This window comes from Paramormyrops kingsleyae, chromosome 19 (genome assembly GCF_048594095.1).
Source record: "Paramormyrops kingsleyae isolate MSU_618 chromosome 19, PKINGS_0.4, whole genome shotgun sequence".
Taxonomy (NCBI): Eukaryota; Metazoa; Chordata; class Actinopteri; order Osteoglossiformes; family Mormyridae; genus Paramormyrops; species Paramormyrops kingsleyae.
This window is the reverse complement of record NC_132815.1, coordinates 167,617-302,789: the sequence shown is the minus strand read 5'-3', so window position 1 is coordinate 302,789 and position 135,173 is coordinate 167,617. Positions and strand designations below refer to the sequence as shown.

Sequence of the window (135,173 nt, the reverse complement as noted above, 5' to 3'; positions counted from 1 at the left end):
AGAACGTATATGAAGTTGTTAAAGTGTATGCTACAGGGACAGAGTGTATACTACAGGGACGGAGTGTATACCACAGGGATAGAGTGTATAATACAGGGACAGAGTGTATACTACAGGGACGGAGTGTATACTACAGGGACAGAGTGTATACTACAGGGACGGAGTGTATACTACAGGGACAGACTGTATACTACAGGGACAAAGTGTATACTACAGGGACAAAGTGTCTGCTACAGGGACAAAGTGTATACTACAGGGATACTACATTATATTACAGCAAACACAAATATAAAATAAAGAAGACATGGTACAGTATTACAGCAGCAATAGAATGACAGACTAAGCTCGAAATTTAGATTTTATTTTGTTAATGAATCCTACATTGTTATGTCTTTAAGCTTTCAAATTTGTTGGTTTTGATAGTGTCTTGGATGGAGATCTCAATAAAAGATTTTCAACATAATAACACTTTTCATTAAATATGATGATTGTACAGCAGTAAACAAAAGATGCTGATGTGAAAAGCAGAATCATTCGGCATATAAGCGTGACGCATACATTGGCATGGTAGGGGCGGCACACAGGCCCAAACACGGGGTCCTTCGCCTGCCAGAGTGTCTTTCAAAGCTGCTTTATTGGAGGTTCAGGGAGTTCACAACATACTCTGCCTCAGGCTTTACCCAGAGGGCTGAGTGGCTGCTGGCCGGGGCCTGTCATCAAGTTAGTTGACAAGCAGAGGGGGAGCAGGGTCAGCCAGCCGGGCGGCAGCCCTCATTGGGCTCCGACGGGGGGGGCGTCACACGGGGTTCACCAGTGCTGCTCCACAGGGGCTCCAGGTCAGGCGAGATTTAAACACACTATCGAAAGGTCTGGGAAGTCTGCTTACCTGCTGTTGTTTCTGTTCATTAAGGATAAATGTGTTCCGTAAGAACATAAAGATCACAGAAGTGTAATTTTTGCTGCTTGTCTGAGTGCTGAAAGAGGAAGGCCCTTTTTTCCAGGAGTCTCACATCTCACACAGCTGCCTCTCTTTGCTCCCCATACGCTGAGCTGGCCCAGCGCCAGAGGAATCCCGGTCTGGACAGGCTGCTAATGTTTGTGCTCCCAAACAGTGTCCCCTTTCATAGGCCTTCCTGGGCCCTGTTTGTTTTTCAGCGCAGCCGGAGAGAACAGCAGCTGCCTGGCCTCTGATCAGCTGCACATCCCTGCATTTCCCAGGTATGCTTTAAGGCCATCATTAGCTGGGATCATTTGCTTTATATTCTTGGCAGATTTATTTATGGCAAATTATGCTGGTTAAAGGTCAGGTTTTAAATACTTTTCCTTTAAATACCTTTTAAGTGTACAACATGAATATCTTATGGTTTGGGAAAAAAAGTTTACGTATTTATGCATCTTTTTTGCAATGACCAATTGAATTTTAAATATAACTTTAAATATTTCACTTGTCTATATTATTGGATTAGTGCACAATACAGCATTTATTATTCTGTGTACCCTGGCATGATAACAGAGATGAAACTTGTTTTAATGAAAAGTGCATTATAAATAAAATTTATTATTATTATTATTAACACCGTCATTATTGTTTTCTTTTAACCTCATTTTAAATAAATGTTTGATGCCAGAAAAGTAAACACTGCATGTATATCAGGAAGCAGGTATGAGATAAGACCAGATAAGTTAGATACATCAGCTATGCTTGATGTCGTGAATTGGGAATTTTGTGAATTTATAGATTAATGCATTCATCTTTTCTCCTGTCTTGTTGAGCTTTGGCAGGACGGAGCCCAGCCTACCTGTTTCACAAATGACCTTCAGTCAGTACTTCTGTCTTTCCCCTAATCTGAGCTGGGCCCCACACAGTAGGACTCTGTTCCTTGTGGTGGATCCAAGCGCCGTGTCTGCTGGTCAGCACATCGGCAGCACACATTCTGTGAACAGCATTAAGAGAAGCCTGGCCTTTTCATACTACATGCTGGCCTGTTATCTCCAAAGAATACCACAACATTTATGACACTCAGAGGTTGCTCTGTGAAGATGGGTTTTCAATCACTGATGTGCGTACAGGGTCTTCAATAAGGCTGGCCAGCCTCCACGTGTCTGCTCAGCAAACAGAAGCTTCCCTGCTGTACAGGTGCAGTCTGGTCACAAGCTGCAGCTAGACAGCAGTCAGGAAGGCCTGCTGCACAGGCGCGATATCCTAACCTTCCTGCCCTGAGGTGTGGCTAGACAGCAGTCAGGAAGGCCTGCTGCACAGGCGCGGCATCCCAACCTTCCTGCCCTGAGGTGTGGCTAGACAGCAGTCAGGAAGGCCTGCTGCACAGGCGCGGCATCCCAACCTTCCTGCCCTGAGGTGTGACAAGACAGCAGTCAGGAAGCCCTGCTGCACAGGCACGGCATCCCAACCTTCCTGCCCTGAGGTGTGGCTAGACAGCAGTCAGGAAGGCCTGCTGCACAGGCACGGCATCCCAACCTTCCTGCCCTGAGCTGTGAGAAGACAGCAGTCAGGAAGGCCTGCTGCACAGGCGCGGCATCCCAACCTTCCTGCCCTGAGGTGTGACAAGACAGCAGTCAGGAAGGCCTGCTGCACAGGCGCGGCATCCCAACCTTCCTGCCCTGAGGTGTGGCTAGACAGCAGTCAGGAAGACCTGCTGCACAGGCGCGGCATCCCAACCTTCCTGCCCTGAGGTGTGACAAGACAGCAGTCAGGAAGGCCTGCTGCACAGGCACGGCATCCCAACCTTCCTGCCCTGAGGTGTGACAAGACAGCAGTCAGGAAGGCCTGCTGCACAGGCGCGACATCCCAACCTTCCTGCCCTGAGCTGTGACAAGACAGCAGTCAGGATGGCCTGCTGCACAGGCACGGCATCCCAACCTTCCTGCCCTGAGGTGTGACAAGACAGCAGTCAGGAAGGCCTGCTGCACAGGCGCGGCATCCCAACCTTCCTACCCTGAGGTGTGACAAGACAGCAGTCAGGAAGGCCTGCTGCACAGGCGCGGCATCCTAACCTTCCTGCCCTGAGGTGTGACAAGACAGCAGTCAGGAAGCCCTGCTGCACAGGCGTGGCATCCCAACCTTCCTGCCCTGAGGTGTGGCTAGACAGCAGTCAGGAAGGCCTGCTGCACAGGCGCGGCATCCCAACCTTCTGAGTCCAAGTTGTGAGTAGACAGCCTTTAGGAAAACCTAGCCTGTGATGATTGCCAGTCGCAATATGCATATTTGGAGAGCACTGCAGTCCTGCTGGATTGGAGTTTCCAGATCAGGCTGACAGACATGCAGTGCACACATCTCAACATCACTCTGCTGCTGCAATAAAGTCAATGGGTCCCTTTCTTGGGCAACGGACTAGAAAGAGCTGAACAAAAGAGAGAGGAGAAAATAACAGCTACCCACTTATAAAAAGAACCTTGTCTGCCAGAACTATCATTAGTATCACTATTTAGTTGAGATATTTTTTGTTATCTAAGGTCAACTAAAATTACCTGCTACATAAAACACACTGAGCCAGGAACGACTGAATAAGAAAATTAATGTTTGGATTAGTTATTCAAGCTTTGCACAATGTGCCAGTAAACCTGGTATGCTCCTTGATGGAGGCACGCCTGTCTGAACATCCATTGGAGGTGCAGGAATCATGTGACTGCAGCTTTGGAAACCTCCTGCTTACTTACATGCTATACTTGTAAGTTTTATTACCAGTTTCCCATACAGTACGTAGGGCATTTCACAGGGAAGCCTTGTCTGCTTTAGAATACAGCAATACCAGCCTGTAAGGTATTCAGGGTGACCTCTCATTCACAGCCAGTGCTCAGCATATGTTTTCTGTTGTAATTTCACCCGCTTCAGTGTGAAAGGTGTGTGGGGTGGGCTGAGGGGGGAGGGCAATACTAAACCGATCCGTCGTGCCACAGACAAAATAGCAGAGTAACGCCCCTAGCAGCTGAAGCCGGCCAGACATGCGAGCCCCCGGGCTGTTAGATTACGGTGACGAACATCAGCCTTCTGCCCCTGGGGGGTAAGAAGGCCCCAGGCAGCCCCTGACATACCCAAGGCAGCCTGGATAATAGTCAGGGCTACTGTATTTGTGGCATTTTGCTTTACTACAGCAAAAACACATTCCAATGTGTTTCAGAAGATGTCTAACAGTGATGCAGTCACCAGGATGTAGTCACTATGACCTTCAGGAATATGGTTTACATTCAGCACTGCTGTTTGAATGTGGCAGAACAAGTACTAAAGCAATGTGTTGTTAGCTACACTGGATTATATCAGTTTGGCTTTGATAAATACTATTTTCTTATTGGGCCAGAGATGTCACACAGATGTCACACGGATGTCACATTGATATTGATGTGGTAGTCCCAGCAGTTCTAGGGTGATCCAAAAAAAGTTCATGAGACATGACAAGTTTAATTTTGTTCTATGTTTAGCTACTGTTAATTGTGTCAAATTGTAAGACATTTGGTGAACATTTGGAGTGTGCTCAAAGACAACTTAATACATAAAATGAAAATACTGAAAAAATGTATTTCCACCAAACTTTGTACTGCAAATAAATGCACACGGAAAGAACTTAAAATACATATTTTCTCATTTATAGCTGAAAATAGGCCTGTTGGTCTGCATATGCATCATAAAGCTTCATCAGAATGCAAATAGCCGCGGTCTATCTGCTGATTTGGTATTCCTGCACGCTGCCAAATTCCTAGGACTTTGCACTTGGCCAGGTGAGCTGCCTCTTTCAAAGCAGCCTTTTTATCAATATGGAAAATCATCATAAGTCGAAGATCGTCACCATTGGTTGGAAGATGTGAACTGCACAGTTCATCAGTCCCCTTCCCTAACAGCCATCGTTCAGCACTGCTTATAGTCTTCACCATTCTTACTTCTTAGTTTGCCAAACAATTTATAGCCTAAAATGTGCCAAAACCCTGTTTTGTGCCTGTTTATCACTATTCTTACTTCTTTGCAGTACAGTATTAGTATTTGTTATTATTCTCCTAACAATATGTAATGCCCTCCTGGCCATCCAAGCCTCACTCTAATGAGCCATGGCTCTTAAATGTATGTCTTGTCTCTCGTTCCAGCCCTTGTGTGATTCACTCTAGCTGCCTCTCGTTCCAGCCCTTGTGTGATTCACTCTAGCTGCCTCTCATTCCAGCCCTTGTGTGATTCACTCTAGCTGCCTCTCGTTCCAGCCCTTGTATGATTCACTCTAGCTGCCTCTCGTTCCAGCCCTTGTGTGATTCCCTCTAGCTGCCTCTCGTTCCAGCCCTTGTGTGATTCACTCTAGCTGCCTCTCGTTCCAGCCCTTGTGTGATTCACTCTAGCTGCCTCTCGTTCCAGCCCTTGTGTGATTCACTCTAGCTGCCTCTCGTTCCAGCCCTTGTGTGATTCACTCTAGCTGCCTCTCGTTCCAGCCCTTGTGTGATTCACTCTAGCTGCCTCTCGTTCCAGCCCTTGTATGATTCACTCTAGCTGCCTCTCGTTCCAGCCCTTGTGTGATTCACTCTAGCTGCCTCTCGTTCCAGCCCTTGTGTGATTCACTCTAGCTGCCTCTCATTTTCCTCCCTCGTTAGTCTATGTATAAAAGGGCTCCCCAGTCCTGGCATTAACGTCAATTCTGTCTGTGGCTCATCTCTGTACTCCAGTTTTGCTTCCCCTGTAGTACCGTTCTTTTCTTTAAGGTCTTTTGGTTGAAATAAACCCTGTTCGTTTGCTCAATCTTCTGCTCCCATGTTACTTATCCCTTGGCGCATGACACAATGAACATTTTGTTGTCAACAGCAGCATCAAAGAATATCTATTTTAATGTGATATTTCTAAACAGCACTAGTACCCAACCAATATTTAGTTTTACGTAAGTAACAATTCCTACGCACAATACCATAGTGTCTTGATCAGAGCAAAACTGACCCAATAGTGAATGTCAGGAAGAGCCAGTCTATCCCTAAAAGTACTATATTTTAAGAGCACACTGGAACATTAGTAAATGCTTATTTAAATGCTCTGAAAAAGTAACTACAACTAGTTTATTCTATTTTTTTTTTTTTTTTGCTCATTAGCTGTGGTATATGTGACGGCTGAGCGCGACAAAGGAGACAGACCCCAGAATGCAGGGTGCAACAGATGTAATATCCAAACAGGCAGCAATCAAATTTAGAGGGAGCAGGCGACATCGTGGTCGTAGAGCAGGCAAAGGGTCGATGTCCAGAGAAGTCAGTCCTACACGGAGTGACGGGACAAGACGACTACAGTAGGGGAAGGGACACACAAAGCCGATGGAGGAGCAGGGCAGGACGGAGCAGGCAGGTAGAAGAAGGCGAGTAGATGAAACAGGCGAGACAAGCAGGACACAGCAGGCAGGGCATTCGGGGAAGACAAAAGACAGAGAATTGCTTAGTACGGCACATTAGAATGATGGCAACAATACTTCGCAATGAGTCTGGCCATGGACAGCTTTAAGAAGCGGAAAAATTAGCAACCGATTGCGTGCCGGTGCTCGGTCCTGCCCTCGTGGGCGTGACAGTATATCACATATTTTTACCCAAAATGACTAACAAAGATCATTACCATACTGGTAACACTTTACTTGATGGGGCACAACAATATATTATTATGCTATTACATACAGTATGTATTAACCACAAACAAAGTTTGTTATACTCCGATCACATGTTTTTTCATCATTAAACAATCATGATACATGTTTTATCTGAAGTAGTTACTATATTGGTTACTATATGTGTTAATTCTTTAAACCTTTCTGAACTACTGAAGGAACAAGTAATGAATACCACAAGTGATCTTGTGTTTGTATATCATTAGTGAATAGTGACGGATCTGAAGTAGTTACTATATTTATTCATGATTTGTACTTCAGTAATAAATGACTTATTACTAAGTATTTGTGCCCTGAAGTAAAGTGTCAGTAATATTTTCTAGCTGGACTGGAATACTTGCAAGGCAGGAAAAGCGACTGAAAGATGGATAGAGCTGCAGGTACATCATTTCAGTTGCTATATCTTTCCTGAGAGAAGTTAAGACAGGAACACAACTTTCTGTTTTATGTACTGGTTTGATTTTCAGTATTGTCAGTATTTGAGAGCACAGACAGCTCCATCGCATCTACCTCTTTTGGAACATGACTACTGAAAAACTGTGGCGTGATTTAGCCAGTGCATCAGGCAGACATTCTCAGTCTGTGGATCAGAGCCAGTACCTGGTAGGCTGAGCTCTCAAAGCACTGCTGGGCTCATCCCCCCCCCCAACTTCAGTTGTGTCATCCTTGCTGGGCTCTGCTGACCTGGAACACTTATGTGGACACATTTTGCTTTGCTTTGTTTCTGTGTTTCATAAGCTGCCCTAATGAACATATCTGCAAGCCCACAGCACAAAGCTCACCAAAGAACAGAGATGACTGGATGAGCTGTGCCCCTCCCCCGAAGACAGAGCCCGCCCATCCACAGTCTCCTGGTTAGTAAGTAGCATGCATTAACAGACAGTTAGCTAACAACTGGAGCTCTCCCATTATGGAACTTCACCAGTACATGAGCCACATGTTTGGAACAATTATTTTTACATCAGTGAACCGAGCTGTTTGTGGAAACAGAGAGAGTGTCGGGGCTGAGACAGAGAGATAATATTAAGGCCTGTTAACACAGCATGGGATCACAGTCAGTGAAAAACCCCTCTGAATATTACCCAGAAATGAGTGCCTGGGCGTGGTTTACTGCAAAAGCAACCTGAAGCTAACTAACCGCATTTTCAAGTTCAAGTCTTATCTAGAGCACAGACAAAAAAAAATTCTTCCCAGGTAAACACGAGCTACATAAGTAATTTAAAGTTGTATCACATAAGAAAATTATTATTAAATAATAATAATGCAGGCCTGATTAAATAACTAGTCATTAAAAAATTAACAATGTGTAAAGAGACAGTAAAACAATAATTCTTCATGATTTAAGGCACTTTGGGCAGCTTTTGTGGTAACTTTAGCCACTTCTCCTTCTTAGCTTTATTAGGAAGTCAAGCTATTATTTTGGGAGTTAATTAGCGGGGGAGTTAAACTGTAAAACTTGACCTTGACTAGCAGAGATTTTTTTACGCAGACACCCAAGAGAGCAATCAAATGTGGGATCCAGCAGAGCCTGAGAAAGGCAGCAGTCTTTGGGAGTACAGGGACCTAGCAAGAGGTCAGGAGAGTTCGTTTGCATTAGGCTGGCTTATTTTCTGTTTTTGAATTACCTTCTGGAAAAGGTCTGACTAGTGCTGGTTTGTAAAGTGATTCATTTCAAATGCAAAATGAACGAACAATTCTCAGACATAGTAGCCCTGTTAAGGTGACCTGGGATTATAAGGTCTTCCTGTTTCCTCTGTAGCGAGCACCTGCCTGATCTTCTCAAATGTATGCTTTGGTTCTCACTATTCATTTTCAGTTCAGGTGAAGGACACTGAGTTATTAAAAGAACCACTGGCTGGCTGGTTCTCACATGATACCACACTGCAAGCCTGAAGGAGACAGACAGACAGACGCACCCTGTGATGACGGGAGAATTCCCTTTCGATTTAAGGGTCTGGAGGCAGCTGTTTCTGTGGAGATGCAAAGACAGGAGGCTTTCAGACCACGCAGTCGCAAACAGCTCAGGGTCCAAATCAGGGTCCACGCCCCCCTCCCCCCTGCCCCCCAACCCTTTCCTCTGACTCAGACCAGTCCTGGGACAATGGCCCTCTATCTGCAAATGCCCTGCCGGAAACGCAGAGGGGGAGCAGGGAGCAGGCCCCTGATCAGGGACGCCATCATGCTGCACATTCAAGCCGGGAACCATTTTTCTGAACAATAAATAAAGCTTAGCTGGCATTAACCTCCTGGCCCAGCAATACGGCCCTGGCAGAGAGACATTAGCAAGGTAATGAGGGTACACAGGACCTCCTTGTGGTAGCAAAACAGTTCCCCATTCAAGTCCTTATGCAACAACCTCAGGCAGAAACACAACTGGAAATGGCCCAACTAGGCCACCGTACTCCCATGAAGGGAAGGGGCTGTTTCTTCGTAATTGGTCATATTCGCAGCTTCACTCAAAGCTGACCTCTGATCTGCAACCATCCCTGTCTCTGCTTTTAATTGGATGGTAACTGGCATGCAAACTCACTACATGTATGTTCAGCCTTTGTATGCAGCCTGAGTAAATAGACACACACACACGCATACACACACATTTATAGAGTGTAAGTTGCAGAATTAGAGGACAAAGGGAGTGCAAGGAAAGAATGGCACTTTGTTTTGGGCTTACAAGTTTTAACACTATTGTGGATAGGAATAAAATCAGCAGAGGGGTGTTTCCAGCATCAACAGACAAGAAAAAACACAGAAAATAGACATCAGGCTATAATGTGGTGTAGGATCAGGCATTTGGGTCTCTGCATGTTCTGGGCCTCAGAGACAAAATAGAGGTCCATTTCCCTTACTGGTAATAAGGCACAATGTCATGACCTGCTCGTGCGATCCTCCTGTGTGCCACGCCCCCCTCGTTACAGTACCTTATGTGAATTCCCGATTGTTCTCAGCTGTTTTGCATTTCCGTCCCTGAGTCTTGTGCATTTAAGTCCACGTCAGAGTTTGTATCCCCAGATCTGTCATTGATGTTTAGTTGCTGTCTGCCCTGTGTTTCCCTCGTTTCCCCCACAATAAACCCGTTTACTTTTGGATCCTCGTCTGCCTGCCTTGTCCTTCCCCGCTTCCTGCCTGCTCGCCGGACAGCGGCCACTACACACAGGGGAACAAAATGGACTCGTCACTTAAACCCCTGGAGGGCGAACCCCCACCCCTCTGCTACCACACAGCTGGAATTGTGATTACATATTTTTGATATCCAAAAATACCCAGCAACTGAGCTATGGCAGTATAGTTCCTGGAGGCCTGCTGTTTATATAGCAATGACTGACCTAGCATCAGACATACTGACTTTGTGGCACAAAAATCTGTCTTTCACCGAGTAGTTGCAATTATTCGGCTATGATGTCATTTTTCACTTGCAGAGGCAAAGGTATTGACCAAAGGAGAGGTAAGCAAATGAGATGTTTTCTGCCGTAGGTCCTCTAAATGCAGGGGATCTCTTCTGTGAGGTCATTCAAATTTATACTCTAGACAAATGTTCACCAAACAAAACAAAATATGGCCTATACTTCCACTCTCCCTAGGGGTAATATAGCCTATACTCCCACTCTCCCAATGGGTTATATAGCCTATACCTCCACTCTCCCTAGGGGTTATATAGCCTATACCTCCACTCTCCCTAGGGGTTATATAGCCTATACCCCCACTCTCCCTAGGGGTTATATAGCCTATACTCCCACTCTCCCAATGGGTTATATAGCCTATACCTCCACTCTCCCTAGGGGTTATATAGCCTATACTCCCACTCTCCCTAGGGGTTATATAGCCTATACCTCCACTCTCCCTAAACCCCTAACAAAAGCTTTCTCCGGGGCACTAGGAACAAAGTTCTTGTCAAAGGCTGCCTTTGTAGGCCCTCAAAATGTGTAATGAAATATACATGAATGCCTGTGTTGGCCTACACATATATACCAAATGTATGCTTTAAGTCATATGTTATAAGTTATATGCCTATGTCAGCTTTAAGTCAACTTTTTAAATTTACCCTGTGCTCTTCTCATTCTCCAGCAGCCATTTTTATTGAGGATTGCTCGTCCTTGTCTCCCGGCACGTCTGTACTTGCTCACAGACCTGGGTGATTACACCGATCCCTTATCCACAACTGCATTTCTGTCATTCCTCCCTCTCCATGGATGGCTGTCCTGCTGTTCAGCACATGCTCCTGGTGTCATACATATGCACATGGCCCACAGAGAATTCGGCTTTTGCTCCAAAATGCCACCGTATCGGGCCAACTGCAGGAATGTGGCTCAGGGGAACCTACAAGATATTGCCATGAGCTAAAGGGCACCCCCCCCCCCCCTCCTGGAAATCTGCCCACTTCTGTCTTGGACACCCCCATGCTGCACCCAGTGAGCTTAACATTTTTATAATGGAATAATTCAAATAATAAGATGTTGAAATACCCCACAAAAATACCAAAAACAATGTAATGCATGTATATTCAGTTAATTATCACATGGCATCCCATATCTGAGAGGTAAACAGTGAGAACCGGCAGATTCACTTGGAGGAGCAGGCAGGTGCTTAGCCACAGGGAAACCTTATTATAACCTTATTATAACCTCATAGTGTCACTGGTCAGGGCACTGGCCATTTGGAAACCTTATTATAACCTTATCATAACCTCATAGTGTCACTGGTCAGGGCACTGGCCATTTGGAAACCTTATTATAACCTTATTATAACCTCATAGTGTCACTGGTCAGGGCACTGGCCATTTGGAAACCTTATTATAACCTTATTATAACCTCATAGTGTCACTGGTCAGGGCACTGGCCATTTGGAAACCTTATTATAACTTTATTATAACCTCATAGTCTCACTGGTCAGAGCACTGGCCATTTGGACAAATGAGCTGCCTCAGCAAACATTGACATGTATATATGATGGGATGCATAACTAAGCTGGACCCACAGTGTCGGTCCCAGCAGCTTATACTTCATTCTCTTCAAATTGTGCTTAAATACAGTCACCACACAAGGTCCCTGAAAGAGCAGGCAGTACTGAAAAACTGCCAGATCCATGTCTTGCCCTAAAATGTACCTCCCCCACACACACATCTGGGGCATATTAAGCTCCAAAGCACAGAGTGCGAACAGGTAGGGTCCACTTGGTTATAGTCTAAGGCTGTACACTATGGGTGGACAGAATGGTAGGTGGAGTCTTTATTTAATGATGATTACAGGAGCCACATAAAGAAGAGTGAGTGTAGGGCCCCGCATTTTCAGCACAGTGAACCCCCTGGCTAAGAGAGGCTGGGTACCTCCTGGCTGAGAGTGCCCTCAGTGAGAGAGGCTGCGTACCTCCTGGCTGAGAGTGCCCTGAGTGAGAGAGGCTGGGTACCTCCTGGCTGAGAGTGCCCTCAGTGAGAGAGGCTGCGTACCTCCTGGCTGAGAGTGCCCTGAGTGAGAGTGCCCTGAGTGAGAGAGGCTGGGTACCTCCTGGCTGAGAGTGCCCTGAGTGAGAGACGCTGGGTACCTCTTGGCTGAGAGTGCCCTGAGTGAGAGAGGCTGTGTACCTCCTGGCTGAGAGTGCCCTGAGTGAGAGAGGCTGTGTACCTCCTGGCTGAGAGTGCCCTGAGTGAGAGAGGCTGTGTACCTCCTGGCTGAGAGTGCCCTGAGTGAGAGAGGCTGGGTACCTCCTGGCTGAGAGTGCCCTGAGTGAGAGACGCTGGGTACCTCTTGGCTGAGAGTGCCCTGAGTGAGAGAGGCTGTGTACCTCCTGGCTGAGAGTGCCCTGAGTGAGAGAGGCTGTGTACCTCCTGGCTGAGAGTGCCCTGAGTGAGAGAGGCTGTGTACCTCCTGGCTGAGAGTGCCCTGAGAGAGGCTGGGTACCTCCTGGCTGAGAGTGCCCTGAGTGAGAGAGGCTGGGTACCTCCTGGCTGAGAGTGCCCTGAGTGAGAGCGGCTGGGTACCTCCTGGCTGAGAGTGCCCTGAGTGAGAGAGGCTGGGTACCTCCTGGCTGAGAGTGCCCTGAGTGAGAGCGGCTGGGTACCTCCTGGCTGAGAGTGCCCTCAGTGAGAGAGGCTGGGTACCTCCTGGCTGAGAGTGCCCTGAGTGAGAGCGGCTGGGTACCTCCTGGCTGAGAGTGCCCTGAGTGAGAGAGGCTGCGTACCTCCTGGCTGAGAGTGCCCTCAGTGAGAGAGGCTGGGTACCTCCTGGCTGAGAGTGCCCTGAGTGAGAGAGGCTGGGTACCTCCTGGCTAAGGGTGCCCTGAGTGAGAGACGCTGGGTACCTCCTGGCTGAGAGTGCCCTGAGTGAGAGAGGCTGCGTACCTCCTGGCTGAGAGTGCCCTCAGTGAGAGAGGCTGGGTACCTCCTGGCTGAGAGTGTCCTGAGTGAGAGAGGCTGGGTACCTCCTGGCTGAGAGTGCCCTGAGTGAGAGAGGCTGGGTACCTCCTGGCTGAGAGAGGCTGGGTACCTCCTGGCTGAGAGTGTCCTCAGTGAAAGAGGCTGGGTACCTCCTGGCTGAGAGTGTCCTGAGTGAGAGAGGCTGCGTACCTCCTGGCTGAGAGTGTCCTGAGTGAGAGAGGCTGCGTACCTCCTGGCTGAGAGTGCCCGGAGTGAGAGAAGCTGCGTACCTCCTGGCTGAGAGTGTCCTGAGTGAGAGAGGCTGGGTACCTCCTGGCTGAGAGTGCCCTGAGTGAGAGAGGCTGCGTACCTCCTAGCTGAGAGTACCCTGAGTGAGAGAGGCTGCGTGACCGTGGGCTCCAGGCATGAGTGGGCAGAGCTTTGAATAATGACGCCTCGATATGCGTGCAAAGACCATGGAAAAAAGGTCCCGGTCAAGGACAGCATAGCTCCACTAATGTCTGAACTTAATGAGGCAAAGCAGAGCGCATGAGCGGCAGGGGAAACGGCGTGCACGCAAACCTGCCTGCGAATGCAGCATTTACAGGCACTTATTATAAAACTCACCGTGCCAAGATAGTACAGCGCTCGGAAGTATTCCCTGAAGAGAAATAAACAGAGAAATAATAGGCATGGTCCAGTGCAACATAAAGGGAGATTATCACTACAATCAATCAGGCAACGTTTATAAAATATAAATATGAGCATTCCTTGTGCGCTGCGGCTATTTGGACTGTATTAATTTTGCAAGATTCCTGAATGGGGTAAACTGTTTTTTTCCTCTTCCTTTCTTTTTTCTTTCCTTTTCTCCAAAAAGCTACTGTTCAATTGATTGCTGATGGTGGGAATGCTGCTTTCACATTCTTTCCACTGCTCATGTCTGAGTTGCTCTTTATATAGCTGCACTTTATATATCTATCTACCAGGCTAATCAGCCACCGCTTCCCAGTGATGGCTTTCCAAGGCCGACTAGCAGCAGAACGCAGAATATTTAGGGACAGTTTACGTTCTGATGAGCGAGCAGCTGAACCTCCACGTCAGCTGGGTAAGTGCTGGTCCAGGGCACCTTCTGATGGCCTCCAGATGGCAGGAAGCCAGGTGGCAGGGGCAGGGAGTATGTCAAATGTACACACACACACACACACACACACACACACACATGCACGTGCAAGTATATGTACACAGTAAGACAAACACATCTACACAGACTCACACTCACGTCTGAACTTCAACATGCTGAGACCACAATAAAGCTCACAGGCACATGGCATGCAGATGCAGGCATGCACACACAAGCATGCACGCAGCAGACGACACACTGGAGCATTCTCCGCTTGCAGCATGCTGCATTCGAACCATAGCCCTGAAGGAGTCCCAGATGTGCTGTGCATAGAAAAAGAAGCCATCTGTTAAAATCATTCTAGATACTACAGTAAGAATCGATTCTGCTGCCATCACACACACACGTATATTCGGTGCACACAGCAGTGTTTTTATTTCCCCCACGTCGGCCCCCAGTGCTGATCTGGCACCCCATGTTAGGTGACCCTGTGCTGCACCCCACGCTTACCGGAAGAGGCCATGGATCACCACCACCTGCGCTGGACCGACAGCTTACCGGATGATGGATGGCTGTGCGGACATACTGCCTTGAGGAAACTTCCGGTAACTGAATCTGGGGCTTGTGTTTACCTTAATGACTCCTTTCGAAATGAGCTTTAACAGCCCCCGAGGGGGGGCATTTTTAATTTATTTTTTTTTGCTCATTGGCACTGGCTTGTTCGTCTCTCCTCTGGGTTGCAGATTATGCACTGAGGCCTCCTGCAGTCCAGTGTCCCTGAGGCTTAACATGACCGCACATGATCACACATTCGCTCCAGCATTAGACCAACATTACCGATTGTTTCACCAGCTTCCCACTCCCTGATTTCAGAGCTTGGCTTCTGGTCTTCACCTTCACAGTGTCTGCCTCAAGCAGCAGCCTGGAATACCATTACACATAATAAAATATCAGAGCGCCTCTAAACACATATTATTGTAACACCAGAGAAGGTCAGAATAACAGTGTCATCAGTTAGGATGAACGAACAGCACAGATCCAGAATGTACATGAACCCTCACAGGTCAGAGAGGCCTTGGCTGAGTCTCCTGTCCGGGAAACAGTATCTCTTCTACATGGTCGATTTTCTGTCTCCATTTCAGCTAGGCAGTAATAAGACATGTTATACACACTCCATTCCACCCTAAGGGGATGCCACTGAACAGAGTAAGAAGAAACAAGGCTCTTTGTCTGGGCCAACAACGATTTGTCTCAGTGACACCTCATCAAAAACTTTGACTTAATGCTGGGTGTAACAAAAAACAGCGAACCTCTGGTGACAAATCACAGTACATATGAATACAGTACTAGAATCAGACAGGAATAAAGAATAAGCACTTGGAAAATGAATCCTGTCTTTGTTGCTGCTGAAGGAGGTGCTGAGATACTGCCATCACACACTGGTCCTCTGACCCACTTCTGCAAAGTGGCAGCGAAGTTCAGCAAGGAAATATGACCCTGCTGTCTCCAAGCCATTTGCAGGGGAGCGGGACCAGAGCTCTGTGAGGAAAGACGACGCCACTGGCGCAATCTGGCCCTCCGAGCCATGTGCAGGAGAGCGGGAGCGGAGTTCAGTGAGGAAAGGTGAAGCTGCCTTTGCATACCAGCCCTCTGAGCTGTTTTAAAGGGGAGCAGGAGTGAAGCTCAACAAGGAAAGGCATCACACGCCGGCTCTCCAAGCTGTTTGCAGGGAGCAAAACTCTGTGAGGAAAGACAACGTCGCCATCACACGCCGGCCCTCTGAGCCGTTTGCAGGGAGCAGAGCTCTGTGAGGAAAGGCGATGTCACCTTTGCGCATGCCGGCTTTCCGAGCTGTTTGCAGGAAGCTGGACCAGAGCTTAGCAAGGGAAGAAGACAGCGTAACATACTGACCCCCTGAGCCGTGTGTGGGGAACGGGAGCAGAGCCCACTCTACAGTCCTTTCCTCACAGCCCAAAACCTCCAAGCACAAATCGATGATGCAAACTGAACTGACTTCTTTTAAGAAACCTGTTGGACCTGTTCACAAGAACTTGGACAAATATTTTTTTAAAGCAAATCAGGTGATACTTTACAGACACAAGGCTGGGAGTCTTCCTGTGTCCTTTCAACAAATTCAAGATTTGCGGGATAATATTTCAAAAGCTGTCTTTAGTCCTCAACATTTACCTCTAGACCTTATCTCAATAAGCTTGAAATTTCAGGATGGAAGGACTTAGGTAAAAGGAAATGGAGATGGTCACTGAAATGCTTCTGACACGGGGATACCATTGAAGTTTTGTGACTTAGGTGATGGGAGGAGCTGCCTCCATGATGGCCGCGACCTTCCATGTGGCGAGAAATGCCATCTGATCTCCCAGCAGAGCTGTCAGGATGCCCTTCACTTATCGCACTTATCGCATTTCAATACCCTTTCTACCATTCACAGCATCCATTGCTGCTGAGCTGTACGAGTACTGGACATGATCATGGCAGGAAGCGTGGCTTCTCCGTGACCAACTTTATGAAAGCTACAGGAGAAAGAAAGTGTTACCCTTACATCATCTTCACAGCTACCTCTTTACTGTACATGCCTGAACAAAGAAATCGTAGCTCCCATTCAGAAGATGTACATGTAAGCTTTCCTATCTCAGCTGCAGATTTTCTCCCTGAACAGTATCACCACAGATCAGGTATCATTGCCGTGGCAAATTCTGATGGACATTTTGATCAAAATGCATTTTTTTTTTAATCACGGACACAGATGAGTCTTGCCACAGACACATTTGTCTGTGTAAGGACAGGGTGAATATCACTGCCATGGACTCGAGCTCAGACAGCACTAAAGCAAATTGTTTCAGCTGCATAAATGGACAAACATATTCTGTACAAGCTATGTAAGTTGAGATGGATAAATCTGTGAACTAAGAAAATAAATTAACATGATAATGGGACCAATAGCTTTAGATAAGGTTGATTGACTGAGATGCTGACGGATAAGGGGGTTAGCAGATATCAGGACAACAGACCAGTGATTAACAGCGGTCACTCCCCTAAGGACACGCACATGCCTCCCTCTATCTGCTTCCAATGGAGCTGAATACTGTATTTTCCCTTCCATTTTCATCGCTCATGAGATTTTATGTTATCCTTCCAGAATATGCCGTGTTAATCAGGGGATATTTTTATTCTCTTGGCCTTTTGTGAGATTAACAATAAATGTGCTAACTGTCGAGAAAAAAAAAGAAAAATAAGGCATTCTTTTGGGCCAGACGCTCTTTGGCTAAAATATCCAGTTCATAAGCACATTCAAAACACTGATCGCATTTCTGCTTTAATCCTCAGTGTATAACAGACATGATGCGTGTCTGATAACTATTCCTGAGTAATTTGATGACAAAAACATTATCACTCCTTGGCATGGGGTATACTATAAGTCTCACAGTATGCGTGCAATATATTACACGTATGCAAGACCACTTATAATCAGAAGGGCTTTTTATTATCACGGACCAGAATTTGGCTTCTACAGAATTAATACCACAAGTCAATACGGCGGCGGGGGAGTGACTGCAGTGCGCAGCCGCCTTGGTTCCAGTGGAACAGTCATAATCTTTACAAGGATTTTACAAAGATAGGTTTTCTGTCTCTGTAATTGGAACAAAACAAGTGTTTTTAGCAGGAATTACCCTTTACTGTTCAGTAAAATTTGGATAACTGACATAAAAGGTTCATTTGGGTCTTTCATTAGACCATGCATAATGAATGGAACTTTTTAAACCCCAACAATGGAAAAAGATGGGCAATGGAAAGTTATTATGTACATTTACAATAAGCCTATTTAAACCTTTTAGACAGTACTATTAGTAAACTAAATAAACATTAATTTCTAAAAAAAAAAAAAAAAAAAAACTATCATGTTTTTCAAACTGAGATTGGGTTATGCATGAATTTAATATAAAAAATAAAAAATATTGACTTAAACCAGTCTTAACTGTGATATGTACATATATCAAAATTTTATCACTGTCTACACCAGATATGTCCAAATAATTATCAAGTCATGAGTAACAAACAAGGAATAGAGATTATATAGCATAATCAAACTGAACTGCCTTTATGGCGCTTTTCCACTGCCACCAAGAACCGAATTGTGCCCAAGCCGTACCATGAACTGACAGTTTCCACTGTAAATTCTCTGAACAGTACCGAAGCCGTGACACTGTCGTAATCATGCTGACATGGCCCTGCTTACTGGTATCATCATTTGATTGGCCGAAATGCATAGAGATACTGGTGTTCTGCGTATGGATTATTTTAGCTTCTTAAAGAATCCCTGGGAGTTCTGGCAAGACCTATAACCACCATACTGAATGCATCCCTGTGATGGTGATATTACTGACCAACTTAAACTAGCAGTAATCAGGCCACTATTGCAGAAGCCCAGTTTGGATCGACAGAAGCTCAGCAATTACAGACCTATATCTAACATACCATTTTTGTAAAAAGTAGTTGCTGCTCAACTTCACTCATACTTGGAGAGACACAACATACTGGATTGTTTCCAGTTGGGCTTCTGCCCAGAATATAGCACTGAAACTGCCTTGACTTAAGTTGCAAATGACATAACAATGACAACTGATGCTGACAGTGCGACTGTGCTATTGCCTCTGGACCTTAGTGCAGCATACCACAGGGATCAGTGCTTGGTCCTTTATTGTTTTGTCTCTTCATCCTTCCACTAGAAAACATAATGAGAAAACATAATGTTAACTATCACTCCTTTGCCAGCGACACCCAAATATACATTTCAGTTATGCCTGACAACACTGCATCTATTGTTACCTTAGCTAATTTTTTTAACGTCAAGACCTGGATGGTGGGAAACTTCTTATCACTAAATGCTAAGAAAATCGAGATTCTGTTGTTTGGAGGCAGGTCTGCACATAGGAATTTTATCTCCACATTCCACTCCAAAGTGCTGAACTTTTCCCTCAGCAGCTCAGCCCATAACCTAGGTGTCATCTTGGATACAAGCGTCTCATTCAAAAGACATGGCAATATTGAGGCAATATTGAAGGTGTGCTTCCGACAGCTACGTCAAATCGCCAAACTGTGACAATATATTATTATTCAAGACATGGAGATATTGATACATTCCTTTGTGTACAGCAGGTTAGACTACTGTAATGCTCTGTTATCTGGAAGCACACACTGCACATTAAATACCTTGCAGCATATTCAAAATGCAGCAGCTTGAATTGTCAGCAGGAGCAGTAAGTTTGACCACATAACCCTTGTTCTTAGTTCCCTGCATTGGCTTCCTGTTAGGTGTAGAGCTGATTTCAAAGTTTTCCTACTTACATATAAGGCACTTAAAGTTCTAGCTCCTGCCTTCCTGACAGAATTACTTCAACTTTACAAGCCACATCGTCCACTCCGATCACATAATGCTGGTTTCCTTGTCGTTCCACATATTAATAAAGTGACAGTGGACGGTAAAGCATTCTGCTACAGGCCCCCTGTATTGTGTAATAGTTTACCAGCCTATGTTCGGAATGCCGATTTGTCTCAGTCTTTAAATCATGACTGAAGACCTATTACTTCAGTTTAGCTTACCTGCAACCTAACACACTGTAACTATGGCTGCTGGTGCTGCTGTACATGTCATTTTTATCTACTGTGTTTGTCCATTTATGTGTCAACGCATGTTCTGACCATCCATGCTCTCTGCCTTCCCACATGTCCGGGTGGTGCCCGGGGTGCCTGGTTCAATCCCATGGAGGGGTAACATCGCAAATGGGCCATACGAACTATATCATCGTGGGTGCAGCCTTCAGTATCACCCTACACAGGCCAGTGTGGAGAACAGACTCATTGATGGACTTTGGCCACCCTACACAGGACAACGTGGATAAAGGACTCATCGATGGACTTTGTCTTGATCCTTAATCACAGCTTATACCTGGATTTAGCAAGCAAGTCAACTCTTTTCTGTTTTCAATAATGTTAGTATGGCCCGGGGGGGGGGGGGGGGGGGGGGACCCCCACCCCAGAGGTTTGTTTTCTCCTTACTTGGGAGATTTTGGTTCCTCTCCTCTGTGGTCATCTGGTTTTCTTTATTTCATTTCTTTCCTTCCTTTTTCCCATCCTGTATTACTCTCTCTAATGATGTTTAATGCATCAAAGCACATCCATGTAAAGCACCTTGGGATGACTCTGTTGTGAAAGGTGCTATGATCCTGTGTGCTCTTGACACAACCCGCTGTAGCAGTTTCTGATACCACACACAAATACAGCAGGTTAGCATACTCGCTGTGTTGCAGCTGAGATATCACACGCAGGTACAGCGGGTTAGCATACTCGCTGTGGTTCAGCTGAGATATCACACGCAGATACAGTAGGTTAGCATACTCGCTGTGATGCAGCTGAGATATCACACGCAGATACAGCGGGTTAGCATACTCGCTGTGGTGCAGCTGAGATACCATGTGCCAATACAGCGGGTTAGCATACTCGCTGTGGTGCAACTGAGATACCACACACAAATACAGTAGGTTAGCATACTCGGTGTGGTGCAGCTGAGATACCATGTGCAGATAGAGTAGGTTAGCATACTCACTGGGGTGCAGCTGAGATACTACACACAAATACAGTAGGTTTCCATACTCGCTGTGGTGCAACTGAGATACCACACACAAATACAGTAGGTTAGCATACTCGCTGTGGTGCAGCTGAGATACCATGTGCAGATACAGCAGGTTAGCATACTCGCTGTGGTGCAGCTGAGATACCACACGCATTAACAGCAGGTTAGCATACTCGGTGTGGTGCAGCTGAGATACCACACGCATTAACAGCAGGTTAGCATACTCGGTGTGGTGCAGCTGAGATACCACACGCATTAACAGCAGGTTAGCATACTCGGTGTGGTGCAGCTGAGATACCACACGCATTAACAGCAGGTTAGCATACTCGCTGTGGTGCAGCTGAGATACCATGTGCAGATACAGCAGGTTAGCATACTCGCTGTGGTGCAGCTGAGATACCACACGCATTAACAGCAGGTTAGCATACTCGCTGTGGTGCAGCTGAGATACCACACGCATTAACAGCAGGTTAGCATACTCGCTGTGGTGCAGCTGAGATACCACACGCATTAACAGCAGGTTAGCATACTCGCTGTGGTGCAGCTGAGATACCATGTGCAGATACAGTAGGTTAGCATACTCGCTGTGGTGCAGCTGAGATACCACACGCATTAACAGCAGGTTAGCATACTCGCTGTGGTGCAGCTGAGATACCACACGCATTAACAGCAGGTTAGCATACTCGCTGTGGTGCAGCTGAGATACCACACGCATTAACAGCAGGTTAGCATACTCGCTGTGGTGCAGCTGAGATACCACACGCATTAACAGCAGGTTAGCATACTCGCTGTGGTGCAGCTGAGATACCACACGCATTAACAGCAGGTTAGCATACTCGCTGTGGTGCAGCTGAGATACCACACGCATTAACAGCAGGTTAGCATACTCGCTGTGGTGCAGCTGAGATACCATGTGCAGATACAGTAGGTTAGCATACTCGCTGTGGTGCAGCTGAGATACCACACGCATTAACAGCAGGTTAGCATACTCGCTGTGGTGCAGCTGAGATACCACACGCATTAACAGCAGGTTAGCATACTCGGTGTGGTGCAGCTGAGATACCACACGCATTAACAGCAGGTTAGCATACTCGGTGTGGTGCAGCTGAGATACCACACGCATTAACAGCAGGTTAGCATACTCGGTGTGGTGCAGCTGAGATACCACACGCATTAACAGCAGGTTAGCATACTCGCTGTGGTGCAGCTGAGATACCACACGCATTAACAGCAGGTTAGCATACTCGCTGTGGTGCAGCTGAGATACCACACGCATTAACAGCAGGTTAGCATACTCGGTGTGGTGCAGCTGAGATACCACACGCATTAACAGCAGGTTAGCATACTCGGTGTGGTGCAGCTGAGATACCACACGCATTAACAGCAGGTTAGCATACTCGCTGTGGTGCAGCTGAGATACCACACGCATTAACAGCAGGTTAGCATACTCGGTGTGGTGCAGCTGAGATACCACACGCATTAACAGCAGGTTAGCATACTCGGTGTGGTGCAGCTGAGATACCACACGCATTAACAGCAGGTTAGCATACTCGGTGTGGTGCAGCTGAGATACCACACGCATTAACAGCAGGTTAGCATACTCGCTGTGGTGCAGCTGAGATACCACACGCATTAACAGCAGGTTAGCATACTCGGTGTGGTGCAGCTGAGATACCACACGCATTAACAGCAGGTTAGCATACTCGGTGTGGTGCAGCTGAGATACCACACGCATTAACAGCAGGTTAGCATACTCGGTGTGGTGCAGCTGAGATACCACACGCATTAACAGCAGGTTAGTATATTCTCTGTGCTGCAGCAGAAGCAGATCAGTAACACTTGGTGAGGGAGGCCAGCTTTTTTCAGCATTCATAGAAAGACCAATTGTTGCTGGGCCTTCTTCAGCAGTGCCGTGGTATTAGCTGTCCATGAAAGATTCTTGGAGACATATATCCCCAGTAACCCTATGTTTCATACATGCTCCACCCTGTCCCCCTTGATGAAGATTGGAGCATAATCCTCATCTGGTGATCTTCTGAAGTCAATGATGAGCTCCTTAGTCTTTCCTCTGTTGAGGGACAGATTGTTCACTGTGCACCATTTCACCAAACTTTGCACCTCCACTCTGTAGGCTGATTCATCATTACTGGAAATCAGCCAAATCACAATCTGCAATTTTTATTGGTATGCAAATACACAGTAGTGAATGTAAAGGCAGTAGAGTATGGGGCTCAGTACGCAACCTTGCGGTGTGTTCAGGGTTATGGTGGAGGAGAAATGAGCACCCAGCCATACCAGCTGATGGTGGTCTGACAGGAAGCTGAGGATCCAATTACATAGTGGTATGTTGAGGACCAGCTGGTGCAGTTTTTGGATGAACTGGCAGGGGACAACAGTATTGAAAGCAGAGCTATAGTCTACAAAAAAGCATCCTGACATATGTGCCCTGTCCCTCCAGATGAGTCAAGGCAGTGTGGAGAGCTAGAGAGATGGCATCCTCTGTAGATCTATTAGCTATGCAAGAAAATCAGTATGACTCCAGGGAGGAGATGATGGTGGCTTTAAGAGAGAACTGGCCTTTCAAGTGCTTCATTATTATTGGTGTCAGAGCGATTGGATGATAGTGATTCATGTAACTGATGTTTGTTTTCTTTGGCACTGGCACAACGATGGCTGATTTAAGGCAGGCAGGGACCATTTCTAACATCAGGGAGAGATTAGAGATATTGGTAAATACCTCAGCCAGCAGCTCAGCAAGTTCCTGAGCACCTGTCCTGGGTCTCCATCCAGTCCAGCAGCTTTGCACCAAGCACTGTACATCATATGTGCTCAGTCTGAAGGTAGTAGACCTTACATCTTCTGTGGCTGTAATCTTTACAGGTGGACTGGGGTTGCTGGATTCAAAACTGGCAAAAAAATGTGTTGAGATCATTGGCCAATGTGACATCACTGTGGGTGGAGCCAGGGCTGCATTTATGGTAAGTGAGAACTCTCATCAGCATCAGCTTGCCAGCCTGGGGATTCAAACCAGTGACCTTCTGATTACAGATACAGAGGCCTAACCCACTGAGCCACACACTGTTAATAGGACAGCAATGCAACAGCTAAAATGTTTTTCTGGGTTTAGCTTCCTTGCCCCAAAGGCCCTCCCTGGGTGATGCACACACATAGTCGCACATGCAGGGCACAAAAATTAAATGGACGATCCATAAGACAATATCTGTGCAGTGGGAAACAGGAGTTGTGCAGCTGGAACGGACAGCTGCATAGCTGAGGCAGCGCTGTTGGAGGTGAGCAACATGGAGGATCAGCTGCCCCCCACCTCTAAAAGCCCTTTGCTGGCCTCAGGACCCCCCAGCCCAGGGTACTACCCCCTCATTCCGGCCGCTTACACAAGAACAGTTAAACCACATCTCTCCCTGGACCAGAAAGATATTCTTTTCAACCCTACTATAAAAAGAAACTTGCTAAAGCTGCCTTTCCAGTGATTTCAGGCAGCCCCCTTTCTAAAGAACACATGAACTTTTCCCCCCCTTTTTGTTTTCTTTCAAAGATCCTTCCTGAAGTCACCAGACACCGCTGCTGTTACTCACCATGCACTGGGTACCAGTTAAATTGCTCAGATCTGATCACACAGAAACTCTCCCCTATTGTTAATTTACCTGTTAAATGCTGATTTTCACGCCAGAGCTGCTAATTCCCTTACAGAGCTAAATTAAGCTCTTGTCTCTTGACGGCTCTTTTCTGGTGCCACACAAAAAGAGATCTTTGTCTCTGTGATATAATGTTCCCTCTCCAAGAAGTGTGCAAGGCTTCAAGTGAAAAGCTGCACTTCAGCTGGCAATAAAAGGTTCTTCTACTATAGGGCCAGAGACAGAGTTGGGTCTCACCTGATTTTATGATGCTACATGAGGCTGGTAACATTTGGCTCTTGTTCTTGTTCTTACTGCACTTATTCAAAACAATATTTACAAAGTATAGATGTTTTTTTCTTTTTTAGTAGAAAATTATATTCAATACTACTGTACATGGTAGTCTCAAAGATTGCTGCTACTGTACTTGTGCAATTAAGACCTGAAAGAGTATACTTAGAAAGCATGTAATTAAGAATAAGGAATGCTAATTGCTCCTAATTAATACACTATAATAAGTGCTTCAAAGTACCACAACAACAAAAATTAACAACTTTAATTATTTTAGTTTATAATTTTAAAGAAGACATAAGCGCTCAATTTTTCCCTGTATTTTTCAAAGTAACACTGGATATGAAATTAAACGCCAAGTGTGTTTAGTTTCGGTCCATAAACTTGTACGGGAACCATTTGAAAGATGGATAGATGGATTAACTATTTAAACAAAACAAATGAATAAATAAATACAAGATGAAAAGCATTTTGGCTTTTTAGCTGCATAGATTTTGAAAAGGATTGAAGCCATGTTTTAGCTACTAATATACTGTAGCTGTCCATAAAAGCAATGAGACTAACTGACTTTGTCTGATAAGCTTTAGTGTTGGCCACAGAATTTTGGATGAGAATTAATTCAATCTAGTGGTAAAGATAATAGGAATCCACCAGTGACGGGTGTCCACATTGTAGTCTGTGCAAGCAAATAAAAAATATGGCAAGACTCGAAGCTGGGAGGACACTCCCATGTCCTTCAACACAAACATTGCAAGGGTGGTTTGACCCACGTTATCTCCCTGATATGCTTATCCCATCCATATGGCACGAAGCCCAGTTTTTAAATAAAACAGGCCCGTTTCTTTAAGGCCAAACACAGCCCGCTCTTCTCGATTACACGCAGCATTCTTACATTTCACAGATCCCATTCTCAGTGAGGAATGGGTGTTTGCCTTGGCAATGAACCCCAGTGAGATTTCAATGCACCAAATGGTCTTCAGAGTCTTCCAAATGGACAAATACCATGCAGAAGCATTACTATATGAAGAGGAAAGACCCAGGAAGCATAGTAACAGTCAGTTAGAGAGATTTGGTCCTGTGTTTTACGTGCGTCTGGGGTCTGCGGCTATGAGCATCTGAGCCTTTTCAACATATTAAGTGATGTAAGTCAACAATGAAAACTAACAGAACTTCTCAAACTTTTGAGGTCTGCATCAGATTTTTGTTCCAATTTAAAAGGCCAGAAAAATGTTTAATAACAAAGCAGCATTTCATGAACTTTAATGAACTGACACTAACACTCATTATAGAAATCAATATATAACAATAACGGGAAGGTTTGTACCCAGGGGGGAGCACTAGGTTTGCGTGGCTGCTGAAGATTCTAACGACATGTAGATATCATAGCATCACTTTAGAAGACAATGCAACAAAAATGTCTCATAAAGTCATAAAAACTCATGGTGTAATGAAAAATATTCAATAATATTTTCCAAGAACTGTTTATACAGTGTAGGGCAGTGGTTCTCAATCCTGTTCCTGGTGCCCCCCCTGCCAGAATGTTTTCGTTCCAACCCTACCTCAATCAGGCTCAGATGGTCCTTAATAGGCTAAAGCCGGTTTCAGACCGAACGCAGCGAACACTACGCTGGGCTCCGTGCCGCACGCCGCTCGCGGACCTTGTGCGAGCTCTGTGGTCAAAGATGAACTTTGTTAAACTTTGACCGCTGAGCGCTGAGACGCATCGTCGCGTGATCGATAGAAACAAGGCACCGAAATCGAAATAGAGGGAAAACTTATAGCTCTGGGAACTCAGACAATGACAATATATCACACAAGCGTAGAATCTTTTTGAATGCGAAATATACATCGTCGCTACTGACCGCAAGCTGAAATGACAGGAGAGTTTTGAAAACCACGCCTACTCTTTGCACAGAAGTCTCGCGCACAGCACATGCTGTGTTTGTTCTGTAACTAGCTTTAGCCTATTAAGGTAGGGTTGGAAAGAAAACATTCTGGCGGGGGGGGGGGGCTGCCAGGAACAGGATTGAGAACCACTGGTGTAGGGTGATGGAGAGCTGAGAGCCAGACTCAGGCTAGAAAGAACAGAAAGCAGCTCTCAGTCATACATAAGCACACACCAATCTCTATGGCCTTTTGTCAGAAACCTACTGTTTAAATCAATCTAAGCCCCATACAGTACATTTCTCTACAGCCAGGTCTACTGTCACAGCAGGGCATGAAGGATAATGGCCTACAGAGCAGGGCTTTATATCAAACCAAACTCCAGGCAAATTAAATGAAAGGGACCATCAGGGGTCTAAACAGAGGCAGGGAGACTAAAGGGGAACTAAAATTAGCTTTGTTTGAAAGACAAACACAAAACCTTCTCACAAACATATGAAAGGGAGTACAGCAGGGAGCACAGCAGGGAGCACTACAAGGAGCACTACAAGGAGCACTACACAAGGAGCACTACAAGGAGCACTACAAGGAGCACTACAAGGAGCACTACAAGGAGCACTACAAGGAGCACAAGCAAACACAATGTAACAGCTAATGCACATACAGACCTACTGAACCTACACTGACTGACTGAGGAACAGGGCAAGGGCAGGCACATATATACACAACTAACGAGGGTTAGATGAGGAACAGGTGTGGGTTACAAACAATCAACTAAACACTAGTTACTAGGGCTACACAGGAGATACTGAGGACAAAGGTGAAACAAGACATAACTACAAAACTAAATATCATCAGGGATAACTAAAAAACGAAAGCAAAAAACCCAGAACCAATACAGAAGCACACCAATACAAGATAACAAAATTAACAAGGAGGCTTACAAAATTCAAAAGGTCCAACTTTACCCCCAAGAAGCCGGCCTCATACTCAGGACAGAAGGGTATCTAAGCCGACTGCGTAGCCCATTACACATAGTGATATATTTTTGTGTTGTTTGAAATAATCACGTTTATTTCATCACTAGATGGATGAGTGGTTAACCAAGTAGAGCCACAAATCCCCTCACTCAATAGTTCAAAATCTCCATAGATTCTCCTATAGACTGTTCTTCTGAGATGCCCTATTGGCGATTGCTCAGGTATGGAAATGGTGAGGAGACACTTTCATTCCATTGTCCACCTTTTCATATGATGCTGCTCCACTTTCCACATTCTCATGCCAGCCCTGCTTCACAGATTTGTTTGATCTCCCTTTTCAATGTTCCCAGGGCTCGCCATTGGTGAGGAACTTTGAGTTTCATACAGAGCGCTTCTCCCATTCCTTGTGTCCAATCTCATTTCCATGCTTGGCTTTCAGTCCCATCCCACAATCCAGAAAGTCATCATCCTTACATCTGTGGCACCCTGTGGATGTTGTGGCCTGCATTTCGAAGCCCCTGTAGCAGCCTAATATCTGATGTATCAAACTAAACTTACATTCATTGTGGGATTACTTTTACTGGGATTATGGTCCCAACTTTGCAACTGAAAGCCAACAAGCAGCCAAGAAAAGAAATCTAACAGCATACAAAAAATCTGATCATGGAGGTGCCGGTTAAATAAATGGGAGAACACAAAACAAAGCCGGATAATCTCCTAATGCTGAGCTGCCTCGTTGGCAGACAGAACACATAGGGAGGGATTCCTCATGGATGTTTTATTCTTTCTGGCCACCCCCATAACAGCTTGACAGGCTGCCATCTGAGCTGATATCAAAGGCTGTAACACACCTGTGTCTGTTATATCATGGGGGAGACCGTGACTGTAAGCGCGCTGTGTGGGCCGGGGTGACGCTGACGTGAAGGACGCAGCAGCGTTCTCTCAGGACAGCTGTCAGAAGTGGCCGGAGGGGTCACAATATCCCTCCGAATCTGGCATCTAGCTAAAGGACCCAAAGCAGGTCCTTGTGAAAAGAGCCAATGCATACATTTCTCGCCCATTTAAAAACATAAGCAAATCGGACAGGGATTAGGTGACTTTATGAATTACAGAGAACAGTACCTCACCTGGGGGCAATGGTGAGAGTATGAGCATGTGTGGTCCCAGAGCCTTCGCAAGCGAAGGTTTGGGGGGAGGGGGGGCGCACGTCACTTTTTGCACAGGGAGAAAAGGGAGGCAGGGCCACCCTGAACCAATCCCGTGCATTCTTCCATTTATAAGCATCAATTACCCCCCCCCCCCCCCCCCCAAGAAGGACTGCTGTTTAAATGTCAACACGCGGTGCACTCCCCTGCGGGGAATCTGATAATGAGGCCGCACATGAAGCCTCACTCTTTCACCAAAGTGCTGCACTCCTGGCTTCCTTCTTTGTCCCAAACTCCCTGATCCTTCACTGCCACGTCACATGTCTGACCTGTCCCCTTTCTACATGGCCATCTTATTTCCTTACGGCCAAAGTTTCCAGAATGTTCCACCCCTTTGCAGCGCTATTCCTGTGTGACCCCGAATAGCCAGCTGTGGGCCTAAAGCTGCAGGGGGGCATGGATGCCCCCAGGTGTGGTACGGTAGCCCACACTTCCAGTTCCTGTTTGTCATTCCTGTTCACTGTTTGCAGGGGATATTGCTTATCTTACGTCTTAATGCATGTATCGCATTCACACATAACCTGTCTCCCCATGGGGTACCAAGAAACCACTTATGCAAAGGTGCAAAGTGCCAGCACAGAACATGTGCAATGTTGCACTGTCCAATTAATTGCGATTTTGACTCACATTCCACCCAGGTACACTTTCCTCACAGAGATGCTCTCCCTGCTGTCATTAAACTCTTCTCCAAGTCACTAATGCTTCCTCCCATCCCTTTGTCATGCTGTGCTGATCGCCATCCCATCTTACAAACACATCTACCTAAGTTTCTTTATATTGTACCATTAAATAAAGAACCACACATGAATAAGGTTCCAAAAGGGTGGAAAATTCCCAGAATCTTGCTAGCAAATTAGTGCCACTGATGTTTTATTTTGTTATGATCTACCCTGGGATTGGCCTGGTTAAAGGGTCTTTGCTCCTCTGAAGCCCTGTTATCAGATGCAGCACTTATCTTACAAATCCACCCAACATTAGCTGCCCCTGGTCCGATGGCAATATGCACACAAAGGTCTATGACAGGCTCAGAAATGTGCAGGTGGAGAAACTGGTAGCAATTCTGGCAAATACTGAGGCTCTTTGATGCCCATCCATCTGCCACCTCAGCTGAAGTGGAGAGTGACTCAGAGGGTGCAGATTCTCACTACCTCAGGGTATGTCTGGTTTCCCCCCCACAGTCCAAGAACATGCTGAGGCTAATTAGAGTAATCAGTTTGGCTGTGTGTGTGTGTGTGTGTGTGTGAGTGACTACTGTGAGTGTGCCTTGTGATGGGTTGGTACTTCAACCTGAGTTGCTTCCTGCCTTCTGCCTGTATGCCCTGGGATAGGCTCTGGACCCCCTGTGACCCTGAATAGGACAAGTGGTTTCAGAAAGTGGATGGATTTACACAGGAAGTGTGAGGCGTCAGTGCTGCCTCCCAGTGTCACCACTTTGTCTTATACATATATAGTGCATTATTTTTGCATGTATTGCATGTGTTGTTGTGATTTCCTGTGATATGTGTATGATCCTACTGTAATATAGGGGTAGAGTGACAGAGTCTCCATGCTTCAAACAGAAGATAAGGAATACTGTTTTACAACATCACCTCAAAATCTAATCTAGTAGTAGTATAGCCATGACAAATGGCAAAATACCAGAAACTATGTAAATATAAATACCTGCATGGAGTAAGATCACTTTATGTTTCCTGGATAGAAACAATATTCCCAGAGTTAAGCAGTTGGGACTTTTGAAATAATATGTTGGCAGAGATACTTAAAAAATAAAAATAAATAAATTCCATTGTCATCATGACCAATGTGCATGCATCTACATCTGTGATGATTGTAGAGCACTCCAATGAGGCTTGCCCTTCCTCCATGCATTCCAGGCTCTCAGCGCATAGCTGTTTTATCTGTGTCAAGCCCGGAGAGATGCAGATAAATGTAAATGATGCAAATATGAATTTATCTATCTGTGCGTCTATCGAGGCCATTGGAAAATGGAGAGGGCACCAGCGCAGTGCATCATAGCCCGCAGATGGAACAATCAGGAAAATCTCCATTCCATTTGTGACTCTGGATACTTAGGCAGCAGAAGGGAGCATGTGGCCCCAAGGAATAGGCCAGGAGAGGCAGTTCGGGGAACAGGCCAGGAGAGGCAGTTTGGGGGACAGGCCAGGAGAGGCAGTTCGGGGGACAGGCCAGGAGAGGCAGTTTGGGGAACAGGCCAGGAGAGGCAGTTCGGGGGACAGGCCAGGAGAGGCATTTTGGGGGACAGGCCAGGAGAAGAAGTTTGGGGGACAGACCAGGAGAAGCAGTTTGGGGACAGGCCACTAGAGTCAATTTGGGGACAGGCCACTAGAGTCAATTTGGGGACAGGCCAGGAGAGGCAGTTTGGGGAACAGGCCACTAGAGTCAATTTGGGGACAGGCTAAGAGAGGGAGTTTGGGGGACAGGCCAGGAGAGGCAGTTTAGGGAACAGGCCACTAGAGTCAATTTGGGGACAGGCCAAGAGAGGCAGTTTGGGGGACAGGCCACTTGAGTCAATTTGGGGACAGGCCAGAAGAGCCAGTTTGGGGAACAGGCCACTAGAGTCAATTTGGGGACAGGCCACTAGAGTCAATTTGGGGATAGGCCAAAAGAGCCAGTTTGGGGAACAGGTCACTATAGTGAATTTGGGGACAGGCCAGGAGAGGCAGTTTGGGTCACAGGCCAGGAGAGCCAGTTTGGGGAACAGACCACTAGAGTCAATTTGGGGACAGGCCAAGAGAGGCAGTTTGGGAGACAGGCCAGGAGAACCAATTTGGGGAACAGGCCACTAGAGTAAATTTGGGGACAGGCCACTAGAGTCAATTTGGGGACAGGCCAGAAGAGCCAGTTTGGGGAACAGGCCACTAGAGTCAATTTGGGGACAGGCCAGGAGAGCCAGTTTGGGGAACAGGCCACTAGAGTCAATTTGGGGACAGGCCACTAGAGTCAATTTGGGGACAGGCCAGAAGAGCCAGTTTGGGGAACAGGCCAGGAGAGGCAGTTTGGGAGACAGGTCAGGGGAGTCACTTTGGGGACAGGCCACTAGAGTCAATTTGGGGACAGGCCAGGATAATCAGTTTGGGGCACAGATTTGGATATTCATGATGAAAAAAATCATTGAAGACACACGAGGGTGATGAGTAAACAGGTGAAATGTAATCTATAATGTGCAACCTGAGTGGCTAGGTTTTCATGAAATTATCTACCCAGGCACTAGTCAGGACTAACTGAATATACTGAATGAGCTTCTACTGCAGAGGTGGCCAATCTTATCCGCAAAGGGCCGGTGTGTATGCAGGTTTTCGCTGCAACTCCCTAATTAGGTCATTAATTAAAGGATTGATTGGCTGACGAGTCCTCACACCTGGGTTTGAACAGCTGACCTACAGGTTATCAGAAAAACCTGCATACACACCGGCCCTTTGCGGATAAGATTGGCCACCCCTGATCTACTGGGTAATGAGCTGGATTATGACTATCCAGACCGCGGGGGTCCATCTTGGGTCAACTGTGTAGTCATGTCCAGTCCGGGGGCAGCCATGGAAGAAAGACTGATCTGTTGAGGAGCGTGAGATCATGCATTTATGGGGCCCCTGTTTCCCTGTTATGTCAGGTGGAATAGAAGTTAAGTGACGACACTCATTGGGATGGGAAACTAATCTAGTACATTCATTTAAGAATGGAACATAAACAGAGAAGCTTCACTAAATACCCAGCTGTAAAAATGGGCAGAAAGAATTTGTGTCTGGTGAATAAAACACATTATACACATCTTCAGCATCTGGAAGGGAGCCTGGGGGCTGGGCCTGTGGTTCAGTCGGTTGTAGTGCCAGCCTAATAAACAGGAGATCCATCCTATGCCTGAGTCCTAGCAATGTCTCAGGTCACCCACTGAAGCCCAGGACTTGTTGCTAACTTGGTTTTAGTGCCTGCCTAATGAACAAGTGATCCATCGGGCGCCTGAGTCCTAGCAATGCCTCAGGTCTCCCACTGAAGCCCAGGGCCTGTGGTTTAGTCAGTTGCAGCTCCTGCCTAATAATTAGGAGATCCACCTGGCGCCTGAGTCCTAAGAATGTCTCAGGTCACCCGCCAAAGCCCAGGGCCTGTTACTTAGTCAGTTGTAGTGCCTGCCTAATAAACAGGAGATCCACTTGGAGCCAGAGTCCTAACAATGCCTCAGGTCAGCCACCAAAGCCCAGGGCCTGTTACTTAGTCAGTTGTAGTGCCTGCCTAATAAACAGGAGATCCACTTGGCGCCAGAGTCCTAACAATGCCTCAGGTCATCCGCCGAAGTCCAGGGTCTGTTACTTAGTCAGTTGTAGTGCCTGCCTAATAAACAGGAGATCCACTTGGCGCCAGAGTCCTAACAATGCCTCAGGTCATCCGCCGAAGTCCAGGGCCTGTTACTTAGTCAGTTGTAGTGCCTGCCTAATAAACAGGAGATCCACTTGGCGCCAGAGTCCTAACAATGCCTCAGGTCATCCGCCGAAGTCCAGGGCCTGTTACTTAGTCAGTTGTAGTGCCTGCCTAATAAACAGGAGATCCACTTGGCGCCAGAGTCCTAACAATGCCTCAGGTCATCTGCCGAAGTCCAGGGCCTGTGACTTTTCTCCTAGGACTCGTATGACTGGGTCTGCAGGCCATTTTGCTAAATAACAAGGAGCACCTCTACCCTGGACACATTGATCTGACAATGCAACAACCATTAGTGATGAAGCGACATCCCACCCAGAGTGTCCCTGCTCCATGACTTGTACTGGCCCCCTGGTCTTCAATGAGCAGATCATCCTTTCATTGCCCCCATAAATCACCTTTCTGTGTGAGTTTCCCTAAAAGAAATCTGGTGACTCACCAAACATGCCTCGTCTAATTTTTGGGTATGGTTCCCTTTAACAAAGCTTGCCTCAGTGCAGGCACAAAGCAAAACAACAGGTTTAATCAGTGCCTGCTTCTGGCTGCTAACCCTTTCATCTATGAAGTAAAGCTCTGGCATTTCTCCAGACATGAAGGCACTCAGCTGAACGGTGAAAACCACACAAAAACAGGACACTGTGTAACAGGCAGACATGAGTTAAACCAGATCGCACGTCAAGCCGTCATCGAGAAGGACTACACAGATGAGCTGGAAGTCCCCATGTTAGAAGAATGCAATAGCATGGGGTTAGTATGCTACGCCGTCTGCATTTAAAGAAATGGACATGGCATCCTGTCTCAAAATCAGCTTTCTCCCACATATGAGCTGTGAGGGATATGAGAAACAGTTTTTTTATGCCTGAATGAAAATGGTGGAGCACAATTATCACACCATGAAATCCTGGAATCTTACGTGCTAATAAAAGACAAATGGATGATGGCATAGCACCAGAACCTTGGATGCACACAGAGTCTGAAGTTATAACATTGCAGCTGTATTGCATTTTTTCACCATTTTCATGAAAACAAAGGCTGTGGCGTGATACTCTCTGCCAAGGGTGATGAAATGCATTTGGGGCCATGGGGGGCAGAGACAAAACAACACAGAGGGATCTCTAAAAGGAGACAGCGGTGGTTCTCACACACCATTACTCTGGCAGCATAAATGAAACAAATATCTCATTTCAAATTACCCTGCTGGACATTCTGAAATCTTATCTGACGACACTGAGCTGTGCACAAAGAGCAGCTTCTAATCATGTATGTATGGCTGGATCTACATCTTGTGGCCAAATATCTGAGTTAACACTGCATCAGAGGTGAAACCTATCAGATATAATAAGAGCTGTAGTTAACAGCTCTTTTCATGTGTGAACCTCCAGTTCCAAGTGAGTCCCCTTCCTCCATGGTTCGGGTGTAGAAGGAGCCCTATATTGGCATGGAACCCCGGAGAGCTATTGGTCCCATACACAAATTAAATCCTTCTTTGGTAATTTCAATTAGAAGCTTCTAACGGATTCTATCCATGTCAAGCACTGAAGCTCAATCTCCCACAATTCCCTTGTGAGCTGGGGCCATGTGAAAGGGTTAGAGAAACCTCATTTATTAATCCAGAGAATGTGATTTTCTACAATGCTGTTTATAGTATGTTTACAGTATGTGAATCACAATTATGCATTTATGTTTTTTTCTGGGAGACGGTATGACTCCATTTGAGGTTGATGACAAACTGCTAGCCACATCTGGGTCGGAGCTTTGATCTGTTTCCATTTCCTTGACCATTTGCTCTGTCTCCAGGGAAAGAGGATGCAAGTTAAAGCAGGTCAGGGCTTCACCCTGCAGGCACTGATTTTTAACTTGTACTTTCAAGGATTGACCATTCAAAGCTAAAATGTGTAATGATGCAAACATTTTATGCTTGTGGATATCTTGGAACCCTTTCGTTTGTCTGCCTTGATTGGCATTTTAAAAGGCATATATTTTATCATCAACTTGAATATAATTGAATGGAGCAGCATTATTTAACGATTAGCAGTGAAAATACAAAGCAGTTGTAACAATCTTATGGATGATTACAGCTACTTGAATGTCACAGTGGACAAATCTCATGAGGTGAAGGCAGCAGGTGGTAAAATGTTTAGGGACTGGATCTGTGCCACGTAGTCAAGCTCACAACCGGAGATGCCTGCACAAAAAATCCAGCTGTGTATAGTCAATGGAAAAAACCCGGCGAAACACTCCGGAATGTGCTGTGAAGACGTTCATTACAACTCTCATTACAAAATGAACTGCAGTAACACTTGTCGCAGAGTGGGACTGAGTGGGACTGACGTGGTCATTAATAGTGAGATGTCCAGAAGCTTCTCTTATGTTATTCTGGCACTGGGCAGAGAGGACGAGGGGATCACAGTAAGCATACCTGAGCATGTGTCGTGGCTGTATAGGGAAGTGCACTTCAGCAAGTTAAACAGCAAATGACCATGCATTGCTTTGTGTATTAAAGTTACAACAAAACTTTTACAATAAGTGTAGTATTTGTAATTACTTAAATACAACTGCATGCATAAATATGATTAACAAGCATAGAAAACTGTAGTTTACAGATGTAGATTTGAGCTGAATGTTCATTACAACCACCAGATTAATACAGTCAGTCCCTGGAATTACTTCGAATGTCATACAATTCATGCACACACACACACACACACACACACACACACACAGACAGCTATATATACATATAACTATATTGATAACTGTTAAGCAGTAAGTCGGTTAGTTAGATTTTACTGATTTTGCTGATAATGTTGCCAGAATGACGCGTTTACTATTGTGGCAAAAATGCAATAAATTTCCTGAAAGCAACAGTGTTTGTTGGCTGCTTATAACAAGCCACAATATACTCATTGGTAAGAATGAGGCAAGTAGTCGTCCTCAATAAATCTGCTGGTAGGACCAACTGTTACTTTCACATCACAAAATAAAGAACCAACGTATTGGAAAAAGAACATTCTAAAATAACAGTGTGTTCCCTAGATGCTGCCTACTTTCAGTTACCAAGGATTTATTTAACCAACTTATTTAAGTTCCATTCTACATTTCGAATAATTATATAAATAAAATAAAGGCTGCAAAAATGTACTGCAAACGTCAATGGGATAGTGGAGTTTTTTTTGCTCTACCAGTGCAAATATAGAACCCTCATTAATTAACTCACCTCAGAAGGGAGTATACATGTCTTTGGTTTGGTGAAAAGCACAAGGTAGCAGAGAGGCTGTCATGCCCTTCTGGACATTTAATTTGGAAGGGAGAAAAGGCAGCATCGATACAGACAGCGAGCTAGCCCATCATACACAGCCTCTAAATGGCAAGGTCAAGTTCACAGTGCAATTGGTGAGACCCAAAAGGTAGCCCTGACGTAGACAGCGAGCCAGCCCATCATACACAGTCTCTAAATGGCAAGGTCAAGTTCACAGTGCAATTGGTGAGACCCAAAAGGTAGCCCTGATGTACACAGTGAGCCAGCCCATCATACACAGTCTCTGCTATTGTATGAGATTAAAACTAGAAACTGTGAACTGGATGGAGTTAAATAACAAAACTGTTGAAGAGGCATGGGAATTTTTTAAAAGCACATTATTGCAAGTGCAAGAGGACTTCATACCTGTTTCCAGCAAGAATAAATCTAGGAAATTGCAACCTAGGTAGTTTACTAGGGAAATAAAGTATAAAGTAAGGAGGAAAATGGTTTTGTTCCAGAAATGGAAAATAACTGATGATGACAGAATAAAGCAAGAGTATCTAAATCTACAGGCTGAGTTAGAAAATGACATTAGATGAGCTAAAAGGAATGTCGAAAGGAAGATCGCATTGGAGGCTAAGGATGACGTTAAAAGTTTCTTCCAGTATTTTAACTCTAAAAGAGCTCTAAAAGCTGAAATTACTAATCTGCAGGATAGTAAGGGTCTTATAATTGAAAATGACATTGATATAGTAAATGAGTTCAATGATAATTTTGCACGGGTATTCACTGTTGAGGACACTAGTAACTTACCAGTTCTTATTACTAATCCAACATCGTCTATAACTAATATACATATAACTGAAGCTGATGTTTTGCAAAGCCTAGCTAAGCTCAAAATAAATAAATCACAGGGCCCTGATGGCATCTTACCTATAGTGTTCAAAGTGATGAGGGATATTATTTGCTAACCCTTAACTTTACTGTTTCAAAAATCCTTATCTGAAGGTGTGGTACCTTCTGATTGGAAGCATGCCAACATTTTCAAAAAAGGGGATAGAAGTAATTTGTCAAACTATAGGCCAATCAGTCTAACTTGTATAACTGGTAAAGTTATGGAGGCTATAATCAAAGAGAAAATGGTAGATTACCTGGAATTAAATAACATTTTGAGGGATAGCCAGCATGGATTTAGGAGAGGTAGATCCTATTTAACAAATCTGTTGGAGTTTTTTGAGGAAGCTACCCAGGAAGTTGATGATAAGAAGGCCTATGATGTCATCTACTTAGATTTCCAAAAGGCTTTTGATGTTGTCCCCCACATTAGGCTCTAACTTAAACTGAAAGCGACAGGTATTTTAGGAACTGTAGCGACCTGGATTGATAACTGGTTAACAGATAGGAAGCAGCGAGTAGTTATAAGAGGCACAATGTCACAGTGGGCCTGTGTTCATAGTGGGGTACCGCAGGATTCAATTTTAGGACCACTATTGTTCCTAATTTACATAAATGATATAGACACCAATATATACAGTAAACTGGTGAATTTGCAGATGACACCAAGGTGGGTGGTGTAGCAGATACTGAACCAGCGGCTCAGCAGCTACAGCGGGATCTTGATTTAATTAGTGACTGGGCTGACACCTGGCAGATGAAATTTAACATAGACAAATGTAAGGTACTCCATGTAGGGAGCAGAAATATAAAGTACAGGTATTTTATGGGACCTACTGAAATAAAGGTAGCTGATTATGAGAAAGACCTTGGTGTGTATGTTGACGCTTCCATGTCTCATTCTCGCCAGTGTGGAGAAGCAATAAAAAAGGCCAATAGGATGTTGGGGTATATCTCCAGGTGTGTGGAGTCAAGGGAGGTAATGCTAAGATTTTACAATTCCTTGGTGAGACCTCACCTAGAATATTGTGTGCAGGTTTGGTCACCATATCTTAAAAAGGACATTGCGGCCTTAGAAAAGGTGCAGCGTAGGGCCACAAGGATGATTCCTGGTCTTAGAGGAATGTCATACGAGGAAAGGTTAGTTGAGCTAAATCTGTTCAGCCTCAAGCAAAGGAGACTGAGTGGGGACATGATCCAGGTCTATAAGATTCTAACAGGTTTGGATGCTGTTCAACCGAATAGTTACTTCAGCATTAGTTCAAATACAAGAACTCGTGGCCGTAGGTGGAAATTACAACATTTCAAAATGGATTTAAGGAAGCACTTCTTTACACAGCGTGTAGTCAGAGTATGGAATAGTCTTCCTGATAACATAGTGCAAGCTGAATCTTTGGGTTCCTTTAAATCAGAGCTAGATAAGATTTTTACAACTCTGAGCTATTAGTTAAGTTCTCCCCAAGCGAGCTCGATGGGCCGAATGGCCTCCTCTCGTTTGTATAGTTCTTATGTTCTTATGTTCTAAATGACAAGGTCAAGTTCACAGTGCAATTGGTGAGACCCAAAAGGTAGCCCTGACGTAGACAGCGAGCCAGCCCATCATACACAGCCTCTAAATGGCAAGGTCAAGTTCACAGTGCAATTGGTGAGACCCAAAAGGTAGCCCTGATGTAGACAGCGAGCCAGCCCATCATAGGCAGCCTCTAAATGGCAAGGTCAAGTTCAAAGTAGCAGGGATTTTAGGAACTGTAGCAGCTTGGATTGAAAACTGGTTAACAGACAAGAAGGAGCCGGTAGTTATTAGAGGCACAATGTCGCAGTGGGCCTGCGTTCATAGTGGGGTACCGCAGGGTTCAATTTTAGGACCATTATTGTTCCTGAGGTGGGTGGTGTAGCAGATACTAAATTAGCAGCACCAAGGCTACAATGGGATCTTGATTTAATTAGCGACTGGGCTGATACCTGGCTGATGAAATTTAACATAGATAAATGTAAGGTAATCCATGCAGGAAGCAGAAATATAAAGAACAGATATTTTATGGGTTCCACTGAAATAAAGGTAGCTGATTATCATGTCCCACTCTCACCAGTGTGGGGAAGCAATAAAAAAGGCCAATAAGATGTTGGGTTACATCTCTAGGTGTGTGGAGTTTAAGTCAAGGGAGGTGATGCTACGATTATACAATTCCTTGGTAAGACCCCACCTAGAATATTGTGTGCAGGCTTGGTCACCATACCTTAAAAAGGACATTGCTGCTTTGGAATGGGTTCAATGTAGGACTACAAGAATGATTAACTAAGGTCAAGTTCACAGTGCGATTAGTGAGACCCAAAAGGTAGCCCTGATGCAGACAGCAAGCAGGCCTGTCATGGACATCCTCTATACAGCTAGTTCTAGGTCACTGTGCGATTGGGGAGTCCCACAATGCAGCCCTGTCAGTTAATAGCCATGTATAGGCTCCGGCTTGACTGATTACAGGCTGACTCGGTGTGATCAAAACAAAAACATAAGGTTGACAGAAGAAGCAGAACATAGATAAAAGCAGACAGGAAAAAGAAGCAAAGTTGGCTTTATGCAGCTGAGCCTCTCTGGGAGGTGGTTTCAGATTGTGCAAGCCGTTAATGTGTTTTACACAGTGGGGGAGGGAATGTTTTTCTTCACCTTTGCCTTCTTGGGAATTCAAGCTGTTAGTCTACTGGTTTATCTCACTCTGGCCAGGCAATTTGGCACTTCTTAGGAACCTGCTTTTGGATAAGAATGGCAAGATGCTTGCTTACTATAATCTGCCTTCTTACTGCCAGATGAACACTGATTTTGGAGAGACTCTTCTATTTTGGTTATAACAGTAAACTGTAGAATTGATGTATTTATGTTTTGAAGCATATTTTTTATTATGACGTATAGAGGTGGGAAGTAGTTTAATAAAACTATTCACCTGTAACTGAGCAGGTTTTCCAAATACATAACCTCTGTAATATTTTTAAAAGACAGGGTATATGTCTGTACTAATAAACGAATAATCTATTTGAGTAAAATCCCTATAATTGCCTGTATAACTGTAGATCTTCTGACAGTCAGAGAAACCTTTTGGTAAGCGATTCATCACTTCCGATTTCATAAACAGGGTCATTCAGGTACAGTGTAAGCCTTTTGCCCTTTTAAGGTGTGACAGTGGGAGGATTCATGTTTCGCCAGAGTGTGAGAGCTGGTACATTGGTACAGTGTAAGCCTAGTGCCCTTATAAGGCAGAGGAGGTATACTGGTACAGTGTAAGCCTAGTGCCCTTGTAAGGCAGAGCTGGTGCACTGGTACAGTGTAAACCTAGTGTCCCTGTAAAGCAGAGCTAGTGCACTGGTACAGTGTAAACCTAGTGTCCCTGTAAAGCAGAGCTAGTGCACTGGTACAGTATAGTGTAAACCTAGTGCCCTTGTAAGGCAGAGCTAGTGCACTTGTACAGTGTAAACCTATTGCCCTTGTAAGGCAGAGCTAGTGCACTGGTACAGTGTAAACCTATTGTCCCTGTAAAGCAGAGCTAGTGTACTGGTACAGTGTAAACCTAGTGCCCTTGTAAGGCAGAGCTAGTGCACTGGTACAGTGTAAACCTAGTGCCCTTGTAAGGCAGAGCTGGTGTACTGGTACAATGTAAACCTAATGCCCCTGTAAAGCAGAGCTATGGCACTGCTACAGTGTAAACCTATTGCCCTTGTAAGGCAGAGCTAGTGCACTGGTACAGTGTAAACCTAGTGCCCTTGTAAGACAGAGCTAGTGCACTGGTACAGTGTAAATCTAGTGGCCTTGTAAGGCAGAGCTGGTGTACTGGTACAATGTAAACCTAATGCCCCTGTAAAGCGGAGCTAGGGCACTGTTACAGTGTAAACCTATTGCCCTTGTAAGGCAGAGCTAGTGCACTGGTACAGTGTAAGCCTAGTTCCCTTTTTGCACATGACTGTTGAGTGTTTTAACCGAGTATGTTCTCCTTCGGTGTAATGGCTGATGGTATGATGGATTCTGTCCAACTATGCCTCCCTCGTTTTCTAATCTCTAATTTCTAATCTTTCACTTTTGTTTTATCTTGATGTGTAAAATCTGACCCTTTTATCTATAAGCCTGCAAGGACCCCCAGTCTCCAATAAGCATGATGTGGTCTTTCCTTCACCATCAGCCACAAATAAGCATAAGAAGCCACCTGATGAAGTGATATGAGTATGCCTGTGACATGGAAAGCGATAAGATCTTATGTGAGGGTGGCTGAACTGGGGGAAGGCTGCAACTTCCTGACCACTACTGTCTTTGAATCATACAAGGCAAGGACCACAGAAAACCAACAGTAATCCAAAAAGGGAAGAGAATTGGGATAAAGGCAATACTACCGGTGAGACTGAAGATCCCTTTCACGAAAAAAATAATGGTCTTCTCACTGCCAAAATTACAGGATCTGGATGAGACCTTATCTGATAAAAGGACAACCTTTGGTTCTCCTCCAGCTTCCTTCAGGGTGGGATCTTGCATGTTCTGGTAGATTAAGTTTTATTAACATTTCATTTGAACTCATCTGAAAAGTGCTCAGTCAAAGCTGTGTTCAAGAAAATATGCAGGATTCCAGGCTCCAGTTACAGTGTAATATAATCTAGCATCTATTTGCACAAGAGGAGATATAACACCACAGTGACTTTTCAGCATTGATAATCATCACGATTCTGATGTATGACAGTGGGAATGATGAAGGAAGAACAAGTACAAGATTGTGTCCAAAGAAACAGAGGAAGTTTAAAAAAGCAAAAGTTATGGAGTTCTCAACATGATTCCATTACAGTTTACATTTTAGACTGAATCCATGTTTTTCATTTAGTTATACTTTATAAATAGGGATGTGCATAACCACAGCACAAGTATGCATTCACCACAAAAAGCGACACGTGCAGCAATGTCTTGTCGTAACACCACAAATGAGTATTTATTATATCTGCTTTCACACTCTAATGTCAGGATAAGTCCATGCATTTTATCCTTTATGCTGCAAAAGAAGCACACATTACCCATATAAAGGTTCGAATGCACACTAATTTCTTGTCATGTCAGAGCAAAAGCACATAAGTATGTATTTGTTACAAATAGACATTGCATCACTTTACAGAGTGAATGTGTACTTGTTTAGTATGGCATGTGTGGTGCTTAACAGAGTCACTCAAGAAGAGGTTTGGGGTCCTGCTTTATGAAGCAGCTGGAGCATCTCTTCACTGATGTCTGACTGCCACCTAAAGCTCCTGGGCTTTTATTCTGCAAATAATTACTCCATCCAGCAATTAAGGGCTTTAGCTGAAAAAAACATACTGAAAAAACAGCTCTTCAGAGACCAAGTGTAGAATATCCAAGATTATTCCTTTGGTTGATCCTTTATAAAAAATTGAATAACATAACATTTAGGATGCCCCTCTACAATAACATGAATGTGTTAACTTCAACTTATTTCAACCCATTTTGATATAAGGCCTTTCCCAGGACAGTTATTTAGTACTACTAGTCTAGTGTCTACATTGCAGGTTCACGCAAAACAGAAATAACTACAGTATTTCAGGTAGGCTGAAGAAGCCTTTATATCATTAAAGTTTCAGATAAGCAGCTTGAACACAGCCAGAAGGCAAGAGGGGAAGGAAAACACAAACCTATAATTGACATGACAGTTAAACAGCATTGGGATTTCTTTTTCCAGAACCAGCTGGCTAACCCTCCCCTCAGACCATGCAAGCTAAGAACGCCTGCTAAATACAAAAGCCATCTGGAACCTTAGCTAGAGTTAGCTAGCTGTCGCGTTGACGTCACTTCTGTTAAAGTCACCAGTCCTAATCAGATTACTGCAGCAGAGTGTAAAACCTTTACGATGTATCGCTCGGGTCATATGGCATGCTGACCAAGCATGGAGAAATTGCTTAAAGCAGAAAACCGCACGCTACGTCTGAATCATGTTACCATAGAGTGATTCAGTTTGCCTGGGGAACATTGTCATATTCCATTTTTGAAATAGGTTTTTTATTTCTGTGTTGGCAATTCTCTGCACCCAGACTACCTCATTTGGAAAACGTTACACAGAACCTGCCACATGTGTCCTATCTACTGTGCCTAATTAACATTATGGCAATTTGCTGAGAAACTGAGTTTTATAACATTGACAACAACTAAGAAGCCCGGAGGGGCCTGAGTCATCACGGTTTCTAAGGTCCAATGGAAAGACTGGGGGGAAAATGTGGCGGCTGCATTGCGTTGGAAACAACAGCAGCAAGCCAGTGAGACGGCTGCATGGGTGCCCTCAGCTCTCCCCCATCAGCGCCACAGCATCCTAATGCTAACCATGGTGTCACATGCTGCCGTGGTGTGGTGGGGGTAGCGGCTGAGTCAGGAAGACAGAGCAAGACAGAGTGTGGGTACTGACTCACCAACACAAGCAGCACTGGAGGACTAATCAAGCCGCACTATTATCCATCGTCTGGAATGTTGTTTGCTCTCCTTGTTGTACATGACAACTTCCCAGAATCTTGCATAACAGCTTCTGTTTTTTCTTTACTTTTATGTCTAACAGAGCAATCAAGAGAGACTTTGTGAATGAATTTTTTGTTCACTGAAAGGTTACTCGCTATCTCTTTATCATTCTCTCAAATCAACGAAGCAATTACAATTCGAACATAGGTATAATACAGTTGGCCCGAAACAATATGAACCAGTGCCAAATAAACCACATGAAGGTTTTCCAGCAAGATACATAAACCTGCTCTTATAATAGCTTTTCAATTTTTTTTTTTAAATATCCCATTTAGTGATTTTGATGATCTTTTTTAGGATTTACTGATTAGTTATCACACCACAGCACACAAAAATGAAATTAGTTCTCTGCATTTATCTCATATGTGACATAGCAGGGGACAGCTATTTCAATGCCCGGGGAGCAGTGCTTGTGGGTGGTACCTTGCTCAGTATGTTGCTGGTCGGGGATTCAAATCTACAATTTTTCAATTGCGCTTCCCTAAATATCAAGCCACCACTGCCTCTGCTCAAGCATTTAAAATGTATAGAATATAGCAGTATGTTTATTATAAATTAAACAACAGATTTTGTTTGCAAGTTTTTTTCTTTTTCAATACACATTAACTGATCGTTTGAAGTATAAAAGTCCCACAACAACCGTTTTGAGAAATAAATTTTGTAATTATCTTATGAGTTTAAACATTATAGCTTCACATCATTTAGAACGCTGCTGGATTTCCTAGGATTATATGCTATCCAGGTTGCTGCAAGAAAGAAGGGCCAACCCTACCATACCCTTGGCTCCACCTGGCTCTGCTGGCCTCCCGCAGTCTGGGGGGACTCGTGTCCCGGGGTTAACATCCCACATCCAGGGATCCAGAGGACCCCCTAGCTCAGCCCTGTTCCCTCCTGCCCCATTTTAGTTTTTGCCCATATGTCCTGCCTTTCCTTTTCCCAGGTTTATGGTCTTCCTCTGGTTTTCTGTTCCTCTGTTTCTGTTTCTGACTCTCCACTTGTCTGCCCTGCTTTGGTCGATGTTGCGTTCGTTGTTTTCTATATTATCCATGGTTCCCTGTCTCATCTCATATCTCTCACACTAGTCCCTAACTCTGCTTACATCCACCCGGCATCTTGTCCCATGATGTCTCGTCAGGTGCTACTTGGTTTCATCTTGTGTCCTGTCAGATCCTCGTCTGATATCTCGTCCGGTCATGTCTGATGTCCTGTCATCTCTTATTAGATCTGGTGTCCCTCTTGGTCTCTTATCCTGCTGTTTGGTTGCTGGGTCCCCTCCTCGGTCTGCCTCGTGTGTCTGGAGTACACGGGGGGGCGGTACTGTCACACCCTGAATTCCTGCCCCTCTCTCCGTTGCTTGTTTAGTCTTATCTCTCATTACAGCCCTCGTGGATCAACCCAGGTGCCTCTCATCTGTGGATCACTCCATGTGCCTCTCGTCTGTGGATCACCCCATGTGCCTCTCGTCTATGGATCACCCAGCGTGCCTCTCGTCTGTGGCTCACTTCATCTGCCTCTCCTCTGTGGATCACCCCAGGTGCCTCTCCTCTGTGGATCACCCCAGGTGCCTCTCGTCTGTGGATCACCCACCGTGCCTCTCGTCTGTAGCTCACCCCATGTGCCTCTCGTCTGTGGATCACCCCATGTGCCTCTCGTCTGTGGATCACCCCAGGTGCCTCTCGTCTGTGGATCACCCAGCGTGCCTCTCGTCTGTGGATCACCCAGCGTGCCTCTCGTCTGTGGATCACCCAGCGTGCCTCTCGTCTGTGGATCACCCCAGGTACCTCTCGTCTGTGGCTCACCTCATGTGCCTCTCGTCTGTGGATCACCCAAGGTGCCTCTCGTCTGTGGATCACCCCAGGTGCCTCTCCTCTGTGGATCACCCCAGGTGCCTCTCGTCTGTGGATCACCCACCGTGCCTCTCGTCTGTAGCTCACCCCATGTGCCTCTCGTCTGTGGATCACCCCATGTGCCTCTCGTCTGTGGATCACCCCAGGTGCCTCTCGTCTGTGGATCACCCAGCGTGCCTCTCGTCTGTGAATCACCCAGCGTGCCTCTCGTCTGTGGATCACCCAGCGTGCCTCTCGTCTGTGGATCACCCCAGGTACCTCTCGTCTGTGGCTCACCTCATGTGCCTCTCGTCTGTGGATCACCCAAGGTGCCTCTCGTCTGTGGATCACCCCATGTGCCTCTCGTCTGTGGATCACCCCATGTGCCTCTCGTCTGTGGATCACCCCAGGTGCCTCTCGTCTGTGGATCACCCAGCGTGCCTCTCGTCTGTGGATCACCCAGCGTGCCTCTCGTCTGTGGATCACCCCAGGTACCTCTCGTCTGTGGCTCACCTCATGTGCCTCTCGTCTGTGGATCACCCAAGGTGCCTCTCGTCTGTGGATCACCCCATGTGCCTCTCGTCTGTGGATCACCCCAGGTGCCTCTCGTCTGTGGCTCACCCCATGTGCCTCTCGTCTGTGGATCACCCCAGGTGCCTCTCGTCTGTGGATCACCCAGGTACCTCTCGTCTGTGGCTCACCTCATGTGCCTCTCGTCTGTGGATCACCCCAGGTGCCTCTCGTCTGTGGATCACCCCATGTGCCTCTCCTCTGTGGATCACCCTAGGTGCCTCTTGTCTGTGGATCACCCAGTGTGCCTCTCGTCTGTGGATCACCCCATGTGCCTCTCCTCTATGGATCACCCCAGGTGCCTCTCGTCTGTGGATCACCCCAGGTTCTAGAAAGTGAGATGATAAGAAACTGCAACGTGTATAGCTGCACATTACGTTTAGAATAGCAATAAGCGTGTAGGGGCCATGAAATCTCTTCATCCCCGCCCCAAAAAACAAAAGTTAAGAACTTGTAGGACAACAGCAAGGGTGATCATATTTTTGAGCTCAATAACAGCCATCATATATCAAGGATTTTGCAATATGTTAATAAAATACATACACACACATATATACTGTATATATATGACTGCATACTATGCTTACATATGACACTAGTTTACACCCTAGATATGAAGTCACAATATATGTGGAAGCCTACAAATTGCTGAAGGACTGTTTAGCATGCCAGTGTGTCAGTTTAGCTGAAGTTTCCTTGTTCCTCTGGACCAAACCAGATCAGAGCCTTGGGATGATTTTACACAACCTGTAAAGCTGTCTGTCCATATATCAGTCCCAACTGTTTCACATGGAAGCATACTGACCAGGCAGGGATAAGGCTCCTAGCCTCAGTTGCTATATTTTCAGGTCAGCCTTAGCATGGTAGTCTCTGGCAAAGTCAACTGGCGTTCTGTCCAATCCTAAAATCTGAACCTAAAAGATTCAAGTCCAATCGCATTCAGTACTTCACTGTTGGCATCCAAGAGCACCACCGGCTGTAATATCATTAGGGGAAAGCAGGCATTAGTCATCTGATTAAAAATGAAACAATAATAAGTCACAGGGCTGACGTCAGCCCTACGGCTGTAATAGCGTTAGCAGTTGTTTTTCCAGCCGGGGTCACGGCGACCTGCACCGAAACTTCATGAAAAAGCACGAACTGCAAAGAGTTTACAGTGCTCTGACAAGCAGCCAGTGCTAAGGAGCATGGCAGAGTACAACCAGTCAGAGTCCACCATTACAAGAGAGGTTTATTTGCATTTCACTGGAAAGAGAGATATTTTTTGTCTGCTTCACTCTACACTGGCCACACAAAGCCTGTTGGGAAAAAGTGCTTACTGTACTTTAGGATAAAAAAATAATAGCCCCTGTAGCACTGAGCAAACTCAATAAGCCTGCTAACCTGTTCCAGAATGTTCATATTCACAAGTGTTTTATTTGTGCAGTTCATATCTTAAATCCTCTGAATGTTTTTACTTGTTGTTTCAGGGCTTTGCATGTTGTTCTACTGTCAGAGAAGTATCAAAAGCAGCAGGTGTAGGGTCTGGCAAGCTGCAGTGGGATGGTCTGGCAAGCTTCAGTGGGTTTGTTCAGGGTCAGTGCTGTGATGGAGCTGGCCTTCCTGAAGGGTTTGTTCAGGGTCAGTGCTGTGATGGAGCTGGCCTTCCTGAAGGGTTTGTTCAAGGTCAGTGCTGTGATGGAGCTGGTCTTCCTGATGAGTTTGTTCAGGGTCAGTGCTGTGATGGAGCTGGTCGTCCTGATGAGTTTGTTCAGGGTCAGTGCTGTGATGGAGCTGGCCTTCCTCATGAGTTTGTTCATGGTCAGTGCTGTGATGGAGCTGGTCTTTCTGATGAGTTTGTTCAGGGTCAGTGCTGTGATGGAGCTGGCCTTCCTGATGAGTTTGAAAGATACGTCTTCTATTCTTCTGAAGCAGAGCAAGCATCTCCTGTATCAACCAGAGTTGCCAACTCTCACACATTTGGAGTGGCTCTCACGCATTCAGACTCTCACACTCACGGAAGAAATCTTACAGCAAATCTATATTATTCCATTATTAAGCTAAAATTAGCTGCATCAAAAACACTGGCATAGTTTGCAAATCCTACCATTTACAAGGTAATAAAATTGCTGCATAGATGTAAATTTGTGTACAGACTTGTCTCAAATTGAAACCAGCCAGCTGACGAAACTCTGCATCAACCACATTTGTGGCTTTTACTAATGCTATATTGGAGGCCTGTTCCCTGTTAATTGACCTTAATTGCTAATGTGTCTGTCTCTGACCAGGTAAATAAAGGGTAACAGTTTATTTGCAGAAGCGCAAAAATTATAGTATTATGCTTATACTTATTGTTATGTCCCTGGTCTAGGTTAGGAGGCAGTAACAGGTACGCAGGGGACTGAAGTGCACTTTAAGTAGGAGGAAAAGCAATGGAGGGAGATTCAATAAAGTAACCCATTAATTCACTCAATATTATGGATTATGCAAATAATCATGCCACTGAAGGGAATAAGCGACAAGGACAAAGACAAAGAAATGAAAAGAAAAACAAAGCACAGATCTCAAAACCACTAAACCTTACTATCAAAAATAAAAACAAAGAAAAGAAAACTACATCCTACCCAAGCAAACCACATCAGGGTTGGCACGTGCCAGCTTTCATAGTATGGCTTAACACCAACAACACTCTACGTGGATGGGTAGGTGCGCACCTCTTGTCTATCTGATCCCTTTCCACATGCATATATATAAGATGAAGAAAGCATAAATGAAGACATAAAACAAAATCCTCACAAGTTTCAGCTTCAACTCCATGTCTTTAACATTTTGCTCCTCCCACATCACACGCTGTTCATTGGGCAACACCAACTGGCAGAAATTCCAACCAATCATGGGACCTAGCAGGTAACAGATAGGAAACAGAAAAAAACACCTAGGCCTACGTGTGCACACGTATCACATATGTATTATTAACCACAAACTAAGTCTTAATTACATACTGATCTCATGTTTGTTCATCATGATGATGTTTTATCTCAAGCAAGCACTATATGTACTATATCTGTTGATACAGTAATCTACGCAAACTACTGAAGAAACAAGTCATGAATAACACAAGTTATATACTGATCCCATGTTTGTTCATCATTAATGAATTATAATGCAACTTTTATCCCAAACAATTACTATATTTGTTACTACAGTCATGGCCAAAAGTTTTGAGAATGACACAAGGAACAAGTCATGAACAAGCGAAATACTGATCTCATGTCCTTTATTAATGAATCACGACACATCTTTAATCTCATGTAACTACTATATTTTTCATGATTTGTACTTCATATAGTAATTGAGTTACTACTATCTGTGCCCCCATCGAGTGAAGTGTTACCAAATAAAGTAACAGGCAAATTCATTGCAGACAGGCTTCTAATTTTTAACCTTGGAGCACTTTACCAGTTCAAATGATTTCATACAGTTATGATACAGATTTGCCAAAAAGCAAAAACATTTAACAAATATGTAGCAACATGAAAACAGACATAATAGCAATAAATGTTAAACAATAATAAGTGTCAGAATCTGAAGAGAGAAGTAGTTAAGGAAAACAAAAGCTCCAGAAGTACTTTCAGTAGAAAAGCAAATATCTGTCAGTACAAATGTTGTGGAGGACTGTAGATCCTCAGATTCTGCTGTTCTTGCTCACTGTGTCGCCCTAGAACAGTGGTATCCAGGCTTGGGGAAATGGAATGACATATTTAAAGGATTAGTACTGACAATGACCTATGACAGATATTCATGCCGGAACATACACCAGCAGCTATATTTAATGTATTTAAGTTTAGACCACAACACTGAGACCAAGAGGTCAACCCAAAAAATAGCTCACCGAGATTTACAAATGGTAGGGGCCCTAAATCTCATGGCTTTACCACAAACAGCTTTTTATACAAATTGTTTTGAATCGTGCGATATTAGAGCATGTTCCAGATTGCGCACATTCATCAGCTTGCTTAGAGAAACAGGGGCTAGGCTTCTCAATGCCTTATAAGTAATAATGAGGTCTGCTCTGCGCCTTACAGGAAGCCTGCAGAAAGATGAGAGTATGGTTGTAATATGGCCATATTTTAAAATCCTGTTTACAGTTCTCGCTGCAACATTTTACAATTTACTGTAGAGCAGGGGGGTGACTGGGCCTCCCCTGCATAGGCCAAATGTGAAACCTGAAGCAATTACATTGCGTTCATGCTGATTTAGCCAAACAAAAGTCTACATCTAAGTTCAAAGCTGACCAAAAATAGTTTCTTATCCAAGTTATACCTTCTAAGCAGCATACTGTAACTTCAGGGTTGGCAACTCTGGTCAGCTGGCTGGAGTGAGATTTTCACTTTGAGAGAAATCTGCACTGCACACACTATTACATGTAGGTAACAGCTTTATTACTCTGCAAGTAGGCTGTAGGTTTTACAAACTACCCCAATGCTTTTTGATATAGCTTATTTTAGGTTTATAATGGAATATATAGATTTGCTGTAAGATTTCTTGCATGAGTATGTGATTCTGAAAGCACGAGTGTCACGTCTAACGCCTGATATTTGGCAACTCTGCAACTTTCATTTTTTTCTCTTCATACTGGTTCAATAGAACCCAGCTAAGAATACTATCACTCAAAAAGAAACTCTGTTGGCAAATACATTTTTTAATAATCAAAGTATAATCCTAGAAGTGCTAATCCAAGTACTTCCAAAGGAAGTAGGTATTCAGTCGTCATTTGATGGCACTCAATGACTCAGCTGTTCAGACATCTAGGGGAAGTTCATTCCACCACATACTGTAGGTGCCAAAACAGAGAAGAGTCTAGATGCATGTCTTCTTTGTGCCTTGAGAGATGGTGGAACCAGTTGAGCGGGGCTGGAGGATCGGAGAGAGCATGGTGTACTGGGGGGTGAGATAAGTTATTTTAAGTGGGAGGATGCTAATCGATTTTTGGCTTTGTAGGCAAGCATCAGTGTTTTGAATCTGATGTGGGCAGCTACAGTACAGGGTGTAATTAAAAGATCCAACACTTATTGAGGATTTAGCGGGAGAGCAGTCAACACAACACAAATACACACAAAAAGCCTTTTAAGCAGGTGTGAAAACAAATAATACACTTCACAGAAACCAAGTTAGACAAATTTCAGATCATTTTTAGGCAACTCATCACATGACTCACTTTCCCAAGACAGCCGCGGGTTACACCAAAAAAAGTGTAAAAGCATAAAAGTTCCTGACTCTCGAGGAGGGAGCTGTGATTCTAGGTAGTCCCGCTTTTGTACTCACTTTGTGTATTTTACCAGGACTTCAGGAATGACCTTTACCCTCTCTGAGTGTTTCTTCTGTAATATTGTAATATTATCATTTGCACTGGGCCACAAACATTTTTGGTATGTTTATACATACTGGCAATGAAGTGAGTTCTGATTCTGATTCTGAAAACCACTCAGGGAAGGTCCAGACAGACCAGAGTAGGACTCAAGTCTGACAGCAATAATTGATGTGCATTTTGGAAGAAATACTTTATTTTCCTGTCTGGACATTTTCATAGCATTTTAGAAAAAGAATGTACACTCACTGGCCATTTTATTAGGTATACCTTGCTAGTACCAATTTGGACTCCCTTTCACCTTCAGAACTGCCATAATTCTTTGTGGCAGAGATTCAACAAGGTGCTCAAAACATTTCTCAGAGACTCAGAGCAGTTGATGCAGATTTGTCAGCTGCACATTCATGATGTGTATTCCGTTCCATCACATGACGTAGGTGCTCTGTTGGATTGAGATCTGGTGAATGTGGAGGTCATATGAGTACAGTGTACTATAAAATATCCCCCACACCATTACACCTCCACCACCAGTCTGAATTGTTGATACAAGGCAGGATGGATCCATGCTTTCCTGTTGTTCAGACCAAACTCTGACCCTACCATCTGAATGTTGCAGCAGAAGACTCATCTGATCAGACAATGTTTTTCCAATCGTCCATTGTCCAATTTTGGTGAGCCTGTGCCCACTGTAGCCTCAGTTCCCTGTTCTTAGCTGACAGGAATGCTACCCAGTCTGATCTTCAGCTGCTGTAGTCCATCTGCTTCTAGGTTCAAGGTGTTTTAGAGAGCATTGCCTTTCTATCAGCTTGAACCAGTCTGGCCATTCTTCTCTGTTGATCAGCAGTTTTTGAAACACTCATATCAGCCTGTCTGACACTAACAACCATGCCACATGTCACGTGAATTACCTTTATTCGCCTTCAGGTGGAGGATGTATTCTCCCTCCTGGATACCTACCAGGAGTAACCCCACAGTTTGGAGGATCCCCAAGGCCGAGGCTCTCTTCCAGGATACAGGGAAGGTGTTAGATAGACTAAACATGGATGTAGATCCCCAGGAGGTGGAGAAAGTTCAGCGCTTACTGGCTGATGTGCTAAAGATAGTCGAGCATGAGACTGCTCAGCTTGCTGCCTCTCCGCCGCGTGAAGCTGCTAAGCCCACTACCTCTCCGCAGGCCAGCCCGCTGGTTCCCTGCAGCTAGTCGCAGCTCCGCCCACCGTCTCTAGCCTGTGGCTGCTGCCTCGCCTGACCCGGTACCCCCTAAGCCTTGCCCAGGAGGCGTCGCCACTCATCCTGAGCTCCTGAGCCATTTCTGGGGCTAATAAACATTTGGTATAACATGAGATATAAAAACTCACTGATCTACATGGGGGTAGAGCTTTGTCAAAGGTACTTGGGAAACTGGTAGCTTAGCTGAAACATAGCCAAAAATTTGGGTCCACAAAAAACACCTATGATCTTCCTCTGCTGGAATAAAGATTTTCTCAATTCTCCAGGAAAACGCCTTGAATTATGCCTGCCTCCAGTCCCCCTAATAAATAATGATAATGATAAATCTATGATTCTATGAGTCTATGATTAATGACATATTCAATCACATTATAATTTGCTGAAAAAACACTGCAACTATGCTCAACTCCAGGAATTCAATTTATTGCTGGTCAGATTAACACATTATCAAACAAAAAAGGTAGCAGCTTGCTAGTGGTAAAATAGTTGTTCAAGTGCAACATCACAAAAGACGATAAAAGGATTTTCCCTGGCAGACAATCAGCAGGTTTGACTTTGTATATGCCTCAAATAAATAAATGGCAACAACATAAAATTACTATAAGTAAGTAAGCAGGCAACTATAATTATCGGTTTAAGAGAAATAAATGGGCTGAGCAAGTTGCAGAACATAGTAAAAAAAATGCCATGCAGAAGATATATGAGAAGCATGATAGCTAGCGATGTGTTATGAACCAGGATTGACATAACTGGTACGTAGGTAGGTGAAGCCACTATAATGCGTTAAATGTGATGGTAATTTTTTATCATAACAGCACAAATGCATTCTTTTCCCACAGTGGATCTGATCCCACAGCTGAACTACTGTAGCACAAATAGCTGAAAAAGTTAATGCTACCTATGATAGAAAGGTGTCAGCAGAGACAGTGCATGGCGGCTTATGGGGCTGCACATCCACAGACCAGTCAGAGCACCCATGCTGACCCCTGTTCACTGCCGATGTGGGAAGAAGGCAAGCCAGCAGCGGCAGTGTGATGCTCTGGGGGATGTTCTGCTGGGAAACCTTGGGTCATGGCATTCATGTGGGTGTTACTTTGACATGAACCACCTACCTAAACATTGTTGCAGACCAAGTACACCCCGTCATGGCAATGGTATTCCCCGATGGCAGTGGTCACTTTCAGCAGGATAATGCACCCTGCCACACTGCAGAAATTGTTCAGGAATGGTTTGAGGAACAAAAAAACGGTCAAGGTGTTGACTTGGCCTCCAAATTCTCCACATCAACAATCCAATCGAGCATCTGTGTGATGTCCTGAATAAACATTTCCGATCCATGGAGGCCCCACCTCACAACTTACAGGACTTAAGGATCTGCTGCTAACATCTTGGTGCCAGATACCACAGGACACGTTTAGAGGTCTTCTGGAGTCCATGCTCAATGGATCAGAGCTGTTTTTTCGCCGGCATGTGGGGACCTACACCATATTAAGCAGATGCTTTTAATGTTATGGCTGGTCAATGTAAACATAAATGCCCACTTTTTTGATATGATTGACATTTTTTAAGTCAATGAAATCCTTTAATTAATTTAATAATGCATCATCATCTGAAAGACTGAATTGCTACACTTAATAAAAACAAAGCCAAGCATATAGTACATGTATGAAAACACGTTTTAATGCATGTGCTACAAATATGAGATACTTGAATAGGCCTGTAATGTTTCAGCAGAATGATGAAAAAAAAAATATCTTTCTCTTCATTAAATGGATGCCAAACAGAAAACTATATCATACTCCATCTGTATAACCAAGTGACAGATAAACCTTCATTCTAAGAATGGAGTGTATTTACTGTAAATTCTACAAAAAAGGCAGAGATTTTCCAATTGGGGACTTTAAGCTTGTAAAGGTTTGACACTGTGAAATTAATTCAATTAGACTTTTATTTGACATGTTGCCATTTTGCTTCACATGTGAAGTCTTAGCAAAGCCCCCAAACAGAACTGGCATAAACAGCCATAATGAACAAATCACTTGTCTGTTCATTCACACATATTCCACTTACACACTTGAGGCTCAACATATGAAGAAGCCAGCTTCTTTCTTTGCACAAAGCAGTTTTCAATCAAATTCCCAAACAGGGCCTCACTGCATTTGATATTCCTGAGGAAATAATCTTGACCAGCTTAAGACTGACAGCATGGGTTGTCAAAATTAATTAATTGGAACATCTTGGCACTCATGTGTGCATTATCGTCAGTGGCCTGGAGCTCAGATTATCTCCCAGTTCTGTTTAAGAACATAAGAACATAAGAACTATACAAACGAGAGGAGGCCATTCGGCCCATCGAGCTCGCTTGGGGAGAACTTAACTAATAGCTCAGAGTTGTTAAAATCTTATCTAGCCCTGATTTAAAGGAACCCAAGGATTCAGCTTGCACTACGTTATCAGGAAGACTATTCCATACTCTGACTACACGCTGTGTAAAGAAGTGCTTCCTTAAATCCAGTTTGAAATGTTCTCCCGCTAATTTCCACCTATGGCCACGAGTTCTTGTATTTGAACTAATGCTGAAGTAACTATTCGGTTGAACAGCATCCAAACCTGTTAGAATCTTATAGACCTGGATCATGTCCCCCCTCAGTCTCCTTTGCTTGAGGCTGAACAGATTTAGCTCAAATAACCTTTCCTCGTATGACATTCCTCTAAGACCAGGAATCATTCTTGTGGCCCTACGCTGCACCTTTTCTAAGGCCGCTATGTCCTTTTTAAGATATGGTGACCAAACCTGTACACAATATTCTAGGTGAGGTCTCACCAAGGAATTGTATAATCTTAGCATTACCTCCCTTGACTTAAACTCCACACACCTGGAGATGTACCCCAACATCCTATTGGCCTTTTTTATTGCTTCCCCACACTGGCGAGAATGAGACATGGAAGCATCAACATACACACCAAGGTCTTTCTCATAATCAGCTACCTTTATTTCAGTAGGTCCCATAAAATACCTGTACTTTATATTTCTGCTCCCTACATGGAGTACCTTACATTTGTCTATGTTAAATTTCATCTGCCAGGTGTCAGCCCAGTCACTAATTAAATTAAGATCCCGCTGTAGCTGCTGAGCCGCTAGTTCAGTATCTGCTACACCACCCACCTTGGTGTCATCTGCAAATTTCACCAGTTTACTGTATATATTGGTGTCTATATCATTTATGTAAATTAGGAACAAAAGTGGTCCTAAAATTGAACCCTGCGGTACCCCACTATGAACGCAGGCCCACTGTGACATCGAGCCTCTTATAACTACTCGCTGCTTCCTATCCGTTAACCAGTTATCAATCCAAGTCGCTACAGTTCCTAAAATACCTGTCGCTTTGAGTTTAAGTGAGAGCCTCTTGTGGGGAACAACATCAAAAGCCTTTTGGAAATCTAAATAGATGACATCATAGGCCTTCTTATCATCAACTTCCTGAGTAGCTTCCTCAAAAAACTCCAACAGATTTGTTAAACAGGATCTACCTCTCCTAAATCCATGCTGGCTATCCCTCAAAATGTTATTTGAGTCCAGGTAATCTACCATTTTCTCTTTGATTATAGCCTCCATAACTTTACCAGTTATACAAGTTAGACTGATTGGCCTATAGTTTGACAAATTACTTCTATCCCCTTTTTTGAAAATGGGCGTTATGTTGGCATGCTTCCAATCAGAAGGTACCACACCTTCAGATAAGGATTTTTGAAACAGTAATGTTAAGGGTCGGCAAATAATATCCCTCATCTCTTTTAACACTATAGGTAAGATGCCATCAGGGCCCTGTGATTTATTTATTTTGAGCTTAGCTAGGCTTTGCAAAACATCAGCTTCAGTTATATATATATTAGTTATAGACGATGTTGAATTAGTAATAAGAACTGGTAAGTTACTAGTGTCCTCGACAGTGAATACCCGTGCAAAACTATCATTGAACTCATTTACTATGTCAATGTCGTTTTCAATTATAAGACCCTTACTATCCTGCAGATTAGTAATTTCAGCTTTTAGAGCTCTTTTAGAGTTAAAATACTGGAAGAAACTTTTAACGTCATCCTTAGCCTCCAATGCGATCTTCCTTTCGACATTCCTTTTAGCTCGTCTAATGTCATTTTTTAATTCAGCCTGTAGATTTAGATACTCTTGCTTTATTATGTCATCATCAGTTATTTTCCATCTCTGGAACAAAGCCCTTTTCCTCCTTACTTTATACTTTATGTCCCTATTAAACCACCTAGGTTGCAATTTCCTAGATTTATTTTTGCTAGAAACAGGTATGAAGTCCTCTTGTACTTGCAATAACGTGCTTTTAAAAAATTCCCATGCCTCTTCAACAGTTTTGTTATTTAACTCCATCCAGTTCACGGTTTCTAGTTTTAATCTCATACAATTGAAGTTAGCCTTCCTAACATTATATATTTTTGATTTGGACTTTGCTCTTCGGGCACTAAACTTAACCTCAAATTTAACCATGTTATGATCGCTACTGTCAAGTGGTTCTAAAACATCTAATTTACCAATCCTGTCCTGGTTATTAGACAAAACAAGATCAAGAATGGCATCTCCCCTGGTAGGGGTGTTAACAAACTGAGTAAAAAAACAATCCTGTACTAATTCCACCATCTCAAGTTCATTTTCAGAAGAGCCAGCAACAATGTCCCACTGTATCCCCGGTAGATTAAAATCACCCATAACTACCACATCATTTTTATTGCTCATAATCCTAATATCACTGTAAAAGCATTTTTATACATCCGACTTCTATAAACAAATAATACTACAAGGGAGAGACAGGAATCCGGGTGCCTGTGATACAGAGCTTCTCTCAAGTCCTCTGACCATGTTTTGCATATCATTGGGCTATTCTGAAACCTTGACACCAAGTGGCATGTTTTCCCGGTGAGTCATGTATTTCAGTTGTGTGTGTGTGTGCGTGATATAAACAGTACATCACCTCATTGCTGATTATTTCATACAGCCATTCCTGCTTTCTGGCAGACCTGTCGCTGCCGTGGTCTCCTCAGTGAGCACAGTGCTACACATAGCACAAGGCTACTGTTTTCTGCCACTTCATGCTCATCTACGACTGTAAAGCTTTTTTGGCCAAACTATGTATCATGAAGCAGCACAGCTCCCCCCGTGTGACGACACCTAAAGCAAAGAAGAAAAACAGAAGGCAAGTTAAAAAGCCAGAGGAAAACATTTATAGCACTCAGATAGATTAGGGGCTGCTAATAGCATGTTAATGAGCCACTAATAGTGCTGTAATCCCCTAGCACAACCATGAAATGGTGATTATTGACTTTTTATTACTAAATGGTAGATAGCTTCCGTATTTTAACACATTAAAAATGTGCAGTGTATTACTGGTAGTGAAGGGCAAATGGGCAGGGTTTACATATCAGATTCCAACAGTTAGTACAGGTTGCAAGCAGGGAAATAATGCCATAAACATTCCAGTCACTGAACTCCACATTACAGCTGCTCATCAACACAAGAGCATCATATATCTGTAGGTATTACATGTTTTCTAAAAGGCAAAGCAGGCAACAAAGTTCTGCTCTTCTGCCAAGTTAGAAACCATACTGGAAGATCTTCATGTCAAGATGCATGGACTACATTACAACTCATCTCGATGCTGCTACTGCCCTCTGTTTTGTATTAGGTAGGTTAAATTTAATCCTGGTTGCAAGCTCATGGGTTTTGATAACCCAGCATGACTGGTTCCAAGTAAAAAAAAAACAATAGATTTGTTTTTCCATCACAGTCAAAAATGTATAGTATGTATATACAGTTGCAATCAGAAATATTCAACCCCTTCACCTCAAAAGACATGACAGTAATGTAGATGAAAGATAGACAATAAATGACAAAAAAATCATTCAAACAAAAAACATTTATTGACACATATCTGAGTTAATTTGACAACAGAAGTTTACTTAACTTTGAAAATCAAATGAAAAACGTAATACTTTTAACACATGTGCATGTGCAGTATTATTCAACCCCCAGCTTTAGTACTTTGTGGAGCATCCTTTAGCTTATATAACTTCCAACAAACGTTTTCGGTAAATGCTGACAAGCTTCTTACACCTCTCAATCGGAATCTTTGCCTATTCTTCACATGCAAAAGTCTCTAGCTCAGTAATGTTTGATGGCCTCGGTGCTGCAACTGCCTTCTTTAAATCCCACCAAAGATTTTCAATCGGATTTAAATCTGGTGACTGAGAAGGCCACTCCAGGATGTTCCAGGATCTTTTTCTCCAATAAGCTTTGGTTGATTTGGAGATGTGCTTGGGATCATTGTCTTGCTGAAAAGTCCAATGATCACCAAGGTGCAATTTGTCAACAGAAGGCATCACATTTCTCTTTAAAATGGCCTGGTATTTTTGCTGTTCCACGAGTTTTAAACTTCCTTGTCCCAATGGTGACTCTTGGAATGTTAAATGTTTTGGAAATCTTCTTATACCCAAAGCCCTTCAGGTGTGATGAAATAATCTCCTCTCTCAGCTTTTGTGGAAGCTCCATTGTCTTTCCCATAATTGCAACTCACCTTGAATACCTTCATGAGTGGGGTTTATATATGCATCATAGCTGAAGCAAATGAAGAATCATTATAGAGTTCCCAAAGGCTTAATTATGTTTCAACTCCACTTTGAGCCATAAAAATTTTCAGAAAGCTTTATAAAACGACAGTATTGTATGGGGTTGAATAATTGTGACAAGGCTAACTTAACAAAACACACTGTTACACACAAATACTTTTTCATTTTATGTGTTGATTTTATGTTTCACTCAACTCATAAAGATGTCATCTAAAGCAGAGTCTTGCTTTTTGACACAACTTTAATTGATAAATCCTTAAAATCTTTGGGGGCTTGAATATTTCTGATTGCAACATTATGTATAGATACAATCCATACCAGTATATCTCTGTATTCTCTATGCGTGTATATGGAACCATATATATACTGTATATACAGCTGCCAGCTAATCAGGAACATAGAATACCTGGTACAGATGTGCTGGGAGCTGAGAGGAAGCAAAAACGCGGACTGTCTGGGGTTCCCCGAGGACTGGGTTGGGAAACAGTGATATACATACATATGTACACATAAACATTACAACAAAGCATAAATGCAACATAATCCAAGGGCTATGCTATCTAAAGCTCAAGTAAGCTGTAGTTTTCGATACATTCAATGAGTTTAACACCGTTTTTACTTCATACATTTGAAAGTTTTACCAAATGACAAATATTTTTAAATATAGTCCATATACTGTAGGAGAGGTCTTAAATTGACATACAGTAATATATATATATTAGGGCTGTCAAAATTAACGGGTTAACGCGGGTTAATCCATCATCATGATTAATCTGATTTAAATTTTTAACGCAATTAACCCATCTGTAGTGCAGGATGACTCAAAATCCCTGAAATGTCTCTGTCAATCCATTTTGGGCAGTTTTGGTGCATTCCATTTGCCCTCGGAACTCATATTCCGAGTCAGATTCCCGAGTTTTGAAGCCGGAAGTGACGAGATGCGCGCTCCCATTTCTTGGAGATCTGAGAAATATCTCAGAGCAGCACAGAGGATCTTGAGTTCAGAATCAAAGATGGCTGCACCCTTTATCAATAGAAGGGAAAGTTGTAGTTTTATACTGTTTAAGCACTACTTCTCATTTGTGGCTCATTAAATCGGTCGCACACACTATACCATCCAACTTATTTGTCGACGTGTTGCTACGGAGTTTTATACGTAAAGCACCGCGCGTAATGTGTTATCAACTAATATTGCTAACAATGGCAATTAACCGGGCTAGAATTGGATTTCATGATTAGTCGGATTATTTGTCGGATTTACGGTAGTTTGGGCTAATTGTAAGTGAAAGAAGATAAAGACCATTTAAACTGAGGTACAGTACCTTAAATCTGACAAGTTGTCGGGCTAAGCAAAAAATCTTGCTTTTTGATGTGGCAGATGGATTGCATCCGACTCATGTTCAAGATGTTCAGTAAACATGTTAAGTGCATATGTATTCCCTTTTTTCTTGAATCTGTTTGCTCATGCAAAATGAAATGCGATTAATATAGATTAAAAATTAATGGTATTTAATCGTGATTAATCTAAATTAATCCACAGCAACCCTGTGATTAATCTGATTAAAAATTTTAATCATTTGACAGCACTAATATATATATATATTTGTGTATGTATGTATTTAAGGCGACTTATTTTGTGTCAGATAAAAACATCAACAATTATAGGTAGATTAATAGACAACATTGTGACACCAAGGGGTTGGCTAGTAAAGACTTATTTGGACTGCATGCATTCAGCATGCTTCATGATGTGCCGAGAGTGGGGGGGAGGATGAAGACCATTCTGAGGCTTCCTCACACCAGTGGTGAGGGGCCCCTGGAGCCCTACTTCCCTCAAGGGTGCCTTGCGGCATTGCACAATGGGAGGAGCAATGCAGAGAGTGTGGTCCACCAGGTGCTGGCATTGGAAGAAAAAGCAATCTAAGCTCTCCTCAGCTTGTCCCCCAACAAGTAGCGGGACTACACCCCTCTGGCACTGACATTAGGGTAGTGCTTCCCCCAGTGTTCGTCAGAGGAGGGCATGAGGGCAGAGCAAGCAAGTCAGCAGAGGTAGGACAGTGCCACCCTTGGGGAAATCGCAGCGGACCCCAGTGGCCTGCAGGAAGATCTGGCTCTCCATACCAACTGCAGCCACCAGGTACACTTGCAGTTGCTCTGATAGAAGCAGACAGTGTACAGGTGATCATGTCCACACCAGAAACATCTCATCAACTGCCAGTCATGCCATGCTTCCCATTACAATGCAGTGACCCTCCAGCATGATTGCAGCAAGACTTGAAACTAGCAAACATAGCAGCAGATTATTGGTAAAGAGATCACCAGACTCCACACTGTTCTGGCAGGCCCTGATATGCAGCCAACCCCCCTGATGCAGCATAAGAATGACAGCATGACGATGGAACCCTCCCAAGAGATGGTTCAGGCAGTCCACAAACTATGGCAAGAGAGCAGCATGAGCCTGATGATGGGACAACAGTACTGGTTGAGGACACTATGAGATGGACACCTTGACATTTTCATAGCCAAGGATGACGAGTATAAGCTAATCAGATTTACCCAACACCATACTGACACTGGAGGTATCCTGCCCATCTGCCTGCAACTGCACAGGCTGGTCCTCACCAAGTATAGGCAGGTTCTGTGTGGATTACCAGAGCCTGAACTCTGTAACCTGGAAGGACTCATATGGACTGCCCTGGATTGACATTGCACTGGACCATATCTCCAGCTAAACATGGTTTAGTTCAGTGAACCTCTTTAATGGCTACAGGTTGAACTACCCCTGATGCTCCACCCAACATCATGTTCACCATCGGTCAAGGGCTGTGGCATTTTTGGCTAATGCCATTCGGCCTGTGAAATTCACACTTCCCTGTCAAAGAAACAAGGAAACAGAATCTAAAAACTGGGAAAATAATGAGAGCAGGTAAAACAGAACTAAGGCAAAGCAAAAAACCAAAACAGAATGTAGCAGGAGGAAAATATGAGATCTGTGCACCATTAATTTCCTGGCGGTGAGTCGCCAATAGGAGAGGGCGCTCAGACTAAAAGGGTTATGGGGTCTCCACACTCTTTTCGGCGGTCATTTCCATTGTCGGACTTCCAGTTCATCCACAAATTAGTGGTCGGGACATTTTGCATCAGTGCGTTTAGCCCCTGGGCAGAGCAAGTATAGCAAGCTGCGACAGGACGCCTGACACTGGGAATAATACGGCTGGGTTCTCTCCCAAGGTGTGAGTGGAACATCTTGCCTAGTTCGTATGTGGATATATAGCATTATATTATAATTAATCATCCCTTACCTTAATGCTCTATTACCACAGGGTCCAGTGTGCTGTGGTGTGGCAGTGATTGCTGCTTCATCTTACTTGGAATAACTGCTGCTCTGCCTATGGCAGCTCTGCTCTGCCTACTGCTGCTGTTTAGTGTTGCTTGCACTGTTTTGCACTTTGATCGCTCCTTCTTGGTTTTGCTGTACTCTGTCCAGCCTGTTGCTGGTCTGGTAGCCGGCTGATTTTATCGGCAGGTTCTTAACCGTGGTACTGTTTTGCTGGGGTGTGTGCGTCAGCGTGTGTGTGCGTATGCCGGTGTGTTAGAGGGGTTGATTGGTCCCTCGCTTTTCAAAGGCTTGTGTGTTTTTCTTTTGTTACTTAATTGTATTACATTTACTTGTTTGGTATATTTTGTTTCATGTTTTGGATGGGCAATATGCATTTTTGCTGTGTCCATTAATGTGAATTTCCTTTTGTGGGTCATATTGCCATGTATCTTATTTTATTTATTCTTTATTGGTTAATTTTGTTTGTTTAGAGTGCAATTTTTCTTTTTGGGTTTTGTGTGCCGAGTACACATTTGGTTTGCAGTTATTTTTCACCTGTGTGACTGAGTGAATCCATTGGGTTCTTCTGTACTGTCTTAGGCTCCAGTGCCAAGTCTTAGACCGGAAAGAAGTGGCTGCTGGTATCTGGGCTGTACTCTAGGCCAGGGTTTCTCAACCCGGTCCTCGGGGACCACCAGACGGTCCATGTTTTTGCTCTCTCCCAATTCCCTGCCAATTGGGAGAGAGCAAAAACGTGGACCGTCTGGTGGTCCCCGAGGACTGGGTTGAGAAACCTTGCTCTAGGCCTATGGTGTTCTGGTTGACCAATCTTTTTTTTATGGTTTGAGATTTAATAAAATCTGTGTTTGGAACAACGTCTCTCCGCTCTAATAGTCAACGGACCAGTGTGCCTTGGTTCGGTGGTAGGGCGACCAAATTTTCTCTGGATGTAATTCCTCGGGTGGCGTAGTCGAGCTTGAATTGTGGCCATTAGTACCATTGGTTTTGGTACTATTCAGTAGCATCCCATTCCTCTCGCCACAAGAATATAAGTAACTAAACTAGAAAACTGAAACAAATGAAACCCTAGGGAACAAAATCTACAGAAATACAAAAAACACAGGAGGCAGGGTTTGAACATGCGATCAGAGGATTGAGCTATGCAGCTATCTGGGGAGCAGAGGAAACACTGAAGACTGACAATGGGGAGTACAGGATGTAAACCCTAGGAGAAGACACAAAAAACAGGGTGCTGACCCTGACATTTCCAAGGAAGCAGTGCAACTTCTATCTGGATGACCTGCTCTCTTATGCTGCTGACTCTCAGAAAGTCCTAAAAAAAACCTGCTCACCATGTTCACTGCCATGACACCTAACTCTGCACCTTCCTGGGTCTAGCCTCATATTACTGGGAGTTTATGAAGGCCTTCATTAAACTGCCAGCACCACCAAGCCACTCCACTAGCTCAGTGAAAAGGGACAGTTTTTCATATGGTTGGAGGATTGTGCCACTGACATTGGCTGCCTCTGGACTGTGCTGATCAAGGCCCCAATGCTGGCATACCCTGAGCCAGCACTCCCATTTATCATGAAGGCAGACACTAGCAATGTGGGACTCAGCACAGTGTTGTTGTGGGTGGAGACTCAGAGCAAGAGGATGGTGGTCTACTTCAACCGGACTTTGAGCCACTCTGAAAAAATGTTATTAATTGTAAACTTCTGACTTGGTCCAGGCCTGCCACCATTTCCATCCCCATTTCTGGTGATGGTGCTTCTAGCTGCGTGCACACCATATGTCCTTTGCATGGTTGTTGAGTTTCCAAAAACCCCAAGTCACCAGTCCCGAAAGCCAATGCCGCAGAATCACATGGGGGTACCTTTAGAGAGGGTTGGAATTCCAGTTATTTGCAGAGAAAGTTACTGCACATTGATTTTGTCAACTAGCAGAGCCAGTGGTGAATATGCATAGCAAAATGGCCTTGCTGCCATTGAGCTAAATTTAGAACATTTTAGGGAGGTTTTCATGTGAATGGAAGTTGGCACCACTGCTTACTTTTCTCCGAATCTGACTTGGCAGGAGACTGAGCAACAAGCCCTTTTCATTAGACTACCTGCAGACTAAAGGTTATGAACAGAGCAGCTCCCCATACAGGTAAGTCCTATTAAAAAGGATGCCTGCCATCGGGGGTTTACCATATCCCCGTAGAGAGGACGTCTGCCATCGAGGGTTTACCATATCCCCGTAGGGAGGACGTCTGCCATCGGGGGTTTACCATATCCCTGTAGAGAGGACGTCTGCCATCGGGGGTTTACCATATGCCCGTAGAGAGGACGTCTGCCATCGGGGGTTTACCATATGCCCGTAGAGAGGACGTCTGCCATCGTGGGTTTACCATATCCCCGTAGAGAGGACGTCTGCCATCGAGGGTTTACCATATCCCGTAGAGAAGACGTCTGCCATCGTGGGTTTACCATATCCCCGTAGAGAAGACGTCTGCCATCGAGGGTTTACCATATCCCCGTAGAGAGGACGGCTGCCATCGTGGGCTTACCATATCCCCGTAGAGAGGATATCTACCATTGGGGGTTTACCATATTCCCGTACAAAGGACTCCTGCCATTGTGGTTTTACCATATCCCAGTAGAAAGGACGCCTGCCACTGTGGTTTTACCATATCCCCATAGAGAGGATGCATGCCATAGTGGGCTTACCATATCCCAGTAGAAAGGACGCCTGCCATTGTGGTTTTATCATATCCCTGGAGAGAGGACACCTGTCATCAAGGGTTTATCATATCCCGGTAAAGAGGCCTCATGCCATTGGGGTTTACCGTATCTCCATACAGTGGCCTCCTGCCATTGGGGGTTTACCATATCCCCATAGAGAGGACACCTGCTATCAGGGGTTTACCATATGCCCTTGGAGAGGACGCCTGCCATTGTGCCATCCAGGGTTTACTATATCCCTGTAGAGAGGACTCCCTTCATCAGTGGTTTACCATATCCCTGTAGAGAGGAAGCCTGCCATTGGGGGCTTACCATATTCCCATATTACTGTCCCAAGGGATGAGGGGCTACTGCTGAGCCAGGAAATGCCAGGCCAAGGGAAGGCTGCTCTAGGATACCATATTTCTGCTGCCTGCTTTGGATTTGCTGGATATAGATTTCAGCCATATCGGAAGTGACTTCACCACATGGTGCACTGAACATCGAATCCACCCCAGAAAAATAGCAGGAGAAGCGGATGTTAATTCATGCTCCTGTATACTAGAAGATATTTATTTTACTGCCATTCATGTTAATCTAGGTCTACAAAGGGTCTCTCAGTCCCACACAGGATATCGCTGCCAACATTCACAAATGCCCACTGCTCAGCTCGTCTCATTCACTTTGAAATCAGCAGAAGCCTGAAACCTGAACCCTGAAAGCAAAGACCATCTTGGCCCTGACAGGGAATGGGAAATCACACACAGCTTTTGGGCTTATTTTTATAAATTCTTGCCTTACCGCAGAGAGAAAACACAGAACTTCAAAAAGTCCCTTCTTTCTCTCATATATAATTATTTTTCTATCCTACATTAAGAAATGCACCATAATTTGGAGATTTTGGAATATTAACTTAATCTAGTGTAATCTGTTGATTATCTGGTATAGTGTGTTTCTCTTGCCATATGTCCAGGGTTTACGGAGTCACTGGGTTCATCGAGAGTACACATGCAAACCATACTTATGCAATGCTTGGACACTGCACAGCACATTAACTAGCAGCCCGAAACCCTCCATGGGTAGAGTCTCGGCACTCCAAGCCAAAACAGTAGTTGTTAAGGAGAAAAGGTGAGATTTTTCCACTCGCTAGGCAAAACTCAGCCTCGTTTTTAACAGTAAATCAGTCAGTCACCAAAACAAGACAAAAATCCACAGGCACATTACCCCCTCATATCTAATTCCAACCCCCCCCCCCCCCCTACAGTGCGTGAAGACACATTATCCCATGAAACCCAACTCCAACTTCCCCCCCCCCATAGGGAGTGAAGGCACATTACCCCCTCATATCTAACTCCAACCCCCCCCCCTACAGTGCGTGAAGACACATTATCCCATGATACCCAACTCCAACTCCCCCCCCCCCCTCATAGGGAATGAAGGCACATTACCCCCTCATATCTAACTCCAACCTCCCCCCCTACAGTGTGTGAAGACACATTATCCCATGATACCCAACTCCAACTCCCCCCCCCCCCTCATAGGGAATGAAGGCACATTACCCCCTCATATCTAACTCCAACCTCCCCCCCTACAGTGTGTGAAGACACATTATCCCATGATACCCAACTCCAACTCCCCCCCCCCCCCCCATAGGGAGTGAAGGCACATTACCCCCTCATGTCTAACTCCAACGCCCCTTATAGGGCACGAAGGCACATTACCCCATGATACCCATCTCCAACCTTCATTTGCTCCAATCTTCTTTTCTGCTTGCATTTGCTGCCAGTATCAGTCTGTGTTTTGACAGAAAGCACTGTTGTTGCTGTGGAAAACATTTACAACTCCACCCCCCTATGATAATTAAACCATTGTGTGGGGGAGTAACATATCTCTACTAGCACTTGTGTTCCCTTTTCCCCTGGATCAGATGCAGAATCTAGTCTCCCAGCTACTGGTTCTGAGATGATTCTTTTGTCAGTGGCGACCTTCCAAGGAGTGTAGTCCCAAAAATTTTGAACTTTCAGCCTTTGTTGTGCTTTATTTAACTTTTATTTTCTTTTTTTTCTGTCTTCTGTTCTGGTATTTCATTTATGAGACTCATATTTCTTTGTCGAATATGCTGCCTTTTTGCAACATTAGCCAAGCATAATGTTGTCGTTCAAGACAGTAAATTCTCTCAGACTTACTCGGGCTTTGCAGAGGGGCTGACACAATCAAAAAGTACTGAAACAAGAAAAGTAAAATGAAGACATCATAAACTGAAGGCAGCACATTTTTGATGACAAGAATAGTCTAATCAAAATCAGAATCAGACCATCTGTCTGCAAATTATGGCAGTGTTTATTTGGTTTGCTGATGACCAGGTAAACACTGTTTATAGAGCTACATCATTAATCTACCATGGCCCAGTTTGTTCCCAATCTTACATATTTTTCTAAGCAATCTCACTATTATGCCTCAGGCTGTCTGGCAAGCACATTTTGAGAACTTAATTTAAGTGCTCAAGCAATAGTAAATTTCATAGTTTTGGCTTGCCTGGTCATTCTGTGAAGTATTTTCAAATTAATTCACCAACAAACAAACCATAATATTGTTAATATAAAAGATTAGGCATTTTGATATATTCTCATAATAGGGGAGACTCCATTTATTCACAGTTTGTCTATTTCAACTCAAAAGGCTACAGGAACACCTCATTCCACATTAGCAACACATTTAAATAAAAGAGTAAATCAAAGAACATAGACAGGAATGTGCTGAACTGTACTAAATGGGGCCTTTTCCTGTGTGAGATGGGCATGTTCATTTCAGACACTCCTAAACTGGTAGTTCAGTGCCTTCCGGCATTTCTGCTCTCACCAGTCAGTGATTTCTGAAGGTTCCAGGCATCCGTGTATTAGATAGTTAGGGATCCCTTCAACTGTTCTACAGGGTAAGGTGTTCGAAAGAGTAATCTTCCTTCATAACTCATCAAACTTATTTTTCTTCATCTTGTAAAAATGAAAATGAAAAAAAAAATCATCAGATGTCCCTGGTCTCCCCTAAATAATGTAAAGGTTGTAGCAGAGAAGCAGGCATGGGGTGCGTTCCTGCAGGAGCTTATTTTTGTCCTGGGGACACAGAGAAAGACCTAAGGCTTCCGAATTCTGAGTGAGCAGGGCCAAACCCAGCAGGAGTTCACACGGACCTTCCACAGGGAGCAGTCGTGGCAAAAAAAAATCAACTTCTAAATAGTCCAAGCTATGTGGTCACTTAAATTTGTCGTTCTTTGAGAGAGCAATTTTATCCGAATGACACAATGGACTGGAGGGAGATCCAGCTGGCTGCCTTTGAGTGCAGGTGGTCACTGCTTTATATTCCTAAACAAACCATCCGGGGGGAACGAAAAGAACTCCCGTTAAACTCATGGGCAATGCGGCCGAAAGCTTGCCTTGCTGTTCAGTCCCATCCACGTCTGCACCGTGCCATGGAACAGCCCGATATCCGGCTGAGGAGAAAGCAGGCAGCTGGGCCCCGTGGCCCACAGCTATGAGATCATGCTGGCAAGCGACTTTGTGCAGAGGGCGCATGTGGAAGCTGCCGGAAAAGCCACATCGGCATTCCAGGAGCTTTTGTTCGGCCATTCGGAGGCCACTGACTGGTGCTGGGAGGTACACAAAAGATAAACTGTGAGTGAACCTGGGCCAAATTCTCTCCCAGCACACTGAGAGCATGACTTGTTTTGCTTGGAAGGGGATGGCGTTGTGGGGGTCATAGTAGACCGCCACATCTGGCTGCTCTCTCCATCTTTCCCCCGGGGAGGTGCATCTGTGTGCACAGTTCGGTATTCACACACGTAGACAGAGACACACACATACTTTACATTATACGCTATATTTGTAGGAATGTCCCATTGCCGCTGAACAGAATTAATGACTTCTATCCCAGCTGGAGTCACAAAAGTAAATAAAAAGTAGTAACAAAAATCAAGAGTTTTGTTGTTTCTTAAAATGGGACATCAGCAGTGCTCAAAGGTAGAAACTGAAAATGCTTTCTCCATTGAGGACATTGGGTCTGTTGCTGTTCCGACATGCCAGAGCTCGGAGGCCTTCTCAGCTTGCATACATAGCTAGGTTCTTCTCTTGCTCATCTTTCCATGGTTAGAAGTGATCATTGCCATTTGTAAAGAACTGAACAAGAAACACACACGACGGGAGGCAAGTGAAAGAAGTGTGCACTGGTTCTCACAGTCCCAGTTTGGCACATGTCCTGACAGGGAGACCCAATGACTGGATAAACAGTCCGATACAGACTGTATCTTTCTTCTTGTGTTTTGTTTCATTCTTGTCAAATTTTCAGGAGGAGGTTTTCTCTAAACGTGTCATTGTAAAGTTGGCATAGGTTACCTATAAATATATAAGTTATCTGCAGATATATTTCTGAGGATGTTCCACTTCACTGGACCCACCATGTTTATTTTTCATTGGACTCGTTGAAGACAGCAAATTTACTCTGCTTAAGACAGCCAGACCTGGCCATACATGTGCATATGCACAGGCAGCCACAGAAGCAAATACACACAAGCAACCACATATGTGCATACGCATATGCAACCATGGATGCACATACGTGCAACCACATGTGAACCTGTAGCTGTTTGAATGGCAGAGTGAAACACATCTTAGTGTGCCCAGTTACAGGGTAGGGTGGGTGGTGTGACAGGATGCCAGCATAAGAAACAAACCTACTTCAGGATAAGAAAGAAACAGTTTGGATGAACTGTTCTGAGAGCCAAATACACACAGTCAGCTCCACATTATGGACTTGGTATGATACCGAGTTGGCTCTGCTGTAAGCCTTAGCTGTAATACAGAGACTCACTCATCTCCACTGTAGGGACCAGCTGTAATACAGAGACTCATTCATCTCCACTGTAGGGACCAGCTGTAATACAGAGACTCACTCATCTCCACTGTAGGGACCAGCTGTAATGCAGAGACTCACTCATCTCCACTGTAAGGACCAGCTGTAATACGGAGACTCACTCATCTCCACTGTAGGGACCAGCTGTAATACAGAGACTCACTCATCTCCACTGTAGGGACCAGCTGTAATACGGAGACTCACTCATCTCCACTGTAGGGACCAGCTGTAATACAGAGACTCACTCATCTCCACTGTAGGGACCAGCTGTAATACAGAGACCCAGTCATCTCCACTGTAGGGACCAGCTGTAATACAGAGACTCACTCATCTCCACTGTAGGGACCAGCTGTAATACAGAGACTCACTCATCTCCACTGTAGGGACCAGCTGTAATACAGAGACCCAATCATCTCCACTGTAGGGACCAGCTGTAATACAGAGACCCAATCATCTCCACTGTAGGGACCAGCTGTAATACAGACACCCAATCAACTCTGCTGCCAATGACGACTCTCCTGCCTGCCCCGCTGCCAGTGATGTCCCCCCTACAATTTATGTGTCTCCTCCCTGCCCCCCTGCCAGTGACATCTTTCCTGCCCGCCCTCCTGCCAGTTGATGTATCTCCTGCCCGCCCTACTGCCAGTGATGTATCTCCTGCCCATCCTCCTGCCAATGACGTCTTTCCTGCCCACCCTCCTGCCAGTGACATCTTTCCTGCCCGACCTCCTGCCATTGATGTCTCTCCTGTCTGCCCAGCTGCCAGACATGTATCTCCTGACCGCCCTCCCACCAGTGATGCCTTTCCTGCCCACCCTCCTGCCAGTGACATCTTTCCTGCCTGACCTCCTGCCATTGATGTCTCTCCTGTCTGCCCAGCTGCCAGTGATGTCCCCCTTGCCAATGACATCTCTCCTGCCTGTACACCCCAACACACATTGTGTTGTCGAAAGCAACCCCATCACCTGCCTGCCCTGAAATCAGCTTCAGTAACTCCACTGGACCTTCCACATTTATACCTGGACTATACACAATTTTACTTCATAAACTGCGACTTTGCTATTTTGGAGTTCCTCTCCTGGCCCCTGGAGGACGGGCTCCCCCTTTCTGGTTCCTCTCAAGGTTTCTTCCTACTAGGAAGTTTTTCCTTCCCACTGTTACCTCTGGCTTGCTCACTGGGGGCTTTGGGCAGGGATAATGTAAAATGCTTTTAGATAATGTAGCAAAAGCTGATGGACGAGCAGTCAATGCCCACCACTAACATCACGCTAAAGTGGAGGAATTGAATATTTTAAAGGATTTTTTTATCTTTTTTGTTGTCGTTAGTTTTAGTATTGGTCAATGAACACAAATTAAACAAATTAGCTGCAACAATAACATTCATTCAATTTAATCTACTTTTATATAGCACCTTTCACAGCCGAGTCACCACAAAGCAGTTTACATGGGTATGTTGCATCCCAGAGAGTACACATTCATTGTAATCCCTCCCACAATTGTAAGTAGCTTTGGAATAAAGTGTCAGATAAATGAGTTAAATGTAAAATTAAGTTTCCTTTAATGATACCCATATAAGGGTTCAAATACAGAAAAATGCTAGCATGTTAATCTATTGGGGTGCTTAAATCAGATATACATTGAAGATTAGCCAGTTGTGGAAAGAAATGTTTTTCCCCCATCTAGTGGTCAAACTTTTATCTATTTTTGGACAGCAAACAACAAAAAGTTTACTTGTGGCGTCCTCAGCCTGTTCACGCTGCCAGCTTTGGGTATATTGATTTTCATGATATATTTGGGTTTCGACTGGATTTATAACAATACAAAGCGATAATCTATATCATTTAATCACACTGAAAAAAGCTAATAACATGGGCTCTTGGTGATGACCATCCACAGTATTTTCTCTGCTTCATGTCAGCGAGAAACAACATAAATAGTAATGCTATGGCACGGGGTTAAGATTTTAGTACCACACTGAAAAAGCAGTCAGGAAAAATGGAAGGATATATTTTCTTATTATTAGAGTAACGTACAGATCAAATGTATTTCTAATCAAGTTTAACTGGTTACACTTCTCTAATATTGTTGTGCTATACATTTAGAACTCATCATTAATGGACCATGAAAGTATCACTAAAAGGAAAAAGTTGCTAATGTAACATATCCACGAAAAGGCTTTGTAAATCATTCAGATACTGTCAGGGATTAGCTCGAGACAAAAGCCATAATGGTACAGTAGCAGAAAGCAAACAAGACATTTGCCAACTACCTTGGCACAGTTGTGGCTACTTCAGCTGAATGTTTAGGATCTTCTGACTAATCGTAGCTAAGCAATACCTTTGGGAAAACAGTCAAACAATAAAAGCAAACATGCCAAATAACATGTAAGTGCAGCAGATCTCCGCATTAGTGCCAAGTGCATGGAAGTGGAGTAAAGCCTGTTGTCAAGCTGATGGCATGTTTATTTTGCATAAATGAGATTAGGGATGTCAATGTTTGCAGGCAGCTATATGATCAATATATATGATATATGATCATGATTTTTATGAATAACTCCACTGGTATCTTGATATACACAAAAAACAACATACTTCACAGTTTTAAAACGGCCTTTTGAACATGACACTGTATTCGCATTAAGTCCCTTTAAGGAGCCCTAAAGGTCTTTCATCAAGTAGAAATTGATGAAAGACCTGCAGGAAATTACATTGTTCACTTTCATGGAGGAAAAAAACTCTAGACTTTGTGCAGCTTAATTAGCTTTGCCGCTAAATAAATGCCTTGAGCTGCCTGTAAAGCTGCCCTGTTCCTCCTAGGTGCTGTTGTACTGTTTGTTTTTAGGACATAACAACAATATCAGGAGGACAGATTCAGCTAAAAGAATATAGTCACAGTCTTGTACCCTTCATGATGACCTGGAGGAGATGGAGTCAGAATACCACCCTGGGCTGAAACACCATCCATGTTGACATACTGGCTCTGAAGGCTTCTGCTGCTAACTGCAGTCGGTGCAGTTAGCAGCAGAAACACAGGGGCTGATATCCATCACATTTAGTCACTCGGCACGAAAGCGCGGCGCTCCAGCCTGAACCTGATACCTGCCTGCATATTCAGTGAAATATAGACTTTTCTCCTACCATGTCGTCGGGCAGTTCAGCTATTTTAAAACCTGCTCGTGTTACTTTTATGGGTTTTATTTTATCAGTGGCATGCTGTGCCCTCAGTGAAATGGCATTTTGGGCTGCCATCTGGCACACAACTGCAAATAAGGGCAGATGTTTGCTGGTCGTCAAAGCCTGGCTTTGTGGAGACCGTGCTCGGAGCTAGCTTCAAATAAAGGAAGAATTACGGGCATGCTGTTGGTTTTCAGCTACTATTCATCACCTCAACAAGCACCCACAGCTTAATCCTGACTGAATATCAGGATGAACTCTACAAAATGTTTGAAAGCCAATGTTAGCCACACATAGACACATGAACCTACTCACAACCCTTGGTTTTCATCTTGATAGTTCCATTTTTAACAATGAGCAGCTCAAGTCTTACCGCATATAGTGAAGTCTGATCCCTGGAAGCCTCCAGCTCCCTGGCAGCTCTGCTGTTTCTACAAGGAGCCTGAAACTTGGGCTGAAAATGCCGTATCTCATTTCAGTGACCAATGACATCATCTCCTTCCTGAGGTCTAGGATAATTGTGCAATGTGCTGAATGACAGTTATACATTCCATTTCAGGGACCAAGTGGAGTTCAGCTGTCTGGACAATGGTAGACTTTTATAAGTTTTACTGATATCAGCACCAACAACAATTCTTCTCATGTATATCTTAACGGTGCCCATACGGAGTGCTTAAATATGTTACAAAAAAAGATTAACTAGCAGAAAAAGCAGGGAGTACCACAGAGGTGAACCAAATTGGTTGCTATTTTGTGTTCCAAGAGGCAGTCTTCTGATAAATATTTCACTTAAACTGCTATATAAAAGGTTAAAATAAAAAAATGTATGCTAGCCTTGTAAGTATATAAGCATCAACTAGCCAAAATAATTAAAGTTAACAATAATAATATGTATTGGTTTAATAACCCCTTCTCTGAATAAGACATTTAAAGTTTTCACACAACAACAAAGGGTTGAGTAAAAGGACCAATTCATTGCAGCCCTCTCTCTGGCATTTGGGACATGGCATTCCAGTTGTATATAAAGTCCAGTACAGGGGATTTCCAGTGGAGGGAGTTTTCATGACCCAAACGACTCCTGCCGAGAGCCCCAGCTCAAAGCAGACAGCAGGTTGTAGGAAAGCCCTCCCCATGATTGGATGTGTGTCTCAGCAAATGGTGGATCACCTATAGCAGGGGTGGGCAATCTTATCCACAAAGGGCTGGTGTGTATGCAGGTTTTCGCTGCAACTCCCTAATTAGGTCACTAATTAGCGGACTGATTGGCTGAAGAGTCCTCACACCTGGGTTTGAAGAACTGACCTAAAAGTTATCCCAAAAACCTACATACACACCGCTCCTTCGCGGATAAGATTGCCCACCCCTGATCTATAGTCTATTTGCTATGCTGCCACAAGCAAGATAAAAGACAGATAGAACTGTGGATAAAAAAATACACATAAAACTCAGGTGAAACAGTTGTGCCTTACTGTTTTCAAGCACAAATTAAGAGCTGATAGATGAAGCAGAAGTGCAGCAATGAATCAGAGGTCACCTCGTATTGTGAGAGAGGTCACCTCTCATTGAAGCAGAGGTCACCTTGTATTGTGAGAGAGATCACCTCTCATTGAGGCAGAGGTCACCTTGTATTGAGACAGAGGTCACTTCTCATTGAGGCAGAGGTCACCTCATATTAAGGCAGAGGTCGCCTCGTATTGTGAGAGAGGTCACTTCTCATTGAGGCCGAGGTCACCTCGTATTGAGGCAGAGGTCACTTCTCATTGAGGCAGAGGTCACCTCGTATTGAGACAGAGGTCACTCCACATTAAGGCAGAGGTCACCTCTCATTGCAGCAGAAGTCACCTTGCATTGTAGCAGAGGTCACCTTGCATTGCCAGTTTAGGACTTGCGGGAGGTTTAAACTTGGTTGACAGGTGTCATGCTGGAGGAGAGAAGTGACATTGAAGGACTCAAAAGTGGAAAAAATTAATCTTCTGAAATTTTCATGTCACACAACAGTTGCCCCTAACAGCATTGATATAGAAGATGGATGAATGGATGGAAAGCAATAGTCTGACAGTGTGCACCCCAACAATTCACCTATTCACCAGAAGAGGGCTCCTCCAGCCATTGAGCTACAGCACGTTTTTCTCACTTGCATTAGTAAAGCTGGGAACATCAATGAACCATATTGGTACATGTGGTTTGGCTAACATTCTTTAATCGGTATTATACCCTCAATTGATAAGAAGGCTGCCCCATGAAGGAGGTTGTTTATCCTCATACTTAAAATGCTCCTATACCCCTGTCTCATCTACAGGAAGTCACAGATGTCATGGATAAATTAATTATCCGGCACTCAAAAATACTGTTGTATTGTGTATGTGTTGTGTACTGATCTGTCCATTTATTGTTCCGTCTATTCATTGTAAATTGTTGTGAACTGTAATGTGATTGCACCCTTTGCACTTTATTGTGTTTGCACCTTTTTGCCCTGTTGTATGTGATGTTCAGTGTTACTAGATTTTGAACATGGGGAAACGTGGTCTCATCATACTGTACTTTGTACATGAATAAAGCCGTTGATGACAATGACGTAACCTTAACCTTAACCTTTAAACAGCTACAAAATATCATTCAGCATGCAAGATTCTTCAATATAGCAATAGCCATTTTTAATATACCAATAGCTATTTTAATATGTTTAAGGCTCCTACCCTGTAAAACGAAAATCCATATCCAGGGAAACCTGGGCATATAGTAACCTTACAGTAAACTCTCGTTTTACAATCTACACATAATTGACACAATATACATATACACAAGTGTTTTTTAAACAAAAGTTACAAAACGCTAAACTTTCACTCTTCACATGAAAACAAAAGTAAAGTGCCCCCCAGTGCCAATGGATTCCGAAAGCTGATGTCACCCATGAGAAGCGTGACATGTAATGTGCATATTGCTTCATTTTTAAAAGCAAAAGCTGTGTGATGACACTGAGTGGCTGCCGCATATTGCAAATTAGTGCCTTTTCCTTCACTTAGTACTCCACTGTCATTTGCAACACTGGGTCATACTAGTTGCAGAGCTAAACAAACTGCCAATTTTTGAAAAACTGACGCCTGGAGAGGGGCCCAAAAAGAGGAAGGAAACCTGGATGTATGGAACCCTACTTTTGCACCACCTCTTACTGCTGATCCTGCACACCATAGGGATTTTGATTATTTTTAATGACTAATGTGCGTGATATGTGATGTTTTTTTCTCCCTTGTCTTTCAAAATAATGTCCCTTTTTTCCATAACTGGAGCCAGGCAACTGTGCATATTTGTACTCAGTATAACTGTGTATGTGATGAATAAAACTTTGAAACTGAAAATACTTCATTTAGGAGTGAGAAAATAAAATCCGTTATTAAGGTAAAAGTCACAGACATATGATGAAAAAATACATGAGTATACAGTAGCTTCTGGTATACCTGGACAGCAAGATTAGAGAGACACTTGTGTTGCAGCCGGGTGGTTTCTGTTTGTTCAGGAATCCTTACTGTGCCATGATGTCTCTGCTCTGTAACACAGTGCAACTTAGCCAATACATGGATTTAGTACTTTATGCCTGATAAATTTACAAGTCAGTGTCATGAGGGAAACAAATCAATCTGCAATGTGGTCCCTGTGATTTCCATGTGTGACAGTGATGTTTTCAGCTAGTATGCCCAGGGGGGGGCAGCCAGTTGACCTTGAACCCCCAAAGGTTTTTTTTCTCCTTACTTGGGAGTTTTTGAATCCCTCCTTCATTGTCATCTGGCTTCTATATATATGCACATAAATTAAGGATTTCAGAAGGAGTATAAAATATTTAAATTCTCACAACGCGAAGAAGAAGAAATAAATGTGTTTTCACATATTGCTGTCCAGTTAGTAGTGTTGTAGTCAAGACCGCCTAAACCGAAACCAAGACATTGCCGAGACCGGAGGGTATCAAGACCAAGACACTGCCGAGACTTGAGGGTACCAAGACCAAGACCAAGTCCAAGACCAAGACCAAGACACACTAAGGCGAGACCAAGACCAAGACTGGTCGAGACCAAGACCAAGACCAAGACCGAAAACAGACTAGGGCTAGAATGGACATCACATTACTCAGATCAACTGTAGAGAAAAAAGGCAAAGGATCATTACATAGCTGTATTCATAGCTTACCCGAGGCCTCTGTCCCTGGTATAAGAGACTTAATATGAACATCTTTCTGGTACATCCCATCTCTTTCCCTTGACGAAGTCTGATAAAATGGTTATAGGAGAGGATTGCTGAGAATATTATTTTCCATCAGGTCTCGTAACTATGACAAATCTGGGAGATTTTAAATGAGAGACATATGGACATACGGACAATATAATTGAAAAGATAACATGAATTTGATTTAACGAGTAATGACACTTTACAGCAATGCCTTTTTTCTCTACAGTTGATCTGGGTAATGTGATGTCGATTCTAGCCCTAGTCTGTTTTCGGTCTTGGTCTTGGTCTTGGTCTCGACCAGTATTGGTCTTGGTCTCGCCTTAGTGTTCTTGGTCTTGGTCTTGGACTTGGTCTTGGTCTTGGTACCCTCAAGTCTCGACAGTGTCTTGGTCTTGATACCCTCCGGTCTCGGCAATGTCTTGGTCTCGGTTTAGGCGGTCTTGACTACAACACTAGTGCATGCATCTATATATTACTCTCTACAGTTTTGAGTCTAGAAATATTTATTTTCTATAGCTGTTTATAATATATTTACATGCAAATTTTAAGCTTGAAGCTGTTTAGAATTTGTGCATTGTTGTCAGATTTCTACACCATACCACCCACAAGTCATGAAGAAAGCATAGATAAAGAGGACAAAATGGTCATTGATCAGGAGGACGCTTTCCTGTGTGTTAGTACCTTGGTATGAAATCTGGCTACACATTAAAAGCTTATAGCTAATGAAGACACAGTATATATAGAAAGTCGAGATGTGTTTTAAATCCAACAGCTTATGTGAAATAAGATTAAGCTGAAAAAACAGCCATTGTTAATTAGCTGAAATCGTCAATTACTTTGTCCGCATGTTTGTTTAGCTGTAATGATCATAGTTAAAGTAATTTGCTCCGTTAAAAAGGAGTATCTAAGCCTGGACACTTAACAATGGGCACCAAGGGCTTACAGCAGATCTTCACAGTAAAACTGTGGAAATAATTTGGAAAAACTTTAATTAAAAGGGGAAGATGTATGACATCACCAAGACCAAAGCAAGCTAAGGTTGGCACACAGGACAAAGGAAGCAGATGACCGATCAGAGAGGCCACCAAGACAGGAGCTACTGTATCTGAGGCTGGTACACGGGGCAGAGCTGCATGCGTTTTTGTCAAACAATGGTCAGCTTGTGTGTGTTACAAAACCATCCCAAGCTCTGCACAAAGCTAGGGTCTCTGGGAGGACGCTAAGAAAATAACATTTACTCAAAGAAGCCCCGCTTGAGGCTTTTTTCAGGTAATTCTGGAGCCATGTGGAAAAGTATTTTGTGGTTTGATAAAACCAAGATAGAACTTCTTGGCCTCAATTCAAATTGTTATGTATGAATATAGTACATTAGTGAAAGCGCATATACCAATCATGGTGGATGAAAGATCCTTTACTGGGAATTTCTCAGGTACTGGAGTACTTATAAAGAGAAAACTGTAACCTCAGTCCGACTAAAATGCTGCGAGTAGCTCAAAGAGTGCAGTCCAGGGGTCTCCCTAAAACTGTAACCTCAGTCTGAATAAAATGGTCTAGGGGTCTCCCTAAAACTGTAACCTCGGTCCGACTGAAATGCTGCGAGTGGCTCAAAGAGTGCAGTCCAGGGGTCTCCCTAAAACTGTAACCTCAGTCTGACTAAAATGGTCTAGGGGTCTCCCTAAAACTGTGACCTCAGTCCAACTTAATGCTGCGAGTGGCCCGAAAACTGCAGTCCTGGGGTCTCCCTAATAGCTGACTATGCTTGGATGGGTCAGGAAGTAGGAAAGGCCAAATGTAGGGGTGTTATGTTGTTGAATATCTACACAAAAATGCTCAATACAAGCAAAAAGTGCTTCTGTAAAGTTTTAAATCAGGGGTATGTAAATGAGTAAATGCAATTCATGTATAATTTTAGTCAACTTAAACTAATTTATTATTGTTGATTTACCTTCACAAAAAGTGTTTTTTATTTGGAACTTGTGTTTTATGATATATAAATAAATATTGAAGAAACTTATTTAATTTTTCTTGATTTTGAGATGGTCTGAAATATATTAGCAGTTTATAAAGGATGTTAAGACTTGCAAAATATGTACAGTAATATGTATTGTAAAAACAATATTTCACTATTATATTTAATATAACTGATTTAGATTGTTTGCAGTTGTTACATCGAGTTTTACATCCTAAATGTTTTTTGAGTTTAAATACATATATGCCAAGTGAGTGTAGAGATTAAGATAACCAGATAGCCTTTTTATGTAATACATACACAGTACTTCAATATCCCGTAGTTGGGAAATCTAGCCTTATTTGTAAGTGAAGCCAATTTCATCAAACCCTTTCAAATGATTAACTAAACACTCAACAGGGAGACTGTATAAATACATTTTCCAACTATTTACTAGAAAACCTTTTAAATACATTGAAAAAGATTTTTTTTTTCATGGATCAACAGAGTAAGACAGGGGAAGGTTGTTTACTGCCCTCTATGGGTAAGTGTCTGAATCTGTCATGAATCAATTCTAATCGTGCCTTTAAAACAACTTCTGCTGAGGAAAACAACCAAATAATTGTTTGCCTTTTATGTCGGGTTGTCATTTGGTGATCCTCGCAATAGGCTACACAGAAATAGCTTAACACCTTAATTTTCTTTAATGTAAGCACAATACAAATGCTCAAACCCAGCTACCAGTTCAGTTTTCAGTTTCAGTACCGGTAGCACACAATGGCATTTCTGTTTAGTGGCAAAACATATTCATCTAGATAAAGCTCAGATCATTTGTCTATTTAAGACTTTTAGTAAAGAATGCTCCTTTTGCCAACAGTCACATGATGTTGGTGGGTATTCATTTAGTTCATCATTGAGTACTAATAATAAATCCACTGAGAATGACTTTGTATAACAAAATATAGAATAACGGTTCCTTGTGTGCTTGGCTTTGAGAGAGTTGAAAAGAATGATTGAAAGAGAGTGTTCTTTGCAGACCTGCCAAAGTCTGCCCGTTTCCTGCTTGGGGTTAATGGAGTTAGTGGTTATTGTTGCACAGGGTTGATGGGGGCCAGAGTCTGGGCCTGAAAGTCTGATGCCGATGTTGTGGAATAATGTTGGTTTTCCTGGTGGGTGGCAGGGTTACAGCAGACACAGGATTGTTCTATGTCTGCTCAGCTAAATTTCCCTGAAAGCTCAGCAGTGTGCAATGACCTGAGCAAAACTTACATGGGGATATGCAGTGAATGCTTTTAGAGGAACACAAACAGAGACATATTTAAGGGCCTTGCTCAAGGACCCACAGACGTGCTGAGGCTGAGTTTGAACCAGCGACCTTCTGATTACAGGCACATAGGCTTAGCCCACCAAGACATGAACAGGTATGAGATTCGCTGCGTGTCCAGTGCTCTGTTCACTCAATTACTGCAGAGTTCCAAACATCCTTAGGCATTAACCCCAACAGAAAAACTGTATGCCATGGAATGAACTTCCATGGCTGAGCAACTACATGCATGCCTCACATCATCAAGCACAATGATAAGAATTGTATGGAGTGATGTAAGGAATGCTGCCACTGGGCTCTGAAGCAATGGAAACATGTTCTGCGAAGTGACAAATCATGCTTCTCTGCCTTCAGTCTGATGGACAAGTCTGGGTTTACCATATGCAAATTTAACCAGTTTACTGTATGTATTGGTGTCAATATCATTAATGTAAATTAGGAACAATAGTGGTCCTAAAATTGAATCTTGCGGTACCCCACTATAAACGCAGGCCCACTGCGACATTGTGCCTCTAATAACTACCAGCTGCTTCCTGTCTGTTAACCAGTTTTCGATCCATGCTGCTACAGATCCGAAAATCCCTGCAGCTTTGAGCTTAAGCAAGAGCCGTTTGTGGGGGACATCAAAGGCCTTCTGGAAATCTAAGGGGATCACATCGTTGGCCTTTTTGTGATCAATTTCTCTTGTAGCTTCCTCAAAGAACTGAAGTACATTAGTTAAACAAGATCTACCTCTCCTAAATCCATGTTGGATATCCCTCAGAATGTTATTTGAATCCAGGTAATCTACCATTTTCACTTGGATTATAGCTTCCATTACTTTTCCAGTTATGCAAGTTAAACCTTATTGCCGGGAAGATCCACAAGATTCTCTCTCTTGCAGACTTCTACAATTCATAAATGTATAACAAACTTTTTAGTCATTTTCTTAAATATTCAGCTAACTGGTTTGTTTTTGCACAGAAGTTTATTTGACATTAGACATTCAATGTCTTCACACAAAAGTTTGAAACTGTACATTATTATCCTGGATGGTAACAAAACAAATTCAAAAACTTCTGCTAAACCAAAGAACAAGTAGTTCCAGGTCTCGCGAACGTTTTGCCCAGGGGCCCACACAACCCATAATCCGTCCCTGGCTGATTGGTCAGTCTCCTATAATGATGCACATGTCACTAATGTTAATGTGAAACAGCTGGATGAGTCTTTTAATCAAGGAAACAAACCAGTAAAAGCAGAAAAAAATAACTATTCATCCAAGTACAGGAGCCTTTCAGTTTTCAAGTATAGTTTGTAAAATGTGCAGTACCTCATAATGTCCCCCATGACATGAATTAAGGAGTCACCATACAGATACGGGAAGAAAGAAGTATAACAACCTTGAACACGCTTTGGATAAAATAAAAAGGTATATTAGCGTCACACTGCCATCTAGTGCCTGAAAGTCGTCATTTTTCATAACTCCTCTTTTTCGTGGTGTATAAAATGAAATATACAAAAGGAAGTAATTACATATGTCTCCTTCTTCGTTGGTTGCAGTTAAAAAATTGAACCCGCAATTCTTCCAATTTATGAGAATTCTACGCAAAAAAAGCATACAGAACTCCGAAAGTTGCATTGCAAATTATGAGGAAAAACCGCTGCAATTGAAGCGTTTTTTGGCCGCAATAATCATAAAAAAACTCCGAGAAATCCCATAAGGTCTGGATTGTGCTGCTGCTGTTACTATGTACATATAGGTCATGGTTGTCGTTAAAAATATTCTATGACTCCATGATATATATTCTATGAAATTCAATTTTAATTCAATTTAAAATAAAGTTAAATTGCAAGTGTACCAGTAGACTTTTTGGCGAGTTAACCAGAATGTGAACTAGGTTTGCTGTCTTGCCTTTTCCAGTAAAGACAGACTGTATTGGTAGATATACCTATTTCTATTTTGGTTTAACTTCTTGTTTTATAAATATCGTAATATTTAGTAGCCTATGAATGAGAGTTGTGTCAGGATTGTGTTGTTTTGTCGAAAATAAAAGATGTCATTCATCGTAACTGCCTAAGGCACAGGTTATTAAACGTTATTGTATGTTACTGCAAATTAACTCTCTTCAGTTTTTCATTTCAGTTGCAGCTTAATTTATTCACGCTATTTATTAATGCATTTACATTTACAGCATTTAGCAGACGCTCTTATCCAGAGCGACTTCCAATTTTCTAAATACCATGCAGTTACACTTCGAACTCCCAGTGTTGGCCGCCCTGACGACTTATACGCCACACAGTGGGCGCACGCACACACGTTATTTACGACAGATAAGATGAAACACTACACGCGACATACACACAATAACGGCACAATACATGGCAAATACACAAGGCGATTTACATTATTTACGTCTGGTATCAGTCCCGCATGCCGCTGCGCCGCTCGATAGTTTTCATCGGCGCTACAATACATAGCCTGTTAAGAACCCGGCCAGTGTAACTGATTGGTAAACAATAAAAACATTTATAAAATAGGGAACATTATAGTTCTAAGGTGGAGTTTGCATTTTATTTCTAGTGTTTTCGCAGTCTACACCGAATTTTTAAAAAGCTTTCTGGTAAAAACCATCGCCTATATTAAGCGTAAATCACAAGTGGATCAGGTTCAGGTTCCGTCGTGATATGTCGGGAGATTAAGTGCTCCAAGTCGCTACTGGATGTGTTCATCAACAGCGTATATGTGCGCATTTGTGTGTCGCTGCCAATTTATGGACCATTTACGGCAGCCCCCGATATATGACAAAGCATGCGCGAATATGCCTTTATGCTAAAAGTAAAGTAGTCATCAATCATCAGTATAATTACTATATAATATTTTAGCACTTTTTACACATTTGTAAAAACAACAAGGGCTATTCAATGCTGGGACATGCACCACGCCAGTGCTACACTGCCCCCTCCTCAGAGGTCAACAGTCCCTGCAACCACCACCCCCAGTCCCCACCTCAGTTCCGAAGCGGTCCCCCCTTCCTCTTCTGTGCCTTAAGGGGACCGAATACCGCTTCCAGGGAGTCCATCTGGCTGGGGCACCCCATACCCAGCGACTCCCACAGCCAGGCTCCCTTCTCTGTGGACAGCCAGCGCACGGGGCTGCTGGAGACTTCTGGCGGTGCAGCTCTCCTGGCCCCAGCCCTTTCTTCCTACTCCGCTTAGTGGGGGCCTGGTGTTGTGGGGAAGACTGGTACTGCCACGGGGCCTCCTGCTCACAGGGGCGGGCGGCCCTACACAGCAACTCCCGCTCCAGGGACTCGTACAGCAGCTTACGCTGCTCTGGGTAGGTGGCTAGCTCGCCGCACTCCGGGGCCAGCTGGGCCTCCAGAGCACAGCACGCCTCCTCCAGGCCACGCAGCGCAACCTCCACCTCTTGGTGTTTCTCAACCAGCTGGGCCTCCAAGCCACGACATGTCTCCTCATGGCTGAGCAGCACCGCCTCACAGCCATGCAACGCCACCTCCGCTGCCACTGCCAGGCGCTTCTGCCAGTCACAGTCCTTCTCTCAGCTAGCCAACTCACCGCACATTTGCTCCAGCTCCTGCCGCTCCTGCTCCACAGACTCCCGTATCCATTGCCTTGATGGCCCCGCTCCCACTGCTTGTCAAGCTCGCGGTGCTCTTCAGGGAACTGGGCCTCCCAGCTGTGGCACACCTCTTCCCACTCCAACAGAGCAGCCTCCGCCCACTGCCTCTGCTGGTCGTGCTTGCGGCCAGAGCTGCGCCGCAGCTGACGAGTGGGGAGCCCTTTGATGGCCGGTGATATATAGTAATGTAGTAGTTCAAGTAGTGCCAAAAACACGCTACCAAGATGCAGCAGCGAAACTACAATAAGCTATTTGTGCATTCCATTTGCTTTTATGTTTTTGGATTCCGAGATTACATTACATCCACTAAAAACTCGGGAAAACCGAGTTGGATGCGTTTCATTTGCCACAGAAGTAGCAATACCATGGACCCATATGAAAAAGCAAGATTTTTTGCTTAGCCGGACAACTTCGTAGCAACACGTCCACAGATAAGTTGGATGGTACAGTGTGTGCGACCAATGTAATAAGCCACAAATGAGTAGTGCTTAAACAGTACAAAACTACAGCTTTCCCTGCTGTTGATAAAGGGCTTATGTTCTCACCAACAAACGATGCTATCACAGCGAATGCACAGCTGAGACTGAAGGGTTACCCTTTGTTTCCGCTGACAGACGTGCCACGTGACCTATTTCCCCGCAAGTACAAGTTATCTTAGGTCGGCGTTCATGGTTCAACTGCTGAGATTCAGATCGAGTTCTAGGTAATTGTTTTCCGAACTGGATGGTTCGACTTATAAGAAATTCGAGTTCTAATGAGTTTGAGTACTGAGGTACCACTGTACATATACACTCACCTAAAGGATTATTAGGAACACCATACTAATATGGTGTTTGACCCCCTTTCGCCTTCAGAACTGCCTTAATTCTACGTGGCATTGATTCAACAAGGTGCTGAAAGCATTCTTTAGAAATGTTGGCCCATATTGATAGGATAGCATCTTGCAGTTGATGGAGATTTGTGGGATGCACATCCAGGGCACGAAGCTCCCGTTCCACCACATCCCAAAGATGCTCTATTGGGTTGAGATCTGGTGACTGTTGGGGCCATTGTAGTACAGTGAACTCATTGTCATGTTCAAGAAACCAATTTGAAATGATTCGAGCTTTGTGACATGGTGCATTATCCTGCTGGAAGTAGCCATCAGAGGATGGGTACATGGTGGTCATAAAGGGATGGATTGGGCATTTAAACGATGCCCAATTGGCACAAAGGGGCCTAAAGTGTTCCAAGAAAACATCCCCCACACCATTACACCACCACCAGCAGCCTGCACAGTGGTAACAAGGCATGATGGATCCATGTTCTCATTCTGTTTACGCCAAATTCTGACTCTACCATTTGAATGTCTCAAGAGAAATCGAGACTCATCAGACCAGGCAACATTTTTCCAGTCTTCAACTGTCCAATTTTGGTGAGCTCATGCAAATTGTAGCCTCTTTTTCCTATTTGTAGTGGAGATGAGTGGTACCCGGTGGGGTCTTCTGCTGTTGTAGCCCATCCGCCTCAAGGTTGTGCGTGTTGTGGCTTCACAAATGCTTTGCTGCATACCTCGGTTGTAACGAGTGGTTATTTCAGCCAAAGTTGCTCTTCTATCAGCTTGAATCAGTCGGACCATTCTCCTCTGACCTCTAGCATCAACAAGGCATTTTCGCCCACAGGACTGCCGCATACTGGATGTTTTTCCCTTTGCACACCATTCTTTGTAAACCCTAGAAATGGTTGTGCGTGAAAATCCCAGTAACTGAGCAGATTGTGAAATACTCAGACCGGCCCGTCTGGCACCAACAACCATGCCACGCTCAAAATTGCTTAAATCACCTTTCTTTCCCATTCTGACATTCAGTTTGGAGTTCAGGAGATTGTCTTGACCAGGACCACACCCCTAAATGCATTGAAGCAACTGCCATGTGATTGGTTGATTAGATAATTGCATTAATGAGAAATTGAACAGGTGTTCCTAATAATCCTTTAGGTGAGTGTATGTCAATTTAAGACCTCTCCTACAGTATATGGACTATATTTAAAAATATTTGTCATTTGGTAAAACTTTCAAATGTATGAAGTAAAAACGGTGTTAAACTCATTGAATGTATCGAAAACTACAGCTTACTTGAGCTTTAGATAGCATAGCCCTTGGATTATGTTGCATTTATGCTTTGTTGTAATGTTTATGTGTACATATGTATGTATATCACTGTTTCCCAACCCAGTCCTCGGGGAACCCCAGACAGTCCGCGTTTTTGCTTCCTCTCAGCTCCCAGCACATCTGTACCAGGTATTCTATGTTCCTGATTGGCTGGCAGCTGGGAGGGAGCAAAAATATAATATATTTTGTTTAAACTGATTTTCAATGTATAAATTTTGTATGCAATTCAGTACATAATTATGGCATGCTGTTTACAATATGCATACTTATGCCTGATAATTGTTTTGAGCTATTGAAAAAAAAAAGAAAAGAAAAAAACAGATTGTGTATAGCAAAACCATTCCCCCTTTATTTCCACCATCCAATGAGTCTTCTGCTTAAAACATAATATTTCTGTTTCACAACATGCTGTAAACATTATTTTGTAAACATTTAAAGTACAAATAAATTAAATCAATTTAATGTCAAAAAAAAAAACACAGGTACTTGGGTACCCCCAAACCCCCACAGTTCTGCGCCCTCCCTACATGCCACATACCTGAACCAAACAATCATGTGCTGGGAGCTGGGAGGGAGCAGAAATGTGGACTGTCTGGGTCCACATTAATAGCTAAATCACTGCATACTTTTGAACACATTCTCCATCCTAGCTGTCTCTCAGGAGGTGTGTATTTGTTAGATAAACTTGACATGATACTGGGCAAAAGAGTTCTCTCATAGATGGGGATGACTGTGCTGATGTGCACCTGTGTCTGCTGGAATGCACTGAGGGTGTCTACACTGTAGGTATTTTTGCTGAGATTTGGTGTGCGTGTGTACGTGCGTGCGTGTATGTGTGTGTGTGTGTGTGTACGTGCGTGTGTGCATGTGTGTACGTGCATGTGTGTGTGCGTGTACGTGTGCACATGCACACATGCTAGTACTCAGAGCTACATCTTGGTCTCATTTTGGTCAGCGATGGGGATGGTGATCTCCAAATCATTTGACAGGATCTGTTAATGAAAACACAAGACATTATTCACCATTATTTCTACTCACAAAATATATGCATTTAATAAAAAAAATAAAAGTTAATACTTTCCCCCATTTTCTTGACTTACGTTCAGAAAAGGGCCCATCCCCTCCCACATTTGACAATGATGCCAGCTCAGCTACGAGTGAACTCTGATCGCACACCTTTTCCACTATGTGCCGTTATCTACTTTCCTCTATTGTCTGTACATTTCATCTAATGACTAAAGGCTTGGAGGAGAGCACTAGTTGCTCAGTTCCAGGAATAACTATGAAAGGACAGCCCTAAGAAACTGACTAATCAGCCCACAGCAATGAGAAATTTGTTCAGTGCATTTTCCATGCACCTTCAGAGAAGATGCAACAATTCTCATGAAGGAAAAGCAGGACAGTGGCATGCCCTCATAGTTGAAGAACTCCCCTAATCAGTGTTTCGGTCATATTCATTTTACATTTCAAACCTTTAAGAAGTATATACAAGCACTTAAAATTGGTTTGCCAAAATCGGTTTAAAATTGCGCTATACATTTTTCTGCACCAACTATTTCAAAATCCGTCCCACCACAGCTGATATCCAAGAAGAGGCACTCACCACAAATACAGTATTTTAGCTAACTGCCATGTACTGCCAGCTATGTTCAATCAGCCTCTGTGGTGTGTGCAGCCCATTTCAAGTGGAAATAATAGGACCATTTCCAGATAGAGAAGCATCTGTTGCATGTCATTTAGCAGCACTTTGGAAGGTCTAATGATGATGTCACCGCATTGTGAGCCTCCCGTCAGAGAGAAACCCTCTCTTCTAGCAGCACTATTTATATACAACCAGTCCAGAAAATCAAAATTAATCCCGAACCCAGTGAGTTAGAGTTGAGAGAGCTGGCCAGTAATGTTAATAAATATTTAATTAGTGTTTTAGATAAAGTTCTGTAAATTAGTTAAAAAAAATAATAAAACACAGAAATGATATCTTTAATATTTTAGGTTGTAGGTCATTCCATTTTAATTTCCAAAATACTTTTTGCACCATCACTTTTGATGAAATGAGAATCCAAAGCTCAGAAATGTTTGTTATTTTTTAAGTTTTCCCTTTGAGATACAGTGTCTGCTCTACACCACAGGCAGCCAAAAAATGACAAATCAGTGTTTTATTATGGAGCTGTAACTTTACTTTGACCTTGAAAAATTAAGCACTTATGCAAAAGTTGATGACATGAGAAAATACTGAGTGTTGCTATGAGCTACAGCTGAGCCATATAGCTGTAATAGTAAAGCTACAGTTCATAACTTGCCTTTTTTGCAACTTGCAGTATAGAAAAGGGACTAAATCTGAGAATTTGTTTTAATGGACATTAAACCTGGAAGGTGTACATAATTCACGTGCTGCATTTAATCAGAATGAACAATGGTGATACAAAGGCCATTTGCTGGATTAAAATGGAATGATCTGTGCACATCAGCACTGAATGAAGCCTTATGACAGAAATGCCCTCGTGGTGCTGCTGGAAGAGGCTGCGTCAGATTGAGAAAGAAGCCGGCAGTGTCCTACCTTGGCCTGCCTGTATTAGGGTTTAATCGACTGGGATTAGGGGGTCTTTGGCCTTATGCAGAGAGCTGATGGAGGCTGTGGCCTCATAGCTCCGGGCTGGGGGCCCACTGCCCACGGCCTGGAACAACATCAGGTGCATCACACAGAGAGAGATGGGGTCAAAAATACCCCCAAACTGCACAGCTCTATACTGCAGAGAACAATCCTGAAATAACAGAGGTACACCAGCATACACAACTCAACAATAAATAAGAAAAAAAATAATAATAGTGAGTGTAGAAAGTACATCTTAAAGGCACTTCAAGAAATAAAATGAGAATTTGAAAATAAGTCAGTTCCTGGGACAAGACGTTTGTGTTCTTTATCCCCTTGTTTACAATCAGTGGCCACATTTTCAGATGAGGTACACTTAGCTGGTACTGGGCACACCCATCTTAAGCTTCCAGAATAACTTTGAGTGGATAAACCGTGTATTCAGAGAAACCTTTCTGCACACCACTGCTGTATGCTTATTTTTATACTCGTGTGTGCTGCTTGGCTTCAACAAGCCTGTTTTTTTATCTCGCCATTGCCTGTAAATTCTAGACACCACAGGGCATGAAAATCCCAAGAGAGTGCCTGTTTCTGAGATGTAGGAACCGCCATGTCTGGCATAACCAATCACACCATGTTTAAAAACACTCAGATCATGCAATCACCAGGGCTGTATTGAGTTGGAGACATACAGTTCGCTTTTTGTAGAAACAACCTGTTTGCATTACCATCCAGGTGTACTTAATAAACTGGCAAATTAGTCTATTTGTGCTTTGTTCTCACTTTCCTGGGAATGTTAGGCTAGGAATCTGCTGGGAGGTCATGAGATGTTCATTATATTAATGTGTTCAGTGTGTGCTCCAATATTGCTAGGAGGAATTGTTCTGTTAATTAAGCTAGATGCTTAGAATCACCCCAGAAACACACTCAAGCAGGATAAAAAAAAAACTGGGAAAATTTTGTCAGTTGTTAAAAATGAAGAGTCCATTAGTTATTTCATGTTAGTCTCTCAAGATAGATCTGGCACTAGCATGGCTCCATATGTAGTAAAAAAAGGTCACAGGTCACCTGACTATGTTCACACCACAGCTGGCAAAGCAACCGAAAGTCATTCATTCTGTTTGGGGGGGCGTGTCGCCAGACAGCGAGGAGTGGCGTGGCACGTTGCAATTTGGACGGCAAAATTGTCAAGTTGAAGTTGGCGCCAAGTCAACTTTATGGTAATGAGTTACGACGCGGTTCGGCGGCAACCACTGGAATGTAGCGATGCTCCGCTAAAGAGATCCACAGAACACAAGCATGTAAACTTCTGTTCCGACCAAACAGATCCCAAACACCGTCGGGGTACAAACGGAGACAGAATTCCTCTCCACTTGGCATTTTACCCTCTAGACATGGCAAAAAATGCCCATGTTTAGGTGACATGCACCTACACATTAAAAAAAACCCATATAGACATGCATTTTTATATTGCGTCAACACGGTATAAATGTACTTGTTAGAAAGGTCTTGAGTTATAGCTAAGCCAATGCTTTTCTGTTCAAGGGCAAAGGTTTCAGTCTGTACAGCATTATATTGGTTGCTGTGTGATATTTGGGCTTTTAATAATAGCCACTGAAATTAAAATTTGTGCAAATTGCAACTAAGAGGTTCATTGTTTTGTCTGATGCACTGAATTAATGTGTCTGACTAGGAGCAAGTGAAGTAAAAGGAGCAAAGTAGCCAGGGAGAGAGTTCAGGATCCGGATATAAAACTATATAAGCAACACTGCCTTCTGGCTGCCTGGCGATTGGAGGAAGTGTTGGCACCGGCTTGTCATCTCCCCCCTGCTCCCCGTTTGTGTTTCAGACTAAACTGTATTTGACTCTCCCTGCCGGCCCCTGGAGGATGGGCTCCCCCTTTGAGTCTGGTCCCTCCCAAGGTTTCTTCCTTCTAGGGAGTTTTTCCTTGCCACTGTCGCCTATGGCTTACTCACTGGGGGCTTTGGGTGGGGATGCTGTAAAGCGCTTTGGGACAATGTAATGTTGTGATAATGCGCTATACAAAAATAAATTTGTTGTTGTTGTTGTTATTATAGTTTCCATTAACATACCCATTATCTAGGCTATTGAACACACATTCTTACAAGCTTTAATATTACGTTCATGTATTTTTTACTGCCACATTTCACCGATATCATTAAAGCATGTGATACAAAAATGTTAAAAATGAGGCATAGACCAAGATGTCTGAAATTATTGGTGATCCAGATGAGTTAGTGAAGTGCATATTTTTTTAATGTTACTTATTTATAGCAGTGGTGTTTGTCATAACATAATTACATATATGCTTTGACAAATTATATCCTATCGGCAGCCAGCATAAAGATAATCTACAATTCTGTTTGCTTTGCAGCAAATTTAATAATTTGCGCCCCTCTCTGCGGGCCAGTTGCAAGGCCGAGAGCCCATCAGTGCCCCCGCCACTCTCTGCGGACCAGTCACGAGGCTGAGAGCCTGGACAGTTGGGGCATTGAGTGATCCCATGGAGTTTTCTTGCCTAGGGCCCCGATTTCCTAGAAATCACTTCTGGGTACGAACAAAGACCTAAATGTGCATCTCACACACTACTGAGCACTCAGCAACATCAGCCTCCAAGCAAACCGCACATCAGGACAGGAGCCTCACACTTACAACAGTCTCAGCCTGCGTGTTCGCCTGCTGCCGCCGAAGGTCTGACTTAATGAAACCTGCATGGACAAAGCCCAAGGTAGAGGGTTAATTTGTGACTTTGTACAAATAGATACCACTTCCACCAGAGGGCAGCATTAAAAGAAATGGCAGTAAAGAAGAAACTGCTGTTAATATCAAAACTTTTATCCCAGGGAGAAGAGATCTACCGGTTACGATGGTCCCAGTGAGAAGGAAGACACAAAGGAAGATGTTCCCCGCTTGGGTGCCAAAGGAGTCGATGATCTTCCCCTGACAGATGGTGAATATGATTCCGAAAACCTGTGTAAACAAATGCCTATGAATGATAAATAATGATGCATGACTGTAGTATAAATAGGGTTGGGCGATAAAACAATAAAGACAATGATCACAAAATATATTTTCCTTGACAGAAAAATAGATATAGTCGATACAAAGTCAATAACGCTCATTCCGTCAATCTTTCGACTACACGAGAAACCAATGGGTGAGTTCGACTTGGGCTTAGGTCTGTCTGCAGCTGACGTGACGTGGAGCGAGATCAGCCGGCAGCTGCAGGGGTGGAGTATAAACTGACTGCAGCCAAGTCGGACAACTTCTACTCCTCGTAGTGTGCGAGACCTGACTGCAATGGCAGCACTGCCAAAAGGGTGTAGATAAATCTATATAAATATCACCTGCATACTTAATACTTCTTTTACAATAACCAACTCCTGATCCAAACTGTTAGCAGTGAAAACAAATAAACTATAGTGACCCTATAGTGACCCTGTGTAAAAAGATAGCTGCCAGGAAAAAGATCAAATACATGTATTTTAAGAATTCAAAGTTTTTGTCATGTACAGAGTACAATGCAATTCTTACTTGATTGCCTTCTTCACAGACTAGACGATTAAACAAATAAAGCAGCGCAACATTACAATAACTAACAACAAATAAACCACTAACTTACGTGTATTATTAGAGCATTTTTGTAGTTTATTTAAACTTTATTTTACTGGGTAAATTAACTGAAAACCAGTTCTCACTGCTTTACGTGCTTTTCAGGAGAAATAGCAGATAACGCATCAGAACTTCTTGTGATACAAACATCATGTGTGTAACTAAACTCTTCAGCAATTACGGGCAAAGTTGTGTCATCACAGAGGCGGTTCCAGTTTGTGCAGCCGGCTGAGAGGCGCTGCACGATCTGTCTTAAGTCGTCATGCTCTTGCGAGGTTTTTGTACCATGTGACATGGTGATGCGTGGCGACAATTTGCAGCGCCGGTGTCAGGGCCCTATGTGTGCCGGTTATCGGGCCATTTTAGCCTGTGGGACTCCGGAAGCAGCTGATGAGTACCGGCGGGCCAAGCGGAACGCGGATTCGGTGGTCGTTGAGGCAAAAACTCGGGTATGGGAAGAGTTTAGCGAGGCCATGGAGAACGACTTCCGGACGGCTTCGAGGAGATTCTGGTCCAACATCCGGTGTCTCAGGGCGGGAAAGCGGTGCAGCATCAACACTGTTTATGGTGGGGATGGTGCGCTGCTGACCTCAGCTCGGGACGTGGTGGGTCGATGGAAGGAATACTTCGAAGACCTCCTCAATCCCACCGACACGCCTTCCAATGAGGAAGCAGAGTCTGGGGACTTGGGGGTGGACTCGCCTATCTCTGGGGCGGAGGTCACTGAGGTGGTTAAAGAGCTCCTTGGTGGCCGGGCCACGGGGGTGGATGACATCCGCCCGGAGTTCCTCAAGGCTCTGGATGTTGCGGGGCTGTCTTGGTTGACACGCATCTGCGGCATCACGTGGACATCGGGGGCGGTGCCTCTGGATTGGCAGACCGCGGTGGTGGTCCCCATCTTCAAGAAGGGGGACCGGAGGGTGTGTTCCAACTATAGGGGGATCACACTCCTCAGCCTCCCTGGTAAGGTCTATTCGGGGGTGCTGGAGAGGAGGGTCCATCGGATAGTCGAACCTCGGATTCAGGAAGAGCAGTGTGGTTTTCGCTCTGGTCGCAGAACAGTAGACCAGCTCTATACTCTCAGCAGGGTCCTGGAGGGTGCGTGGGAGTTTGCCCAACCAGTCTACATGTGCTTTGTGGACTTGGAGAAGGCATTTGACCGCGTCCCTCGGGAAGTCCTGTGGGGAGTGCTCCGGGAGTATGGGGTGCCGGACTGCCTTATAAAAGGGCTGTTCGGTCCCTGTACAACCGGTGTCAGAGCTTGGTCCGCATTGCCGGCAGTAAGTCGGACTCGTTCCCGGTGAGGGCTGGACTCCGCCAGGGCTGCCCTTTATCACCGATTCTGTTCATAACCTTTATGGACAGAATTTCTAGGCACAGCCAGGGCGTTGAAGGTGTCCGGTTTGGTGACCTCAGAATTGGGTCTCTGCTTTTTGCAGATGATGTGGTTCTGTTGGCCTCATCAGACCGTGACCTTTGGCTCTCACTGGAACAGTTCGCAGCCGAGTGTGAAGCGGCTGGAATGAAAATCAGCACCTCCAAATCCGAGACCATGGTCCTCAGCCGGAAAAGGGTGGAGTGCTCTCTCCAGGTCGGGGAGGGGGTCCTTCCCCAAGTGGAGGAGTTTAACCCCTTGGGGTCGGCGGTCCCGCCGGCGGGATCTGACAGAAATTTCGCAAAACCGTTTAAATAACTCCGCGAGTTTTTGTCATATACACATTTTAAAAATACTCTCAGAAACCTTGGACGGTCTACTTTTCAAATATATATAGGTAGAAAATAAATATATTTTTACAGCTTCGTGATACGAATTGAAAGAACAAGAGTGACTGACTTAAGCGTCTGCGTCTCGAAGCGGCTCTGATCGCCCACCCACTTGCAAATCGCGCTATTCGCATGATAATAACATGATAATCCGACAGTTAGTATTGGGTAAAGAAATATGTGAATACGCCCATTGTGACCGAAATAAACAAGAGCACATGTCTGGGTAGTGTTTACACTGATCGGCTACAATATAGCACACGGATACGTCTCTGCCGCTGAAGCTTTGTGCCAGTGTTGCCACTTTCAGCAGCGAAGCTCATACCTGCGTTCATGGCTCAGTGGGCTAAGCCTGTGTGCCTGCAATCACGTGGTCGCCGATTCAAACGCAGCGTATTTAGAACGTAAACGCTCGCGATACAAGTAAAACAAAGAAAGGTGACACGATTTGATTTTTTGCCTATTTAACCTAATTTTAAAAACTTTAATACTTCTGACAATGGAAGTTTTGAAAAGAAGACAGATACCGGATTTAGTCAGTGTTTTTTTCATGATTTTACATAATGATTTCAGCGAGATATAAACTGAAATACACGAGAAAGATACGCGGTCGACGATGCCCTCATCCCCAGAGCGTTAATAATAGTCACTGCATCATATTTATCGCTTTCTATATTTATATAGTAACAGTTGTTCATTTTTCATTCCATCTACCAATAAACTGTGAAAGGGATTTTATTGTTGCTACTTTTCTTGCGTTTCAAACTGCCTTTCCAAAGTGATGGGTGTGGGGTGCAGTGACATTCCAGACTGATGGGCCATTGACAGCATGCAAACTACTACAGGTGTGAGGACACCTATCTCATCAATATTCATTTTGAAGGCCACTGACTTTGAGAAAAAGAGTGTCACTCTAAAGTACTAACACTTTAGTAATCAAACTACATAAAATTTCAGAATGTCACTTTCACCTATGTGTAGCCAACCCCTGTGTCTAAGTTTCAGAGCTCAAAAGTCTTACCTAGAAATGTCTATAATGTGATTTTTTACAATTTCTCAGCATGTCTGAAAATAGGTTTTTGAAAAGTATATGTTTAAAGTTGATTTTAACAAAAAATAGAATAATAACATTCTAAGAGGTCTCAGATTATTGGTGCTGAGTTTGTGCTGAATAAAAGCAAATGTATCACTTTGGGATAAATGTTTTTTAGATAGGTGAAATATTTTAAAATGTCAAGGCATGTCAGACTACCCCGAAAGTGGAAAAAAGGCCTCAGGCCCCAGGGGGTTAAGTATCTCGGGGTCTTGTTCACGAGTGAGGGAAGGATGGAGCGGGAGATCGACAGGCGGATCGGTGCGGCGTCAGCAGTGATGCGGGCGCTGTATCGGCCTGTCATGGTGAAGAAAGAGCTGAGCCAAAAGGCGAAGCTCTCGATTTACCAGTCGATCTACGTTCCTACCCTCACCTACAGTATGGTCACGAGCTGTGGGTAGTGACCGAAAGAACGAGATCACGAGTGCAACCGGACGAAATGAGTTTCCTCTGCAGGGTGGCTGGGCTCTCCCTTAGAGATAGGGTGAGGAGCTCAGTCATTCGGGAGGTACTCAGAGTAGAGCTGCTGCTCCACCGCATTGAGAGGAGCCAGATGAGGTGGCTCGGGCATCTGCTTAGGATGCCTCCTGGATGCCTCCCTGGTGAGGTGTTCCGGGCATGTCCCACTGGGAGGAGGCCCCGGGGAAGACCCAGGACACGCTGAAGGGACTACGTCTCTCGGCTGGCCTGGGAACGCCTCGGGATTCCCCCAGAGGAGCTGGAGGAAGTGGCCAGGGAGAGGGAAGTCTGGGTTAAGTGGAAGTAAATGGATGGATGGATGTTTGTAGCATCACTGTATTTAAACAGTTAAAAATATATATATAATTACGCATGCATTATGTTTAGTTTAAGTTCTTTCCGTGTATTATTTATTTTTAAACTACTTACCTTTTCTAAATGACCTGATTTGAGTGTCCTTTTTTATTTCTTAAATTCATCCTTTTTTATTTATTGCAGTGTTCTACAGAACATTTATGTGCAACTTCGGGAAAAAGAAATTATATTTAAACTACAATTAATGTTATGATGTCTTCACATCTCAGTTTGGAATAAAAAGGTGGTTTGACAGTGATTTGATTCATATCATGATATATATCGATATTGACTGATATGGAAAAAAGTTAGAGAGCAGATTTTTTCCATATCGCCCAGTCCTAAGTATAAAATAAGAATTAGTCACGACAGCAGGCAGGCAGCGGTATTAGGGTACTTTTGCACAAGGACATCTCAAATGCAACAATTTTCCACAGTATTGAGCTGCACCAGCCTGGAGTTCCCAGTCATATATGGAATTTGCCATGTAAAGATGGCATGGTGAGTGTGGAGGGCGGGGTTTCCCATTACCTGTGCCGAGCAGTTGAGCAGCCCTGAGGAGGTGCCCTCAGACTCAGGGTACGTCAGCTCCACAGCAAACTCAAAGCCCAGGGGAAGGTAGCCTGTCATGAAGAACCTGTAGATTCAAGGCATGAACGCACAGATCAACACATGAGACGGTGTCTGCCACTGCAGAGCAACACATGAGACGGTGTCTGCCACTGCAGAGCAACACATGAGACGGTGTCTGCCACTGCAGAGCAACACATGAGACGGTGTCTGCCACTGCAGAGCAACACATGAGACGGTGTCTGCCACTGCAGAGCAACACATGAGACGGTGTCTGCCACTGCAGAGCAACACATGAGACGGTGTCTGCCACTGCAGAGCAACACATGAGACGGTGTCTGCCACTGCAGAGCAACACATGAGACGGTGTCTGCCACTGCAGAGCAACACATGAGACGGTGTCTGCCACTGCAGAGCAACACATGAGACGGTGTCTGCCACTGCAGGGCAACACATGAGACGGTGTCTGCCACTGCAGGGCAACACATGAGACGGTGTCTGACACTGCAGGGCAACACATGAGACGGTGTCTGCCACTGCAGGGCAACACATGAGACGGTGTCTGCCACTGCAGGGCAACACATGAGACCGTGTCTGACACTGCAGGGCAACACATGAGACGGTGTCTGACACTGCAGAGCAACACAGCACAAACATGGGAAAATGTTTTGTGACATTTTCATATCTGTTGAATACCTGTTTCAGGGAAAAAAAATCCATAGAAATTAAGGACTGGTAAAGTGGCTTCTTTAGAAAAAAGTATGAACAGTTGTAGATGTTTAGTTTTAACAAATTTAAAACTAGTAATAACCAAGGGGAGTTTAGATTTAAATGTAATAGTGCTTCATATACTATCCATATATATAGCATGATACCCTGGAAACAGCAGCAGTGGGTGACCGGGGGGTGGCAGTGTCTGTCTCACCCCAGTGATGCCGCGGTGATGAAGACCACCCATAAGTGTCCAAGGTCCAGAGTGAAAGTGTAGACCAGCATCCCCACAAATGTCATGAAGTACACAGCCAGCGTTGTCTGCCTGAGACACACAAAAGACCAAATTGCTAGGGAGGAAAGCTGCAGGATGTGGTGGCACAGAGAAACAGCTAGACAGGCAAGTGTGAAAGCCCACAGAGGACAACAAACAAGGTATCAGGAAAGCTGAAAAACTCAGATTTGGAGATATTTTGTGGAAGACCTCTGCTGTGCATCCCTCGATCTAATCAAGTTTGTCAAAGAGCTTGGCAAAATCTCCTTTCATCTCTGGGGCTCCTATTTACAGAGGCATACCAGCTTTAATCTGGCTTTTAGCTACGAATATGTCATAATAACTGTCCTCTTTTGGCAACCAATCAACATGTCCCTACTAGGCCCGAACTTAGACAGCCAACAAAGCAAGAGAGGTGCAGCTTTAGCAAGACATTTAAAAAGCCCGGTACTTCAAATGAATCTAAAAGTTGGATCACATCAGACATCAGGATGACACGATATTCGCGGGAAAACTGTTCTCATAGGGAAGATTTTGTAAAGCAATTTAGAGTTTAATAAGACGCCCTGTGTGTGCATTTATCTCCCAGGATGCCGAAACTGTCACGGCTCTTTGCTCCCATTCACACAAGTGTTGTTTAGCTGCAGCACACAAAGGTCAGAGTAGTGGTTTTGTTTCTTGTCCCTGTTTGTTCATTCACATTGTTATTCACGCAAGAAAACACATAATAATACATTTAATTTATAATGCACTTTATATTTGAAAGCAAATCTCAAAGTGCTACAAAATTAATTCAACCCGAAAAGCTCTGTTAAAAAGATAAGTTTTAAGACCACATTTAAAAGCATCAACAGTCTGTGGCGTTAACACATTAACATTATTCACTTTTTTTTTATAATAAAGAGTACACTTTTGATCTTTTTTGATCTATGTGGGAATGCCTGGTTAAGTCCCCATATCAGTGTAAAAACACAGCAGCTGCATTGGTCAAACAGCATCTTTCCCTGGAGTTAAGCAAACTTCACTGTTCAGGCGTGTTTACTCTTGCATACATGTGACTTAGAAAAACTGGATACCACCCCAGATCACAAAACCACAGTGTCCCGGCACGACTCAGGTACCTTACTTGTAGGTCTTTGTGCGGTCCAACCAAATTCCAGAGATGAGGGAGCCAATCATCCCAGCAATGACGATAGTGAGGCCAATCCTGCCTGCATTCACTTCCTGGCCCTAAGGACAAAGCATGCATGTTCAGTATATCTGTAATGAATATGGTGGGTCAAGCACAGCATCAATCCACCATAAAGTGAGAAGTCAGAACAGCACAGGCTAAGCCAAGTAGGTATTTAATGTCATTTTTAACTATACACAATTAGTACAGTACACAGCTAAAAACGAAACAGCATAAAGCCGTCTGATCAGCACAGGCTGGGTCAGATGTCCGATCGGCACAGGCTGGGTCAGATGTCCGATCGGCACAGGCTGGGTCAGATGTCTGATCGGCACAGGCTGGGTCAGTGTAAAGCAAGATGTATGATTGGCACAGGCTGAGTCAGATGCCTAATCGGCACAGGTTGAGTCAGATGTCTGATCGGCACAGGCTGAGTCAGATGTCTGATCGGCACAGGCTGAATCAGACTGAGATGGCTGCTGCATTCTGGTACTTACAGGGTAATGTGCAATTATCATTCTGTTCAGTAAGGTGCCAACAGCGTAAAAGCAGCCCACATTCAACCCTGAATGGAAAGAGTCAGGAAAAGAAAACAATCTCTCTCATCACTAAAACAGACAAATTTTACAAAGAGTGAAAAAATATTTTAAAATAATGATTCTTAAAACCGGTTTCCCACACATACCCGCACTTCGACCATAGACTTTAGCCCACAGGTCCATTTTGCATAATAACTAATTAATCAATTACCTTTGGCCACTTTTGACAAAACATGCTTGACACTACATGAAAACGTGACCCTTCTTTGCCAAACTTTGGATTTCCCAGATACTTGCTTACACAGAAACCAGCATTAGCCTCTGTGGTACTGCTTGCACTCTGTAGGTATTTTCCTCTTACAGAAACATTCCTCTGGCCAAGTAAAGCAGCACTACATGACAGTCACACATTTGGTCATATGCAGACAATGTATACAAAGGGTGCAGTCATAAAGCTAACAGAGGAACGTGCTGAACTCTGCGGTACGTGCTCCACTGTTTATTACACAGCCAAGCACCGATTGGACAAGTAACCTGACCTGTCAATTCTGACAGAGCCTTAATGATCAACTGGGTCGCTCAATAGCATCTGAATGACTTTATATGTTTCATCCAACTGAGACACCCTGGCTAGCATTAACCCTGAACAAAGAGCCACTCAACAAGGCTCTACAGAGAGTGTTTTAAAAGGTACGACACACAGCTTAGAGTGCATTACCTGCCATTACCAATGTTACCACACAATTGGCTTACACATTTGTACCTAAATTATGAAACTTATTAATAGCATTACTTTCTTTTACCAATTAAACATTTTGCTTAAATATGACCAAAGCCAGCTTTGTTAATTTGAAAATTGTACATTGCTATGTCCATAAGCCAGTCATTAAACATGTTTACATGCAGGTCAGGGCTGCTCAGTTCCACTCCTGCAGGGAAATCTGTGTTAGACTCTAGCCCTCCAGGGGAGGAACTGGGCCACCCTGATGTACACAAATAAAGTGGGAGAACCAAAAATAAGTTGCAAAAAGCTTAAGTGCAAAAAATCGTAAGGCAACAGTAAGTGTGTGAAACCTTTACAGCGGTTGACTAGTTTCTCATGGGTCTGTATTCTGAAGCACAATGGTCCTGACAGAAGCACTGAAACATGTGTGGGTGATGTCATGTGGGTGATGTCATTCAGCCTTTAAACGTGAATGTAATGTCTTTAGGTACAAACGAGCAAGCCAAATGTGTGGTAACCATGGGATAAATGTCAGGGTGGCTCTTGTGAATTTAAAAACGTATAACACGCAGCATGGAGTGCATTACCCCTTACTTGGTTCAAATTAAAGATCATAATCATCCACGTATTTATGATTCAATCCAATTAATTTTTATATAGCGTCTTTCACAAGAGAGTCGCCCCAAGGCACTTTATTGGGTGTGTTGTGATACAGTACAACATCAAGACTGAATAATAAAATAAAAATACTATGGTGACACACACCATGTATTTAGAAATCTCCTTGAGCTCATACTTAATAATCTTCATTTGAAATAATCCCTTTTTGTAGCTTTACAATGCAACCTGTTCTTCTTCCTATACAAGGCTACAGTTGGGAATTCACAATAAGGCTTCACACGCAACTTCTAAAGGTGAGGTCAGTATACACAGACAACACTGAGAATTGTGGAGAATCTCTCCTTAAATGCTGATTAAGCACTACAGCTGACTCGTTTACACCAAAAACAAGGGTCATATAAGACACAGGCAGCCCCCAAGGGGAATGTGATTGGTACTCAAATCTGACACCAAAAATATCACATACTAAATATTTATGAGTGAGTTCTAGTAACAGGACCTGTAGTATGATTAGTATAATAAATAGATAGAGGATTTTGACTTCTGTTTACCAGAGCCGCTCTTATATTAAGCTGCAGAGTCTAGTCCTGGAAAGTATCTGGCTGTAAGCTCAAGCAGAACAATTAACCTAAATGGATTTCATAATTATCTGCAAGTTTAAAATTGTTACAATACATCCAGAACTTTATGCGAACAAAACGACCACTAAGCAAAAAAGCTGTAGTGTATGCTGCACTAAATTACCTCAATATCACTGCAAAACTCCATATTACTGCAGATACTTTTGTCCAAAGCACTATACACAGTGAGCGAGGGAGAATATCACTAAAGTTAATCTTATTCTTAATCTTAATACCAAGCAACCAGCGGTCAAGGGGCCAGCTTTGGTACTTTTAGGCTAAGCCTACAATTAGTGGTTTTGGAACAACTCTCTTGTTGAACTATAAAGTTTTTTTAATATCCCAAATAAAAGCATTTTGTAAGCATTTGAAATGTGTAAGGTAGCACTGTAATCTGCATTATTGCATTACTGAACATAACTGACCAAAAACCATTCACGATTCTAACCAAGAATGGAGTGCTAGATAAGAGAGAAAGGCTTCCCCACCATAGCTAACAATGAGGAGGATGAAGGATGTATTCCTCAGCAGTCTCAGGATAGAGGCTCCGTAGGAGTAGTACTCTGCGGACATGCTGCACGCCATCACCTGGGCCTGCGTGGGAGGGACGTCTGGCTTCTCCCGGAAAACTGAGCAATACAGACACTGGGTATCAACAGGACCAGCACTGGCTAGCATGTGAACACAGCAGTAGCAGCACACACACTTATAAAGAGAATTAATCCATTTATCCACGTGTTTATAATTTTTGAGCCAGAATACAATTCACCAAGTCAACTTGGTGTTCTGCATGGTTTATTGGTTATATGACACACATGGAGCACCTCCCTCAATGCCCCCCACAAGAAAAACCCAAATAAGCTAGAGAATGGAGGTTCCGGTGGTGAGGTTTAGGGGCTGCAGACACACATTGGGTCATTGGGGTGGAGACTGAGTCTGCACTCCTTCCTGCTTATAGCTGCCAAGAGGAGGACATGTAGAAAACTTAGGCAACACCATCCCACATGCACATCCGCCATCTGCAGCAAGGCTGGCACAAACCACAGGACACCATGTAAAAAGGAAGAAGCAAAGTTTCGCTTTGGGAAACAATCTTCCAGAACACACCCAAGGTCTGCAAGCCTTGTTCTCTGGTACTCATTTTGTGCAAAGCATCATGGGTTTTATATGGACAGAAGAAGTCTAACACTATTGTATATGTATTATGTATCATAAATGTTTAACTGCTGATAAGACAAAGCACAAACACAGCAATTATCCATAAGGAAATACAATGAGGCAATTAAGCCAAAGCAGTAATACTGCTGTTGACTGGAACATGCCAAGTTTAATCCTGAGATTGTTAGTTCACCCTGATGTTATTTTACTGATCACTGTTCTCTTGTGATGTGTCGAGTGGGGGAGACTAACTCTGGTATCAAGGGGAGACTGACGAGTTCCATAAAACTGCAGCTCCCTCCATCATACAGCTGCTGAAGTGAAGTCCCCTAAGGCTCTTACATGCCATCACCAGGATGAAGAGCACTGTGGCCACCACGGCTGTCCCATAGAACATGACGCTGATGTGGTGAGCCAGCTGGTCCACGTCGTCCACATTGGGCACCAGCATGGGGGGAATCAGGAAGCCAGTGGCCACACCCAGCTGGGGGGAGAGCAGCCAATCAGGACAAGATGTCAAAACACGGCAGCCATGCCAATGTCAGAAAGCAACATCATAACTTATACATATGCATCCATTTATAATTATTATACAGGTTTTGAGAAAAGGAGGAAACATGCTATCAGTGATTTTGCAGGACAAATAAAGTAAAAAAAGAAATATGTGTAGAACAAGACAGGGAACCACAGGCAGACCCACTTAAATGGAACTCTGGAATGAGGGTAACAAGTGACAAAAGGTAAAAGACATGAATATGAATCCCTCAGTATTTACTCACTTTGCTTCAATGTAATTTATTTATATAGCTTATAGTGGTGACCCATAACAGTGTGAAATAGTGTTACTACCGCAGTCACTTTTTAAAGTAATAATTCCCTAAATTTCAATACTATGGAAGCACGTAGAGGACATGCATTCAGGGCTTGAGATTCATGTCTCACAATAGAGAACGGGGGGGAGGATTTTAGATTTTCAATTAAAAAATCAATTCAATAGCTTTAGCCATGGCATTTTTGTGGAATCCGCTTCTCTCTTGACAAATACTGCTTGTATGTCTTCTAATAAATTTTGTTTTCTGAGACATTTTCTTGATCACAAAATAAACTTGTGATCTTGGAAAAACAAGAAAAATAAGCAGTGAACCCAATATAAAATATAGAAATAAGATAATGATGGATGTCCTCTGTGGACTTTCGTACAATGCAGAGTTCATAAGTAGTTGTCCATCGACGTGAACATTAAGTAAACAGGCCACGTTTGGGTGCACATTCCCATGAACGGGCCACGTTAAAAGCGGGTGCACATTCCCATGAACAGGCCACGTTAAAAGCGGCTGCACATTCCCGTGAACGGGTCACGTTAAAAGCGGCTGCACATTCCCGTGAACGGGCCACGCTAAAAGCGGCTGCACATTCCCGTGAACGGGTCACCTTAAAAGCAGGTGCACATTCCCGTGAACGGGTCACCTTAAAAGCGGGTGCACATTCCCATGAACGGGCCACGTTAAAAGCGGGTGCACATTCCCGTGAACGGGCCACGTTAAAAGCGGGTGCACATTCCCGTGAACGGGCCACGTTAAAAGCGGGTGCACATTCCCGTGAACGGGCCACGTTAAAAGCGGGTGCACATTCCCGTGAACGGGCCACGTTAAAAGCGGGTGCACATTCCCGTGAACGGGCCACGTTAAAAGCGGGTGCACATTCCCGTGAACGGGCCACGTTAAAAGCGGGTGCACATTCCCGTGAACGGGCCACGTTAAAAGCGGGTGCACATTCCCGTGAACGGGCCACGTTAAAAGCGGGTGCACATTCCCGTGAACGGGCCACGTTAAAAGCGGGTGCACATTCCCGTGAACGGGCCACGTTAAAAGCGGGTGCACATTCCCGTGAACGGGCCACGTTAAAAGCGGGTGCACATTCCTGTGAACAGGTCTGAGACATCACTCACCACAGTCAGAGCATACACTGAGACGACAGATAAGGCACTTACAGAGTCTCATAATACGCTTGTTGAAAGGACTGACATAAGACACCATCAGTAGGAGCTGATCCGCTACAGCAACAGCTACTCCCGGAGTATGGCAGCCATCTGAGGGACCAGACCAATAATATGTGTACCCACCTACAGAGATCTGCCCACTCCCCGGTCTACGTACCTCAGAGAGTGTCACCACCGAAATGCGGAGTTTACAAAGCACCTCCAACAGCAGAGGAAGATGGTCATCTTGCCGGAGAGACAAGACGTTCCACATGCCTTCCGATTGGGACCCAGGTGCTGACATGTAGCTGCTGACACCCCAGCACCACATCAGTACTGACCCCCAACAGGCCTGTCCCTAAAGGCTCTCCGGTAGTTTCAACTTTTCAGAGGATGAGACTCCCGAGGGCTTTCTCCCATTCCCCTAATGGTGCATGCAGCCTTCCTGTGAGCAGCTGCAGCAGAACTACTCCCATGGAGAGCAGAAAGGTGTCCTATCTGTCTGGTCAGAGCTGTGTGAAGTTTTTACAGGGTTTAGAATACCAATCCCGGCCCCAACCCCCAAATTTTGCCCTGCAAGTCTGAGGACCACTAGCAGGGGCAGATGCAGCTTATCGTCATACCCAGGAACAACCAACTTATTAAAAACCTTTTATTCCACAAGAATAAAAACATTTAAAGTCCTTATATTCACGTGTCTCAGTTTGTCCTGATTAGTGCTGCCATCCTTATTATATATCATTTATGTGTCTTCTGACATAAAAGCTTATATTCCTGGAGACAAGGAAAAACTAGAATGGACACAATGATTATTAAAAATAGGAAAATACAACTGACTCAATCAGATAGCAATTTCAATGTGGTGATTAGTACAATTAACACAGTATACTGTAATATAACTTTTACAGGCATTAAGAGGCTGGCTCTTACTCTACAGTCAATACAATAAATTGATACTACTATGATATTAGCTTGTCTATATGAGTATTTCTGTAACAGTTGGGTTGAACTTCCCATCTCTGCAGCACATGTTCTCTGCTACGGGCAGGCAGGACAAGTCTTTCCTTGGGTTCTCTTGAAAATGAAAGTTCACCAGATTTTCGCTGCTTCAGCTTGGCACGACAGCCCTATTATCTGAGATGCTGCAGTTTCCTTTTCATACTCCGAGTGATTATAGCTGACAACAGAGCAAGCTGGGCTGATGGACTCTTCTTTCCCTCTGTCATGCTTGGTGGTATCCAGCACATCTTAAATAACAAACAGGTTGCCGCTTCAAAGATCACCTCATTATCAGACTTCAGCTGCAGGAATCTGCCAGAACCATCCATGATGGCTCAGTTACAGCATTAGTAAAGAGTTTTAGTTTTAAGCTAATGTTGTTTCATTGACTATCATTGCAGATTTTGGTCACCACAGCAGTGAAACACAGCAGAGCATTTTCCCACCCCCCTAAAATTAACAGTGCTATAAATATTCAAAGATTGGGAAGTTACTGTTATGTCTTTTATTTCCTAGCTGCAGCTAAGAGCTTGGAAAGAACTGCAGAATGACACGATTTCTTACATTGCCTAGACGTGTTCCCCCAAAGCTTGGATTGCACAGTGAACCCAAGCAGCTAGCATGCATGTGTGCGCGCATGTGTGTGCGTGTCTGCATGTCTAATGATAAACCTGCAGCTCACTCACCAACAACGTAAGCCGCAAAAACAAAAGCAGACACATACAGATTATGATTCCCGCTCTCTGCTCTTCTGACTTGTGAATGCAAAGCAACTTTAGCAGATCCTTCCACTAAAGGCGTGACATTCATACTGTCCTGGGCAGTGATGTCAGGGAAGCGCACTTGTAATTTTAAAGATTGCTGGTTTGAATCCCCAACCAGCAAGGCACCACTGAGGTACCCTGAGCAAGGTACCACCCACAAGCAGTGCTCCCTGGGCGCTGAATTAGCTGCCCCCTGCTATATCACATATGGGTTAAATGCAGAGGACACATTTCATTGTTGTGTGCTGTGGTGTGTCAACAATGACCACTGATCTCTAAATTCTAAAACTTTCAGAGTTGCCATGTTCACAGTTAATCAGCAAATTACAAGTTTATAGTGAATAATTCAGAACAATGTATACTATATCTTCAGCATTGTAGTACAGCTATCAATTAAAAAAAACAAGGTGAAGTTATTTGTGGACCTCTAAAGTCACACCGTTTTTGGAAAAGCTGTTGCTCTTCCTAAAGTAGCTTCACTTCAAGCTACATGGGGGTACAAGAATGTGCTGTGTGTGTGTGCACACAAGTCTGTTCCTTTTACTGATCTATAAATACTTGTAGTTCTTTACGGACAACCTAACACTATCCATCCGTCCTGCATTTTTCTGTCATACTCTCACTGCATGCTGCAGCGTTCTTGCATTCTCTATTCTCCCGTACTCTCATGACACGTTGCAACATTCTCTTTTCTCCTAGAATAGAATAGAATAGAATGCCTTTTATTGTCATTATACATTTTTTACATATACAATGAGATGAAAAGCATCTCCTTGGGTCAGTGCTCAAACATATACATATAAAATATAAAAAGAGAAGTAGTATAAAAGTATGTATAAAATATGTATAAAAATAAGCAATGTAAACAAATAGAAAGTATTAAAGTGACAGTGTAATATATCTTATTGCACAAGCATATGTATATAAAGTGAACGAATGCACAATTTCACATTGACCGGATTATTACACAGTGATAATATATAATAAATAGATGTGGTAAGATTTTTTAGTGTATATACTCTAAATACTAAATACTATATACTATACTCTTACGGCATGCTGCAATGTTATGTTCTCTATTCTCCCATACTCTCATGACACGTTGCAACATTCTTTTCTCCTATACTCTTACGGCATGCTACAATGTTATGCTCTCTATTCTCCCAAACTCTCGCAGCATGCAAGCTTTGGTCACTGTTTGACTGACCAGAATTTTCCATCTCTGCTCATTTGCACATTTTTTCCCCCATTCGGTAGTCTACATATTCAAGAAAAATGTTCTGGCACCTTTAAGTAATGGCAAGTTTCAGATAGCTGTGTAATATGCTCCTTACCCTTAAAATTACACAATAGCTGAATGAAATATGTATCTGTAACAGATTTCTTAACCCTCAGGCAGAGAATCTGCTGTGAGCAAGAACAAACCCTCAAATCCAAGTAACAGGACAGTGTTTCTGAGTAACAGAAACGCTGAGTTTGAGCCATAAGACTGGGTCAGAACATTGCCTACACTGCAAGGCTTGTGGGGTGCTCATGGTCAGCCATGGTGAATAACTACTGAGAATGGTCCGAGGAGGACAGAACAACAAACTGCCAGTAGGGTGCTGGGTGGTCAAGACTCATCAATACAAGATGTGCACGAAGGCTGTCCCATCTGGTACAAACCAACAGGAGGGCTACTGTGGTACAAATATCAGATCATTTTGAGGGTGGTTGCAGGAGTAAAGCATCACGACACAGTGCACAATGCAAACAACAACAAACAAATTTATATTTGTATAGCGCATTATCACAACATTACATCGTCTCAAAGCGCTTTACAGCATCCCTGCCCAAAGCCCCCAGTGAGTAAGCCATAGGCGACAGTGGCAAGGAAAAACTCCCTAGAAGGAAGAAACCTTGGGAGGGACCAGACTCAAAGGGGGAGCCCATTCTCCTGGGGCCGACAAGTAAAGTCAAATCGGAGAGATGGCTAAGTGGCAAGTCACACAGTATAAGTCATAAAATATGAGTCACAATCGGGTAGCAGGGAGGTGATGACAAGTGCTCCTTCAGATCGCCGGGCAACCAGTAGTATGGCATCCGGGCATACATGGAGGACAACACAGGTAGAAGGGAGTGCTAGACAGAAGGACGCCTTGGGTAGTGGAGACGTCGCAAGTAGCAGGGTGTGCAGGATATCTTGATAAATTGGGGTCTCCAGGCAGCACACCCCAGGAGGAGTAGGGGAAATAAAATGTGCAATTAGTCAAAGTAAGGGAGACAATAGGCAGTGCTAACAGTTAGGTGAGTGCAGTATGAAGTGCAATGTGCAAGCTCCGGCAGATATGGCTATGGCAGCATAAGTATGAGGGAGAGGCAAGTAGGAATGCAGGCATGGGGAGTCCCTGAAATGTCAGAACTCCAATTCCACAAGGGGGTGTGAAGCTAGAGTGACAGCACTGACAGTTCAGTTCATCCAAAGCCAGTGGCACCGATCCCCACCCAGCTCTACACCTCACACTACAGATCTAACTGGGGGTGAACAATTAGCTAAAGCTAGAACTAGTATCCCTATAAGCTAAACTAAACAGGTGCGTCTAGACTCGAATATTGAGAGTGAGCCTGAAACCCGCACATCCGGTAGAAGACCATTCCACAGCTGAGGAGCTCTATAGGAGAAAGCTCTGCAGCCTGCCAGAAAGCATTAAGGTAAGGGATGATTAATTACAATATAATGCTATATATCCACATACAAACTAGGCAAGATGTTCCACTCACACATTGGGAGAGAACCCAGCCGTATTATTCCCAGCGTCAGGCGTCCAGTCGCAGCTTGCTATACTTGCTCCGCCCAGGGGCTAAATGCACTGATGCAAAATGTCCCGACCACTAATCTGCGAATGAACCGGAAGTCCAACAATTTGAAATGACCACCGAAAAGAGCGTAGAGACCCTGTAACCCTTTTAGTCTGAGCACCCGCTCCTATTGGCGACTCGCTGTCAGGAAATTAATGGTGCACACATCTCATATTTTCCCTATAGGCTAGACTGAATAAGTGTGTTTTTAGTCTATACTCAATATAGAGAGTGAGCCTGAATCCCACGCATCAGGTGGAAAACCATTCCACAGCTGAGGAGATCTATAGGAGAAAGCTCTGCAGCCTGCTGTAGCTCTTTCTACCCAGGGTACTAACAGATATCCTGCGCCTTGAGAACATAGCAAACCCCTAGGCCAGCATCTCACCAAGGTATTCTGGTGCAAGGCCATTCAGTGCTTTATAAGTCAATAGCAGTATTTTATAGTCAATCCAAGACTTAACTGAAAGCCAGTGAAGGGAGGATAAGACCGGTGTAAAGTGATCAATTTTTTTTAGTGTTTGTGAGAACTCTGGCTGCTGCATTCTGTACCAGCTGAAGTTTATGTAAGGATCTAGATGGGCATCCAGAAAGGAGGGCATTACAGTAGTCCAGTCTGGGAGTTATAAAGGCACGTATTCATTTTTCTGCATCATGAAGGGAGACCATCTTCCGTAGCTTAGCTATGTTCCGTAGATGACAGAACGCAGTTCTAGTAATGCTTCTTATGTGAGCATTGAAACATAATTCTGAATCAATTAGAAGACCAAGATTTCTGACCACTGTGTTAGGTTGTGCAGGAAGGTCACCAGTGTTGAGGTGGTGAAACTTATTTCATGCATTCTTGGAACCAATTACCAGAACTTCTGTTTTTTCTGTTTAACACAGCCTGCTGTTTGTACAAGATATTCAACATTATTCATGTGGGGGTGATCATAATGTTTTGGCTCACCTGCTCCTTATTTCTAGTCATATGTAACTCTACCACCACAACCTGCTGCCCCTAGAGTCCCTTGTTTTGTGTTTCTGTTTTCCCTCTGTTGATGCTAAAAATGCATCCCTCCTCCACTCAACGGAATGCAATTTGCACAATCTCTGCCAAAATGCACCAGTTAATGGAAATATGTACAATTTTGACCTACACAAACATTATGCTCAGCTATACATATCATTACTCTCAATTGGCCATAACATTAACATAAGAACCAGGTAAGGGGTAAATTACTGACATGCAAAATACAATTCATACCCTCAAGCTTTTCTTACACCACCTGACTGGATGGTACTCAAAGACTGTGCAGATATTTCTGCTATTATGCCTCACCCAAGCCAGAGGCAGCTTAGAATCTATTTTGCAGACTTGTTCAGCAAGGACTGACTTTTGCTCTATTTATGTTTAAGCCAAATTCATGTAGGCAAGACCGCATCTCTCTCAGCCAACACCAATACAAGACAATATAATACTGTCATTAGAGATAGTTTAAAAGTCTACAAAAATCTTTTGTTTCTTAAGAACTTAAGAGAAACAAGTAGCTGAACAGTTTATGACAGTTTAAGCACCATTAGGCTTCAAATAGCCACAGATGCCTAGATTGCAAGTGTATCAGGATAACAGTGACTTATCATGGAAATTCTTTTATGACCATGTCTTGTGAAGATTATGAATGGAAACAACAAATGTAAGTCCTTAAGCTATAAAACAGCACAGAAGATTCTGAATCAAAGCATGACAGGAAGTAATCCAGTCATGATTTCTGTATACAAGGTGAATGACACGACGTGCATATTTTTTGTCAAATTCCAACAAAAACATCGCAAGTTCAATATTATTATTATACGAAACTTCTTTAAAGTCAATATATTTTCAATACAGGAATAAATGTCTGATGGATTAATGAGTTGAAGTTTTTCATTTAGAAAAAAATAGTAAAATGTAATATTTTTGGTTGCACCACCTGACATTTCTCATTTTATGAAACCTAATTTGTCATTCACCCTATAATTGCTCGACATTTGAAAAGCAGTAACATTAGGTTGAACTAGCAATATTTCATTCCATTTTACACAGTCACTGCAATGCATATATTTATCTCGTGTCAGTCTTAGGGCACTTTTCCACCGCACCAGGTATCTTACTTTTATTACTTTGAGTACCAAAAATACGGCACTTTAAGCTGTTGGTTTTCGTCTGCCATAAAAACTGGTACCAGCGCTGAATGACACCACAACACAAAGCGAGGTATTTTGTACCGAATTCGAAAAATGGCTGTGGTATATTATAGGGCTGGATTTATGGGACCTACTGAAATAAAGGTAGCTGATTATGAGAAAGACCTTGGTGTGTATGTTGACGCTTCCATGTCTCATTCTCACCAGGCGGGGAAGCAATAAAAAAGGCCAACAGGATGCTGGGGTATATCTCCAGGTGTGTGGAGTTTAAGTCAAGGGAGGTAATGCTAAGAATATACAATTCCTTGGTGAGACCTCACCTAGAATATTGTGTGCAGGTTTGGTCACCATATCTTAAAAAGGACATTGCGGCCTTAGAAAAGGTGCAGCGTAGGGCCACAAGAATGATTCCTGGTCTTAGAGGAATGTCATACGAGGAAAGGTTAGTTGAGCTAAATCTGTTCAGCCTCAAGCAAAGGAGACTGAGGGGGGACATGATCCAGGTCTATAAGATTCTAACAGGTGAGCATTAGTTCAAATACAAGAACTCGTGGCCATAGGTGGAAATTAGCGGGAGAACATTTCAAACTGGATTTAAGGAAGCACTTCTTTACACAGCGTGTAGTCAGAGTATGGAATAGTCTTCCTGATAATGTAGTGCAAGCTGAATCCTTGGGTTCCTTTAAATCAGAGCTAGATAAGATTTGAACAACTCTGAGCTATTAGTTAAGTTCTCCCCAAGCGAGCTCGATGGGCCGAATGGCCTCCTCTCGTTTGTATAGTTCTTATGTTCTTATGATGAGTGATGTTAATAGCAACATCGCATTTTATGCACATGACAATTCTTACATCACGACTCAGCTGGATTAAGATCAGGCTCTCTCTTACTTTCAATTGTGTATAGACACTATAGCGCGGGGAGTTTAAGTTTCCCTGAAACATTACTACTCTGTCATAAGAAAACCTTAGCTACCTTTGCAATTTTAATTATTCCTTTTATAGATTATTTATTAAATGTTTAAAAATCAGTTTTTACCTCTGCTGCTTTTGCATGTTGCATGCGTTCTCTGAGACAACTGTAATTATGTTCATCCTCTCCTAGATGATATATATATATATATATATATATGCAAAAAAAAGAAAAAGATAAAATTAAAAGCTGAATTTTAGAAAAGAAAAAGAACCGAAAACAAGAGCTGCCAGGGTGAGACACACCAGCACCCAGCCACTTGCCGACATGGTAGCATGTGTGACAAGGTCAGACTCATGTGGCCAGTGGGTCTCAGGCTTGGACCTGGGCAGGTACCTCAGCTCATAAGATAAACCGATAAGAACTGCAGCAGACTTACTGAAGACCCAGTTTGTTTGATTCACATAACAATCACTTCAGTATGGTGTTGGTGTGCTGTGTCTGACAGAAATCCTGTACACTGTGCCACACAGTAGCAGACCCCGTAGCAGAAGGGCTGCTGTTCCATTTGAAGATGACTATAGATTCAGAAATGAGGCTGAGAAATACTGCAAATGGGTCCATCTCCTACACCCTCCTTCTCAAGAGGAAGAAGCAGGATATTTACTAGGTGCCTTTGCAGAAATAGTCAACAAACAAGAACGTGGTTTAACTAACAAAAACACCTGCGAAACAGGCAGCATCACCCTATCTCTCTCCCTCACACACAGAATGAACTTCCTACAAACCACCGCCAACTGATAACACATACGCAGGGGGCACTGCCTCCTGACCTCTCCTCAGCCCGCCCAGCCCCAGCAATATTTATATCCTGCAGAAAATGTCTGACATTTCACACATGCACATTTAAAAACATACCACCTACCTCTAAATTACTGATGGCTTTAATCCTAGCCTGCAGGATGATAAAGGCCAATGTACAGTGAGGTTGTGGAGCTAAAGAATCCTGCTGGCCAAGTTGGTATAAATAAGCTACTGTAAACAATGACAACTACAAATATTCACTGCATTTTCAGTGTACACTGAATGTAACAATACAGTGCATTGCCACACAATTATAAGGAGGATCTTATGTTACCCAGGGATGAGGAACAAACCTACAACCTTACAAGTGTGAATCCACTTAAATGAAGAACGAGTACAAAAAAAACTGAACATTATCCCAATGGCTAGTTTAAACAAACAAAAAAAACTGTCACCTTTGACTACATTCTTTATGTAGCTAGCCCAGTTGACCGGTAGCATCAATTCTTAAGTTCCACAGCAACATGCATATATTGCATGGGCAATACTGATAAATGCAATACTGCTACTGCTTCCATACAGTAAAAATTAATCGGTTACACTATGAAAATCAGTTCTGACTCACAACATATATATCAACTTTAAGTAAATCAGAAATGTTCCAGCCTATACACACAGCCCTAAACTAAGGCGTCATCTGCAATTAAACCACGAAAATTAACGAAAACATTTGTTTTAAAATGTATACTTCTCTTGTTTGTCATGTGAAGATTTAGGGAGGTGATAATGAAACGCTGGTCTGATCACCTGGTTTCCAAAGACTCCGATTGAACAGGCTGTGGACACCTCCTTCGAGCCGAACCAAACTGAGGCGATCCGGGACGGCATTCCGAGGATGAAGACCTGGGCCAGGGAGCAGGAGAACTGTCCAAGGACACTCACCCAGAACAGGTCCGGTCTTACGCTGGCCACTTTAATCCAGGTCCCCATACAGTTTGCGGCGGTACCTGCGAGCGCGATGACCCTCAAACCCTTTTTGTCCAAAAGCCACGTTACGGGAAATATAAAAGGGATGTAAGTCATCATGTACACCATTGACATCCAATCGACAGTGAAAGAGTCAACTTTGTAGAATTTCATGAAGATATTGCTGATGATTCCGTACTGGATCCACTGGAAGGCATTACAGAGCGAATAAGTGCTGAAAAGGAATACTATAACCCATCGGCGTTTGTACAAACGAGTGGCTGGTTTATCAGCGCCGTTTCCATCCGAGCGGTCATAAAATCCATGTCCGTCAGATGTTTTTGGTTTTTGTAAGACCGAAGTATTAGTTTCCTCTTTTACTTCAAAATCAGCACCTTTCGTTTCCTCCTGCATTTTAATTCTATTGGTTTTGAACAGAAAGCAAGTAACCTACGGAGTTATCATGAATATTGTTATACGATTAATGTCCGAAACATGAAAGTAAAAATAAAGAATATTTCGTATTAAGCCTTGGTTATAAGGTTAAAGTCAAGACTTATTTTCTTCGTGGCGAACGGTTACTTTGGCACACACTCTGGCGAAACAGCCACAGTAAAGTTTACCTCCCGAAAATGGTCAACACGTGTTAATTTAGAAAGCACTGCATTTCCCAAAGAGTCCCAAACACACTTCCTACAAAGAACTGTTTTCTGGTATACAGTAACACACATATATATAATTTTAAAATGTAAGAAACTAGATCAATGATTTACAACAAGTCAAACTTCCTCAGGAAGTCAAGGAACTAATTGGTTGAATCAGCACCAATTTAGTATGCGATCACATATCACCCCTGGACGCAGCATTGCTTTCAAAGTTAAAGACATTTCAAAATGAAAGGTTACAACGACTGCATTTTAACGAAAGAAAGAAAAAACACTCCCTCCTACGTCCGCTTCAAATCCAGCTTTGGTGCCCGAAGCAGTGACGGGGCTCCAGTATCCACGTGGTTTCCGAACTCTGACTCCATCCACCAATCACCGTCAGACAGCACCGAGGACGGTCCAATCAGAACAGTCGAGTGTGCACGGGCGGTCTTCGGTCTGACATAGAACGTAATACACTGACTGGTAATTCAGCCCTCGAAGGTTGGGTTTTTAATGGTGAAATGGCCTGTTATTTAATCACTCTGGATAATATTAAAGTCGATTATCATAATCAAATTGATCATCGTTTGACACGAAATAGCTAACAGACTATAACTTGTAAACTTCCTGATAATGAAACAGCCACAATTTCCATGATGAAATACCTACATAATTATCGTCTAGCATGATTTGTAGTCAGTAGTGCTTTTTAATTTTTTCCTCACATTGCCTACAATAAAATAATAAAAAAATATATATTATATTCATGCATAGTGAACATCATCTATCCATCTTCCATCAATTTGCCTCGGTCAATTGCCAGGGGGAGCTGGAGCCTATGCCAGGGATGCCCAGGAGCAGATTGTACACCATCATAGGGCACATACACACACAGTCATAATATAACTGCATGTCATTAGACTGTGGGATGAAACTAGAGTATTCTGAGGACACCTACCCAACACAGGGAGAACATGCAAGCTCTGTGCACACACTTGCACATTTACTCACACACACATGCACACACACACACACAGACTCATACACACACTCAGCAGATGCAAAATTTAAATCCCCAACCTTGGAAGTATGAACCAACAATGTCACACATATAGAAAATACATTTCTAAATTTTGCATTTTTGTTTGTCATTTTCACACATTTTACATTTCACAAATTCAAAATACATCACTTGGGGACAGAAAATAAATACATTGCACATTTGAATAAAATAAAATGGTACATATAAAATGATGTAACAAACTTATAAGTAAGTGAATTTTGAATTAGAATCTAACAAATGGTGAAATGCACAAAATATAATTTTACTTATTTCACTGAAATTTTTAAGATGTGCTCCCTGTTAAACTTAAGGCCATTTTACTTAACTGATTATAAAGCAGGTTCTATAATGGTTCTTAAATACAGTTGTTGACACAGTATATCTTTAATGTCTGTTATCAATTCAAATTGAAGCACCTTTCAGACTTTTAAATAAGAGCTTGAAATTTTCAATTCTGATTATGGATTATTAAGAATATTTAATGTACAAGTTGATTGATTGACTGTTGACAAATATATTACTGTTCAAGTCATCAAAAATACAAACTTGAGGAACTGCTGTTGAAAAATATAACTGCCATCTATAGTATAGTCAGCATAAATGAAACACCTGTTTGTTCATGGTTCACTTAACACATTTTTATTCTGTAAATACTTCAAAATAAAGAATACATCAAAATGCAAAAAAACAAAAAAAAGCAGTCTCAAAGCAGCGTTCAAAGAAATTGAAAACTGTCTAAATCTTGGATTGCTCAAAATAGCCATAATTTGCCTTAAAACCTGCTTCACTGACGTAATGAATTTATTTGATGCATTGAAATATTGAAGGACTTAATTATAATAATCCTATAAAAATCCCATGATTATCCTTATGGATTGGCATGCCTTTGATTTTTTTTAGTTGAGCGACTTTTGCATGGCTGTGCTTCCTCAATGTCCAACAGAGGACAGCACAGAAGCATAAGTCACCCTCTCTGCATCTTACAAACACATTCATTAGACCATAACACCAACATACATTCCTGTTAAGAGATAAGTATATGTTTATACCGTTAGTAATAATGGATCCCTGCAGATGTACTCAAACTTTTGGTTGATTCTGTATATGAGAAATTTATTTACTCAAGTTACTGTTTCAAGAGAAAGCTAAACACACTTGCCATCTAGCGGTTGAATTATGTAGCTTCTTCACCATCATCTGTGTACTCATGGTTCCAGCAGAAACTTTGATTAGTCACATTATATGGTTTCAGTGACTGAAACAGTTACCAAAGCAATTCTATTTGCTTTAAGCTTGAATTCTTGTGAAATGTTTGAACCAAAAATATCACCCTTAAATTTTTAATATGTAGACAGCAGGACAAGTCAATAGGGGAGACCAGAGACTATTGCTAAATGTGGTCAGTTGTTGAACAGGCTTTTAACATACTTCAACCTGGCTATACATCCCCCCACTTCTGCTAGTTTAAGGCTCCTAGCAACAGTCTGTCAGTTATGAAACATGTTGCACTGATCGTATGCAGATTAATGAGTAAATAGATAACAGCTTTGATTCATAAACTGTCCCGAGTCTCCCCCACTGTAGCCACAGACCAGTGCTGGGGCTTTGCTGTGTATGTGAAGCTTACATGATCCCTCATGTCATACGGGTTTCTACTGGGTACTCTGATTCCCCAAACCTGGGCATGTGCAGAGGCAATGTCAATTCAATTCAATTCGATTTTATTCAATCCAGTCCAATCCAATTCATTTCAATTCAATTCCATTCAGTTCTATTAAATACAATTTATACACGCAACTTCAGAATATTGCATTGTCTCAAGGCACTTTCAATTATCCCTGGCCAAAGCTGACAGAGAGCAAGCCAGAGGCGAAAATGGCAAGGAAAAACTTCCTAGCAGGAAGAGACCTTGGAAGGAACCACACTCAAAGGGGGGGCGGCTTTTCTCCAGGGGCCCGGCAGAGGAAGTTCAAATATATATACACACTAACATGCATATACACACCATAAAATGTATTTATACACACTAAAATGTTCAGTGTTATCAGCTGCCAAAGCATAAAGACAGCACCTGTACAGTTATTTATAAGTTGAAGATAGATTTTCACAATACAGTAGTAATTTTATTATCCGTAGACTCCAAGAGAGATATACAGCAGAATGGCAGTCCTTTTCATTCTCTCTCCTTTTTTGAGTCATTACTACCAAGTTTATAGTTGCTGTCAGTATCAACATTTTATGCTTAATTTCAAGATTCAAGACATTTATTTGCCATTTGTACAAACACAGACAGTACAGGTATGTAGGAATTTTTGTGGGGAGCTCTTAGACTCAGCAGTAAATAAGAGAAATAAGTGAAAGCTAGGATAGGTAATAACAGCACAAGATAAGTACTAAGAAGACATTAAATGACATTAATTTCATTTTCATTCTTGAAACCATCATTTACAAATGGCAAAAAATATATATAATGGTCCTAAACAGATAATTCTATGTAACCCAAAAATGTCATTTTACATTAAATTCTGCTTTGGTTAATTTAATCTCGGTCTTCTGGTGGGTCATCTGTACCAGCAGATTGTAAATGTTACTCTCCAGGAGACAGTGTGGTAAAAATGTCTCCCCTTGGTGGTCAGAGATGGTAGCGCAGTGAGGTCACATGGGCCTGCTGGAATGCCCTGAAGGGGGGAGAGCACTGGTTGGTGGAGGAGTGCAAATCCACAGCGCAGCACAAAGGCTCATGATGGCTCAGCACAGCACTCAGGTATTTGGCCTCTTCTGTCAACTGCTTCACCTCCCGTCTCAGTGCAGCATTTTCCCTCTCCAACTTCTCGCTTTCCTAAAACAACACACCTGCAATGATCAGCCATGTTTGTGTTACACCGCAACACACCTGCAATGATCAGCCACGTTTGTGTTACACCACAATTCACCCCTAATGATCAGCCATGTTTGTATTAAACTGCAACAGACCTGCAATGATCAGCCATGTTTGTGTTACATCTCAATTCGCCTGCAATGATCAGCCATGTTTGTTACACTGCAACACACCTGCAATGATTAGCCATGCTTGTATTACACCACAACACACCTGCAATGATCACCCATGTTTGTGTTACACCACAACACACCTGCATTTATCAGCCATGTTTGTGTTACACCACAATTCACCTGCAATGATCAGCAACGTTTGTGTTACATCTCAATTCACCTGCATTGATCAGCCATGTTTGTGTTACACCACAATTCACCTGCAATGATCAGCCATATGTGTGTTACACCAAAAAACACTTACAATTGTCAGCCATGTTTGTGTTACAATGCAACACCCCTGGAATGATCAGCCATGTTTGTCTTACACCACAACACACCTTTATCTGGATCAGCTTATGAAGGCTTGTGTCCTGTTTATACCACTAAACTCTTTCTAGTCTACATCATTATGTAAATCAATGGCTCTGTGTTCCAGTGGAAGTTACCTGTGCCTTTTGAGCAGTGTGTGTAAACCCAACCTGATAAAATGTTGCACTTAGATGGGCCTAGTCTGTGGCTTGGCCAGATAGGATGCTGTGCCTGTGATCAAAAGGTCATTGGCTGAAATCCTAGAGTCAACAGAATGATTTCACCATTCCCCCCTTGAATAAGGCCCTTAACCACCAATTGTTCCAGGAACTCTACTTTTTGAAATATATTTGTCACTTTGGATAACATTGTCTGCTAAATAAATAATAATTCAATGACCCAACACTAAAGTTAATATCATATAAGGCCATTCACCATCAGTAACCATTTACTTTGTTACTGGTGTTATCTACAAATCAGTACATGTGCAGTGCAAAGAGAATTTATACAGAAAAATAAAATCAAGAGAACAGTGCTCATGTGCTCAGTTCAGTCCAAGTATTTAATAAGCATTTTTGCCAAGATCCATGACTGTTGGTTCATTGAGGATTGAGAGCCACAATCTGAGATGGGTTTAGATCTGCACCAGTGGCATCACACTAACACTGGCCCTGAGCACCACGCAACCTCTCTGACTGCGGCAGACCCTCAGGACAGCGCAACTTACTGCCCCCACAGTCTCCCAGACAGTGCAGTTTTCTACCCCCACAGTCTCCCCGACAGTGCAGCTTACCGTCCCACAGTCTCCCAGGCAGTGCAGCTTACCACCCCATTTTCTCCCGGACAGTGTAGCTTACTGTCCCACAGTCTGCCGGACAGTGTAGCTTACTGCCCCCACAGTCTCCCGGACAGTGTAGCTTACTGTCCCACAGTCTGCCGGACAGTGTAGTTTACTGTCCCACAGTCTCCCGGACAGTGTAGCTTACTGTCCCACAGTCTCCCGGACAGTGCAGCTTACTGCCCCCACAGTCTCCCAGACAGTGCAGCTTACTGTCCCACAGTCTCCCGGACAGTGCAGCTTACTGCCCCCACAGTCTCCCAGACAGTGCAGCTTACTGTCCCACAGTCTCCCGGACAGTGTAGCTTACTGTCCCACAGTCTCCCGGACAGTGTAGCTTACTGTCCCACAGTCTGCCGGACAGTGTAGCTTACTGTCCCACAGTCTGCCGGACAGTGTAGCTTACTGTCCCACAGTCTCCCGGACAGTGTAGCTTACTGCCCCCACAGTCTCCCGGGCAGTGTAGCTTACTGTCCCACAGTCAACCGGACAGTGTAGCTTACTGTCCCACAGTCTCCCGGACAGAGTAGCTTACTGCCCCCACAGTCTGCCGGACAGTGTAGCTTACTGTCCCACAGTCTGCCGGACAGTGTAGCTTACTGTCCCACAGTCTCCCGGACAGTGTAGCTTACTGCCCCCACAGTCTCCCGGACAGTGTAGCTTACTGTCCCACAGTCTCCCGGGCAGTGTAGCTTACTGTCCCACAGTCTCCCGGACAGTGTAGCTTACTGTCCCACAGTCTCCCGGACAGTGCAGCTTACTGTCCCACAGTCTCCTGGACAGTGCAGCTTACTGCCCCCACAGTCTCCCGGACAGTGCAGCTTACTGTCCCACAGTCTCCCGGACAGAGTAGCTTACTGCCCCCACAGTCTCCCGGACAGTGTAGCTTACTGTCCCACAGTCTCCCAGACAGTGTAGCTTACTGTCCCACAGTCTCCCGGACAGTGTAGCTTACTGTCCCACAGTCTCCCAGACAGTGTAGCTTACTGTCCCACAGTCTCCCGGACAGTGTAGCTTACTGTTCCATAGTCTCCTGGACAGTACAGCTTACTGCCCCCACAGTTTCCTGGACAGTGCAGGTTAAACTAAGTTCACTCTACACAATTTTAGCTCCGATTTTCCTGTGTAATAGTCCAGCTCCATCACAGCAGTGACCCTGACCAAACTCATCAGGAAGGCCAGCTCCATCATAGCAGTGACCCTGGACCCACTGGAGGCAGTAGCAAAATCTGACAATGTTATGAACAATTCTGCCCCTCTGCTTCAGGGGGCGATATCCTGGAGCACATTTAGCCACCGGCTCATTCCACCACAGTGTGATAAGAAGCCCTACTGGGCGTCCTTCCTGCCTGCTGCCATCAGACACCATAGTAACTCCACCCAACATGTCACCCCCCCCACCCCCAGCCATAGCATGTTGGGGATGGACCCATAAAATCTGGTGCTGCTACTGTATTACCATCAATCGTTTTTAAATTATTATTATGATTATCATCTGTAAATATTTATTTCCGTAATAATACCACATTTTGTTTTCAGGATATTCTATTTGTGCACTGTCAGGTCAGGTCAGGTTGGAGAGCATACACTGGTAATAATATAATAATAATATCAGTAAATATCAGTTTTTTTCTATAGTATTACATTATTCTGTTTTTGCAATATTCTTATAATTAATTTTGAATTTTGTGTCCCATCACTGTTCCCAGTGCCAGTTTAAACAATATCAAAACCACTTCACAGCCCATAATGAATCCTGCTGCAAGCCAGATGTGGCAGTGGGCCTTGAGTACACATATGTGTATTACATAAATCGAAGATGAGTAAAAGGTTGTACAATAGTAGGAAAGTATTTTATTCGCAGGAATTTAATTCAGGTTCAAATGCTCAATTAAAAAAAGTTTAGCTAAAATTGCATTAATACCCAGCTATACCAAATGATCTTGGGGGTGACACATCCATTGTATTCTGGAACCACCATAATCGCTTAGCTACACAATGCTGGGAAACATAACATGAGTGATAAATTGAATGAAGCATTCAATGTTAATTCTGTCAAGTTTTTTTTGGAGCAGAGACAATTTACAAGGTCAACAATAACTTCAGGATTCCTCATGTCACCCCAGAAGGAAACCTTTCAGGACCTAGAATAACAGTCATGCTGGAGACTCAAAAAATGTGGCGAATCATCTTATGATCGAGTGGTACAAATCAGAAGCATTTGGCCTAAATGCAAAGCATTATGTTTCTACAAACCCAACCCAAGTCAGCCAGGGAACATTGATCCTGCTGTTATGGAGGCAGTATCATTTTACGGGGATGATTGTGCTTGTCAGGATCCTTGGGCATGTATCCAGGACAACCCTGGCAATTTCTGCGCAATGACTGTAGTTGAGTACCAGCCTGCACTTTAACCCCTTTCACAAAATTTGAGAATATGTGAAGAATGCCAGTCCATCTAAGCCAAGCCTAAGCAGAACAGGTAAACATTGGACAATTGTAAAGCTGGTAGGAACATATTCTAATGGAGTCACTGTAATCACTGCTAAAAGTTACAGAAACCAGCTAGTGTGATAATAATAGCCTCTATTCAAATAGTTTTTGTACAATAAATAAGACCCCTAGTCTTTGAACAGGCCCCAAATCTTTGAACAAGGCTCCGAATCTTTGAACAGGCCCCAAATCTTTGAACAAGGCTCCGAATCTTTGAACAGGCCCCAAATCTTTGAACAAGGCTCCAAATCTTTGAACAAGGCCTCAAATCTTTGAACAAGGCTCTGAATCTTTGAACAAGGCTCTGAATCTTTGAACAAGGCCTCGAATCTTTCAAGAGGCCCCGAATCTTTGAACAAGGCTCCAAATCTTTGAACAAGCCCTCGAATCTTTGAACAAGGCTCCAAATTTTTGAACAAGGCCCCGAATCTTTGAACAAGGCTCCGAATCTTTGAACAAGGCCCCGAATCTTTGAACAAGGCCTCGAATCTTTGAACAAGGCTCCGAATCTTTGAACAGGCTCCGAATCTTTGAACAAGGCTCCGAATCTTTGAACAAGGCTCCGAATCTTTGAAGAGGCCCCGAATCTTTGAACAAGGCTCAGAATCTTTGAACAAGGCTCAGAATCTTTGAACAGGCCCCGAATCTTTGAACAAGGCTCCGAATCTTTGAACAAGGCCTCGAATCTTTGAACAAGGCTCCGAATCTTTGAAGAGGCCCCGAATCTTTGAACAAGGCTCAGAATCTTTGAACAAGGCTCCGAATCTTTGAACAGGGCCCGAATATTTGAACAAGGCCCTGAATCCTTAAAATGGCTCCAGGGATGCTGGAGAAATGGCTGACCCTGTGCTGTTACCCATGTCATTATGTCTACCTGGAGAGTAAGATATGCGAAAACGAATGAATATGCATCTGTCTTGTTCAAATGGCTAAATAAAGCATCATCACATAAGAAGATCGTTATGCAGTCTGGAGTGTAGCTAGAAATTCTGGGCCACATGACAAAATGTCACCTTGGGTCCTTCCAATTGGGCTGCCACTTACTGAAGAAATACGGAACACCACCCCATCGAGATAAAATTTGCTGGCTGGGGGGTTCCCGTTAATTGTGTAATCTTCCCCAAGCATATAACTTATAATTTGGCATGGGCTCCAACAGTGCTGCCCCCCCTCCAGGGTATCCATGCCCCTCCAAGGTCCCTGAGTGCAGAGGCACAAACTAAACTGTTAAAGATGTTTCTATTGGAACAAAAGTAATAAATAACACTTAGAGGACCCTCCCTCTTTAAATAACAGATCTGGTTATGCAGATAAACGGAAATAGGAAACCCTGCTGCTTTATGTTAGAGCTGTTCTAACAGACTGTGTAGGTTGTTTTCCAATCGTTCAGCAAGATTAAATCTTAAAGTAACGTGAGAACATGAGGAGTGGAATCTTCAGTGAAAGACATCTGCTGACATTTGGGCAATCTTCCATGGGGGAAGTCCCTGATGGAAGATGTGCTGTTGTTGATTATGGATTGATGAACTTTTCGTCAAATAGGTGATTACAGTACACTAAAAGCTGATATTATTATTATTATTAGTAGTAGTAGTAGTAGTAGTAGTAGTCGGGTGTACTTAGTAATAGTAGGGCTTTGGGTGGGGATGCTGTAAAGCGCTTTGGGACAATGTAATTTTGTGATAATGTGCTATACAAAAATAAATTTGTTGGTTTGTTTGTTGTAGTAGTAGTTACATGTACTTATTCAGGTAAATGAATTGCTAAGAATAGTATTGTTGTCATATTACTGTTATTTGTCAAAGTAATTACTGAATCACTCATGTGACTAAACTGATTATGCATCTCTAGAAATGCAGTAAAAATTACTTCTGGACAAAACAGAGCAAAGAACTGTCCCTCAGCAGGTAACATGCCTACTCCTGTAGAATAAGTGACCCTAACCATTAGAAAACAATGTTTTCAAGTTGTTCATCAGTTTTGTTTTCATTAGAGGTATGAGTGGTACTCCCAACTAGCCACAAGGATGGTGACCTATGGTAAATTATTCTTGGCATTCAGTTAGTTATGTCTGGTCATCAGCCACTGCTGTCTTTGTGCTTCTCACAAACCTGTCTTTCTGTTGCAGCTCCCATCTTCTCACCACCGTCCTGGGGACTCTTTGTGTTACATTAAAGGACCGCTTACCATCACCAAAACCACAAATGGTGGAAAGGAATAGGAAGAGTGTGACCAACCCCACTTTCTGACATGCCAGCCAACGCCAGGCAGACACCAGGCATACAGTTCAGATGGCACCCATGCATTAACACGTGAACAAGGCACTGCATCACAGCATGTCTCTTGGCCTTGAGACATTTTCCAGAAATGCAGTACAATAGAAGATGTTTTTCACTAACCCTAACCCTATGCGCTCAAAAACCATCGTAATTTGATCTGAGGCTGATTGAAACTGGGTGACTGACAGGAACTTTTCTAAAACTGAAGCCAGAAAATCCCCCCATGTGCCACACCCACAACTGGGCGGAAAGCCTGTGGCCTTGCCTGGCGCCAGCAGCCGGGAGAGGTACCCATGCTCACCAGGTGTAGGCTGTCGGCCTTCTGGGTCTGCCGCATCCTGCTCTTCTGTGCTGCTACCCGGTTCTTCTCCCTCCTCATGACCTTCTTCACATTGTCCATGGAGTCCTGGGCAGTGAAACAAAAGTCAGTAGATGCTTCCACAACCGATAGTGTCTAAAAAGACCCCAAAAGGTATTCATTAAAATGTCAGATTATTAAGCTAAAGATGACATACACTATATGGACAAAAGTATTGGGACACACCTGTTAATCATTGAATTCAGGTGTTTCATTTAGACCCATTGCCACATGTGTTTAAAATCAAGCATATAGCCATGCAATGAGGTTTACAAACATTTGTGAAAGAATGGGTTGTCCTGAACAGCTCGATGAATTCAAGTGTGGTGCTGTCATAGGATGCCACCTTTGCAGTTTGTGAAATTTCTTCCCTGCTAGATATTCCACGGTAAAATGAAAGTGGTATTATTGCAAAGTGGAAGCATTTAGGAGCAACTGGAACCCAGCCACAAAGTGGCAGACCACATAAAGTAACAGAGCGGGGTCGTCAAGTGCTGATGCACATAGTACATAAAAGTCACCAACACTCTCTTGACTCAGTAACTGCAGATTTCCAAACATCCTCTGGCATAAACCCCAGCACAAAACCTGAAGTAGCTGCATGCAAGCCTCACTTCACCAAGCACAATGCGAAGCATTGGATGGAGTGATATAAAGTCGGCACTGGACTTTGGAGCAGTGGAACTGTGTTCTGTGAAATGAAGAATCACAGATTTCAGACTGATGGATGAGTCTGGGTTTGACAGATGCCAGGAGAACGTTACCTGCCTGGCTGCATTGTGCCAACTGTAAAGTTTGGTAATGGAGGGATAATGGTATGGGGTTGTCTTTCAGGGGTTGGGCTGGGCCCTTTAGTTCCAGTGAAAGGAACTCCTAATGCTTCAGGTTACCAACACATTTTGGACAATTCTATGCTTCCAACTTTGAGGGAACAGTTTGTGAAAGGCCCTTTTCTGTTCCAACATGACTGTGCCACAGTGCACAAAGCAAGATCCATAAATACATGATTGGGTGAGTTTGGTGTGAAAGCCCTAACCTCAACCCCATCAAACACCTTTGGGATGAACCAGAACGGAGATTGAGGGCCAGGCCTTAATGTCCAACATCAGTGCTTGACCTCATAAATGCTCATGGATGAATGGGCAAAAATTCTCACAGACACACTCCAAAAACTTGCGGAAAGCCTTCCCAAACTCCATATTGATGCCTATGGATTAAGAATGGGATGTCATAAAAGTTTCTGTAGGTGTAATGGCCAGATGCGCCAATACTTTTATACATATAGTGTATTTATGAATTCGTTAATATTGGCATTAGGTGCTTACTTCAAAATCATGAAAGTATGTAAAATACATCGTAACTGCACACATCTGTCAGTTGATTAAACCAGACACAGTAATAGACTAAATAAAGGCAAAATAGCCCAAAGAGAACCATAATGTATTACAGCCTGGAGGAAAGACCAACACTCGATACCGCCGCCAAAGGTTATTTCTAGAAAGCAGTGGCAGAAATAGAGCAGACCAGCTTTTTAGGAAGGATGTGGTTTTCTCCAGCTCCTGGCAATAGCGGCAAGCTCCAGCTACGGAGTCACTGTGCACATTTACAAGCACACAGGGCCTCCTCTGGCCATTTTCTGTTTCAGCGACTACAGCATGAGCCCCAAAGAGTATATCTAACACAGTCAGAATGTAGCTACAGCTTCCCTGCTACAGAAGCAAAGGAGTTTTCTCCATAGCTCTTGTGATAATCCCAGGTAAATTACTGGTGGACAAAGAGTGTCTTGCCTAAGTTATCAGCCTGGCAAATAGATCCACTCCCTCCACTGGCCCACCCCCCATACTGGCAGTCCTTCTGTACCATCCTCCCCCCACAGCCCTTAAAAGAGCAGTGCATGGGTGTCGCGGTGTGGGGGGGGGGGGCACATTCACACCGGTCCTACCTGCTGGATGTCAGGAGAAGGCGAGCCGGTGTAACATGTGTCGTTGCTGTCTGAACCTTGCGCCATTGCTGGGAAGCACAGGACCGGTCCTCTCACCGCTTCTGCTCTGTGTGAACGTGTGTGTCAGTATGCTGAGTAACACTTGGACATGTTCCTAATGAGTAATGAGTTTCTGATTCTCTCTCACTCTCTCGCTTTCTGGCTCCTTTTCTGTTTGATGAGCTGCTGTCTCATTGCCAGTGTCTGCTGGGAAGTGACACCAAGCTAAAAGCCAAAAACTGCTCACAGATTCCTGCAAAAACATAACTGCTGTGTTTATTGTCACTTATTATTGTTGTTATCTGAAGTATTTGCAAAGCATTACATACATGTATTTTCTGTTATCTGTAGAGGACAAACTCTGTCTTACTGTATGCATGTATTTTACAAAGCCTACCTCTCAAAATTTTAAGAAACAGTATTAACTTAAACTATTATTTAATAGTATATTATATAATATTTACAACTAAACCAATATAAACAACAGCATAAACTGTCTCAATGTAATGAATCAAATAAATGGGGGACATTTCAAAATAACGATGGAACATGAAGAAAATGTATTAAAAGTGAAAAACTTTTATAAGGACTAAATGGACATAAATGTTATATGTAAAATTTGAATTAAAGAATAAAAGAACAGATTTTCATTTACTGCGTGATGAATAATGGGCATGGCGTTTAAATTTGAATATTGACTTCTTTTATGAATTGTATCCAGGCTCGTAAATGAACATGTTGTAAGATGACTAGGCTTGCTGGTTCAGCAAGCAGCAGCTCTCCCTACACCTCCCAGCTTTGAGCACCAGCCCTGCCCATTCTCCTTCCATGTCTATAAGGTATACAGTAGTACTGATAATACATTGATCCCCATGCGGAAATCCTTTTTGTATCATTTTGCTCTCCGTATAGGTGAGAGCAAGCTTGGGGGCCATAGCAAGGGAGCAGGGATTAAGGCACGTGTTCAAGGGCTGATTGACGTGATGATTCTGCCAAGGATAGGGCTCAAGCCAGTGACTTTCAGGCACAGAGGCTAACCCCGCTGAGGAAAGGGAATACAGCCCTAACTAGAGAATAGATTGATGGGTACTGTAAGACTGCCTGCCAAGGAAAATGCAGAAAATAATTACTGCTTTTCATGTCTTTCCCAGCTCCCTTTGCAACTCGAAAGAAAGTGTTTACCTTCAGCAGAATCAGTGACACTGACTGGTGATCGAAGTAGACTCTAGATATCTGGAAATGAGAGCAGAACCTCAGCTTTACTTCTCCTTTGAAGACAAAGACATGGCTCAGCCATGTTTCAACCTTGTCAGACAGGGAGGGGGAGGGTGTGGATGTGCGGGGGGGGCAAAGTCAGAAGATAAGTACACTTGTTCAGGTCACTGGTTCCTTGTTTGCGATCTTTATGTAGAACTGAGTTTATTTTCTCTTATGTAAACACACCCAGAGCCTGAAGCTAGGTCCTGTACACAGCTTTAGCCTCTGCGTTACCCAATGCCTATTTTCAGCTGTGACTGCCTATTTCTTCTTGTTTTCCCTCACTGATTTTGCTAAGCCTACCTGTACTCCTGCTCCTGAAAAAAGTCCCAGTTCTCCCCACCTGCCCCTTGTGTCGCGTAGCTCTGCCCAGTGTCCCGTTGAGGACACATTTCACAGGCCTGCTTGGCACCATCATACCCATATAGTTCTTTCATTTCACCTCCTGAGACACCTGCTTACAAGACAATGGATCTTGTAGTCAGGGACGGATTACGGACCGGGCCAGAGGGGCCGCTGCCCAGGGGCCCTTGGGGTGCAGGGGACCCATGGGGCCCCTAGCCCAAAACAATTTGCAACGCTTATCAACAATGTATTTTCGTTTGTCTATTTTAGAGGGCCTACATTCTTTGATCCTCTGCCTACAAGGGCCCCTGTCCCTATAGGGCCTCTGATGGAAACATGGAGGGAGGGCATTTGGCTGCCAAGGGCCCTTGAATTGTGGTGGTTGTGGTGGTGATGCTGGTGGTGGTGGGGGGGGGGCCCTTGCAAACGTTTTGCCCAGGGGCCCACACAACCCATAATCCGTCCCTGCTTGTAGTCTATGTACATATAATGTGAATTTTTGTGAATTTACAGTTGCATAACCAGCAACATTTCAGCATTTGAGAAAACTGTACCTTATGCATATTATCGCCTGTTAATTTTTTAGTGTCATGGTCCCCCCCTTTAGTGCCACTTTAGCTTGTGCCGCATGTGGGAACTTGCTTAAGTGTATGGCCAGAATGTGACACCACACCCAGGACATCAGTATCACTTGTTTGCTAGCAATAAGGTAAGCAGATTAAAACTGTAGATCGTAACTGGGTGTGTATAAGTGCAATTACTGGGAGGCATGAGGCAATCGCAAGGCTGGATACAAAGCCTCAGTCGTAATACAGGAATGACTGGTTCTGTGTTTCTTGGATTACTACAACTGCATTACCACTAATGTGACATACTTCAGAAGTACATTTACAAAGCTAGAAAAAATTAAACCTTAAATCTGAATGACTTTGGAGATCAATTTGCGTCTAACGTAATTGTACTTAAATACGACAATCTTGTAATTTTATGAAATGCAAATCCATATCCATAGCTGCAAATGTATACCTGTGCCTGTCACCCAAGTTACACAAGTACAATTCTCATTTTACAATTACAAATCCTAATTTAAGAGTTTGCGATGTTCAGGTTTTTGATTATGAAGTTTATGAATGAGTTTAGTACTCCATTTACCAATCACTATGGAGAAAATTACATTTCCAGTGTCCAAAAAATCTCACTGTCCTCAAGTTCCGATGAGCCCTAATGAGCCATTATATGAATGTGCCTTACTGAATGAACTTAGGTCTATGTCATAAGAATATTATAGAGTAGTAAAAGATAATGGGTATGAAGCATGTAATTTAAGGTTATTTGTAACCACATATAAAGATAAAAATGAATCAGAAATGCTTGATATTAACACACCATTACAAGCTAAAATCAAATACACTTGTTTGTCTTTGAAATGTTTCTATGGAGACTATTACTGATACTGTCCCTTTCATAAGCTGTTTATCACTATTTTTTATTAATAACGTTATGTGAAACATTAGTTAGCCTAATCTATCCCATTAGGTGTGGTATGAAAGAAACTCAAACTTTAACATAGCCTATGCTTATATTTAACATGTTTCATACAATTATCTTTACTCCAGACACTATAGCAGGTCGCAGTTTTGGAACGATTTTTACAGATAATGATCGTTGTTTTGTTTTACCGAATGACGTGCAGCCTGCGCAGCCTCCCTCACAATGCTGCATGATCACACGTGTGCAACGGGAATTCCAGCTGCTGTCAGTAAAGTGCACGCCTGCAGTTCCCGAGTCATGCATCCTCTATCATGCTGATGCTAAATGCTCTAGCTCTCTCTCACACACACAGCAGACATTGTTAGTACACACACACATTCGAAATTAATTAAGAATGTACTTGGCCCACAGACATTTTCAACTGCCGTTTTTTTGTTAAGGTGACTATTTAGCTTCAAATTTTATTTTTAGCTCTTTAAAAAATTACTGAGGTCCAGACCTCAGTGACTTCATAGGTGGCTACAGCCCTGCCCTGGGTAACAAAATAAATTGGTTTCAATTATATGCCAACAAAGTGCACTGCTTCTGGTTTATGTTGACAATGATTTTAAGAAAGTGATTAGCAATTCTATGAATCGATTGCACTTATCAGCAACACACTGTCTAAAGTCCTCTTGTAAAATGAGAATCTGTTACGTCCTTCTGGCCTGCCTGCCCCTCCGCCTATGCCCCAGGAAGATGGGCTCCCCCTTTCTGGTTCCTTCCAAGGTTTCTTCCTTCTAGGGACAGGGATAATGTAAAGCACTTTGAGACCTTATACCACCATGCATACGCAGTGCAACGCATATCCTACACAAGCAGTGTACTGACTATACTTGGGCATGTAGTTAACATCTATCTAGAGGATTAAAGGTCATGACCACCAGGGGGCAGTGTGAGAAAACTATCTTGGTCTGCTCTTTCATTTCTGGTCTCACTTGTTGTGATATGAAATGTTGTACACTTGCTGCCTCAGCATGAACTAGCATATTTTGTAATACTGCTGCAGCATTCTCTGTATCCTAATCACTGATCCACATCAAGTTGGTACTTCACTTTGCCACATATCACTTTACTATTCCATGTTGAATGTTGCATTGTATATTGTTAGAGATTTCGTAGTAGTTAGTATTTTGAAATTTGGCTGTACAATACTGGAAAAATCCATTTGTGCAATAAGTATTGCAGTATTTATAAAGAAAAAATTAGTTCAAAATAAATCAAATTCTCAGAAACATGTCTAGTCGTGAGTGATTTAAATAGCAAGGATGAAAATGAATAGGAATGGTTTGGAGAGCACATGCAGAGCTCATGCAAAAGTAGAGATGGTAAACTTGAAACTAATGTTAAACATATATTAGATAATCCTGAAAAGGAGCAGCCATTAAAATTGCACAGCTTGCCAAGTTTTGTTTCCTATAACAATATAAATGTTCTAGCAAAATGTAAACCCCACGCTCTCTGTGAATTTCTAAATACTGGGACTGTATTGGGAAATAATGTTGCTTATGAAAGTAGGCAAATAAGAATTTCAAGTGAGAATTTCATTGTAATTTGTACACATGACACTGCTTTCTTACAAACTTAAACTTCCATTAAATTTTGAAGTCGCAGTACACAGTGGGACACAATAGTGCTCGCAATATTTTCTCTCATGCCTCAGAAAATACACAGTTCTTCCTCACTCTTAAAAAAAATCACATACTACTTTAATACTAACTGTACTCTATATAAACACCTAGTCCCTTAACAAAAGGTGACCATACTCCCACCCCAATTTTTGGTGGCACTACATCTCACACACGCCTTGCGTTAAGTCCTTGTGTAGGTGCATGGACGATGCGTGGAATCAACACAGAAAATGCATGGCGGCCACGATGCATACGCATACGCATCCCATGTAAGTGTCGATGTCATCATATACCTGCTGCAGGGAGCTTATTCCCCTCTGGATGGAACCAACAGCATGGAGAGAATCATCTTCTTTGATTCCTCAAGTGCTTTCAACACAATTCAACCTCTTCTCTCAAGGAGAAGCTTCTGTGGCTACAAGTCAACACATCCTCCATCTCCTGGATCACTTACTATCTGACAGACAGACTGCAGTTTGTGCAGCTGGGTAGCTGTGTTTCTGATCTAGCGAGGAGGAACACAGGAGCAGCACAAGGAACTGTTCTGGCTCAATTCCTGTTCACCTTGTACACCTCAGACTTTTAGTCGACTTGCAGAAGTTCTCTGATGACTCAGCAGTGGTGGAGTGTGTCAGAGAAAGGAAGGAGTTAGAGTATAGAGGTTTGGTGGGGAAGCTTGTGGCGTGGTGTGGGAGGAATCATCTGCACCTGAATGTGATCAAGACCTGGGAGGTGGAGGTTGACTTCTGGAGGAAGAAAATTGCTCCAAAACCTGTATACAGCATGGGTGAAGAGGTTGAGATCGTTTAAGATTACCAATACTTAGGTGTTAACTTTAATACCTCTGGACTGGAAAATCAACACCAATACTACTTACAAGAAAGGGATTAATAGACATTTTATTTTCTGAGGAAACTGAGATCCTTCAATCTTCTACAAATCTGGAGTGGCAAGTGCACAATTCTTTGCTGTACTATGCTCAGGGTGTTGTATTGGGGATAAAAGCTGAATTTGAGGTAATAACCTTAACAACATCATGAAAGTTGCAACTCACCCTCTTCATGACCTACTGCTGCACCACCGCAGCAGTTTCTAAACAGGCTTTTTTTATCTCTGAGGTACAGGAGATAATTCTTACTGACAGCAGTCACACTCTATGATAGAGCGTACGTAGAGATCATTCTTACTGACAGCCATTACACTTTATAATAGAGCGTACGTAGAGATCATTCTTACCGATAGCCATCACCCTATATAACAGAGTGGTAGAGATCATTCTTACCGACAGCCATTACACTTTATAATAGAGCGTACGTAGAGATCATTCTTACCGATAGCCATCACACTATATAACAGAGTGGTAGAGATCATTCTTACCGACAGTCATCACACTATATAATAGAGCGGTAGAGATCATTCTTACTGACAACCGTCACACGATAAAATAAAGCGGTACAGGAGATCATTCGTAATGACAGCCATCACACTCGATAATAGCTCAGCCCTGACTGTCCAATTGCCACACAATACAGTCATGCATTGCATAACTATGCTTTGGTCAATGACAGACCACATATACGACAGTGGTCCCATAAGATAATAATGGACCTGAAAAATTCCTGTTGCCTAGTAAAGTTGTAGCTGTTGTAATGTTGTAGCGTAACACTTTCTAGGTTTGTGTAAGTTTACTCTAAGATGTTTGTACAACAATTAAATCACCTACTGACGCATTTCTCAGAACATATCACTGTTGTTAAGCAACGCGTGACTGTACTGTTGTTTTGCTGTCAGCTACAGATGTAAAATTATTTATTAATTTACTGTGAAAAAACCCTTTTACATACTGTATTTCGTTGTATTCATTAAGCAGTTCCATTTGCATATTTGTACAGTTTAAATGGCAGACTGCATATTGTAAATTCTTATTCTAAACTTGCACAACCTTTAACATTTACATCGCTGAATACTTGCTGCTCCAATTACTGCTACATATAGTATGGTTATTTCAAATACTTGAACTTATTTACCTGATTATTTATCTGATCTATTTCACTTGTATCCTGTTTTCTATCTATCTAATCTATCTATCTATCTATCTATCTAATAATAAAGATAGTATGGTATCTATCTATCATGTTGGTTTTATTATAACTTACATGAGATTAAACTGACAAATGTGACTAAGTAAATTCAGTTACAGTATTTTTAGCCACACAGTTACTGGGATTGACAAACTGAGAAAAGGGAAGAATCAAGCAATTGGTCAGTACTACAAGCCATTCCTCAGTGTGGGAAACAGGGTTCGTTATTTTGGTTTAGTTTTTCCAACAGTGACCTCTACTGGTGCTTGGAATAAGGAACTTTATTTTTGCCAGGGGAAAGGTGGGAGGAGGCATCCTTCTGAGGGTACATATGCTGCAGCGGTTTTCAAACTTTCTTAAACTACCAAATGAAAATATATCAGAACCAAGGACACCCTACAACTTATGCGTTATGAGTAACAAACGAGCGGGGCTCCCCCCCCCGTAATATTATTTGCTCCAGGGGAAGATTCGTCTTTGAATGTTTTTCACACTGGGGATTGTCAAGCATACGAACTACTATGCGGACCACAGGTTTATGACGTTTCCATCCGAGAAATTAATGTACTAGTCTATTATTTGGTGAGATTTTAATTCTCTAGTTTCATTGCGCACTCTGATTTTAAAAAATATATTGAGATCAAAAAGACATTTCCCCTCCTTTAAATGCATTAAAGATAACGTGCCGCTATATTGCTTAGGCTGCACTGCAGCGTCTATTCACGAGTGCGAACCCAGTACTGACATGCGCGGTGACTTTGAACTGCTCCGTCCTCCGACCTGACCAGGTTCACCCCTTTAGATGCCCTGAT

The 135,173-nt window shown here is 43.4% G+C and overlaps 2 protein-coding genes and 1 long non-coding RNA gene across 6 annotated transcripts; all 3 read right to left on the bottom strand.

Annotated features, from left to right (window-relative positions):
* Positions 1–49,885: 49,885 nt before the first annotated feature.
* On the bottom strand, positions 49,886–74,015 carry LOC111844471 (uncharacterized). 2 transcript variants are annotated; one of them, XR_002838390.2, is made up of 4 exons: positions 73,923–74,015; positions 57,799–57,995; positions 52,480–54,279; positions 49,886–51,144 (listed from the first exon to the last, which is right to left on the bottom strand). It is a non-coding gene; the product is annotated as an uncharacterized lncRNA (long non-coding RNA). The 2 variants fall into 2 exon arrangements; XR_011984136.1 differs by lacking the exon at positions 49,886–51,144 and adding an exon at positions 59,856–59,920 and having other exon boundaries at positions 53,204–54,279; positions 73,923–73,998.
* A 13,109-nt stretch (positions 74,016–87,124) lies between these two features.
* On the bottom strand, positions 87,125–115,500 carry LOC111844435 (choline/ethanolamine transporter flvcr2b-like). Of its 3 annotated transcripts, XM_023812903.2 has the most exons (11): positions 114,358–115,500; positions 103,431–103,572; positions 102,419–102,559; positions 99,924–99,991; positions 99,382–99,485; positions 98,196–98,306; positions 97,232–97,337; positions 92,277–92,388; positions 92,071–92,126; positions 89,365–89,482; positions 87,127–87,799 (listed from the first exon to the last, which is right to left on the bottom strand). In XM_023812903.2, exons 1-10 carry the CDS (start codon positions 114,928–114,930, stop codon positions 89,387–89,389), a joined length of 1,509 nt encoding a protein of 502 aa, XP_023668671.1. In that variant the 5' UTR covers positions 114,931–115,500; the 3' UTR covers positions 87,127–87,799; positions 89,365–89,386. The 3 variants fall into 3 exon arrangements, with proteins under 3 accessions (XP_023668675.1, XP_023668672.2, XP_023668671.1); XM_023812907.2 differs by lacking the exon at positions 99,924–99,991 and having other exon boundaries at positions 87,125–87,799; positions 99,377–99,485; XM_023812904.2 differs by lacking the exon at positions 89,365–89,482 and having other exon boundaries at positions 87,126–87,799.
* A 2,430-nt stretch (positions 115,501–117,930) lies between these two features.
* LOC111844393 (basic leucine zipper transcriptional factor ATF-like) lies at positions 117,931–127,614 on the bottom strand. Its single transcript, XM_023812835.2, has 3 exons — positions 127,479–127,614; positions 125,480–125,584; positions 117,931–119,065 (listed from the first exon to the last, which is right to left on the bottom strand). The coding sequence occupies exons 1-3, from the start codon at positions 127,542–127,544 to the stop codon at positions 118,859–118,861; spliced, it is 378 nt and encodes a 125-aa protein (XP_023668603.2). The 5' UTR covers positions 127,545–127,614; the 3' UTR covers positions 117,931–118,858.
* Positions 127,615–135,173: the final 7,559 nt, after the last annotated feature.

What these genes read in the sequence shown, in the direction of transcription:
- LOC111844393 (XM_023812835.2), bottom strand. Translation starts at nt 127,544, where the DNA reads ATGGCGCAAGGTTCAGACAGCAACGACACATGTTACACCGGCTCGCCT. An exon ending in CTTCTCCTGACATCCAGCAG is followed by an intron (nt 125,585 to 127,478) that starts GTAGGACCGGTG and finishes TTCACTGCCCAG; the next exon opens with GACTCCATGGACAATGTGAA. An exon ending in AGGCCGACAGCCTACACCTG is followed by an intron (nt 119,066 to 125,479) that starts GTGAGCATGGGT and finishes GTGTTGTTTTAG; the next exon opens with GAAAGCGAGAAGTTGGAGAG.
- LOC111844435 (XM_023812903.2), bottom strand. Translation starts at nt 114,930, where the DNA reads ATGCAGGAGGAAACGAAAGGTGCTGATTTTGAAGTAAAAGAGGAAACT. An exon ending in TGATAATTGCACATTACCCT is followed by an intron (nt 99,486 to 99,923) that starts GTAAGTACCAGA and finishes CTTTGTCCTTAG; the next exon opens with GGCCAGGAAGTGAATGCAGG. An exon ending in ACACGCAGGCTGAGACTGTT is followed by an intron (nt 89,483 to 92,070) that starts GTAAGTGTGAGG and finishes ATGTTGTTCCAG; the next exon opens with GCCGTGGGCAGTGGGCCCCC.